The following is a 112500-nucleotide window of genomic DNA, read 5'->3' on the forward strand; positions in this document are numbered from 1 at the left end:
TAGAGGTAGATGTAGAGGTAGAGGTAGAGGTAGAGGTAGAGGTAGAGGTAGATGTAGAGGTAGAGGTGGAGGTGGTGGTAGAGGTGGAGGTAGAAGTAGAGGTGGAGGTGGTGGTAGAGGTAGAGGTAGAGGTAGATGTAGAGGTAGAGGTAGAGGTAGATGTAGAGGTAGAGGTAGAGGTGGAGGTAGAGGTAGAGGTGGAGGTCTAGGTAGAGGTAGAGGTGGAGGTGGTGGTAGAGGTGGAGGTAGAAGTAGAGGTGGAGGTGGTGGTAGAGGTAGAGGTGGAGGTAGAAGTAGAGGTGGAGGTGGTGGTAGAGGTAGAGGTGGAGGTGGTGGTAGAGGTGGAGGTGGTGGTAGAGGTGGAGGTAGAGGTAGAGGTGGAGGTGGTGGTAGAGGTAGAGGTGGAGGTAGAAGTAGAGGTAGAGGTAGAGGTAGAGGTAGAGGTAGAGGTAGAGGTAGAGGTAGAGGTAGATGTAGAGGTAGAGGTAGAGGTAGAGGTAGAGGTAGAGGTGGAGGTAGAGGTAGAGGTAGAGGTGGAGGTAGAGGTAGAGGTGGAGGTCTAGGTAGAGGTAGAGGTGGAGGTGGTGGTAGAAGTGGAGGTAGAAGTAGAGGTGGAGGTGGTGGTAGAGGTAGAGGTGGAGGTAGAAGTAGAGGTGGAGGTCTAGGTAGAGGTAGAGGTGGAGGTGGTGGTAGAGGTGGAGGTAGAAGTAGAGGTGGAGGTGGTGGTAGAGGTAGAGGTAGAGGTAGATGTAGAGGTAGAGGTAGAGGTAGATGTAGAGGTAGAGGTAGAGGTAGAGGTGGAGGTAGAGGTAGAGGTGGAGGTCTAGGTAGAGGTAGAGGTGGAGGTGGTGGTAGAGGTGGAGGTAGAAGTAGAGGTGGAGGTGGTGGTAGAGGTAGAGGTGGAGGTAGAAGTAGAGGTGGAGGTGGTGGTAGAGGTAGAGGTGGAGGTGGTGGTAGAGGTGGAGGTGGTGGTAGAGGTGGAGGTAGAGGTAGAGGTAGAGGTGGTGGTAGAGGTAGAGGTAGAGGTAGATGTAGAGGTAGAGGTAGAGGTAGATGTAGAGGTAGAGGTAGAGGTAGAGGTAGATGTAGAGGTAGAGGTAGAGGTGGAGGTAGAGGTAGAGGTGGAGGTCTAGGTAGAGGTAGAGGTGGAGGTGGTGGTAGAGGTGGAGGTAGAAGTAGAGGTGGAGGTGGTGGTAGAGGTAGAGGTGGAGGTAGAAGTAGAGGTGGAGGTGGTGGTAGAGGTAGAGGTGGAGGTGGTGGTAGAGGTGGAGGTAGAAGTAGAGGTGGAGGTGGTGGTAGAGGTAGAGGTAGAGGTAGATGTAGAGGTAGAGGTAGAGGTAGATGTAGAGGTAGAGGTAGAGGTAGAGGTAGAGGTAGATGTAGAGGTAGAGGTAGATGTCTAGGTAGAGGTAGAGGTAGAGGTAGAGGTAGAGGTAGAGGTAGAGGTGGAGGTCTAGGTAGAGGTAGAGGTAGAGGTGGAGGTAGAGGTAGAGGTAGAGGTAGATGTAGAGGTAGAGGTAGAGGTAGAGGTAGAGGTAGATGTAGAGGTAGAGGTGGAGGTCTAGGTAGAGGTAGAGGTAGAGGTGGAGGTAGAGGTAGAGGTAGATGTAGAGGTAGAGGTAGAGGTAGAGGTAGAGGTAGAGGTAGATGTAGAGGTAGAGGTGGAGGTGGTGGTAGAGGTGGAGGTAGAAGTAGAGGTGGAGGTGGTGGTAGAGGTAGAGGTAGAGGTAGATGTAGAGGTAGAGGTAGAGGTAGATGTAGAGGTAGAGGTAGAGGTGGAGGTAGAGGTAGAGGTGGAGGTCTAGGTAGAGGTAGAGGTGGAGGTGGTGGTAGAGGTGGAGGTAGAAGTAGAGGTGGAGGTGGTGGTAGAGGTAGAGGTGGAGGTAGAAGTAGAGGTGGAGGTGGTGGTAGAGGTAGAGGTGGAGGTGGTGGTAGAGGTGGAGGTGGTGGTAGAGGTGGAGGTAGAGGTAGAGGTGGAGGTGGTGGTAGAGGTAGAGGTGGAGGTAGAAGTAGAGGTAGAGGTAGAGGTAGAGGTAGAGGTAGAGGTAGAGGTAGAGGTAGATGTAGAGGTAGAGGTAGAGGTAGAGGTAGAGGTAGAGGTAGAGGTGGAGGTAGAGGTAGAGGTAGAGGTGGAGGTAGAGGTAGAGGTGGAGGTCTAGGTAGAGGTAGAGGTGGAGGTGGTGGTAGAAGTGGAGGTAGAAGTAGAGGTGGAGGTGGTGGTAGAGGTAGAGGTGGAGGTAGAAGTAGAGGTGGAGGTCTAGGTAGAGGTAGAGGTGGAGGTGGTGGTAGAGGTGGAGGTAGAAGTAGAGGTGGAGGTGGTGGTAGAGGTAGAGGTAGAGGTAGATGTAGAGGTAGAGGTAGAGGTAGATGTAGAGGTAGAGGTAGAGGTAGAGGTGGAGGTAGAGGTAGAGGTGGAGGTCTAGGTAGAGGTAGAGGTGGAGGTGGTGGTAGAGGTGGAGGTAGAAGTAGAGGTGGAGGTGGTGGTAGAGGTAGAGGTGGAGGTAGAAGTAGAGGTGGAGGTGGTGGTAGAGGTAGAGGTGGAGGTGGTGGTAGAGGTGGAGGTGGTGGTAGAGGTGGAGGTAGAGGTAGAGGTGGAGGTGGTGGTAGAGGTAGAGGTAGAGGTAGATGTAGAGGTAGAGGTAGAGGTAGATGTAGAGGTAGAGGTAGAGGTAGATGTAGAGGTAGAGGTGGAGGTAGAGGTAGAGGTGGAGGTCTAGGTAGAGGTAGAGGTGGAGGTGGTGGTAGAGGTGGAGGTAGAAGTAGAGGTGGAGGTGGTGGTAGAGGTAGAGGTGGAGGTAGAAGTAGAGGTGGAGGTGGTGGTAGAGGTAGAGGTGGAGGTGGTGGTAGAGGTGGAGGTGGGGGTAGAGGTGGAGGTAGAGGTAGAGGTGGAGGTGGTGGTAGAGGTAGAGATGGAGGTAGAAGTAGAGGTAGATGTAGAGGTAGAGGTAGAGGTAGAGGTAGAGGTAGAGGTAGATGTAGAGGTAGAGGTAGAGGTAGAGGTAGAGGTAGAGGTGGAGGTAGAGGTAGAGGTAGAGGTGGAGGTAGAGGTAGAGGTGGAGGTCTAGGTAGAGGTAGAGGTGGAGGTGGTGGTAGAGGTGGAGGTAGAAGTAGAGGTGGAGGTGGTGGTAGAGGTAGAGGTGGAGGTAGAAGTAGAGGTGGAGGTCTAGGTAGAGGTAGAGGTGGAGGTGGTGGTAGAGGTGGAGGTAGAAGTAGAGGTGGAGGTGGTGGTAGAGGTAGAGGTAGAGGTAGATGTAGAGGTAGAGGTAGAGGTAGAGGTAGATGTAGAGGTAGAGGTAGAGGTAGAGGTGGAGGTAGAGGTAGAGGTGGAGGTCTAGGTAGAGGTAGAGGTGGAGGTGGTGGTAGAGGTGGAGGTAGAAGTAGAGGTGGAGGTGGTGGTAGAGGTAGAGGTGGAGGTAGAAGTAGAGGTGGAGGTGGTGGTAGAGGTAGAGGTGGAGGTGGTGGTAGAGGTGGAGGTGGTGGTAGAGGTGGAGGTAGAGGTAGAGGTGGAGGTGGTGGTAGAGGTAGAGGTAGAGGTAGATGTAGAGGTAGAGGTAGAGGTAGATGTAGAGGTAGAGGTAGAGGTAGAGGTGGAGGTAGAGGTAGAGGTGGAGGTCTAGGTAGAGGTAGAGGTGGAGGTGGTGGTAGAGGTGGAGGTAGAAGTAGAGGTGGAGGTGGTGGTAGAGGTAGAGGTGGAGGTAGAAGTAGAGGTGGAGGTGGTGGTAGAGGTAGAGGTGGAGGTGGTGGTAGAGGTGGAGGTGGTGGTAGAGGTGGAGGTAGAGGTAGAGGTGGAGGTGGTGGTAGAGGTAGAGGTGGAGGTAGAAGTAGAGGTGGAGGTGGTGGTAGAGGTAGAGGTGGAGGTGGTGGTAGAGGTGGAGGTGAAGATAGAAGTGGAGGTGGAGGTAGAGGTGGTAGTGGAGGTAGAGGTGGTGGTGAAGGACGAGGTAGAGGTGGAGGTAGAAATAGAGGTGGAGGTGGTGGTAGAGGTGGAGATGGTGGTAGAGGTGGAGGTGGAGGTGGTGGTAGAGGTGGAGGTGGAGGTAGAGGTAGAGGTGGAGGTGTTGGTAGAGGTAGAAGTGGAGGTGAAGATAGAAGTGGAGGTGGAGGTGGAGGTGTAGGTGGAGGTGGAGGTGGGAATAGAAGTGGAGGTGGTGGTAGAGGTGGAGATGGTGGTAGAGGTGGAGGTGGAGGTGGAGGTAGAGGTAGAGGTGGTGGTGTTGGTAGAGGTAGAAGTGGAGGTGAAGATAGAAGTGGAGGTGGAGGTGGAGGTGTAGGTGGAGGTGGAGGTGGGAATAGAAGTGGAGGTGTTGGTAGAGGTAGAGGTGGAAGTGGAGGTGAAGATAGAAGTGGAGGTGGAGGTAGAGGTGGAGGTGGAGGTGTAGGTGGGAATAGAAGTGGAGGTGGCTGATTTTATATTGGCTGATTTTCCTTCACTCTGCCGTCCAACTCATCCCAAACCATCTCAATTTGGTTGAGGTTCGGGGGATTGTGGAGGCCAGGTCATCTGATGCAGCACTCCATCACTCTCCTTCTTGGTAAAATAGCCCTTACACAGCCTGAGGTGTGTTTTGGGTCATTGTCCTGTTGAAAAACATATGATAGTCCCACTAAGCCCAGATGGGATGGTGTATCGCTGCAGAATGCTGTGGTAGCCCATGCTGGTTAAGCGTGCCTTAAATTCTAAATAACCACAGACAGTGTCACCAGCAAAGCACCCCCACATATTACACCTCCTCCATGCTTTACAGTGGGAATCACACATGCGGAGATCATCTATTCACCTACACCGCGTCTCACAAAGACACGGTGGTTGGATCCAAAACTTTCCAATTTGGACTCCGGACCAAAGGAAACATTTCCTCCGGTCTAATGTCCTTTGCTCGTGCATCTTGGCCCAATTAAGTCTCTTCTTCTTTTTGGTGTCCTTTAGTAGTGGTTTCTTTGCAGCAATTCGACCATGAAGGTCTGATTCACACAGTCTGCTCTGAACAGTAGAGATGTGCCTGTTACTTGAACTCTGTGAAGCATTTATTTGGGCTGCAATCTGAGGTGCAGTTAACTCTAATGAACTTATCCTCTGCAGCAGAGGTAACTCCGTGTCTTCTTTTCCTGTGGCGGTTCTCATGAGAGCCAATATCATCATAGCATTTGATGGTTTTTGCGACTGCACTTGAAGAAACTTTCAAAGATCTTGAAATGTTCCGTACTGATTGACCTTCATGTCTTAAAGTGATGATGGACTGTCGTTTCTCTTTGCTTATTTGAGCTGTTCTTACCATAATATGGACTTTGTATTTTACCAAATAGGGCTATCTTCTGTATACCACCTCTACCTTGTCACAACCCAACTGACTGGCTCAAATGCATTAAAGGTATAGGGTCTATTTTTCTGAATTTCCTGCCTGATTGACGTGCCCAAAGTAAACTGCCTGTTACTCAGACCCAGAAGCCAGGATATGCATGTAATTTGTATCATTGGATAGAAAACACATTGAAGTTTGTAGAAATGTTAGGAAAATGTACGAGACTATAACACAATTGATATGGCAGGCAAAAATCCAACCTGAATTTTTTTTTTGAGGTCCCAGGCTCTTATAATGGAAAGCTATGGGTCCTATGTAATTCCAGCTCCCAGATTGCAAATCCTATTGCTTCCACTAGATGTCAACAGTCTTTGTTCATTGCTTCAGGCTTGTTTCTTTAAAAAAGAGGAAGAATTTTGAGTTTTGGTACAAAGAGTCCCAGTGGAAAATCAGTCTGTCGGCGCGCGACAAAGAGGAGGCTAATTTAACTTTTCTATTGAACATACTTCTTCCAGTATGAAATATTATAGTTTATTTACATTTCCGCGTACGTGAGGATTAGTTAGAAACGTGGTTTGACTTGTTTGACCTAAGTTTAGCGGTAGCTTTTTGGACTCCTTTGTCTGCATGTTGAATGAGTGGATTACTGAAATCGATGGCGCCAACTAAACAGACTTTTTGGGATATAAAGAAGGATTTTATCTAACAAAACGACCATTCATGTTGTAGTTGGGACCCTTGGGAGGAAGATTTTCAAAAGTAAGTGATTTATTTAATCGCTATTTGTGATTTTATGAAGCCTGTGCTGGTTGAAAAATATGTTGATGTGGGGTGCCAGCCTCAAACAATCGCATGGTATGCTTTCGCTGTAAAGCCTATTGTAAATGGGACAATGCAGTTAGATTAACAATAATTTAAGCTTTTAAAGGCTATAAGATACTTATATGTTCATAAATGTTTAATATTACGATTATTTATTTGAATTGCGAGCCCTCCAATTTCACCGGCTAGCCATAATTAAGAAGGAAAGAAATTTGACAAATGAACGTTTAACAAGGCACACCTCTTCATTGAAATGCATTGCAGGTAACTACCTCATGAAGCTGGTTGAGAGAATGCCAGGAGTGTGCAAAGCTGTCATCAAGGCAAAGGGTGGCTACTTTGAAGAATCTCAAATATTAAATCGATTTTGATTTGTATTATATTAAATCGATTTTTTGAACACTTTTTTGGTTACTACATGATTCCATATGTGTTATTTCATAGTTTCGATGTCTTCACTATTATTCTACAATGTAGAAAATTGTAAATATAAAGAAAAACCCTTGAATGAGCAGGTGTTCCAAAACTTTTGACCTGTAGTGTACGTGGTGGTAGAACGTGTCTCTTTACAGGTGAACAGGAGGATGCCATTGTGCAAATGGTAGTTGGAAATAATGCCATAAGACTCTGGGAAATCCAACAACAGATTATTGAAAACCCTGCCATCTTCCATAACATCAGAGTGAGCTTATCAACCATAGCCCGCATCCTTAAGAAACACCATCTTCGGATGAAGCAAATCTACAGAGTCCCATTTGAAAGAAATTCCCAAAGAGGGAAGGGTAAACGGTATGAATATGTCCAAGTATGTAATGTAATAGTATTACACTGTTGAAACATTTAGAGACTCATTGATGTTGCCAGTAAACTTTACTATACAGCAGTTACACTGTTAACTGTCATTTCAGAGAATCATGAAGTTGGATGCAAGTCCCATCCCCCAGGAACTCATATTCATAGATGAGGCTGGATTCAATTTAGCAAAGTTGAGGAGGAGAGAAAGGAACATCATTGGTCAACATGCCATTATTGATGTACTGTACCTGGCCAGAGCGGGGGAAATGTCACCATATGCGCAGCTATGAGCCACAATGGGGTTTTCCACCGCCATCCCACCCTTGAACCACACAACACTGCCCATCTCCTTCATTTCCTGAACACCTTACATGACAATCTTTTTCAGCCAGAGCAGAGAGGGCCAGGTGATCCTGAGCAGAGAGGGCCAGGTGATCCTGAGCAGAGAGGACCAGGTGATCCTGAGCAGAGAGGGCCAGGTGATCCTGAGCAGAGAGGACCAGGTGATCCAGAGCAGAGAGGGCCAGGTGATCCAGAGCAGAGTGGGCCAGGTGATCCTGAGCAGAGAGGGTCAGGTGATCCTGAGCAGCAAATGTATGTTCTAATTTGGGACAACGTGAGTTTCCATCGGGCTGCTCAGGTCCGCAATTGGTTCCATGACCATCCCAGGTTTAAAATTCTCTATCTCCCACCATATTCCCCATTTCTTAACCCCACTGAGGAGTTATTTTCAGCATGGTGGTGGAAGGTGTATGATCGCAAACCCCATGAAAGTATGAACGTTCTCCAGGCAATGGAGGAGGCCTGTGGTGAAGTCCTGTCAGGGGTGGATGCGTCATGCCAGAAGATATTTCCCCCGCTGTCTGGACCAAGGAGAATATCGCCTGTGGTGTTGATGATCTGGACCAAGGAGAATATCGCCTGTGGTGTTGATGATCTGGACCAAGGAGAATATCGCCTGTGGTGTTGATGATCTGGACCAAGGAGAATATCGCCTGTGATGTTGATGAAAATCTGTGGCCGGACCAAAACAACAGACATGACAGATTTTGTTGTTGGATTGGATCATTTGTTTCTTGACTTGATTTTACTGTATTTTGACAGTTTCTTTGTCTATTCCGTACAATTGGTCAAATATACAATACAGTATTACAAATAGGCCTATTTTTCTTCTTTTGCATATACAAAATATATTTACTGTCTGTTTGCATTTTTACTGAATGTGTGCTTACAGTATGCTGTTTGTGTCACGATCGTCTTTAGGTGAATGAGTGGACCAAGGCGCAGCGTGATATGAATACATCTTCTTTTAATATAACGAAGACGACAACTGAAGAACACTGACAAACTAATACAAAAACAACAAACGATCGTGAAGCTATACAAACTACGTGCACACATGCAACATAGACATAGACAATTACTGTCACGTTCCTGACCTTATTTCCTTTATTTTGTCTTTGTTTAGTATGGTCAGGGCGTGAGTTGGGGTGGGCATTCTATGTTATGTGTTTCTATGTTGGGTTCAATGTATTAGCCTGATATGGTTCTCAATTAGGGGCAGGTGTTTTATGTTTCCTCTGATTGAGAACCATATTAAGGTAGGCTGTTCTCACTGTTTGTTTGTGGGTGATTGTTGCTGTGTCTGTGTTTGTTCACCACACGGTACTGTTTCGTTTCGTTCGCTCGTTTTGTTCCTGTTCGTGCGTTCATTGTTTTATGTGTTCTCAAGTTCAGGTCTGTTAACGTTGTTTATTATTTTGTAGTTTGTTGAAGTGTATTTTCGTCTTCGTTATTATTATTCAAATTATTATGCATTCAACCCACGCTGCATTTTGGTCTGATCCTTGCTCATCCTCAGATGAGGAGGAAGACGAGCGTTACAGAATCACCCACCAACCAAGGACCAAGCAGCGTGGGAAAAAGCAGCAGCAGCGATCGCAAGATTTCTGGACATGGGAGGAAATTCTGGACGGTAAGGGCACAACCTGGAGAATATCGCCGCCCTCGTGAAGAGCTGGAGGCAGCTAAAGCCGAGAGGCGGTGGTATGAGGAGGCAGCACGGAAGCGAGGCTGGAAGCCTGTGAGTCAAGCCCAAAAATGTATTGGGGGGGGCTACAAGGGAGTGTGGCGAAGTCAGGTAGGAGACCTGCGCCAACTCCCAGAGCTTACCGTGGAGAGCGAAAGTACGGGCAGACACCGTGTTATGCGGTAAAGCGCACGGTGTCTCCTGTACGTGTGCATAGCCCGGTGCGGTACATTCCAGCTCCAAATATCGGCCGGGCTAGATTGAGCATTGAGCCAGGTGCCATGAAGCCGGCTCAACGCGTCTGGTCTCCAGTGCGTCTCCTCGGGCCGGCATACATGGCACCAGCCTTACGCATGGTGTCCCCGGTTCACCAACACAGCCCAGTGCGGGTTATTCCACCTCCCCGCACTGGTCGGGCTACGGGGAGCATTCAACCAGGTAAGGTTGGGCAGGCTCGGTGCTCAAGGGAGCCAGTACGCCTGCACGGTCCGGTACATCCGGCGCCACCTCCCCGCCCCAGCCCAGTACCACCAGTGCCAACACCACGCACCAGGCTTCCAGTGTGTCTCCAGAGCCCTGTTCCTCCTCCACGCACTCGCCCTGTGGTGCGTGTCTCCAGCCCAGTACCACCAGTGCCAACACCACGCACCAGGCTTCCTGTGCATCTCCAGAGTCCTGTGCGCCCTGTTGCTGCTCCCCGTACTAGCCTTGAGGTGCGTGTCCTTAGCCCGGTACCACCAGTTCCGGCACCACGCACCAGGCCTACTGTGCGCCTCAGCCGGCCAGAGTCTGCCGTCTGCCCAGCGCTGTCTGCGCTGTCCGTCTGCCCAGCGTCGCCTGCACTGCCCGTCTGCCCAACGCCGTCTGAGCTGTCCGTCTGCCAAGCGCCGCCTGCGCTGCCCATCTGCCCAGCACCGTCTGAGCTGCCCGTCTGTCCTGAGCCGTCAAAGCCGCCCGCCTGTCCTGAGCCTTCAAAGCCGCCCGTCTGTCCTGAGCCTTCAGAGCCGTCCGTCAGTCAGGAGCCGCTAGAGCCGTCCGTCAGTCAGGAGCCGCTAGAGCCGCCCGCCAGTCAGGAGCAGCCAGAGCCGCCCGCCAGTCAGGAGCAGCCAGAGCCGCCCGCCAGTCAGGAGCAGCCAGAGCCGCCCGCCAGTCAGGAGCAGCCAGAGCCGCCCGCCAGTCAGGAGCAGCCAGAGCCGCCCGCCAGCCAGGATCTGCCAGAGCCGCCCGCCAGCCAGGATCTGCCAGAGCCGTCAGCCAGCCATGACCTGCCAGTGCCGTCAGCCAGCCATGACCTGCCAGTGCCGTCAGCCAGCCATGACCTGCCAGTGCCGTCAGCAAGGAGTACATTATTTTGATAGCTGTGCTTCATTTTGCAAGATGTCTTTGGGGGAAATTTGGGGAAATTGGCTAACTATTTTCTGTTGGAGTTTTGAGCACCTGAGATGTAGTTTCAGCGAAAGTGTGTTAACAATTGGGAAAGACTAATACTACGGAGAGGGAGAGGGAGAGGGAGAGGGAGAGGGAGAGAGAGAGAGGGAGAGGGAGAGAGGGAGAGGGAGAGGGAGAGGGGAGAGGGAGAGGGAGAGGGAGAGAGAAGCAGGGATTCTGCAGGTGAAGTACTTGCATGTCTATCTACTGTGTGTGTATATATGAGAGAGGCAAAATATTGTGTGTGTGTGATGTCTATCTGAATGTTCGGTGTGTATTTGAGAGAGACTGAATATGTGTCTATGTGCATGTGTATGTATGTATGTGTGTGTATGTGTGTGTGGTGGAGAAGCCAAGAGGGATGCTATCACTGGGCTCAAAGAGAAGAACTCTTCCATGGCTGGGCAACATACAGATAGGGAAGGAAGATGACAGAACATACAGATAGGGAAGGAAGATGACAGAATATACAGATAGGGAAGGAAGATGACAGAATATACAGATAGGGGAGGAAGATGACAGAATATACAGATAGGGGAGGAAGATGACAGAACATACAGATAGGGGAGGAAGATGACGGAACACAGATAGGGGAGGAAGATGACAGAACGTACAGATAGGGGAGGAAGATGACGGAACATACAGATAGGGAAGGAAGAGGACAGAACATACAGATAGGGAAGGAAGATGACAGAATATACAGATAGGGGAGGAAGATGACAGAACATACAGATAGGGGAGGAAGATGACAGAATATACAGATAGGGGAGGAAGATGACAGAATATACAGATAGGGAAGGAAGATGACAGAATATACAGATAGGGGAGGAAGATGACAGAACATACAGATAGGGGAGGAAGATGACGGAACACAGATAGGGGAGGAAGATGACAGAACGTACAGATAGGGGAGGAAGATGACGGAACACACAGATAGGGAAGGAAGAGGACAGAACATACAGATAGGGGAGGAAGATGACGGAACATACAGATAGGGGAGGAAGATGACAGAACATACAGATAGGGGAGGAAGATGACGGAACACAGATAGGGGAGGAAGATGACAGAACGTACAGATAGGGGAGGAAGATGATGGAACATACAGATAGGGGAGGAAGATGACGGAACATACAGATAGGGGAGGAAGATGACGGAACATACAGATAGGGGAGGAAGATGACAGAACGTACAGATAGGGGAGGAAGATGACAGAACATACAGATAGGGGAAGAAGATGACAGAACATACAGATAGGGGAGGAAGATGACAGAACATACAGATAGGGGAAGAAGATGACAGAACGTACAGATAGGGGAGGAAGATGACAGAACGTACAGATAGGGGAGGAAGATGACAGAACATACAGACAGGGGAGGAAGATGACAGAACGTACAGATAGGGGAGGAAGATGACAGAACGTACAGATAGGGGAGGATGTGAGAGGGAGGGTGAAGAACAGTACCATCCATTGTCCTATCTGGCTTTTGTCAAAGAAATTCATTTTATATTGATAAAAGGCTTTAAAAGCAATGCATAAACATAAATCTAACAATGTAGTCTAAAGCATACTGTACGTACATTTCCATCGCTATAATACACAAGACAAGGGATTTTCAGCAAGTGTGTTATGTATTGTAGATTGCCTCGCCTGGTTCACCAACTACTTCTCTGATCGAGTTCAGTGTGTCAAATCGGAGGGTCTGTTGTCCGGGCCTCTGGCAGTCTCTATGGGGGTGCCACAGGGTTCAATTCTTGGACCGACTCTCTTCTCTGTTTACATCAATGATGTCGCTCTTGCTGCTGGTGATTCTCTGATCCACCTCTACGCAGACGACACTATTCTGTATACTTCTGGCCCTTCTTTTGACACTGTGTTAACAACCCTCCAGGCGAGCTTCAATGCCATACAACTCTCCTTCCGTGGCCTCCAACTGCTCTTAAATACAAGTAAAACCAAATGCATGCTCTTCAACCGATCGCTGCCTGCTCCTGCCCGCCTGTCCAACATCACTACTTTGGACGGCTCTGACTTAGAATATGTGGACACCTACAAATACCTAGGTGTCTGGTTAGACTGTAAACTCTCCTTCCAGACTCACATCAAACATCTCCAATCCAAAGTCAAATCTAGAATTGGCTTCCTATTCCGCAACAAAGCATCCTTTACTCATGCTGCCAAACATACCCTTGTAAAACTGACCATCCTACCAATCCTCGACTTCGGTGATGTCATTTACAAAATAGCCTCCAAAACCCTACTCAATAAATTGGATGCAGTCTATCACAGTGCCATCCGTTTTGTCACCAAAGCCCCATATACTACCCACCACTGCGACCTGTACACTCTCGTTGGCTGGCCCTCGCTTCATACTCGTCGCCAAACCCACTGGTTCCAGGTCATCTACAAGACCCTGCTAGGTAAAGTCCCCCCTTATCTCAGCTCGCTGGTCACCATAGCAGCACCTACCTGTAGCACGCGCTCCAGCAGGTATATCTCTCTAGTCACCCCCAAAACCAATTCTTCCTTTGGACGCCTCTCCTTCCAGTTCTCTGCTGCCAATGACTGGAACGAACTACAAAAATCTCTGAAACTGGAAACACCTATCTCCCTCACTAGCTTTAAGCACCAGCTGTCAGAGCAGCTCATAGATTACTTCACCTGTATATAACCCATCTACAATTTAGCCCAAACAACTACCTCTTTACCTACTGTATTTATTTATTAATTTATTTTGCTCCTTTGCACCCCATTATTTCTGTCTCTACTTTGCACTTTCTTCCACTGCAAACCAACCATTCCATTGTTTTTTTAGTTTTTATTTTACTTGCTGTGTTGTACTCACTTCGCCTCCATGGCCTTTTATATTTTTATTTATTTATACATATATTTGTTTGCCTTCACTTCCCTTATCTCACCTCACTTGCTCACATTGTATATAGACTTATTTTTATTTTTTTCACTGTATTATTGACTATATGTTTGTTTTACTCCATGTGTAACTATGTGTTGTTGTATGTGTCGAACTGCTTTGCTTTATCTTGGCCAGGTCGCAATTGTAAATGAGAACGTGTTCTCAATTTGCCTACCTGGTTAAATAAAGGTTAAATAAAAAAAATAAAAAAAAATTGTACAGAGAGGGAATTTGATTGGAATTGGTGAGGGTTTGTGATTGCTTTTGTAAAGGTATTTGGTATATTTTGAATATACCAGACATTAGGAACACCTTCCCCCCCTTCCCTTTTGACCTCAATTCGTCGGGGAATGGACTCTACAAAGGATTCCACAGGAATGCTGGCTAATGTTAACTCCAATACTTCCCAGTTATGTCAAGTTGGCTGGATATCCTTTGGGTGGTGGACCATTCTTGATACATACGGGAAACTGTTGAGAGTGACACAAACCGTGTACGCCTGGTGCCTACTACCACACCCCGTTCAAAGACACTTAAATATTTTGTCTTGCCCATTCACTCTCTGAACGGCACACATACACAATCCAGGTCTCAACTGTCTCAAGGTTTAAAAATCCTTCTTCAACCTGTCTCCTCCCCTTCATCTACACTGATTGTAGTGGATTTAATAAGTAACATCAACAAGGGACCATAGCTTTCATCTGGATTCACCTGGTCAGTCTATGTCATGGAAAGAGCAGGTGTCCTTAATGTTTTGTACACTCAGTGTAAAATAAATGACATTGAGGCAGCAGAAAGAGTATGGGAGAAAGATAGAGAGAGAAGAGAGGCAGAGGGAGATATAGGAAGAAGACAAGAAGCGAGAAAAAGTGGTGTATAGGCCTGTGTTCGTGTGTGTCAGTTTGTGTGTGTTTTCCTGTGTGTGCATGTGTGTGTGTATGTATGTATGTGTGTGTGTGTATGTGTGTGTGTGTATTCGTGTGTGTGTGTGTGTGTGTGTGTGTGTGTGTGTGTGTGTGTGTGTGTGTGTGTGTGTGTGCGTGCGTGCGTGCGTGCGTGCGTGCGTGCGTGCGTGCGTGCGTGCCTGCGTGTGTGTGTGTGTGTGCGTATGTGTGCGTGTGTGTGTGTGTGTTTTCCTGTGTGCGCGTGCGCTTGCGCGTGCGTGTGTGTGAAGAGGGAGGGGACTATGGTGGTTAAAGGTACTATAGATCCATACTACAGTACTGTCAGACGGGGGTTTCAGCTGTTCCCATGGTAGCAAACACAGTGTGGTGAGGATCAATGTGGCCCCACAGTCAGTGGCTTTTCCTCAGCACACCGCTCTTCAATACTTTACTTTCTTTCTTTTCTCTCCTGTTTGACGTCAATGTTCTCTCTCTTTCACTCTTTATCTGTCCTCCTACTCTCATCTATTTTGTTGTGTCCCTCTCATGGTGAGTTGACCTATTTTTTAAAAACGCCATTGGTTTGTGGAGAAAAAGTTTTAAGATATTTGATAGGCGGATGAGGAATTTTGGTATGGGAAATAATCACTGCCACCTGGTGAGGTTAGCAGAGGGCTAACGTGTGCCATGTTACCTGATGGGACCAGCTACAATGTAGCATTCTATCATGTGACACTAAATTAATGATTTTATTTGGGTGATGCTTAAACTTAACATTGAACTTAAACATAAACTTTTTCTAATGTTAGGAAGTATGGCCCGGTTGGGAGACTTGAGGGAGATTTAGAATACTGAAAAGTATCATTCCTTGGCTTACACATTGGAGGTAACCCTATTAAGATAGCATAGTGAGGGAGTCCAGAATATCTGATCAAACCTGTGTCTGAATCTTTCAGGCTCGCTCGATCTCTCTCGCCTGCTCTCTCTCTCTATCTCTATCCCTGTTCTGAACCCCTGGACAGATCTTTTTCGGTGTGGTAATTGAGGTACCGGCGAGGCGGAGATAGTGGGGGTACGGGGGAGGGGAAGACATGGAGGGAATGCTAACGTTCTTTTTTTTCTCCTTCCAGGAGTACGTGTCAGCGTTAATGGCTGCTTTATCTTCTCTATCACTTCTCTTTGCTCTGTGCTGATAGGAGACAGGAGAGGAACAAAACAAACAGCGGAGGAAATTACTTCCTCATTGAACAGGATATGAGTCATTCACAATGATTTCACAGGATGACTTCACAATGGATTCACAGGATGATTTCACAATGGCTTCACAGGATGATTTCACAATGGATTCACAGGATGATTTCACAATGGATTCACAGGATGACTATGCAGTTTTTCTTTAGGACTGTTTCAATCCGGCTGGGTGGGTGTGGAACTAGTACAAAATTACATGGACAACAAAGTAGATTATGCCCAAGACATTACGCTATTATTACAAAATAATGTGGAGGAGTAAGAGCATATTGTAATGGGATTACATGCAATTTAGCTCAAAACAGGTAAGCGACATACAATATGATAATGTACTTGGCTAGATATGATGAATCAGAATGCTGTCAAAAACATAGTCTTTGGGGTCTTGAACAGGAAACCCATTGGTACATTTAGGCCAAAAGATTGGTGATCACACACACACACACACACACACACACACACACACACACACACACACACACACACACACACACACACACACACACACACACACACACACACACACACACACACACACACACACACACACACACACACATACTGTATCTCCTCTCTCTCTCTCTCTCTCTCTCTCTCTCTCTCACACACACACACACACACACACACACACACACACACACACACACACACACACACACACACACACACACACACACACACACACACACACACACACACACACACACACTACTGTATCTCCTCTCTCTCTCTCTCTCTCTCTCTCTCTCTCTCTCTCTCTCTCTCTCTCTCTCTCTCTCTCTCTCTCTCTCTCACACTACACACTCTCACACTCTACTCACACACACACACACACACACACACACACACACACACACACACACACACACACACACACACACACACACACACACACACACACACACACACACGCGCACACACACACACACACACACACACACACACACACACACACACACACACACACACACACACACACACACACACACACACACACACACACACACACACACACACACACACACCTACACAGGGTCCCCTGTGGAGAATCAACCTGTTCCCTGAGGCGGCAGATAATGATGTCTTCTGAGGGGTCCCTCGGATCGATACGGAAAAGGGGCGACCACTCAACTGTGAAGGGGAGGGAGTGGAGGCACCTTCAGCGACTCAACTGACCAGTCCCTACGATGGCTGTTAAGACCTGTCCACCAAGAGTAACAGAGGGATGAAACCATACGAGATAATACCATTTCGCTCAATTGTAAAAGACCCATTTTATTTCAAAGAACTTCGAGCCAGGTTATCAAATGTGAAGGGGTTGAGCCTTGACGTTTTGGGGAAACGTGTGAAGATGTGAATAGACAAGCCTATGTCTGCAATGCGACTAGGGCTGTGTAGCCCTTCCCCTCCAGCAAAAGCACTGGAAAGATGGCCAGTCTCATCCGAAGGAATGCGTGTTCTATGCGTTAGTCAGGCAAAATTGTTTAGGTCTACTTCTTATAGGAACCAACACCACTTTACCTTATTTGCCACACAATTTACAGGCGTAAAATATAGTACCTTGAAAAATAATTCCAAATACAAAAATGCAGAAAGAATTGAACCCTTAATAAGGTACATTTCCTTATTAATATTACGCTGTGAGTTCACTATCAACTCGACAATGGGGATTTGCACCAAGCGTTGGGACGTTGATTAATGGTCGGCAGACGTTAAAGTGCCTCGCTCTGCCGGCAGGGAGTTACTCAATTTGTCTGTGCTGGGACTGAGGGAGCTCTGAGAGAGGTGGGAGGATGAAGACTTTAAGTCACCCTTATCTGGTCCTGTGCAGGCAATGAGCTAGAACAGCTCATCCATCAGGAGGCGCCAGAGAGAGGGGCTCTATCTCAATTTGTCTTTCCACGATTTCTTGCATCCTCCTCGCCTCCTTCTCAACGATACTGGAGGAGGTCCAAGGGTGCCTCTCCTGATGGCCTTTCTCTCCAAAGGGTTTGAGAAGGAGGCGAGGAGAGAGGATGCTAGGAATTGAGGAAAGATTAATTGAGAAAGATCCAGAGAGGGGGGGTGTAGAGAGCAAAATGCTAACCACTACTATATCAAGCTAATAAGCTGTGCCTGTGTTATCTGTGAATAGGAGGGCGTTAGAGCTTGTAACGTAAGCAGTGGATACCAAGGTCAGAGTCAGAGATCAGTAAAAAAGGGTTGGATATTTAATCTGACCTGAGATCTGTTTACCTGAACCCATCAAGTGACTGTAGCAGAGATCACTCCAATATTTGGTTCTGCTGCCAAAGAAAGGCACAAAATACTTGTTTTTCCTCTGCCCTATCCGCGTTATGTAGCACCACCCATTTGACCCAGTTCCAATCGAAAGCGATTTTGTTTGTGTTTCCGTTTTACAACTTCCGTCAATGCTAGCAATGCAATGCTATTACCACAGAGTGGTGGCTAGCTAATTAATAAAAAACACACATCATTAACACGTCTTAACAAATAAACATAAACAAAACATGGCTCACATTTAGGAACACACACAAATGGCTTCACTGGGAAGGAGGGAAAAGGATTGGTATTTTTTGAAGGCCAAAGTTCAGTCCAGCCAACGAAGCAGCTCTTACCACTCTGTTTGGGTACTTGGATCCAACAACGAATCAGTAGAGACGGCTGGATGCGCTTGCATCGCTGGCCTTGGAAAGTCATGCAGCCTACATTTTGTGGAAGGTCGGCTAATAAGCAAAGTCACTTGCTTTTCTATGTCTAACATTACTTAACATAAGCGATTACAGCATACAAGCAGCCTACATGTGTTGTGGTGACAGTTACTATAATCCATAGGCTAACATTATGACAGAGTTCTCAGATTATATGTATGATCTACCTCCTCATTACTTGGTCTTGTAATTTATGTTTATAGCCTATTTTCTTCGTTCTTTTTATAGATGAAAGTGTGCAATGCTGCCTTATCTAGACACAGAATGATAAAAGAGTCAGGCTTAACATAGCAGTTAGACTAAACGTTTTGTTGGATGGAAGCTGAATTGAGAATGTCATGATATATTGGTTACGTGAACATGTATTTGTGGATCAACAGAACTTTTGACACAACTTTAATTCATGCTAGTATGAGACTGTGCATAGATAGAAGAAGGAGACACAAAATGAAAGCAGGCAAACTGCTCAAGTGTTTGTCTTACCTGACCAACGCCCGACACTTCTTCACGACTGGAGCGTTGTAGCCAAGCCATTGTATCCAAGCCATTTTTCTGGATAAGGATGCTCCACTGTAGGCTTCTTGTCAGAGAAGTGGTAGGAGCACACAAAGGGACGTTTTGGTGGTTTCTTTAGGTTCAACGCTTTGAGCCAGAGCCGCAAAGACTGTCTTTAGGAGGCGGATGCACGTCGTATGGGGCTCCACAGGTACAATCAGATCGACGTCGCAGAGGTTGGTGTTAAAAACATTGCTGTTGTAAAAACTGCCTCCTCTTCATCCAATTAATGTTGCAGCCTCATATTGAACATATAATGCTTGTCATGTTGATGGATTTTAGGAATTTGTGCGATTCTGTCAGAGTAAAACATTTTTATTTATTTCACCTTTACTTAACCAGGTAGGCCAGTTGAGAACATGGTCTCGTGTACAACTGCGACCTGGCCGTTGTAAATTAAAAGTACCACTTTTGCCTCTTTCGCCTCCCGCCACTAGCAGGCGCTAGCGTCGCGAGTAGGTTGCCGGATCACTGTGACCTTCCAGAATAAGGTGAATAATCAGTTATGTTTTGTTCTCGATATCTACCCAATCAGAATGAACCAGATCTCAGTTTAGCATAATGACTAAATATCCTTGCCAGTTATATGATGATTTGTCATTGGGACTTCTCATATTTCCCTGAATGATTTAACGTTGGGACTTCTCCTATTTCCCTGAATGATTTGTCATTGGGACTTCTCATATTTCCCTGAATGATTTGTCATTGGGACTTCTCATATTTCCCTGAATGATTTGTCGTTGGGACTTCTCATGTTTCCCTGAATGATTTGAGTTTGATTTTATTTTTACAGGGACAGTGCACATTAATCAACGTTTCAGTAAAAGTGCCGGTTTTAGCCAGCCGGGCTAGTTTTCAACCGCAGTCCTTGGGCAGGTTATTAAAAACAACTACAATATAGACAATCATTGAGCAGTGAGCACACGCAGAGCAACATAGGACAAGCAAGACATAGCATACAGACAGAGCAACATAGAACAAAAAGCAGCAAGACAAAATTCATAAAAGCAACAGTGTTTTCACACCTCACAAGCTACAGACAACAGACAACATGGAAAGCGGCAATACACAGCTAGGGATTATGTTCACAAATCTGATTGACCTTTAGCCATGTCTTCATGCATTTTGTGAAAGTGTGATATGTGGTGCAGTTATGTGTGTCTGATGGCAGTGTATTCCAGACATGGGAAGCTCTCACAGAGTTAGCGGATTTACTAAAGGTGCTTTTCCTTAAGGGAACTATACAGTCACCTCTCATGGCAGACCTTGTGGATCTGCTGCCATATGTTTGGGTTTTCTGTTTAACAAAAATACTGAGTGGAGGTGGAGCCAGGCCATTTAGGATCTTGAATACAAGACATGCGTCGGTGTATTGCACAAGATTTTCCCAACTCACGAGCTCATGCTTTCTGAGGATGTAACAGTGATGATGGCTATTGGGCTTCCTATCAAGCACTTTGAGAGCCTGTTTGTAGACAGACTGAATAGGTTTTAATGTTGTACAGCAAGCTTGGGCCCAACTAGTCAAGCAGTATGTTAAGTGGGGGTGTATCATAGATTTGAAGTACAGTTTTGCTACCTCTGTTGTCAAACAATTTTGTATAAATCGGAAATTAGCTAGGTTGAATTTGGTTATTTGAATTACCTTTTTCACATGCTTTTTAAAAGAGAGGCTGGAATCAAGTATGATGCCAAGGTACTTGATATCAGATACCACCTGGAGCTTCTCCCCTGACACGTAGACATCTGGCTCAGTAGCATCTGTTGCCCTCTTTGTGAAGAACCTGCAAACTGTTTTTTTCACATTGAGATGCAAACACGAGTCACTGAGCCACTTTGTAACCTGGACCATTACAGTAGTGAGTTCTTGTGCAGCATGTTGTTTGCTCTTTGCATGCACATATATCACTGTATCATCTGCATACATTTGAACTTCAAACCCAGTACAGACAGAAGGCAGATCATGAATGTACAGGCTGAACAGGAGGGGCCCCAGTATTGACCCTTGGGGTACGCCCACATCATAGCTAAGAGTGGGCGACAGCTCATTGCGCACTCTGACACACTGAGTTCTGCCTTCAAGGTATGATTTCATCCATCTCAAGGAATCGGGGGAAAAGTTGAACTTGGACAATTTTGTGATGAGAATCTCATGGTTAACAGTATCAAAAGCCTTCCTTAGGTCCAGAAACACAGCCCCAACAACGCCCCCTTTGTCCATCTTGGACTTCACATTTTCCAGAAGAAAGCAGCTGACCGTTTCTGTGGAATGTTTCGCTCTGAAGCCAAACTGCATGGAGTGTAATGTGAAGGGGCTGTTGTTGAGGTGGGCAATCAGTTGTTCTGCTACACACTTTTCAATAACCTTTGACACCACAGGTAGTTTACTAATGGGCCTGTAGTTACTCACGTCAGCAGGGTCTCCCGATTTAAAGATGGCCGTTATTATGGCCGACTTCCATACCCTTGGGGCACGCCCACATTTGTTATTAGGACATTTCTTGTTTCCCTGAATGATTTGTAGTTGGGACTTCTCCTATTTCCCTGAATGATTTGTCATTGGGACTTCTCCTATTTCCCTGAATGATTTGTCATTGGGACTTCTCCTATTTCCCTGAATGATTTGTCATTGGGACTTCTCCTATTTCCCTGGCGAATGATTTGTCACTGGGACCTCCTATTTCCCTGAATGATTTGTTATTAGGACCTCCTGTTTCCCTGAATGATTTGTCGTTGGGACTTCTACTATTTCCCTGAATGATTTGTCACTGGGACCTCCTATTTCCCTGAATGATTTGTCATTAGGACCTCCTGTTTCCCTGAATGATTTGTTGTTGGGACTTCTCCTAGATCCTTGCATGATTTGTTGTTGGGACTTCTCCTATATCCTTGAATGATTTGTTGTTGGGACTTCTCCTATATCCTTGAATGATTTGTTGTTGGGACTTCTCCTATATCCTTGAATGATTTGTTGTTGGGACTTCTCCTATATCCTTGAATGATTTGTTGTTGGGACTTCTCTTATTTTCCTAGTGAATGATTTCACTTGAGGAGAAAATATTCATCATTGCATCATCCTCATTTACCTTTTAAAATAATGAACGCTAATGATCATGAGCTCATCCCAGCTCATGGCCTTTGGTGTGTGTGTGTGTGTGTGACAGAGAGAGAGAGGGAGAGCGTACGTCTGCATATGAGTGTCCAACAGTGGGTATGCCAGTGTTTGTGAATAAAATAAAATAAAAGTGCATGTTTTAATGTGTGAGTGGAAATGTCTCTCAAATGCGCACATACACACACACACACACACACACACGCACACACGCACACACACACACACACGCACACGCACACGCACACGCACACACACACACACACACACACACACACACACACACACACACACACACACACACACACACCTATTCATTTCTATGGACAAAAAAACGAACAAGATTCTCTCCAGCCCAAGAGGTGGGGGGGGGATCATTAGCAGGAGAGACCTCGTTAGTGTGACACCCGTCAGACCTGTGACCCTCTCGTTACCACGGAGACCAACAAACGGAAGGGCGGAAACGACAAATACCAAAGAACCTCCGCACCACTTCAACCACCACCCAGTCTCTAGCATTGTCCTCTAGCCCTGTTCACCGCCTGCTTAACCCTGTGCTCCAATTCTCCCAGCCTTATACATGTCTACTCTGGGCTTTGAAAAGCAGACAAAGGCCCCGTCTTTGCAGCGAGGACATCTCCTCTGCTTCAGGACACCACTCTCCGGACCCCCTGCTGGGGGAGGCCCATTTGAACTCAGGGAGCAGGAGAGAGAGAGAGAGAGAGAGAGAGAGAGAGAGAGAGGCTTCCAAGTCTTCAGAGGAACCAGGGCATATTTCATATTCATGTTGAGTCAGGAAGCTCCCCTGACCTCTTTTTTATTCTGGCACTGCAGCACCCCCCTTCACTCCAAAGACCTCTTTACATTTCTGGGTCCGTTTGATGTCTGAGTAGTGGGGACCTGCCGGTACACCCCTATTCCACGCCTAGTCAAAAAATGTATTGCTGTTGTATTTACCACAGCATCGCAATTCAATGATCCCTGACTCTGTTTAATGCAAATAGCCAAAAGTCCTATAATGTCTTATAGCTCAAGGAGATTAGGCCCCGGTTTGGAAATGGGGTATTTTTTACATGGTCGAGCTTCTCCTCTGGGCTTCGTTTATTAGAACAGTGGGCAGAAAGAGGCAAGAAAGAGGAGCGTAGAGCGACGCACAGACATCACTGATTATAGAGGGAATGGAAGAACATAGATGGGGCCGTTCACCCAAAACGTTTGACCTTGTCCCCATGCGGATAGAGCCATTTCCCAACTCCACGTGGATCCTTCTCAGGCATGTTCACATTTGCAAGAGCCCAGCAAGCTCCCATGTTGGAGACCAAACCAGTTGGAAACCAAAGACATTATCCTGCTCAATGGGCCGGAGTGCCAAAGGGCCAGAACTGTGTGATCGGTGCCCACAGATTTGAACTCAAACGAGGAGCACAATAGAGCCTTCTACAACTCCTATTTCTAAACAAAACTGTGCCCTTGGGATTGAGCGGTTGGTTTACCATCTATAAGCAGTCTAAATAGTCGAGGCTCTCACATAGATAAAGCACGAGACACATCTGAGGCATATTTGCCATAGTGATTGCAGTAACAAACAACAATCGGCAGATTTAACAAGGACATTTGGACATGTATCAAGAGTGCACCTGTTGTTTTTAGAAGTGAAATTATGGACAAAAAACTTACTTGGGTAATTTTTATCAGTCTTAATCTTTATTTAATCTTTTGTTTAACCTTTAACGTTGTACTCCCTCTGGAAATGAACAGGTGTGACGCTGGTACTGATGCTGATGCTTGCTCCTGTGGTTTCCATATCTCAAGGGGATATGATGTATTTGAGGCTTGATTTGTGATCAAAGAAATAACAGCTTGCTATGGTTAATTGCTTTGACTGATTGAAAAGAGAATGTGCACACACGCACACACACACACACACACACACACACACACACACACACACACACACACACACACACACACACACACACACACACACACACACACACACACACACACACACACACACACACACACACACACACACACACACACACACTCACAGTGAACATTAATTCCACAAACTCAGTGACCACAAGTGACAGCTGTTTCGATATATTTCCTTCTCCTTCAAAAATCAATTACAATTCCTGTTAAGACGGACAAAAAGACAATATCATACAATATGAAACCCAAGCCTTACTCTACTACAGCAGTTCTGCTGTATGGCTCATCTCAATTTTGCTAAGTCTGATCTGAAAGACAAAATCTGAGCTGCAGCGTACAATAAGTTAACAAACACATACAGCATATCATGTACAGCTTCGTTCTAACCTGCACATTGACTCAGTACCGGTATCCCCTGTATATAGCATCGTTATTGTTATTTCATTGTTACTTTTGTATTTTTTTACTTTAGTTTATTTAGTAAATATTTTATGAACTCTTTATTTTTCTTAAAACTGTATTGTTGGTTAAGGGCTTGTAAGTAAGCATTTCACGGTAAGGTCAACACCTGTTGTATTTGGCGCATGTGACAAATGCAATTTGATTTGATTTGATTTTTTTTTACTTGCTTCTTAAGTAAACGATACATAATGATTTGTCACTTCATTCAAATTCAATCTCAAATAACAATTAACAAACAAATTTCTCTAATTAAACCGACTTTGGCTCCAAAACACACAATAAGGTGCTATAAATGTGTGTTTTACATATCTAGGTCTTTTTATGGTTCAAGCTCTTTAATCAATTGGCACTATGCCCAGTGGTTATCGAAGCGGCGGGTTTTTATGATGAAGTGATTTACGCAGACTTGTGGCACAGTAAAGATACGAGTGGGACTTGCCACATCATCCATATTCATAAGAGGCTGTGTTTTGGAGACGGGGACGACGACACCCCTTCCTTTAAGGCCCACTCCCTCTTTTTCAATCACTGAAGCCAGCAGATTTGTAGCGTAGCTAGGATTGGCTAGCTCTGGTTAGACTAAGCTAGTATTAGTTATTGGTTTCTAGTTAGCATCAGTTAGCCTAGGCTAGTATTAGATAGCATTGGCACAGGGGTAAGAGTTCAGCCGTCAAGGGAGTTGTCAACAGATTAGCGCAGATGAGCAAAGATGGGGATCAATGCAATTCAGCGCTGATTCCAAATGACTGAGGGCAGATGAAAACGGAGTCTACAACTGTCTCTCGTGTTGGTAGAACCATGGCAAGCCCAGTGTAGGAAGTAGTGATGGGAAGTTTGGCTCTTTTTACTGACTTTTCAACTCGTTCAGTAAAAAGAAAAAATCAATTTCATTCATTTGAGTCAGTAATGCCAGAGAACACAGGACCCCCTACCTTGTGAACGATGAACTGAAACGCAAAAGAGATTTGATTCTACAAGCCTCTCGTTCACATGTCCTTCACCATAAGGGGCTTATTGGAGATTTCATTTGTGACTGAGGCTTGTAAAAAGGTTGCTTTAAACAATGTACATTTGTTGATTGCTTGTTGATAGACATACAAATACGATTATTTCTTGATACATTTAATATCAGGTCTAGTTGTTGCCGTAACCGGACTAGATTGTGAATGACTCTTGGCGGAATGTGTTGCTTGACTGCAGGGATAAGTATAATATTGTTCACGAACTGCAGCACCCCAAACGATTTGTTCTGGAGTTTGAGTTTGTTGAGCAGAAACTGTGTGTATGTTTTGGTTGAACAGTGTCATAACACTCAATAACCAATGAATTAGATTCATTCTTGCACCATGTGATCAATTCTCAGTTCGAAACATGTATTTTTCTTCTCTATGCTGCCTGCAGCGTGATCTATTTTAAAGTTGTTGGCCACTGAGCCGGAGGAGCATGTATTAATACTGCTGTACTTATTATGGCCAGCAGGTCAAACAAATGACAAAATGAACGAGTCACTCAGAAAAAACGAAACATGACTCTCGAGTCAGTAAAAATAGTAATTCAAAAAGAACGAATCGTTTGTGAACTCCCCATCACTAGTAGGGAGTAGAATTATAATCACCATAGCTATGTGTTGGTATAAAGGGATCAGGAGACAGGTGCAGGAATGCGTAATAGGGGTTTTTATTGACCCATTACAGTGTGCCACGTAAAGGCACGGGGACGAAAACCAAACAAACACGTACACAAAACACAGGGTTGAAACCCAAACAAAAAGAGTGAGTAGTACCTCAAATACATCTTTATTTAACTAGGCAAGTCAGTTAAGAACAAATTCTTATTTTCAATGACAGCCTAGGAACAGTGGGTTAACTGCCTTGTTCAGGGGCAGAACGACAGATTTTTTACCTCGTCAGCTCGGGGACTTGATCTTGCAACCTTTCGGTTACTGTTCCAACGCTCTAACCACTAGGCTACCTACCGCCCAATACACTGGGGGCGAAACCCGTAACATACACCCACACAATGATTCTACTCGGGACGAAACCCGTAATCATCTGCACAATACAAGTGGGACGAAAGCCAAAAACAACACAGCGCAGGTACTCACACGACCAACGGACATTGTAACAATAACTGACAGCCCAATGGAAACCAAAGGGTACATTTATACAATCCCAATCAGGGAAATGGGGACCAGGTGTGTGTAATGACACAGTTCTGGAGGGATCCGTGACACTATGTGTTTGTATTTCACACTCATATAGGTGCTTTGATCCTGATAGATCTGCACCGTTAGAAAGACAGGCCCTGAAACAACATTTGCTGGCACATAAGGGTTTGATTAATGTTGTTTGAAAAAGTGTGACAACTTAGTCAACCCCTTTGTATGTTATTAATCCATCAGTAACATTTTTTACTAACTCACAAATACAGTATATCAGAAATGTTCTTATTTTCTCACTAATCAAAATTTTTCCAGGGACAGAAAAATGAATGTTAAGGTTTCTAAGATAGCTCTTTTTCTCTAGTTTTATAAAGATTTCCCTTATTTGTTGGTAGCTCAAATCATTGAAGATTACCTGTGGGGCATATAGCTATAGTTGCTAACTAGTTGCAAATGACTCCAAATCGTGCAGTCATCACCCAACCCCTTTGTTATAGCGCCAGGGCCCTGCAGTCATACATTGTCAGGTCAGAGAGGCCTCTGAATAATAAATAAGCATATTTATTGAAGAGCGACAGCAGAAATTTCACCTGCTATCAGACCAAAACAGTTGACGGTTAATTGACGGCAACAGTTTCCACGGTGGCAGGTCAGGTGACAAACAATAATTAAGATGGTGGAAATATGTGTTGACGGCCCGTGTTTGTGGGAGGGAGAAGGAAAATAGATTGCTCACGGGCCTCCAGAACACAAGCTAATTTACTTGCAAATGAGTCAATAAAAAACATTTAATCTCGGTTGCCATGGCACAACCAACCCCTAAAAAAATTTATGGGGGACGTTATTTTCCCTGAGAGGAAGGATAACGTTTATTTTTGAAGCAGATTGCAGGAGGTTGGGGTTATGAGGAGGTATATTTGATAGAGAAAGACATTAAAGCAAGAGTCAAGGCAACATGGCTCTCTCTGTGGTGAATAAAAGGAGAAAACAAAGGAGGGTTTTTAATGGATACAGGATGATTCCAGCGGCGAAGATGCGTCTGTACAGGCGATAGTATTCTTCCAGGGTTCTGTAGGTTTCATGTATAATAATGCGCAGATGTAGCTGGGCTGAAGCCACTTAAGGTGTAGAGGTGGACCAATGAGGAGAAGAGGTGGACCAATGAGGCGTAGAGGTGGACCAATGAGGAATAGAGGTGGACCAATGAGGAGAAGAGGTGGACCAATGAGGTGTAGAGGTGGACCAATGAGGAGAAGAGGTGGACCAATGAGGTGGAGAGGTGGACCAATGAGGAGTAGAGGTGGACCAATGAGGAGTAGAGGTGGACCAATGAGGAATAGAGGTGGACCAATGAGGAATAGAGGTGGACCAATGAGGAATAGAGGTGGACCAATAAGGAGTAGAGGTGTACCAATGAGGTGTAGAGGTGGACCAATGAGGTGTAGAGTTGGACCAATGAGATGTAGAGGTGGACCAATGAAGTTAATTGATAGGTGGGTACAGTGTGTGGTGGGTTGGGTTGAAAAGAGGCAATGGACAATAAAGTATTCATATTTTTCTTCTATCTAGAGGCTGGAATAGAGATGAAACATAGCTAGCATGTGACAATAGTAATGAGTGTTTTAGTTATGTAATTATGTAGTTCAGTCAACCTATAGTGAACACACGTCACTTTTTTCCATATCAAATGCTCTTTCTTGCGTAATACTTGCATGTTGTAACTGACACTGAAACAAGAGCCAAGAAATTGATTGGGCCAAATGCTTGTGAGTAATGACTGGTGGCAGAAGTAAGAGGGAAGGTCTTACTGGTACTTTAACAAAACACCAAATCAGTGATTCACCTTGACTGCCTATTACAAAGGTGGGTTGATGATGGCCATTTTAGAAAAAGCAATAATCTTAACATGGACGTTTGGGCATAAATTAAGCCCGTGAGATTTTATGATGTATGTGTGCCATTTGGTATGTGTATGTGTGCCAATCCAGTCCTCTTTTGTTCACTTCAACATTAGCAACCGATATTAATTTACAGGCAATCATATTTAATGTATCCAACACAAGTGGTTAACTGGCTCTGCTAATTGAAGAATGTCCCTATAAGAGAAGGTCGCCGACATCAGTGCTAGGTAAGCATAAATTGAAGATGATTAAAATAGCTTTGGTTTTAGACTGTGTCATAAAACATCATCAAATTGCTAATTAACATAGCGTCTCATACAAACGTCCAGCTAACGGACAAGGTATGACGCTTTTTCTTCATTCTTTAATGACATAGTCAAGTTGAGGCTTTGTCAGGAGTCGGGACACTTAAACATGCTTTGGTCTATTCCTTCCTCCCCATTTCACTTCCACCTGTCTTCTCCATTCATTACAATTAGCAATTGAAGGAAGAAACAAAGATACTGTATGTACAAAGAATCATATATAATGAGCATGATCCTATCAAAATAATTCAAAAGCCTTTCCCTTATGAATCCATTGTAAGATGCTTCATCACAATCAATCCAGGTTTCAAGCAAACGGTGCACATTCACAGTGACATCTGCATCATTTGAACGGAGTGTAGTTGAAACCTTGCTTTCACCTATTCAATCAATGATTACCTAGAGAAAGGTAAGAAGAATCATGCATTTTACAAGTATCCGAACAGGGGCATTATCTGATGGGCATAATGATGGAAGGGTATTAGTGATACTCAACTTGTTACACGTAACACCAGGGTCATATTTATTAGTCACCAAACATACTGAAACAGGGAGGGACTACCTGAAAATGTCCAACAAGAAATGTGCTTTTCATTTTCCATTGTACATTGTTTTAAAAATATTTTGGTACGGTGTGCACTAATGAATACAACCATGGAGCATTTTACCGAAACAGCTGGGATGAAGACCCCCGCATCACATTGTCACATAGTTCACCTGTGAAACTGGCCTCCTGCCACGCCCTTCATTATGCATTCTCCAAGATGATGTTGGCTCCTTCCCTTTCCCCAGTGATTGACCAAAAATGAAACAGATGGCACTCAACTGAAATGTGTTGAAATTAAGCACATTACAATGAAATAACACGTGCAAAGACAAAGCCTTTACATTTGTTTTTCTTTCCCTCTCTTTATGGATGTATTCTTTTATATTCTGTTTATTTGGAGAACATGGAAATTCAAATGGAAATGATGTAATGATGCTGAAATCCTTAATAACTGCAGTTAATACTCTGGCTCAGTTGGAAGTTATCTATTCCACGTTTTGTATATATGTTTTTTCCCCACATATGACTGCTACTGGTTGAATGACTTGACATTGACACTTGTGTGCAGGAAGCAACATTCAAACGTACAGGATGTCGTAAGCTGCCAGCCTACTTTTTTTGTTTCTATTAACCACATGTACTGTACTTATCAAGAACAGGGTGTACGTATCAAGAACAGGGTGTACGTATCAAGAACAGGGTGTACGTATCAAGAACAGGGTGTACTTATCAAGAACATGGTGTACGTATCAAGAACAGGGTGTACGTATCAAGAACAGGGTGTACGTATCAAGAACAGGGTGTACTTATCAAGAACAGGGTGTACATATCAAGAACAGGGTGTACGTATCAAGAACAGGGTGTACGTATCAAGAACAGGGTGTATGTATCAAGAACAGGGTGTACGTATCAAGAACAGGGTGTACGTATCAAGAACAGGGTGTACTTATCAAGAACAGGGTGTACGTATCAAGAACAGGGTGTACGTATCAAGAACAGGGTGTACGTATCAAGAACAGGGTGTACGTATCAAGAACAGGGTGTACGTATCAAGAACAGGGTGTACGTATCAATAACAGGTTGCAGAAAGACAATTGTAAACCTTATCAAATTTCGACTACATAAAAGCAAGCTTTCCGGCACAATTTCCAATTATCTTTTCTAATTAGTTATTTTCCAATTAGTGCACCAATTAGACACTCTTCTCCCTAATCTGGCAAGCATAAGGAGAGGTCAGTGAGCTCGTTTTGGCCAGGAAATATGGATGCTCCCAAACCCATCTGACTCTACAAAGACGTCCATTCATCCTATGCTATCTCTGACAGCTAATGAGTAATTAACCCACACACACACACACACATGCATGCATGCAGTCTCCCAGTGAATTCAAACAAGACAGAAACAGCGATGGGCTCAGTCAATGCGCCCAAGGCTTGGACAACTGACCAACCGCCCCAGTAACGGTTGCCACGGCGATGGCCCCGCTGCTCTTCGCCTGGTGTTTGATCGACACGTGCCGTCTCTGACGAGATTAACTCAGGGGGGCGCGGTACTTTTCATTCCTTGACATGGAGCAATTAGTCCCATCATTCTTGGCCCCCCATTTCCACCCCTTTCCACTTGAGCCAATGAAAGAGAGGCACCAGGAAGTGATGGGGACCTGTCACAGATGCGTGTCAGTCACCGGGTAATTTGCAGAAGAAGTAGAGGGGTGTACGGGGATATGGGCACCAGGCCCACATTTGGACTGTCACTCTCGGGTGTCATCATAGTTGGCCCTAACAGCTGCAGCTCTCAATTCCCAGTCTTTGATTGGTCGCACAATCACAAAGTCATCATGGCTGTCAGAGCCACATCAGAGAGAGGATATCCCTGCTAAGAGGAGGAGAAAAGGGTCTTAGTTTAGTAAAAACAAGTGGAGGCTTCTCACCTGTCACGTTTTAGATACAGTATGTTCACTGTAGTGTAGACAGGATGGAACATGGCAGTATAGGAGACAAAGACAATACTAGTTAATACATAAAGGGCTTTATGAATGTGAAACACTATCGGCCATTGTTACATACCTCATTAGCTGTGGTAAAACATGGCCGGTGCAGTCTGCGAACGTTACAAGGCGAGTAAATCTAAGTGATTGAAAATGTTAGCATGTGAACGGGCTGTAGGCGTATGGTTCACACATTCATTTACACAGGGTCGGTCATTAACAATGATAAACAGCTTTAATTATTACAACACTGTAAAAACGGTCGTCCATCATTGCACTCGTAATATGTATTGACGACGGCAGGACGCGGAGGTGAGAGAAGAAGAGTGTCTGAGCGGCTACTCGGGCACATTTTATCATAAAACGAGGGCTCTTCTCAATTTGTCGCTCTTCGATTTCTCACATCCTCTCTACCCACCTCCATCTCTAACCATATGGAGGAAAAAGTCCAAGCTCCCCACCTCCATCTCTAACCGTATGAAGGATAAAGCCCAAGCTCCCTCCCCTTCGACATCCAACGCATTTTAAGATGAAGGCGAGGAGAGAGGATGTGAAGAATCAAGGAAAGATCAATTGAGGAACAACCATGGGCCTAGATTCAATCAGATCAAGCGTTAACTGGTGATAGCCAGCACCCGCATAGCTGATGTGTCAGAGGTGTAACTGTGTTGGAGCTGTCAAATTGGTGAGTGGCTGCTCTTGATCGTTGTCACGAAAGCCACACCTGTCCCACTCGCGTTAGAAGTTCAGAAATAATGAAATAATTAGACTCAAAGTGAAAATCACTGAACAAAATAATGACTATTTTTATCATCTGACTCCATGCAGCCAATGGCAATGTCCGCTTTAGGTATAATGCCAGGAGCCACGTTAATTTGACAACTCCGCTTTGCGGATGTCGGCTAAAGCGGATCTGATTGAATAGAGCACAAAGGTCTTTTTGAAAGGCAACACACAAAGAGGACGTTCCCTCGTTCCAGTATTTTGTTCGTTCAGTGTATTTCAAGTTAGCGTTTCAGCTCGGTAGTTTTAAATACAGCCTACTTAAGCGTTACACAACATGGGACATAAACTTTCCCGGACACATTCATATTTCTTCCATGATCGAGGGCTCAAGTAAAACGTTATTACATACATAAACTCCAGTCACTTCCATGTGGATGTCACCATACCAAAACTGTGATAGATGGTGTATTAATGGTTTGTAATGGAAGTGATTGGGGCATGTGAGCATTTTTTTTTAAAAAGATTGTTAAAAATCACCTGAAATCAATTCAAATCAACTCCATATTTGGTTTGATGTTATTTATTAAATGTGGGAAAAAACATGCTCACATGCCCCCATTACTTCCATTGATTGTTAGCGTGTGGTGGCTAAAGTTGAAGTATATAGTGGCTGTTTAACATGCCCCCATTACTTCCATTGATTGTTAGCTTGTGGTGGCTAAAGTTGAAGTATATCGTGGCTGTTTACAGATAACTGAACCATGGGTTATAGTTTCTTCTAGCCTATAGACTACTTTCAGGATGAGGAACCATCCAACATCAAGTTGTAAAATAGTGAACTAATGTTAGTCCTTTAACCAGTCACCATGTGTTTCGAATCTATCTGTAAAAAAAACAATAAAATATGTGACAGGGAGTCTCCACTAGACATGGGCATATCTAAGAAATGTGAAATTGCTCCAGGACCAAGCTTTCTAAGACAGACACCCGAGTTGTCTTCAGGTGATTAGCTTGGGGAGGGAGAACATGGATGGTTGAATAAGGGGAGAGGGTGGAGGGAACAATCAAACACAGCATGTATTTGTGTGGACTCTTCCATTATCCAAATGTATGATTTCACATGAAGACAGAATCTTTCGTTCCACAGCTAAAGTATCGCATTTCACATTTCTTACAGGAGCTTCTGAGTGGCACTGCGGTCTAAGGCACTGCATCTCAGTGCAAGAGGTGTCACTGTAGTCCCTGGTTTGAATCCAGGCTGTATCACATCCGGCTGTGATTGGGAGTCCCATAGGGTGGCGCACAATTGGTCCAGGTTGGGCCGTGGTAGGCCGTCATTGTAAATAGGAATTTGTTCTTAACTGACTTGCTCTTAACTGACTAGTTAAATAAAGGTTAAATTAATTATAACATGAAACTACTCACTAACCTGTATTATGTATGGTTCAGACAAAACATTTACTGGTTTGAGACAGAGAAATATAAAATAAGTTCTTGTCAATTCATTGATCATTGTAGTTTAGCCGAGTTTTCAGATACTCTGGTATAAACTGAAAACAGATAAGCATTTGACATGGACCAGACACATTTCCATACGCTTTAGGGACTAGAGGTGCTGTTGATCCAAGCAAAAAAACGTGTTACAAAAAAAATGAATGAATAATTTCACTGCTCATTTTACGGGATTACCTACGATTCTTGTTGAACGAATCGCAGCCACCTCTCCCTTTTCGTGTCAGCACAAACGTTGAGGCAATGTTTTGAATTAGCCCCTCGCGGCCCCTCCTCCACTGAGGCACAGCTATTGGAGGAGAAGTCTCGATCACGTTGTCACCGCTGAGTGTGTTGGGATCACTCCCTATTTTCTCTATGATGTGAAATGAAAGAAATGTCCTCTGTTCTCGAAGCGAGAGAGTAACTCAAAAGGTGACAGACAGCTAGACAACCCTCACAATCGTCCCGTTCATGTTCAGTGACTGTATATACCGCCCACAAAACTCTTGGCTTTCGTAGAATTATTTCTAAATTGAGCACATTAAATGGCGATGAGATGAATGTTGCAGAGAACACGTTGAAATATGTATAAAGTTTTACCTTGCACAGATGGTATAGCACTTTCTCTCGTCTATAAATGCAAGAATAATTGCAAGAGCCGAAGATTTGCTGAGTTGAACATGATCTGCAAAGAGAAGGAAAAAATATAATGCACTGGCCAATTCCTATGTGGGAAAGAATGCAAATTCCAAAGCGATGGTGTACACAGTCACCTATATATAGAGTGGAGACTTGAGTGATGCGCAGCGTGCTAGCTAAATATAACCTACCGGCACTAATCCTAAACTTCCTGGAATTAGCTAAATTGACGTGGCCAGCTAAGCGCAACCGATCTCCAGCCTTCCATTTATTGACCTTTGCTGCAGCATAGAGAAATTCAAAATAAAGTGCGATCAACTTCTGCCCATCTTTCTCAATATCCCATAATATTTCTCAATATCCCATCAATATGAGCTCTACTTACCTCAAAGGGTAGCTCATCCTCTCAAGAGACCTTAAAGACACACTCCAGCTATTTTAGAACTTTTTCTGTTGATAAACAACATACCACATATAAATACAGTAATGTACACACACTTAAGGGGGGAAAAAATATGTTTTGAGCTAAATATAGTTTTTTTTAGACTCAACTGCAAACTTCAAGGAGTAGTCTGATGATGGCCTCTGATGTCATTGGCTCCCCTCTTGCTCGCGGGAACAATAGAGGAACAATAGAGAAGAAAATAGAAGAGGCCCCTCCCCTTGTGCCATGTCATGAGGATATCTGGACCACCTATTGAGATGTGCCTTTTGTTAAGTAAATCAGGTGAGAAATGGGGTGAAAAGGAGTCTGGAGTGCGACGTTAAAACCCGCCGGAGGCAATGCACTAGGCCTTCCCAAGGACACTGCCACTCGCATGAATCCATGACTCTGCTCCCAGGATGCAGTAAGGGGCCTAGGAATCTTTTCTGTAGTCTCCCTCTTGACCTCCAAACCAGATGGTGTCTGCACAACACCAACACTATATTAGGATTCAGACAGGACCCAGTTTACGGAATTCATATTTGTAACATAGTCATCCCTCCTCCTCAGAGCCCCCACACAGAGTGAAGTCTCAACCCTGCACTAGTCAAACGTTACATATGACGAGGAGGAATGGCACCATTCCTAAAATAGATTCCATAAATTTGGGCCTGTTTAGATAGGTGCAGCTTTGTTGGAAAGGAAAAGGCTTCCGAAACAAAATGGATGTCTTCTTCATTTGTGTGACCAGGTGGATCTTTACACCAGTCAGAATAATTTCGTAAAACGGGACCACCTCTGGGCCTATAAAAGTATTTTCGACTCCTCTACATCAGTGTTATATAGATCTGAATTTTAGTATTTGGTGTACTGTAACAATAGCTCATAGGTGGGTGATTATATGAATCCAAGGCTACCATACAATTATATGATCAACACTTTTGCAAAGGCCAGATGACATCATAAAGCGTAGGACATGAGATAACATTAGCAGTGGCATGCTGTTAGTTTTATGTAAATCCCAAACAGTATCCAAACCATAAATAAACCTACTCCTGATCACTACCATTAGGAATGATAAATGTGGCCGACCGGCTCAACTCGGTCTTATGTAGCAAAATTTGAAGTGGTGTATTTGACATTGGATAAAAGTAGAGACTCAGAGCTACAAAATGTTATATCATACACTACAGTTGAGGAACAAAGGGAAAGGAATTCTGCTTTTAAAGTTCATAAACTTGTAACCTCACTTTTGAGAAAAGGACCTTGAATGTTTAGGTACACGTACTGGAGAGCTCTTCTTTGTCTACACCCATTCAGCATTGTTCACACCCTCTTATGTGTTAGCCCTACCAATCTCTTTAAGGATTCAGATGTGAGGCCATGTGCTAAACAGAGTGAGTACGGTAGTGTACTAAACAACCAAAGATTTCAAGACTAAAAGCTGGTTTATACTACGTCTATCGACATGTCTGTAGACAGTTGTCGCAGTGACATCATGAACATTCTATTGTCGTCCGACATCAAACGTGATGTTGTTGTTATGAAAACATCATACTCTGCTTCCACTGGCCATTCCACTGATTTCAAAAACTCAGTCCTCCAGAAAGTGGAGAGCATTAGCAACATTATCACAGTTTGTCGTGATATCTTTCCAAAAAGCCACATTGGAAAGGATTACCTATACATACTGAGCAGCTCATGTTATAGACAGAAGCAAGCTACATGGCGGACCAATCAGAACTCATCTCTCAGCATGTCCAGCCCAACCATTATCTCAGCCAATCATGGTTAGTGAGAAGATTCCAGTCTTTTTCCGTGGCTAAACCAACTAGGTTCTTAATTTAACAATTTTATTCATATTTACAGATGGCATAGAAATTTGTTATTAAGGCACATAAAAGTTCATATGTTCCAGAAGGCATTTTTGGCAAGATATATATTTTGATAAAAATACAAAATGTACATTCAAATGCGTCATCTGTGAAGTAGTGACGCGTGACATACACCTAGTTTCCTGAAACGAGTCAAAAATGTAGTTCTTGTAAATTGCCCACATAATGCCAGACAAACCATTTCTGTATGGACCTCGCTTATTGCACGGGTTCATTGTCTTGCTGAACGGGCCTTCCCCAAACCATTGCCACAAAGTTGGAAGCACAGAATCGTCTAGAATATCATTGTATTCCGTAACGTTAACATTTCCCTTCACTGGAACTAAGGGGCCTAGCCCGAACCATGAAAAACAGACCCAGACCATTATTCCTTTTATACACCTGTCAGCAACTGGTGTGGCTGACATAGCTGAATCCACTAATTTGAAGGGATGTCCACATACCTTTGGCCTTGTAGTGTATATTTTGCTCATGTCTAGAGACAACCACAACATAAATGGTATATGAGACTTACCAGCTTTATGTCCGCAAAGCCCAATTCTGGTCTTTTTCCACTAATTGATATTTTGACGAATCAGATGAGGATCAGAATTGGGCTGCCTATGTAAACAAAGCCATAGTAGACCAGACTAGTACAGTTCCTGTAACGTTTGATCAACCTTCTGATAGAATCATCACAGAACCATACAGATTAACATCACGCTTTAGTGCTCCCGGTAATAAAGGTGGAGAGAGGTTGTGCTGAAGTGACTGTCACTGTACTGGCTTTAACATGAAGTCGAAGCTGAAAATAAATCTGGGCATCTTCTCCCCTGTCAACTTCAATAGTCCCAGGGACCGGTATCAACAGAAGGTAGGCTCCAGTCACTCAAGTCAGCCAAGCAAATGATAAAAAGACAAATGGCTTAATCGAAATTGTGAGTATATCAGGTTTCTCAATATGTTTCGAGTTCTGCACCATGACGAGTACAGTGGTTGTAGCAGTATCTCTCTTTGCTACCCTCTTTCTCTTCTGTGCAAGAACTCATCAATCATACATCTCTCCATTCTATGATAGCTGTTTAAGTTGGTCACATGTAATATATTTTCAGGATATAGAGGACATCCCATGAGTTATGCATGTTTTCATACAATAATCGTTTTGTTCACTAGACTGTGTTATAATGGACACGACTTACCACAGATCTGAGTTGACTTCGTGATAACATACAGCACAAACATACTCACCCATGAAGTGCAGTATTACTATTGAAGATATTAAACTTACTGTAATTAGCATAGTGTCAGCATTCAAAGAAATGTCCTGGGCGTTGGGTACAAAATATGTAATCCTTTATTCATCACCAATCCACAAATTACAGTTAACCTCACTTTCTTTAACATTTTTACTCCAATCGCGTTCATTCTCAAATAAATATTAAATGAAAAAAAAAATAGTGTTCCAAACAATATAGTTTCTTCTGAAAAAAGCCTGCAGCGTCTCCTCACGGAGGTAATTATGTACCAAAGCTAGTGTGGATGTTATCCATTGCACAAGTGCTAATTTGAAATGGAAGTCCTGAGGCCAAGTTGTTTTGCATCCCCTCAAACCCTATGCAAGCTTGTGGCTCAACATGCAACATAAACACTGACAAATTACCATGAGATGTAAGAAAATTCAAAAGAAAGAAATGTGACAACATTATCTACAACTTATTACCGTTGAGTAACACTATTTTAGGTCTTTGTTTTGCCTGAAGGGGTGGGAGTCATTTGTGTGTTATATTAGCCAAGAGCACTTGCATGGTGTACATTTTAGGACACATTTTAAGGAGCATTGACTATTGGCTGAGGAGGTCCTAAAATGTATACATTTAAATGTTTCGTCATTTAGCAGATGCTATTGTCCAGACTGACTTACAGTAGTGAGTGCATACATTATTCGTACTGGTCCCCCAGGGGAATCAAACTCACAACTCTGGCATTGTAAGTGCCATGCTCTACTAACTGAGCCACCGTACATAAAATAGGTTACATGGCGAATATTGAAGAGCTATTCACATACAGTGGGGAGAACAAGTATTTGATACACTGCCGATTTTGCAGGTTTTCCTACTTACAAAGCATGTAGAGGTCTGTAATTATTATCATAGGTACACTTCAACTATGAGAGACGGAATCTAAAACAAAAATCCAGAAAATCACATTGTATGATTTTTAAGTAATTAATTTGCATTTTATTGCATGACATAAGTATTTGATACATCAGAAAAGCAGAACTTAATATTTGGTACAGAAACCTTTGTTTGCAATTACAGAGATCATACGTTTCCTGTAGTTCTTGACTAGGTTTGCACACACTGCAGCAGGGATTTTGGCCCACTCCTCCCTACAGATCTTCTCCAGATCCTTCAGGTTTCGGGGCTGTCGCTGGGCAATACGGACTTTCAGCTCCCTCCAAAGATTTTCTATTGGGTTCAGGTCTGGAGACTGGCTAGGCCACTCCAGGACCTTGAGATGCTTCTTACGGAGCCACTCCTTAGTTGCCATGGCTGTGTGCTTCGTGTCGTTGTCATGCTGGAAGACCCAGCCACGACCCATCTTCAATGCTCTTACTGAGGGAAGGAGGTTGTTGGCCAAGATCTCGCGATACATGGCCCCATCCATCCTCCCCTCAATACGGTGCAGTCGTCCTGTCCCCTTTGCAGAAAAGCATCCCCAAAGAATGATGTTTCCACCTCCATGCTTCACGGTTGGGATGGTGTTCTTGGGGTTGTACTCATACTTCTTCTTCCTCCAAACACGGCGAGTGGAGTTAGACCAAAAAGCTCTATTTTTGTCTCATCAGACCACATGACCTTCTCCCATTCCTCCTCTGGATCATCCAGATGGTCATTGGCAAACTTCAGACAGGCCTGGACATGCACTGGCTTAAGCAGGGGGACCTTGCGTGCGCTGCAGGATTTTAATCCATGACGGCGTAGTGTGTTACTAATGGTTTTCTTTGAGACTGTGGTCCCAGCTCTCTTCAGGTCATTGACCAGGTCCTGCCGTGTAGTTCTGGGCTGATCCCTCACCTTCCTCATGATCATTGATGCCCCACGAGGTGAAATCTTGCATGGAGCCCCAGACCGAGGGTGATTGACCGTCATCTTGAACTTCTTCCATTTTCTAATAATTGCGCCAACAGTTGTTTCCTTCTCACCAAGCTGCTTGCCTATTGTCCTGTAGCCCATCCCAGCCTTGTGCAGGTCTACAATTTTATCCCTGATGTCCTTACACAGCTCTCTGGTCTTGGCCATTGTGGAGAGGTTGGAATCTGTTTGATTGTGTGTGGACAGGTGTCTTTTATACAGGTAACGAGTTCAAACAGGTGCAGTTAATACAGGTAATGAGTGGAGAACAGGAGGGCTTCTTAAAGAAAAACTAACAGGTCTGTGAGAGCCGGAATTCTTACTGGTTGGTAGGTGATCAAATACTTATGTCATGCAATAAAATGCAAATTAATTATTTAAAAATCATACAATGTGATTTTCTGGATTTTTGTTTTAGATTCCGTCTCTCACAGTTGAAGTGTACCTATGATAAAAATTACAGACCTCTACATGCTTTGTAAGTAGGAAAACCTGCAAAATCGGCAGTGTATCAAATACTTGTTCTCCCCACTGTATGGTGGCATATGTGTGATCAGACTCCATAAATAAATTGTCATTGAAAATCCTTCTAGTCCCCTGCAGGATTGAAGGTATACGCTTTCAAGTCAAATGTAGTTTTCAACTGGTTCTATTCTATATAGTCATCATCTCTGTTGCCTTTGTACAATGATACTGGTATGATGACATTTCTGAGCAGCTTGCGGGCCCCGCCTGTCTCTTGACAGATGGGCCAGCAGGATAGATGTCGATTGGGACTGTTTGGAGAGATGGGGCGTCTCTGTTGAGCTTTGAAATCAATCTAAATGTCACATTCTTCCAAGATGTATTTGAACTACATATAACCACATCGAGACAGATGCTATGGATAAATCCAGTAGCCTCATTCGTAGCGTAGACCTGCAGTCATTAAGACGCTCTATACTCAGTATTACTGTAATCCATTTAATTTATTTGTAAATGCTTATACACTGATGTGTAACGTAAATGGTTACACTGGAAGTACTCTAATGTACATTATAGATGTCTACACATCTATAAGACTTCACCAAAGGGAGCTAGATTAATCTACACCATAACATGTTTGATCCCTCTGTCTCAAAAGTCTGTCTGTAAGTGCCATATTAAATCATGTTACACTCAATAGTGATACATAAAAAATGTATGTTATTAAAGCGTTTTGGTTATACTTTTTCAGGCTTGACTGGCAACGGTGAGTGCTTTGTTATAGTGAAGGCTTTAAAAGTTAACAGGGCAGCAGGGTATTATATAGGGGACACAAAGACACAGATTAGTAACATCTCAAAGAGAGACAGGATATAGGTGATATTATCCGTGTTTTAAGCTTTTGTATTTGTGTGTGTGTGTGTGTGTGTGTGTGTGTGTGTGTGTGTGTGTGTGTGTGTGTGTGTGTGTGTGTGTGTGTGTGTGTGTGTGTGTGTGTGTGTGTGTGTGTGTGTGTGTGTGTGTGTGTGTGTGTGTGTGCGTGCGTGCGTGTGTGTGTGTGGGGGTCATTAATAATGGAAGGAAAAATAGATGCTCACAATGACATATGACTAACAGTTATGTTATGTGTGTTTCCATGGCAACATGTTGCCTTTAAAAGCTGAATAAGTGTAAAGGTGTTTAAAAGAAAAAAGACTATCTTCAATCTCCCGTAAACCTTGAATGGCCAGTAAAAGCAACACATTATGTTTTTCACACTGACTCAGGTTAGAGGTTAACCTGAAGACAAAATGACTTGCTGAGGATGTTGTAAATACTTGAACACCAACTGAAAATCCATTATGTTACTCCAATGTTTATTAAAACAATTCTGAAATGCACATTTCTAGAACCTTCACTTAATGTGAGAGCAGATGCAGACAGCAACATCATTTCGGGATCAGACCCAAGGCACCCTCTCGAAAGCACACAGATCAAATGGGCATCTTGCCCAGTGCCTGCCCACTGTTGGAATAGGACAAGGACATTGAGGAACGTTTAAGCTTAGCACAAGTGGTAATGTGGGAACTCTAATTTTCAAAACAATTACTAACTAAAAGTATGAAGTGATATTCACTGAAGCCTATTTGTTCTTATGTCCTTAGTTGGCTGTCAGCAGGTCTGTTGTTAGGTCTGTTGGCAGGTAGGTGGGCAGGTCTGTGGGCAGGTAGGTGGGCAGGTCTGTTGGCAGGTAGGTGGGCAGGTCTGTGGGCAGGTATGTTGGCAGGTCTGTGTGAGAGGGGTAAAGGATCAAATAAAGGTTGTCCAGAATGGATGCACATCTTTGTCTTTAAAGAGCCACTGCCGCTAAAAAATAGCTTCTCATTTAGAAAACAGCCTATGTGGCATCGATATGAGTCAGAAACATTTATTCTACTGTCAAAATTGACTACAAAGGGTAAATAGGATAGTTTTGGTCATAAAGTCAGTCTCATCCCAAACTGAGTTTTGTGAGACTTGTGGTGATGACTGCATCACAACGTAAATTAAGGTTTGGTTTGTTTCACTCCTGCGCACATGCCCAAGTAATCATCAATTCGGAGTGCAGCTATACATGACCCGATAATAATGCCTGTGGTAAATTGACTTTGAATGACTTTGGATATCCCTATGGGGCTAGTTAGGGACCATCTGTAAATTACACAATGTACATGGGACAAAATTTTACAATTCCAATGGCTCAAATTTGAATGCCGTAGCGATTTACACTCGTACCTACAGTGGGGAGAACAAGTATTTGATACACTGCCGATTTTGAAGGTTTTCCTACTTACAAAGCATGTAGAGGTCTGTAATTTTTATCATAGGTACACTTCAACTGTGAGAGACGGAATCTAAAACAAAAATCAAAAAAATCACATTGTATGATTTTTAAGTAATTAATTTGCATTTTATTGCATGACATAAGTATTTGATCACCTACCAACCAGTAAGAATTCCGGCTCTCACAGACCTGTTAGTTTTTCTTTAAGAAGCCCTCCTGTTCTCCACTCATTACCTGTATTAACTGCACCTGTTTGAACTTGTTACCTGTATAAAAGACACCTGTCCACACACTCAATCAAACAGACTCCAATCTCTCCACAATGGCCAAGACCAGAGAGCTGTGTAAGGACATCAGGGATAAAATTGTAGACCTGCACAAGGCTGGGATGGGCTACAGGACAATAGGCAAGCAGCTTGGTGAGAAGGCAACAACTGTTGGCGCAATTATTAGAAAATGGAAGAAGTTGAAGATGACGGTCAACCACCCTCGGTCTGGGGCTCCATGCAAGATCTCACCTCGTGGGGCATCAATGATCATGAGAAAGGTGAGGGATCAGCCCATAACTACACGGCAGGACCTGGTCAATGACCTGAAGAGAGCTGGGACCACAGTCTCAAAGAAAACCATTAGTAACACACTACACCGTCATGGATTGAAATCCTGCAGCGCATGCAAGGTCCCCCTGCTCAAGCCAGCGCATTTCCAGGCCCGTCTGAAGTTTGCCAATGACCATCTGGATGATCCAGAGGAGGAATGGGAGAAGGTCATGTGGTCTGATGAGACAAAAATAGAGCTTTTTGGTCTAAACTCCACTCGCCGTGTTTGGAGGAAGAAGAAGGTTGAGTACAACCCCAAGAACACCCTCCCAACCGTGAAGCATGGAGGTGGAAACATCATTCTTTGGGGATGCTTTTCTGCAAAGGGGACAGGACGACTGCACCGTATTGAGGGGAGGATGGATAGGGCCATGTATCGCGAGATCTTGGCCAACAACCTCCTTCCCTCAATAAGAGCATTGAAGATGGGTCGTGGCTGGGTCTTCCAGCATGACAACGACCCGAAACACACAGCCAGGGCAACTAAGGAGTGGCTCCGTAAGAAGCATCTCAAGGTCCTGGAGTGGCCTAGCCAGTCTCCAGACCTGAACCCAATAGAAAATCTTTGGAGGGAGCTGAAAGTCCGTATTGCCCAGCGACAGCCCCGAAACCTGAAGGATCTGGAGAAGGTCTGTATGGAGGAGTGGGCCAAAATCCCTGCTGCAGTGTGTGCAAACCTGGTCAATAACTACAGGAAACGTATGATCTTTGTAATTGCAAACAAAGGTTTCTGTACCAAATATTAAGTTCTGCTTTTCTGATGTATCAAATACTTATGTCATGCAATAAAATGCAAATTAATTACTTAAAAATCATACAATGTGATTTTCTGGATTTTTGTTTTAGATTCCGTCTCTCACAGTTGAAGTGTACCTATGATAAAAATTACAGACCTCTACATGCTTTGTAAGTTGGAAAACCTGCAAAATCGGCAGTGTATCAAATACTTGTTCTCCCCACTGTATATTAGGGTTGAAAATAACAGATTTGGGCATTGATAAGTGCCTAAAATGGAATGGAGTGGCTGAACAGTGACATGCTGTAAATTACGTCAAAGGTCAGACTGCGCTTCACAACCCTGTATAGGTTTTGACTGACAGCCGTTCTGAACTTGAACACCCCACGCGACAAAAAGTTGCCTCCATCCCTCCTGCTAATTGGGCAACTTTTGCTATTTTTTGGTTGTCTGAGTGAAGGAAATGCTGTAAATTAAGAGGAATTTATGTATTTTGAAAGATGAGACGTTGAAGATTATAACAAATACCGCTTTGATGTCATACAAGCAAGCCAGTTCACATTTCCATATCATAAACTCATGTCATATACAATGTCAACGTTTATGACCACTATGTTTGATGTACAGTTACAAGATGACAGGGTGTCATACCCTGGGTTGTTCTGAACACAATGAGCCCATGTTTGTCTATTGTGAAGAACATTAGCAGTGGAATACGCACCTTAATGCACTCGTGACTCCTTTCTATGAGTACAGTATTACCATATGTTTCTCTGAATTACCTTGTGAAAGCCTAACACTCTTAGATAGTTTTTATAACATAGCTAGTCATTTTGGAAATAGAACAAATTTCAAATGATGCTCACCTGATTTATAATGGGCCATTTTTGGATTGCGTAAACAACAAAAGTAATTGTGTGAAGGCGGGGATGCAGGATTGTGTTCCAAACTAAACAAGTGTGCTTGCTCTTATTCCTCAATGGCACATCAATGGCACTAAATCCAAGATGGCGTGGCAGTCAGACGTCTTTGTCTTCGTCTTGTCGTGTCCCGTGTATATATATTTTTATATCTTTTTTATTTGCATATATTTTTTAAATTTTTCTCTTAACATCAACTTCAACATACTCTCCTGCAATCCGCCTCACCCAATGTGGTATGGATCTGCTATTTTCTTTACTTTAGAACCGGAACCCCCAACAGAAGCTAGCCAGCTAACTAGCTACTAGCTAGCAGTCAGCTAGCCACTGCTAGCCCGGACAACTCTTGCCAGTCTGCACAGCACGATTAAAACCAGAACAAATAGGACTTATTTTTCTCCATATCTCCGGATTCCTACCGCAAGCTTTGAACCTTTTCACCTGGATGACCCCAGATAGCTAGCTGCTATCCGAGTGGCGACTCCTGGCTAACGTCTCTGTCCCGAAGCAAGCATCAATTAGCCTGGAGCTAGCCTATGCTAGGCCCATCTCCCGTCCAGCTGAAGAGGTACATCAGTCACTCGGGCTTCAATCCGTATTTTGCCAATTGGCCTGGACCCCTTTTACTGCCGATATGGAGCCCCGCCGATCCATCATGACTGGACTACCGACGTAATCCGCCCGAGGGTTTTTTTCAACAGGCTCTTCCGTCGCGACGTTCCCTGAATGCCCATCTGTTAGCCTGCTAGCTGCGGCCCGCTAGCTGTCTAGAGCATATCGGACTGTTAGCTGAAGAGGCCCATCGGCCAATTTCTTGGGCCACTATACCTATTTTGCCAATTGGCCTGGACCCTTTTACTACACGGAGCCCTGCTGATCCATCACGACTGATCTGCCGACGTAACCACACGAAGGGGCTACAACAGACTTTTTCCGTCGCGACGTCCCTCTAAGGCCCTTCTGCTAGCTTGCTACCCCCGGCCCGCTAGCTGTCTGAATCGCCGTGTAGCTACTCACTGGAGCCCTATGATCACTCGGCTATGCATGCCTCTCCCTAATGTCAAAATTCCTTGTCCATTGCTGTTTTGGTTAGTGATTATTGCCTTATTTCACTGTAGAGCCTCTAGCCCTGCTCAATATGCCTTAGCTAACCCTCTAGTTCCACCTCCCACACATGTGGTGACCTCACCTGGTTTAAATGATGTTTCTAGGGACAATATCTCTCTCATCGTCACTCAATGCCTAGGTTTACCTCCACTGTATTCGCCTCCTACCATACCTTTGTCTGTACATTATGCCTTGAATCTATTCTACCGTGCCCAGAAACCTGCTCCTTTTACTCTCTGTTCCGAACATACTAGACGACCAGTTCTTAAAGCCTTTAGCCGTACCCTTATCCTACTTCTCCTCTGTTCCTCTGGTGATGTAGAGGTTAATCCAGGCCCTGCAGTGCCTAGCTCCACTCCTATTCCCCAGGCGCTCTCATTTGTTGACTTCTGCAACCGTAAAAGCCTTGGTCATTTACAAAATAGCCTCTGACACTCTACTCAGCAAATTGGATCCGTTTTGTCACAAAAGCCCCATATACTACCCACCACTGCGACCTGTATGCTCTCGTTGGCTGGCCCTCTCTTCATATTCGTCGCCAAACCCACTGGCTCCAGGTCATCTATAAGTCTTTACTAGGTAAAGCCCCGCCTTATCTCAGCTCACTGGTCACCATAGCAGCACCCACCCGTAGCACGCGCTCCAGCAGGTATATTTCACTGATCACCCCCAAAGCCAATTCGTCCTTTGGCCGCCTTTCCTTCCAGTTCTCTGCTGCCAATGACTGGAACGAACTGCAAAAATCACTGAAGCTGGAGTCTCATATCTCCCTCTCTAACTTCAAGCACCAGCTGTCAGAGCAGCTCACAGATCACTGCACCTGTACATAGCCCATCTGTAAATAGCCCATCTACCTCATCCCCATACTGTTATTTATTTATTTTGCTCCTTTGCACCACGGTATCTTTACTTGCACATTCATCTTCTGCACATCTATCACTCCAGTGTTTAATTGCTAAATTGTAATTATTTCGCCACTATGGCCTATTTATTTACTCATTTGCACACACTGTATATATACTTTTTCTATTGTATTATTGACTGTATGTTTGTTTATTCCATGTGTAACTCTGTGTTGTTGTTTGTGTCACACTGCTTTGCTTTATCTTGGCCAGGTCGCAGTTGTAAATGAAAACTCAATTAGTCTACCTGGTTAAATAAAGGTGAAATAGAACTGTGCACACTTTGGAGAGGTGTGTGGCCACTTGGAGACACAGTAAATCTTACTGTATGTTTTTGTTCGGTTTGGCCTTTGGCTGATCTTGCTCACAACAAGTTCGGTAGCCAAAGTCTACACCCATTCGTCTGTGATTGGTCAACAGTACTACACCTAGTAGGAGTGGGAACATTAATTGTTTGTTGTCATTCTACAAGAGAGAACTAGTTTTCAAATTCTTTCACTTGAGAAATACTGCACCAAATATCTTAGCTAGATGTAAAATTGCGCAACTAAGACCTCAGCAGAAACGTCAAAATAAATTACAGATTTCTTGATTTATCTTGACTATATTAATTCTGACTATTTTGAGGAAGTGTTTCTAGCTATTTTGTTTCTATGGTGGCTCAAATGTGAAAAACAAAACAATTGAAAGCATTTGAGAAAACGAAAAGGAGTGCAACATGAAAATGTTGTCTTATTTACATTGTGTAATTTTTGATGGTCCCTAACTAGCCCCGGAGATAGGCTAATTGGGCTAACTCATCCCACCTGCGAACACACACACACGAGACACCCACAACAAACCACATCCCCAAAACAAACTCATCTTTGAATTCAGTCATGGCCGTTAGCATTTCTTAATGAACCAAATCTAAAATGAGGTCAAATCAGGAAGTGCAGTCACCATTTAAATGCTGTACATTTTGTTTATGAGCTGTATCGAGAAAAGCATACTATCTGTCACCTTGATAAAACATTTTTTATCACATGTTGGTTAAAATTCAGAGGATACAGTTTGCTTGGCTTCATATCGGAGCAGCCGTGCTCACTGGAAACCCATAAAAGAAAACAAAACTCAACATTTGTTTTGCCAGAGGAGTGGACCATTAAATGAACGTCTCATGTACACTCCTATGTAGAAGGGAAAGAGAGGGCAGTATGTGTCAGCCAACATTTCCCTGCTGCTTCTGGAAATCAAAAACTCTGTATTTAGAGAAAAGGCTGCTGTCTTATTGCCTTGAAAGCAACCCGCGTTAACTTCCATATGCACATCTAACTGCTCCAACGACCACTGTGGCAGAGATGTACTCCATTCGAACCCCCTGTGAGGAAAAGTAAACAGCAACATTAATTAAAAAATAAAACTCTTTGGCCAGTCCATTTTCAAGAATGTGTATCTTAAAACTTAACTGTAGTGAATCCTCTAACTTTTCGGATGTACCTAGCAAGTGAAAATCAGTCAAGAGTGTTTTTGGATGTAATGAATGGCAATGCCATCTCTCTGAGATAAGAAAAAGCAATTTGTGGCATTAGCGGTTTGATACCATGGGTTCTCTGAGTGCAAATCACGGGCCCTTTTGGAAAACTTCAGAAATGCATCCTTCCTTCCTACCTTCCTTGAAGTAATCAGAGATCTGAATTGGTTGGATTGGTGAAAGTAATTGGGTGGTAACCTTTCTTACACCTATCCAATCGCGTATAGATCTGTTCTTACCTCAAGGAATCAGGGAAGGAAGGATGCATTTGACAGTAATCGAACAGGGCCCTAGAAGCTAGCGTATTCAGACGATATCATACAGTAGAGTGTACATTTGAGCAATTAACAAACAGACTGTGGCTGGGTCCTGTCTGACTAATTATAAAAACAGCAGGACTTCGTGTAAGCAGCATGTGCGTTCTCTTCTCTGGTCCCATATGCAAATGCTTCCAGGTGCTTGGGCAAATTGATCAGCGAGATAATTTCAAATGTCTGAAATGCTAGCATAGAGAGATAATGTTGTTTGATGTAGATAGGATGCTTGTCCATGATATGGATGTGACACAAAGTATAAATTGTACTCTTAGACCAAAATGTAATCAATTGCAGATAAAGGAAATCACACTGATGGTTCGCTCAGAATGTTTCTTCTGTATCAGAGGTGAAAAATAAGTAAATAACTTTGATTTCCACAGTCGACTATAAACAAGAGGATTGAGATCCTTTATTGACACGTAATGCACACTGTAATACTATACACTTCCTTTCTTTTTCCTTTTTTACAAATTATTAGAAAACTGTACAGTATAAAAGACCAAAGACAATAGGAAAAAGGGTTTATATATTAAATATCTTACATTACCTGGTCAACACATCTTAGAAATGTGTTTGTTTGGCAAAACTTTTTTTTCAAACTGAATACCAAGGCATGTTACGAAAATGATAAGAATGATCTCATGCAGCAACTTCTAAAAAGGGCCTGAGAATTCCTCCATAGTAGGACAAAAGAAGAGTACATTTTCATTAGATGGTTTCAACCTCTTAACCAAGGTAATTTAACACGGACGTACAGTACATGTTTCCAAGGGAAAGAAAACACTTGAAACAGCAAGAGGTAAATGTTTGACTTTTTGACAGTCCAGAGGGAAATGCAATGCATCTATGCCTTATCTGGCTCATTGAGCCCATTGATACGACTCTAGAGAAGTTCTCAGATATGATGTACTAACATATGGCTTGCATGATGACCAACTAACCATTTGAGATAAACAAACATTCAGCATTTAGGAAAAAAGCACAGGACACAGTGCAACATCTATATAGTGAATAACCCAACACTGTGGTATTTGTGGTATTAGACTCACTGCACATTGGTGGGTGAAAAGGGGTTGGAATGCATAGTCAGAACTAGTTTCCTCATATCATTGGCAGGTCATCCTTTTGGCTTCTCACCTCCAACCCTTACGGAGACAGACATCACATTGTGCTTCCTTCACATAGCCACTTGATTGAAGCAAGTTTAGTCATACATTTCAAACCTCATTCATATTTTGTGAGTTCATTCACAAGGATATCCATGGGAAATGCCTCAGCTAGAGTTGGTTCAATTCCATCACCAATCCAGCCCCGAAATTGACTTGTAATAAAGTGAAATGTTTGATAAATGTATATATTTTATGAAAAGGGTAGCTTTCAAAACAAATACAATATGTTAATTACCTGGAATTAAATTGTAATATACCCCGACACTGCAAGCAGGTAGAAATGAGTGAAATTGTGTTCAGAATCTGGCACAGATTTTCAACATTGTTCTCTTTAACACACTGCAGACCTGGGCATTGAATAAAGTCTTGGGCACTTAAATGGCAACTGGCTGATTTACGAGCTGCCACCGGTCACATTACTTAAACGCCACAAGGTCAAAGACTTCTGCAAAGACCTATGGGAATGTCTCTCTCTCTCTGTCTCTCTGTCTCTCTGTCTCTCTCCCTCTCTCTGTCTCTCTCTCTCTCTCTCTCTCTCTGTCTCTCTCTCTCTCTCTCTGTCTCTCTCTCTCTCTCTCTCTCTTGCAGATCATAATCTCGCAAGATGATGGTAACTATAAGAGACAATGCCATTCCGTATGGATTGTACATTTTTCTGCACAACTGACTGCAAACTGAGCTTATAACCAACCGCAAGTCAGTTTTGAGCTCAAATCAATCCTGACAGCCTTCTACTAGCGCAGACATTCGGAACGGATACAAACGTTTGCGTAACATTTGTTCTTACTCAAAGGAAACTCATTGGCCAACAGAACTTCTCACTACTGGCGTAGAAGGCTGTAAAACATTTTTGAACACAAAGAAAGGCAAAGGTTCGGGTATGCAATAATGATCAACTTATTGCTTTTCTCTCATTTTATTCATGGTTTGTTTTTTCATCATACCCAAAAAGATATTATTTTTTTTACATACTTTGTAATCATATAAATACACTATACAACAATACAGTACAAAATACAATTTTTCTCATAAGGAATACATTTAGAGTTTGCTCGGGTAAGCTGGTTTTTAAGACTAGCACTGATCAGAAAAAAAAAGATATTCCCTTGGAATCAGTCTGATCAAGGCACATTCTGGTGACGGTGACAAAGGTGTTCGGTCGTCCTTGGTTAGAGCTTTCCTTCCTCCCACAGGAAACGTAGAAAGTTTGTCCAAAGTTCCATTTAATTGTACTCTGATGGAAGCCAGGCTTTCTCTACTGTACAAGTAGCACACCTGTACCTCTGTTCCTTTATCCATTCATATGGTAACCTCTGTAACCTACACCGGTTGACTTTCACGTTAGTCCTCTTTCCCATCGGCCTTTTCTCCTCCTTTGACTCTATCATCAGTCTCTCAGGCTCTGAACAGCTTGTTTTGCTCCGTTGCCCTTTCACGTCGACTTTCTCTCACTTTCTCTCGCTTTCTCACACCTCCACACCTCCTTTCTGTTGCCCCCCTTGCGTGACAGCGGTCGCCGACACCACGATGTCGAAGCAGGTCTCCATCATGACATGCGACTTGCATAGGTTGACACAGTACTCCAGCTCGCCCGTGGCCTGCTCCAAAGCCTCCAGGTACTCCTGGGACTCTTTGTCCAGATCCGGGTCCACCTCAACTATGGGGGGGGGGGGGGGGGGGGGAGAAAAAGAGAGAAAGATGGAGAGATTAGCATCAGCGATGAGCAGTAGCTAACGCCACCAGATGTACAAGAAAAGTTCAGAAGATGTACAGAATTTAAAAAACACAGATAAAAGATGTAGCCACTCTTGACATTTTGTTGACCATACATCATGTATGTACAGGGAATCTTCATATCTGTGGGAAAAAACCTATCCTAATGCCGTGTCACTATAATGGGTGATCAGAGACGCAATAAGTCAGTGTTGGGGTCAAACTAAAATCCCAATTAAATCATTGAAAAAAGGGCTACTTTCAATTACTTCTGCGGAAGTATTCACCCCCTTGACATTTTTCCTATTTTGTTGCCTTATAACCTGAAATTAAATTATATTTTTTGGGAGGGGTTTTATCATTTGATTTACATAACATGCCTACCACTTTGAAGATGCAAAATATTTTTTATTGTGAAACAAACAAGAAATAAGACAAAAAAACGGAAAACTTGAGCATGCATAACTATTCACCCCCCCCAAAGTCAATACTTTGTAGAGCCACCATTTGCAGCAATTACAGCTGCAAGTCTCTTAGGGTATGTCTCTATAAGCTTGGCACATCTAGCCACTGGGATGTTTGCCCATTCTTCAAGGCAAAACTGCTCCAGCTCCTTCAAGTTGGATGGGTTCCACTGGTGTACAGAAATCTTTAAGTCATACCACAGATTCCTCAATTGAAGGTCTGGACTTTGACTAGGCCATTTCAAGACATTTAAATGTTTCCCCTTAAACCACTTAAGTGTTGCTTTAGCAGTATGCTTAGGGTCATTGTCCTGCTGGAAGGTGAACCTCCGTTCCAGTCTCAAATCTCTGGAAGACTGGAACAGGTTTCCCTCAAGATTTTCCCTGTATTTAGCGCCATCCATCATTCCTTCAATTCTGACCAGTTTCCCAGTCCCTGGATGAAGCATGAGACTTCACTGTGGGGATGGTGTTCTCGTGGTGATGGGAGGTGTTGGGTTTGCGCCAGACATAGGGTTTTCCTTGATGGCCAAAAAGCTACATTTTTGTCTCATCTGACTAGAGTACCTTCTTCCATATGTTTCGGGAGTCTCCAACATGCCTTTTGGCGAACACCAAACGTGTTTGCTTATATATTTTTTCTTTAAGCAATGGCCTTTTTCTGGCAACTCTTCCGTAAAGCCCAGGTCTGTGAAGTGTACGGCTTAAAGTGGTCCTATGGACAGATACTCCAATCTCCACTGTGGAGTTTTGCAGCTCCTTCAGAGTTATCTTTGATCTCTTTGTTAGTGCCCTCCTTGCCTGGTCTGTGAGTTTTGGTGGGCAGTCCTCTCTTGGCAGGTTTGTTGTGGTGAAATATTCTTTCCATTTTTAATAATGGATATAATGGTGCTCTGTGGGATGTTCAAAGTTTTGGATATTTTTTGATAACCCAACCCTGATCTGTACGTCTCCACAACTTTGTCCCTGACCTGTTTGGAGAGCTCCTTGGTCTTCATGGTGCCGCTTACTTGGTGGTGCCCTTAGATTGCACACAGGTGGACTTTATTTAACTAATTATGTGACTTCCGAAGGTAGTTGCTTGCAACAGATCTTATTTAGGGGCTTCATATCAAAGGGGGTGAATACATATGCACGCACCACTTTTCCGTTTTTTATTTTGTAAATTTCACTCCACCAATTTGGACTATTTTGTGTATGTCCATTACATGAAATCCAAATAAAATCAATTTAAATTCAGGTTGTAATGCAACAAAATAGGAAAAACTTGATGGGGATGAATACTTTTACAAGGCACTGTATACCCCCTATACTAACATGTTACCTACTAATATACACCAGACATGGTTAGAGAGAGAAGTTGAGAGGGAGAGATCAGAAAGGGAGAGAGATGTAGAGAGAAAGAGAGATCAGAGAATGAATGAGAGAGATATCATTTATTGGAATTTACTCCAAGCCTGCTATCAGTGCATCCCATGATGCACTATAAACAAGGTCGGCTCACTATGTGATACAGTACTTCTACTAATCTCTATAACTGTGTGGCTCCACTGTGACCGCTCATCCATCGTCACACCTTTTACAGCTTTAAAAGTCATACAGGGACATGAAGATTAATGATGACATGTCTTTGACAGAGCTGGATACGCTGGTATGTCTGATGGAAGCTGCTCAAGACACACTACCCTCATAATCACAACATGAAAGAATGATTTATATAGCTTGACTGCTCCCATCATGGGCTTGGACCAACCGGCGGTCCCTAAACCAATGGGAAACATCTCAGGGAAATAGGGTTTGGAGATGTAGCGGAGGGAAAATAATGCCTTATTGATTTCAAGACGCATACCGGTACACATACCACCCCCAACCCGTCTGCACACGTGAGAACACACGCACAGGATTTTTGCAAAGAGAAGGATTTCAAACGGCTTTTTCTCTTCCTCTATATCCGTAGTAAAGTCATAAGGTGGGTTACTTTTGAATTCAGCTACCTTATGTCATGACTTCCGCCGAAGTCGGTCCCTCTCCTTGTTCGGGCTGTGTTCGGCGGTCGACGTCACCGGCCTTCTAGCCATCGCCGATCCACTTTTCATTTTACATTTGTTTTGTCTTTGTCTTACACACCTGGTTTCAATCCCCAAATTACTTGTTCATTATTTAACCGTCTGTTCCCCCATGTTCGTTTGTGAGTAATTGTTTGTATGTAAGACGTTCCGTTATGTGGGCTCGCATTATTGTATTATATTTGTCTATTTTGAGTAAATTACGTTTATTTACTCATATCTGCTGTCCTGCGCTGTCCTCTACACAAGCTACACACAGACCACATTACACCTTAGTTAACGTTTCTTCATGTCCGTTTACTCAAATAACAATGGAACTTCAGAAACGAGCACGTGAAAAGAGTTACTGATTCCTGATTCCCTTTGGCTGTTTACTTCTGTAATGTTCTCGGGCGTAACACTAACAATATTATTTATATATTATAATATTTATATGAACTCAGCAAAAAAAGAAACGCCCTCTCACTGTCAACTGTGTTTATTTTCAGCAAACTTAACATGTGTAGATATTTCTATGAACATAACAAGATTCAACAACTGAGACATAAACTGAACAAGTTCCACAGACATGTGACTAACATAAATGGAATAATGTGTCCCTGAACAAAGGGGTGGTCAAAATCAAAAGTAACAGTCAGTATCTGGTGTGGCCACCAGCTGCATTAAGTACTGCAGTGCATCTCCTCCTCATGGACTGCACCAGATTTGCCAGTTCTTGCTGTGAGATGTTACCCCACTCTTCCACCAAGGCACCTGCAAGTTCCCTGACATTTCTGGGGGGAATGGCCCTAGCCCTCTCCCTCGATTCAACAGGTCCCAGACGTGCTCAATGGGATTGAGATCCGGGCTTTTCGCTGTCCATGGCAAAACACTGACATTCCTGTCTTGCAGGAAATCAGGCACAGAACATGGCTGGTGGCATTGTCATGAGCCTGCAGGAAAGGTACCACATGAGGGAGGAGGATGTCGTCCCTGTAAAGTACAGCATTGAGATTGACTGCAATGACAACAAGCTCAGTCCGATGGCGCTGTGACACACCGCCCCAGACCTTGACGGACCCTCCACCTCCAAATCTATCCCGCTCCAGAGTACAGGCCTCGGTGTAACGCTCATTCCTTCGACGATAAACGCGAATCCGACCATCACCCCTGGTGAGACAAAACCGCGACTCGTCAGTGAAGAGCACTTTTTTCCAGTCCTGTCTGGTCCAGCGACGGTGGGTTTGTGCCCATAGGTGACGTTGTTGCCGGTGATGTCTGGTGAGAACTTGCCTTACAACAGGCATACAAGCCCTCAGTCCAGCCTCTCTCAGCCTATTACGGACAGTCTGAGCACTGATGGAGGGATTGTGTGTTCCTGGTGTAACTCGGGCAGTTGTTGTTGCTATCCTGTACCTGTCCCGCAGGTGTGATGTTCGGATGTACCGATCCTGTGCAGGTGTTGTTACACGTGGTCTGCCACTGCGAGGACGATCAGCTGTCCATCCTGTCTCCCTGTAGCGCTGTCTTAGGCGTCTCACAGTACGGACATTGCAATTCACCTCCGGATGAAAAGCGTGCCCAATGTAAACTGCCTGCTACTCAGGCCCAGAAGCTAGGATATGCATATAATTGTAGATTTGGATAGACACTCTAAAGTTTCTAAAACTGTTAAAATTATGTCTGTGAGTATAACAGAACTGATATGGCAGGCGAAACCCTGAGGACAAACCATCCCAAAACAAACAAAATTCCACCTACCTCTATTTTCAATGGCTATCACTTTCATTATAAGGCCAAGTACTCCCAGATTGCAGTTCCTAGGACTTCCACTAGATGTCAACAGTCTTTAGAAAGAGTTTGTTGTTGGTTTTTGGAAAAATGAGCCAGAAATTTTAGTTTTTCTAGGTGGCTCCCATTTTGGCTGTAGTGTTTCCAAGCGCGTGGAAGAGAGCGTCTTAAATTGTATAGTTTATTTACGTATAAGGATACCTAAGGTTTGATTATAAACGTTGTTTGACTTGTTTGGAAAAGTTTATTAGTAACGTTTGGGATTCATTTTGTATGCATTTTGATGGAGGGAAACTGGGTGGATTATTGACTGAAGCGCGCCAGCTAAACTGAGTTTTTATGGATATAAAGAAGGACATTGTCCAACAAAATGACAATTTGTGATGTAACTGGGACCTTTTGGAGTGCCAACAGAAGAAGATCATCAAAGGTAAGGCATTTCTTATATCGCTATTTCTGACTTTCGTGTCGCACCTGCCTGGTTGAAATATGTTTGTCATGTGTTTGTATGCGAGGCGCTGTCCTCAGATAATCACATGGTTTGCTTTCGCCGTAAAGCCTTTTTGAAATCTGACACCGCGGCTGGATTAACAAGAAGTTAACTTTATTTTGATGTATTACACTTGTGATTTTATGAAAGTTAAATATTTATAATACTGTAGTTTGAATTTCGCGCTCTGCAATTTTACCGGATGGAAGTTAACTTCCTGACTGATGTCTTGAGATGTTGCTTCAATATATCCACATAATTTTCCAACCTCATGATGCCATCTATTTTGTGAAGTGCACCAGTCCCTCCTGCAGCAAAGCACCCCCACAACATGATGCTGCCACCCTCGTGCTTCACGGTTGGGATGGTGTTCTTCGGATTGCAATCCTCCCTCTTTTTCCTCCAAACATAACGATAGTCATTATGGCAAACAGTTCTATTGTTGCTTCATCAGACCAAAGGACATTTCTCCAAAAAGTACGATCTTTGTCCCCATGTGCAGTTGCAAACCGCAGTCTGGCTTTTTTATGCCGGTTTTGGAGCAGTGGCTTCTTCCTTGATGAGCGGCCTTTCAGGTTATGTCGATATAGGACTCGTTTTACTGTGGATATAGATACTTTTAAACCTGTTTCCTCCAGCATCTTCAAAAGGTCCTTTGCTGTTGTTCTGGGATTGATGTGCACTTTTCACACCAAAGTACGTTCATCTCTAGGAGACAGAATGCGTCTCCTTCCTGAGCGTTATGACGGCTGCGTGGTCCCATGGTGTTTATACTTGTGTACTATTGTTTGTACAGATGAACGTGGTACCAGACTTGTAAGGGTCTACAATTTTTTTTCTGAGGTCTTGGCTGATTTCTTTTGATTTTCCCATGATGTCAAGCAAAGAGGCACTGAGTTTGAAGGTAGGCCTTGAAATACATCCACAGGTACACTTCCAGTTGACTCGAATTATGTCAATTAGCCTATCAGAAGCTTCTAAAGCCATGACATAATTTTCTGGAATTTTTCAAGCTGTTTAAAGGCACAGTCAACTTAGTGTATGTAAACTTCTGACCCACTGGAATTGTGATTCAGTGAATTAATAATAATATAATCTGTCTGTAAACAATTGTTGGAAAAATTACTTGTGTCATGCACAAAGTAGATGTCCTAACCGACTTGCCAAAACTATAGTTTGTTAACAAGACATTTGTGGAGTGGTTGAAAAACGAGTTTAATGACTCCAACCTAAGTGTATGTAAACCTCCAACTTCAACTGTACATACTGTTTATGCATGTGTTGTGTTTTTTTACAAATGATATGTTTCTACAACAAGGACTATATCTTTAGCCACTATGTGATGGATGTGTGATCAAACTTTAGAAAAAGTAGAGCAAGTATTATTGTACATTTGTATAACTTTTACATAAAGGTTATTCAGTTGTAAAGACAGCTCTCCAATCCAAAATGTTTCCATGCTCTTTATCAATATTCCATATGCTACTGGTATATATATTTCATACTTTCATTTTGTTTATAACCAATTAACCGACTTGCCAAAACTATAGTTTGTTAACAAGACATTTGTGGAGTGGTTGAAAAACGAGTTTTAATGACTCCAACCTAAGTGTATGTAAACATCCGACTTCAACTGTATGTATGTGTATATGTATGAATATTTATATATATATATATATATATATATATATATATATATACTGTATATGTGGGTATGTATGTATATATATATAGATATATATTTACCCAAAAGATATATGGGGGATTAGAAATGATGCAGACAATAACATTGATGGAAGCAAAAATCTATCCTCAATATTAAAGCTGATCCAACCCCTAACAAAAAGAATACAAATATTTATCATTATACTCCCAAAATACTGTGGCCTCTTTCCCTTGCCAAAGACCTGGAGGCGTTTGGTGTGTTAAGAAGCTTCCAGAAATAGATTATAATGGATAGAGCTCAGCTAGAAAGGAAGGGATCTTCTCTGCCAAACCTTCGGCGACCTGCACCGCTCAACTGGAAATAGCCTCCTTGTTCTGCCGTCTATTTGGGGAACGGATCCACTTGCTTGCCTTTAGTTTGTGTGCGAGATACGTTAAGTGCCTCCCTAAAAGTGTTTTCCCACATTGACACTGGCAGAAAATAGTTTTTACCACTTTAACAGTTTACCCTAGAAAGGAACCTAAGAGAATCAAACCCATCAAAAAATAAAAAAGCTATTGGCCGACGTTGCTTCCTTTGTCAATGTTAGTGTTTCTGTATGCGAGAGTGGTTTCAGCTGTTGACCCAATATGGACCACAAGTAGCGTTAACTACAAGGTCACAATGAGGTCAACCACGCACATTTGCTTGACACCTGCACAATGCATTTCATTGAGTGCAATGGCACTGCCATAGGGCATAGGGAATATTGTAGTAACTGGGACAGATGTCACAATGAAGAGCTTGGGAGATCAGCTGCTCCTACAGTGTAGGAAGGGTTTGTTTACTATTATGTTCAAGATGGTTCTCGTGTGACCCAACTCCAACAGAGGATAGCACAGCCTGGAATCGTTAGCTAGTTACACAACTTTGTTGTCCACTTACAATAGCTTCAGAGAGGCTAAATGCAGGAAAGCTGAGCGTGAGAGTGGTCACAGCGAGTGACTTAGAGGTATACATCTCCCTAAGAGAAGCAGTCAATGGTATATTCATTAGCACAAAGCTACGTTTCAAGTAACAATCATTTGTAAAGACATGAGCAAACAACAGATACACTACATGGCCAAAAGTATGTGGACACCTGCTCGTCGAATATCTCATTCCAAAATGATGGGCATTAATATGGAGTTGGTCCCCCCTTTGCGGCTATAACAGCCTCCACTCTTCTAGGAAGGCTTCCCACTAGATGTTGGAACATTGCTGCAGGGACTTGCTTCCATTCAGCCATAAGAGCATTAGTGAGGTCGGGCACTGATGTTGGGCGATTAGGTTCCAATTCATCCCAAAGGTATTCGATGGGGTTGAGGTCAGGGCTCTGTGTAGGTCAGTAAAGTTCTTCAACACCGATCTCAACAAACCATTTCTGTATTTCTGTTTCAACAAACCCCTCGCTTTGTGCACGGGGGCATTGTCATGCTGAAACAGGAAAGGGCTTTCCCCAAACTGTTGCCACAAACTTGGAAGCACAGAATTATCTAGAACGTAATTGCAGGCTGTTGCGTTAAGATTTCCCTTCACTGGAACTAAGGGGCTTAGCCCGAACCACGAAGAACAGCTCCAGACCATTATTCCTCCTCCACCATACTTTACAGTTGGCACTAAGCATTCGGGCAGGTAGCGTTCTCCTGGCATCCGCTAAACCCAGATTTGTCCGCCGAGCTGCCAGATTGTGAAGCATGATTCATCTCTCCAGAGAACGCATTTCTACTGTTCCAGAATCCAATGGAGGCGAGCTTTACACCACTCCAGCCGACGCTTGGCATTGCACATGGTGTTCTTAGGCTTGTGTGCAGCTGCTTGGCCATGGAAACCCATTTCATGAAGCTCCCGACGAACAGTTCTTGTGCTGACGTTGCTTCCAGAGGCAGTTTGGAACTCGGTAGTGAGTGTTGCAACCAAGGACAGATTATTTTTACACGCTTCAGCACTCGCCGGTCCCATTCTGTGAGCTTGTGTGGCCTACCACTTTGCGGCTGAGCTGTTGTTGCTCCTAGACGTTTCCACATCACAATAAAAGCACTTACAGTTGACCGGGGCAGCTCCAGCAGGGCAGAAATGTGACGATATGACTTGTTTGGAAAGGTGGCATCCTATGATGGTGCCACGTTGAAAGTCACTGAGCTCTTAAGTACGGGCCATTCTACTGCCAATGTTTGTCTATGGAGATCGCATGGCTGTGTGCTCGATTTTACACACCTGTCAGCAACGGGTGAGGTTGAAATATCCCGACTCCTCTAATTTGAAGAGGTGTCCACATCCTTTTGGCCATGTATTGTAGAATAGAATAGAATACCTGACTGCTGCTTTGACAGTTGGATAAAAGTCCATCTTTAACACAACCCAGTTACAAAACAAGGTGGTACACTTTAAGCACACTTGAAATAGTACACCAGATTTCTGTAGTAAGCTACTCACACTCTCCGGTCCACTTGCCAGGGTCCAGCATCAGCCTGCTCTTGGCATCCTCCAATTCCCCACTCAACCTCTCGTGCTTGGCCCTCAGCTCCCTGATCCGCTGTTGCCTCTTCTCCAGCATCCTCAGCCTTGCGTTGAAGTACAGCAGTCCCTGTGAGAGTAAACGGTAAGGATGGATGGAGTGAGCAGAGAGACAAAAGACGAGTGGAGGAAAGGAGCTGAGTGTGCTCCCTTTGGAGAAACCCTGACTTGGATGGAGGGAGGGAAGTAAACAGAGAGAGAGAGAGCGAGAGCGAGAGAGAGCGAGAGAGAGAGCGAGCCAGACAGAGGAGTATCTTTAGCCGGACGCTTCGATTAGTAGTTTCGGGAGAGGGAGTTTTAGAGATTATTCAAAATGGAATCAAGAGTGGCTAACCTGTGGAGATTTACAGCTCTGTCCATTGCCGGGGTTAATTAGGATAAATAAAATTAGCATCCACTCTAATCTCTCGCTTTGCTTTAATCTCCAGGACAAACATTGAGCTCAGGGATTAGGTGTAGACGTAGTCCACCAGTACCAAGTTATTGAAAGATAGAATAACAGAACAGATTATTCCTAGTTCAGTCCCTCCAGGATTCTGTGATCGCAATCACCACATAAAACAGTCAAATCACTACAATATTACGGCATAAAACTGTCCCATCACTGCACCACAAAAAGAGGGTTCACAATTTTAACCAATCACCGCACTTCTACCGCATAAAGTGGTTCAATCAAAGCCCCAGGTCAACAAACATTTCTCCAGTCAGTGCAATTTTGTGACAAATTTGACAAAATCCTCACAAATTGTCATTCAACATGTCAGAATTGCTGCAGCAAAATCAAGCATTTTAGCCCCACAGTAAAAAGCAAAAAACACCTCAAAATCCTGGAGGAACTACTAGTTGGAACTGTGTTTTTCATCACTACAAGGGAGGTCAATTGCTTTCGCACAAAATTTGTTTTTGGACACATTTGTGCCACAATATAATGTGTCTATTTCACAAGGCATAGCAGAATGAATTAATTCCATGCTTCATGCATCTTCCATTTTAGCACATGATCTAATAATCAAGGCACATCCATCGAGTTTAATGAACAAACCTTTTCCACATCCTGGAATGGCTGTGAGATGAGAGAGAGAGAGCAGAAAAAAATACATTATTAACATTCGCTAATGCAAAGATAATACACAATTTAAATGGATGCACTTTGAAATGCAATTAATCACACAAACACGCACGCACACACACACACACACACACACACACACACACACACACACACACACACACACACACACACACACACACACACACACACACACACACACACACACACACACACACACACACACACACACACACACACACACACACACACACACACACACACAGTTACATGCACATTGCACACACACACACTTAAAATTGTTCATTTTGGGGAGCTCGGGATGACAGGCTCTAAAAGACGAATTGAAGATAATCTTTTCCTAATTGAAAATAAATCAAAGCACCATCAGGCAGAATTGATGTATTTTACCCACTACACTATTCGCTGGATGACTAGGTACTACATTATTTGCTGGGTGACTGGCTCCTACACTATTTGCTGGGTGACTGGCTCCTACACTATTTGCTGGGTGAATGGGTCCTAAACTTTCTGCTGGGTAACTTGGTCCTAAACTATTCACTGGGTGACTGGGTCCCACTGGTGGGAATGGTTAATGACCCGTGGACATGGAGAGTGGAGAGGCCCATGAAGAGAAATCAGGCGAGGGCCCAGATAGCAGGTCCAACCTTCATCCTCCACCCCTAGTTTCCCCTCTTTCTCCTTGGGCTTCCTCCACCCCTATTTTCCCTTCTTCCTCGTTGGGCTTCCTCCACCCCTAGTTTCCCCTCTTCCTCGTTGGGCTTTCTCCACCCCTAGTTTCCCGTTTTCCTCATTGGGCTTTCTCCACCCCTAGTTTCCCATTTTCCTCGTTGGGCTTCCTCCACCACTAGTTTCCCCTCTTCCTCGTTCAGCTTCCTCCAACCCTGGTTTCCCCTCTTCCTCGTTCAGCTTCCTCCAACCCTGGTTTCCCCTCTTCCTCGTTGGGCTTCCTCCAACCCTGGTTTCCCCTCTTCCTCGTTGGGCTTCCTCCAGCCCTAGTTTCCCCTTTTCCTCATCGGGCTTCCTCTACCCCTAGTTTCCTCTCTTCCTCGTTGGGCTTCCTCCACCCATAGTTTCCCCTTTTTCCTCATAGGGCTTCCTCCATCACTAGTTTCCCCTCTTCCTCATTGGGCTTCCTCCACCACTAGTTTCCCCTCTGCCTCGTTGGGCTTCCTCCACCCCTAGTGTCACTCTTAGTAGTGGATGGATTTAGGGTTCGAGACAGTTTAGGCAGCCTTGCTTTTTAATCTGGGGCATGTTCAGTTGAGGCTGATGAACTGGACTGTCCTCCTTAATTTTAGCCCACTGCGAAGGGGAGCCATGCCTGTTACGCAGCCATGATAATCTTGAAATGTTATTTATAAAGTAGACAATTACTGGAGGGAAATTCCTTTTGTCCTTTGGTGAGGTCAAAAGGGGAACTGGTGTGACATGCACAACATTTAAGCAAGTAAGGAGAGGGAAAAAAAGCAAATAAAATAACATTCCCACACAAATAAGTCAAAATATTCTGGAGTCTACAGTCTGGCTAATTTGTGTACATACACATGCACGCCTGCGCACGCACTCACACACACACCACTTTAGAATGCCAAGAAGCAAGCAGATGGAGAATCTCTAACCTCTGTCCCCGTGGCACCCTCTCGCCTCCTCTGCAGCCGTTCCACGTCGTCGATCTCGTACACCTTGATCTCGAAGGGCTCTTTCAGGGTCCCACCCAAGGGGGGCAAGTCCACCCACTGGCCTGGTACGCCAGCCTTTCTGCCCAGGGAGGAGGTGTCCGGCAGGGGAGCAGGGATGAGACGGCGCCGCTGGAGGCCTGGAGCAAGTGAGTGAAGGGAGTGATCAGTGGGGGTACCGCTGTTCATTGGAGTTGGATATGCACACCAGCAAAATCCTAGCACGTGCGGCACTGCCTTGAAATATGCATGAAGCAAAAACATGCCAAGATACAGACTGATAGCAGACTTCCATAGAGCCAGCTGGGATCACATAACCTTGGGCTAGCACTGATTACATATGCATTAGGCACTAGACCCTATCTATTGCTGTTATGAATTACGGCGGATGGGCACATGAATCTGAATAGGCCGAATTCTTGTTATGAGTGTACACTGCAGCCGGATAAGCTGTCACTTCAGATACTACACTTGAATAGTGATTCATGACAATGCTAGGTGGAGTACATACTGTACATCAAAATATATATTCATAGGTTTATGAAAAATAGATATATAAATGTGAGATATTCATGTGTAAGGCAAATTCATACATGACATTAGAGTGTATGAATACATGCATTCTTACTCGCTTCAGCATGCATGCAATGTTGTATTGAGCACCAGGGTTGTCACCTAGCAACGCTTTTCAATAGAATATAAATAATCTACTAGTGAGAAAGCTAGAGAAAATATCGTATGTATATTTATTTTACAGATATCAAAGAAAAGGTATATAACTATTTTAATATGTATATTGTTAATTGGATTATTGTGTGGCACTAAATAAAATAACATGACACTTATTTCACAAGTACAACTTTATGAGATCATGAGTGGTGATTGATGTGGTATAGCTGTCTGGATATTGTTACAGAACTCTCTCAGTGTAACTAATACTCACCATTGCCTCTCTTCTTGGGTGATTTAGACACTCTACTCCTATTGGAGGTGGACACCCCGCTCTCGCTCATGGAGTCGTGGGCTGACGAGGCGCTGCCTGTGGTCTCGCTGTCCCGGATCATGCTCTCATACCCGCTGCTGCCCCCGCTGTGGTAGAAGAGCGCAGTGCGCCCCATGGCCGGTGGAAGCTCCCCACTGAGCACACTGCTATTGTCACTACCGTGCCCGCTGCTGTAACGCTGGGGCCTCCGCGGGGCTGTGATCTTGCTATAGGGCGAGGGTAGCGGCGTGCTGATAGGGGACCCGCTGACGCTTGCCCCGCTATCGTTGGCATTGTCCCCTGAACTCCTGCTTAGATGTTTCCTTGGGCTTCCCGCCACAAGCTCACTAACTCGGCTGTTGGCAGCCCGGATGGCCTGCTTGGTGCCCATGATAGTGCCCCTGCCAGGCTTGCCATTACCATTGGTCCCTGGCAAAGAACGAGCTGGAGGTTTCCCAGTTGGAGGTAGGCTGGCATTGCGTGCGGTTGGCGCATCATCAGATTTGGTGGAGTAGTTAAGGGTCTTGGAACTGCTGGCATACAAAGTTCTAGCCTTTGATCCACTGGCAACTATGGCCCTGGGGTTGACATTAGCTTTGAGCTGTCCCAACTTGCTTGTCGTCGCAAAGGTGGTAGAGGAAGGTGGAGAGGTAGCAGTGGATGTGGAAGTAGTGGAGGTGGGAACCCCAAGTTTTGGCACTGATCTATTGGATTTTTCATTGTCTCCTAAACTAATACCACTATTCTCTCTCGACAGGCCAGGTCTGGACCTCACTGAGGTTAGACTGTCACTTCTCTCCAAGGACATTAGGCTACCATAGTACCTTCCAGAATCGCCTTTGGCTCCTCGTGTCTTCAGGCTTGACGCTGTCTTAGCTGAGCCATGGTCAGCCTTCAAGCTGGATGTTTTGTAGCTAAATAAATCCCCTCTGAATCGAACATCGAATTCCTCCTCGGATACTGATGTTTTAGGCAATGAGGACCTTGCAGCGTCGCTGGCTGCCCTTAAGGCACTAGGAGATAAGACTATCCTTGTCTTTTGATCAAGGCTTGATTTGCGAACAGGTGGAGCAGGAGGAGAGATAGAGCTGGACTTTGGAAGCATGCTGCTTTTCTGTCCATTTGCCTTCTTTCCCAAAGAGGAGAATCTCAGACTACCACTGCCTGAAGTACCATCGCGGCCCCATTTTGATTCAGGGGAACTGTGGGGGACTGACACTGTGCCAAGAGTGGTGGCGCCTCGCCTGAGCTGTGGCATCCTGCTCATGGTCTCTGCTTTCTTGCTGCTGGACTTCTCACAACCGTCTACCACCCTCTGAGTTGAGGAGGATACCTGTGCTTTCGGCGGTCGAGGTACACTGTTGCTGTTTCCTCCCGGCTTCCTGGAAGGGAGGCCACTCACGCCATTTCTGGGTGGCTTACTCGCCACAGTGGATTCAGTCGCTCTAGGATCCGAATGGCCGGCCCCTTGCAACCAGAGATCATCTTGCTTGCCTTCCTGCCTGCTGCAGCTTGGGGCAACTGATGAGGTAGGTTTGGTTTTCCTGGGAAGACTGGAGTGAACAGCATGGTGTGGGATCTGAGAAGATGCTGAGGTGTTCAGAGTGTTTGCTCTGAGAGATGCTTTGGTAGAGTCAGGAGAAGGTGGGCACTTAGTTAGGGAGAGCTTGCTTGGGGTGGCGGGGTCACTGTCCAACTCAGAGAAGCAGACACCACTGTCATTTAGGGAGCTCTTGGGGCCATGCTGCAAGAATGTCTCCCTACGGAATATACCAGGGGAGGACAATATGGAGGTGTTCTCCGGTGCCATGCACTTAGCCCTCTGTAAGAATCTACTTGTCGAATGGGTGCCGTCGCTCTCCAGCGAGCACACGCTCACTTCACTCGGCCAGGAGCCGATGGAAGACTGTCTGCTACCATGATGGGCAAACATCTCCTCCTGTGAGGTTGAGCTCACCCCAGATGCACACTCTTGAGCTGTGTAAGCATCAAACTCATCGTTGATGCTGCTAATTATGCTGACAGGACGGGAGCCTGAGGCCAGGGCCTGAAGGGAGCAGTCACTGTTAAAGCTGATGATGCTGGAGGGCCGCCCATTGTCTGGGACCAGGCCTATGGGTAGGTCCTCCACAACTGTGAACACCAGCTCGTCTTCCCCATTCAGCTCCACAGGTTGCTGCAGGGTGATCGTGGTCCTCAGGACATCTCTCTCCAGGCATCTGCCCCTCAATGCTGCCCGAAGATGGCTCATCTCCATAGGACTCCTGCCATGATAGGCCCTCTCCAGGACCGGGGACCCCCCATGTTGTCCTTGCCTTAGGGCCTGCTGACTCATGCCCACAGGGGGTGCACGGCAGATAGCATCCAGGCCCTGAGAGGGTGTTCTGGAGGATCTTGGCAAAGAAGGAGAGGCAGAAGGCTTAGGCGTAGGCCCTTTGTTGAGGTAGACCTTCTCTCGCACCACAGGCTCTGAGTCTTGCAACAAAACCCTGCTGGGCTTAACCACGCAGGCCAGAACCTTCTCCCCATCTGCACTTGTCCATTTGTGACTCTCTGGGACACCTCCATCTAAGGACAATTTGGAATGTTCCTGCTCAGAATTAGCGAGAGCTGTGTGGGTGGTTGTTGTGCTAATAATAGGCTTTTGGGAGGGGGATTTAACAGTCTTGGGGGACACAGCCTCCTCTGGGCTTTTGGTCCTTGGGGCTATTTGTGCCCCTTTGCCCTCCCCAGTCAAGGCAGCTGGGCCCTCGCTGCCATCAATGCACTCCAGTCTCTCTTGGAGCTCAGCAAACGTGTCGCACTTGAAGTATTCCACCTCCGGGCGTTGGGTGTCTTTCCCGCGCTTCCTGTTCAGCGAGGGGATGATCGGAACAAAGGAAGGTGGGCCCTCATTGTCGCTGAGCTCTCTGTCTGAAATGGTGGCCCCACCAGGACCGATGTAGATGACCGTGTCGCAGGAGTGCTCACTGCTGGATGAGTAGTCCGGGTCGCTGGACAGCAATGTGGGCATATCGGGGTCAAGAGCCACGGTTCGTGGGTGGAAGGGTCTCAAGTGTGGCTTGCGGATTCGTCCCTCCTCGCAGGAACTCTCGCCACCAGAGGAGCTGGATGCATACTGTAAGCAGGAGAGAGAACACACATTCAAATCTTGTCTCGCGGTAGGGATTCAATAGCCGAATTATAAACTGTGTTCAATTCCTAGACTTTCAATTTATTGGAAACCACATGTCAATACCATTCAAGGTTAAAGTGCAAACCAAAGGCTACATGAAAATGTGTGTAAAAATCATTTTATGTATCCTATGGTGTCCTGATCTATAAAATATAAATACATGCTGTCAATCTGCCTAATTATGTTGAAGGTATGCTTTCCAAATCTCAGGGCATATATTGGATTCTCTTTAGTATTGATTACATAGCATAAGACACTGAGAAAATTATCGCTGTAACAGCCCTTCCTTTGGAAGAAATACAGATGAACTTTATAGATTTAATTATTTCTATGGCAGAGTCATTATTACCCTGGGAAATCCTTCAAACGTTTCAGACATTCTCTAATTGAGCGATACCAAAGGATGCTTGAAGAATAAAGTCTTTATCTATGGAGACCATGCAAAGAATGGAATATGAATTTATTGATCCAAATCTTAATGGATGCAAGACCCAATACTCACGTACACATTCTGGATTCAGATGACCGCACTCTCACACACACACTTTAATTCAAAACAAAACCCACTGGGCAAAGACGTCAGTTCAACATCTAGTTCTGATTTACATTTTGATTGAGTTGTCAACTAATGTGAATTCAATGTGAAATCAACCAAAAATGTCAACCTGTCATTGGATTTAGGTTAAAATGTAGGTTTTAATTTTAATTTTAATTAGGTTTAGGTTTTTTTTTAAATACAAAATTCCCTTGACGTTGATGACTTTTTGCAAATCTAATCAGTTTTCCACGTTGATTCAACGTCAACAGACTGAATGTTTTGGTTGAACTGATTTGGAAACAGCATTGATTCAACCAGTTTTTTCCCCCAGTAGGAAGCCTTGAAATAGCTTGTTGAAATGTTACTACCTTGGATTTCTTCCTCCTCATACGGTGGATACGCGAGGCCAGCTGCACGGTGGTGAGCGTCTCCATGTAATTGGTTGGTGAGTCAGAGATGTGTGCTATCATGGTGGTTCGGCAGTTGATGTTGCCCAGAGATTCCCTCAGCAACATGGTGAGCTTGCTATCCCTGAATAATACATCAAAAATCCTCTCGTTAGCCCCCCAAAAAAGGACCAGCACCAGATCCGTGTAGCCGTAACCCACTCCCCTCTAAACCTCCCAGGATCACAGCAACCATTCCTAATTGTACCAAAGGATTAGGCATAGACAGGCAAAAGGCAGCGGGAACGAGATCTCATTTACCATTTTCAACTACTACTTTCCGTTTCAACTACCTTCTCATGTTCTGTCTGTAAGTAGGGCAATGTGTGAAAGGTCCATGAAAGCTAGTTTTAAATTGACAAGAAACATTTTCATAAAGCCCACCCTACTCTATACTGTGTATAAATAAAGCTGATCTTGTCTAAGACTCAAGTAAAAACATCTCATTCTACATATTCCTTTTGACAGACTCAATCTTCTATATTTCAATCCAAACCCCCTCATCTCATTGAAGCCACACTTTCCCTGAACCATAACACTGTCAATAATTTCCCACGTTGGTGCTTTGCTAATTCCCTCAACTTCTCTCTCATCCAAACAGGCTAATAGGGCTTCATAGATTTTTCCTGTGAGGTGGGAAGAACAACGGAGAGAGATAAAAAGGCCATGCCACAAAGCCAGACACACAGACATAAGACAGACACATTCAGATTGGCATTGTGAAAAAAAACAATTATTCACGAGCATCTGAATGTGTTTGTCCCTCGTCTTCAGACATACCTGTAGGGTACGTGCTTGGCCCCATTGGCCAGGGCGAGGATGACGTTTCCCAGAGCAGAGAGCGACAGACACTGGCCTCCACCTCCTTCCCGGGTCCGACTTATGTCTGTCTCACAGCTGCCCAGATCCAGCAGGTGCAGACGACTGCGGCCGCCAGACACTTTATGAGAGAGAGAGAAAACAGCAGAGACAGACAGAAAGAGAGAGAGAGAGAGAGAGAGAGAGAGAGAGAGAGAGAGAGAGAGAGAGAGAGAGAGAGAGAGAGAGAGAGAGAGAGAGAGAGAGAGAGAGAGAGAGAGAGAGAGAGAGAGAGAGAGAGGGAAATTGAGAGAGAGAGAGGGAAATTGAGAGAGAGAGAGGGAAATTGAGAGAGAGAGAGGGAAATTGAGAGAAAAAGAGGAGAGATGGTAAATAATAAAACCTGAACTTTCACTAGAGCACAAAAAAACAAGCTCAGGAGTTCACATTGAATGGACCACTTCAAACTTCACATCCCCCTATTTAGCTTTGTGCTAAATGACCGGTACACTGAATGACAGTTTCAGGGGGCACTGAGCCCACTGAGCACAGCAGGGATTTTAAGTGGCACACAATGAAAAAGACATAGGGGCCTGACAGAGGTGGCCTGATAGATACACATGGCGAGGTGACCACGCCCCCGAGTAGGGTACACCCGTAGGGTTCTCCCTTTACTCCCATGTAATTAGCCTAACTTAAGCAAACTACTGACACTTTTTTTGATGTTTCAATAAATGTTTTCAGCAGCTTCACTTGTCGTTACTAACATACAGTGCCTTCAGAAAGTATTCAGACCCCTTGACCTTTCCCACATTTTGTTAGGTTACAGCCTTATTCTAAATTGAATTACATCGTTTTTTCCCCTCATCAATCTACACACAATACCCCATAATGACAAAGCAAAAACAGGTTTTTATAAATGTTAGTAGTCCTTACTACAAGATGACTAGCAATCTTTATGCAATACACATAGCTAGTTAGATACAAACAAGTGTTACGAATTTACCAGTGATGAAGTGCTTCGAACACACGTCTAAATGTATTGAGTAACCGGAGCCCACAGTTTTCCATCAACATTGCGGCGTAATAGCCTGAAACCATGAGGTTTGTCTAACCTGGTCCTTGGGAAGTTGATGAAACTTAATTTGGTGGTGTTTTCTCCTACTATTGTTCAAACAAAAACAATATGCAACAGCTTTTCGGCATCTTAAAAGCAGGGTTGGTTAGATAGTTGGAGAAAATCTGTTGGGATAGGCTCTTTGACTGATAATCGTGACGTACATCCCATGCGACAGTCTAGCTGTTCATGGTAACATTTTTACGTTTAGAATTCAAGTGTTTTTTGGTTTGATGTCATTTGTTGATTAAGACAACATGGAATTATATTAAAATGAACAACCAAGCATATACAAAATGTTTATAGAATGTTTTTTAAAAAACAGCCGTTGTCGGGTTATGATTAAAGTAGGCAATTTAACAAAGGAGTGAAGGGAGTACCCTACTCTGGGCGTGGTCACGTTATGCCTCGCCTCGCCGTGTGTATCTACGTGGTCACGTTAAGCCTCGCCTCGCCGCGTGTATCTATGTGGTCACGTTATGCCTCGCCTCGCCGTGTGTATCTACGTGGTCACGTTATGCCTCGCCTCGCCGTGTGTATCTACGTGGTCACGTTAAGCCTCGCCTCGCCGTGTGTATCTATGTGGTCACGTTAAGCCTCGCCTCGCCGTGTGTATCTACGTGGTCACGTTAAGCCTCGCCTCGCCGTGTGTATCTACGTGGTCACGTTATGCCTTGCCTCGCCGTGTGTATCTACGTGGTCACGTTAAGCCTCACCTCGCCGTGTGTATCTACGTGGTCACGTTAAGCCTCGCCTCGCCGTGTGTATCTACGTGGTCACGTTAAGCCTCGCCTCGCCGTGTGTATCTACGTGGTCACTTTATGCCTCGCCTCGCCGTGTGTATCTATGAATCAAGAGTTATGGACAGTCGGCTCAGAAGTGACAATCATAACGGCTCGCACTTTCGGGGGCTAACTGCTCACAGATAAAAGACATAGTTACCGTTGTGAGGACAGATTCCTTCCCATTTGAGCTCATCTAGGTCAATGGTATGAAAACTTTGACTCATATCATTAAGAGTAATCCTGTCCTGATTTAATACAGTGGTGGGGCTGAAGATTAACCTAGCGTCAGCAAGATTTACAATCCCCTGCGCTCTAGAGTGACAACCCTCCCCGGAACCCGGAAATGCAAACTAGCCTCCCCTTTTATGTGCTGCTCTATAAACATTCCCAGAAAGAGGACTCAAGCCTCATTACCTATTGAAATGTATTCTGGCTCCGGACAGCGTGTGCCTTGTCTACCCCCGCATTGCAGCGACGGGAGTGTGAAATACTAATGACAGCAGCTAATGTAGAGGATGCGGCGATGACAGGTAGGCTAGCGCAGCGTATAATGAAAATGAGCTAGCCTTCCTTGTTAGGATTCCTGCTAAGGCCTTATCAGCAACTCCAAATGAAGCTAATTAATACAAGTTGGATTGGAGAAAAAGAGGGAGAGGAAGAGCGAGAGAGAGAGAGGAAGAGCGGGAGAGAGAGAGATAATAGACTTGCTGGATGGCCTAGCCTTTCCAGCAGGTCTTAACATACTAATGATACATGTGAAATATGTTCTCCAGATAAAAGGGCAAGGGTTTTTCATTGTGCTGATCAGAGTGGTTCCTTTGAGCGTCGAGCAAATTAAAGACGCCATTATCTTTCAAAGGTTTATCTGCATCAATATGGTGGTCAATGTGGAGCTCCAGATCAATATTTAACATTACATGAACAAGATATCTAATTTAACTATCATCACATGAACAAGACACCATATTTAACTGTCATCACATGAACAAGACACCATATTTAACTGTCATCACATGAATAAGACACCATATTTAACTGTCATCACATGAACAAGACACCATATTTAACTGTCATCACATGAATAAGACACCATATTTAACTGTCATCACATGAATAAGACACCATATTTAACTGTCCACATGAATAAGACACCATATTTAACTGTCTACATGAATAAGACACCATATTTAACTGTCATCACATGAATAAGACACCATATTTCAACTATCATCCACCTTCATTATGTAACCTCTGATGACTGATGAAATGCATACACGGGTAGACTGCGCATTGAATGTCAAATTAACTCGCTAGAAAAAGTTTTGCTTGCCCAGTGTGCTCTGGTGGGTTTACACTATCTGGGCTATTCCATTGGTTGAATAGTGCCAGGCAAGTCAAACCAAGCAGTATATATATAAACCAAGTATTTGAAAGAAAACAAATACCTATTTGACCCAGGTCTACTAAGTGCACACACACCAGACCAACCATCCCCAACACACAGCCACCCTACTCACTTCCTCCTTTGGCACTCTTCTCCATGCGGTACTGGTAGATATGGAGGGTGAAGAGCATGTGGGAGTTTCTCCTCTCCTCCTCATCGCAGTGAGGGCGGCTGGTGCTTCGTGCCTCCAGGGCTGCGTCCAGAAAGTAGGCTGCCCGCTCTGCAGTGGCCGCACGCAACTCAGTCTGGTTCTGTAACTGAGGGGGGAAGAGAGATGAAAAATGAGGGAGACTGAACGAAAGAGAGGAAAAGAGACTACTCATACTAATACTACTGAGACTAGTACTGTACCTCCTACTGTTCCTGCTGTTGTAAAAGTTTTTCATCCCAATAAAACCCTTTGAATTGAATTGAGAGAGCGAGAGAGAGAGAAAGAAATAAAGAGAGAGCACGAGAGAGAAAGGGAGAGGTACAGAGAGTTGCTGGAAAGGTAAAGACAGAGAGGAAGAGAAAATGGGAGATGAATAAATAGAGTAAGAGAGACTCCCACACAGACACAGATCGAACGAGAATGAAAGAGAGAGGGAGACACAAATAGGTGACAAAAGAACATGGGAGAGACGGATAGGGAAATAAAGAGAGACAGCCATAGATATAAAGAAAGAAAAGAAGAGAGGGGGGGTGGGGGGGGGGTGAAATGAGAGAGATGAAAAGAGACTGCATTAGAAGGGTCTAGCTAATTGGGCGAACAGCACACATTTCTGGCCCGGCGGAGGGAGTCTCCTGGGTGATCAGGGGGTCAGATATGCGCACAAAGGGAGGGAGAAGTGAGAGAGAGGGTCCAGGGAGGGAGAGAGGTTGTCTGAGGAGGTCAGATGGAAGCGGCATCACAAGAGCCCAGGTAGCTAAAGAATTGAAGCATTCAATGACAGGTGATTTATTGTTGAGAAAGGACCACACAACGAACGCAAAAATTCTAGCTATTAAGTCAGAATACAGCTGAACATAGCTTATGCTAGGTTTGTCACAAACTATTAAAATGCTTTCTCTAGAACTCCCCATCCAAAGCTCACACACACACACACACTCCCACCAGCCAACCAGCTCCATACCTGTGACCCGCAGATGGGGTCCTCGCGCAGGTACACCCCCGGAGACTGGCCATCCTGCAGGCTGCCTGTGGACACATTGGACAGCAGGTCGGTCAGCGCCTCGTCCCGGCCGCAGATCTCCACGGCGGACACACGGACCGAGAAGCGTGCCCCGGCCTTCTCCTTGCGTTCCTCGATGAGCTTGAAGAGCCAGGAGATGGCGCAGGGAGCCACACCCAGGCTCTGTGTGGAGCATTCCCGACCAATCATGGTGTATGTCTTACCTGTGGAGGAGGGTTTTGAGGTGGTGAGTGGTGCTTTCGTTATACTTGTTGGGTTGTTTTCTCAGACATGGACTAAGCCTATAGTTCTGGACTAAAAGGCATGTTCAACTGAGATTCTCCATTGAAAGTGCATCTTAGTCCTTGGCTAGACTAAATCTGTGTCCTGTAAACCGGCCTGTCAGATTTTAAGTCTGCTCTCCAAAACAGCAGGGGGGGCAGGTAGGGGGGGCAGGTAGCCTAGTGGTTAGAGCATTGGACTAGTAACCGAAAGGTTGGAAAATCAAATCCCCGCTCTGACATGGTAAAAAAATCTGTTATTCTGCCCCTGAACAAGACAGTTAACCCACTGTTCCTAGGCCGTCATTGAGTTATATATTTGTTCAGAAAGGAAATAGCTAGTTCAAATAGGAATAGACACATCAAAAACAGGTTTATGAGTGCCGTCTGCTGTTGAAGTAGATAAAAGACAGGGTTGACAAAATGTTTTAACCCCATGAGTCCCACCGTATCGCCGAGGCATCTTTAGACTTCAAACCCATTTTAAACAGTGTGTGTTTGAGCTACATACTACTGGGTTCTACCATTTGATTAGTCTATTTCTCGTGCATCTGTAGATAGCAACCATGTGTAGTTTGTGTGATTAACGGGAGCTGAGCTAGAGCGGTGTTTGTGAGACAAGAGCGGATCCCGAGGGGGCCAGGGGCCGGGTCTTTTATACAAAAACCTCAATAGAGTGAATGGTTTGAGCTACAAACTATTAAAGCTATCTAAGCTATCTAAGATATCTATGAAAAGCTGAGACTATCACGAACACGCACATGTTTTGCTCTATGACTCTCACCAGCTACACAAGAGTCGTTAGAAGGTAAGGGGTTCCCAGGACATAGTGTCTATAATACTGTAACAAGCTCACATAGTTCCTGTCACAAACTCCAAATTCCACACAGTTGTCACTGACTAGTTGGATATTAATTTCCCAGAGCGCAAACAATTTCTGTAATTACAGCATTCATATAAATACATTTTTACCTGGTTTTCGGTTTGGCGGACCTTCTTTTTCCATTCATATCAATAAAAGTCATGAATCCAACTGTTTATGGCATATTATTTTGTGTTCTACTTACAGCCCTGGTTGTCCTGAAAATAAAATGGTAAAACACTTCATTGTGAGGCTAAATATAGGGGCTGGACATGAAGAAAAACCAACGTCAGATAAATGAAATACTGGCATCTCGTGACTAATAGGGTTAAGTGAAGTCTATGGATGTGGATCAAATATAAATATTTGTAGCAGTAAAAGAAGTAACAGCAGAAGTAGAAGTTAACAAACAACACGGGAGATCTGAAGTCCTCGTCAGTGGGTCTGGCAGACCTACACAGCTGGAGGAGAAACAAAGGACTAGACAAAAGGAAAGACTGGTCTAACAACCAGATGGAAAACAAGGGCACTTTACATTCTGCAAAAAGCTATTTCTCTCTCTCTCTCTCTTTTTCCCACTCTCCAAAAAACATGCGCGCACACACACACACACACACACACACACACACACACACACACACACACACACACACACACACACACACACACACACACACACACACACACACACACACACACACACACACACACACACACACACACACACACATCCTACAACATTATACTGAAGTGGCTGCTGCCTTCCTTCTCTCTGCCTGTCCTTCAAAGCTCTCCACACAAACTCAAAGAGGGCTTTAAAATAAGGCAGATAAAACAAAAGGGGATTCTCCATCTCTCTGCTCTATTGTAAACAATCATTGGGACTCCCACCAGGAAATGAAATCCGTGAAGTGGTTTCCTAATGGGAAAGGGGGGTAGGGACCCACAATGGTTGAGTCAATTAAAACAGGGACCTCTGTTCAGTCAGTCATCTAGTTCGTTTCTTGAGGTGTGAAAACAGGAAATTAAACTGTTTGACACATTAATGGGCCGTCGTTCGTATTTCAAGGGCATAGAATAGTGTGTGTGTGTGTGTGTGTGTGTGTGTGTGTGTGTGTGTGTGTGTGTGTGTGTGTGTGTGTGTGTGTGTGTGTGTGTGTGTGTGTGTGTGTGTGTGTGTGTGTGTGTGTGTGTGTGTGTGTGTAGAGCGTGGTCATACCGAGGTTGGCATGGCCTAAGCAGAAGATGCAGCCGTCTGCACCGTTCACCACCGATTGGATGACCTCCGCCACCGTCCCCGAGCACACCTCAGCCTATCAGTAGAAAGCACAGATCATTTCAGCCAACGACAACACAGCATATCACACCTCAGCCTATCAGCAGAAAGCACAGATCATTTCAGCCAAAGACAACACAGCATATCACACCTCAGCCTATCAGTAGAAAGCACAGATCATTTCAGCCAACGACAACACAGCATATCACACCTCAGTGTGACTGAGTCTCTGCGTGCAGAGCATTGTTTGTGGGTTCAGATCATTTGACATCACAGGACATCCCAATAGCAAAGAGGCAAACACAACCAAGCAAAAAAAAAGCACAGACCATGTCAAACATACACGGAGGGGCCATCTACAACCCTTTGAATGCATATCAAACGCAAACACTTCTAAGACCTAAAGCACTAGGGCGAGAGTTCGTAGATTGCAGTGTATTTCTACACGTTGCATCACGTTGCAAATCTCACTTGGGCGTTTAAATATGAATGACCCGTCCACTTTATTCACAGTAGCAGAACTGCATATAGGGCAGCACATTGCAGGTATAGGTCCTAGGTCAGTGGTTTTCAACCTGTGGTCTGCTGATTTTTATTAATTTCTTCCAAAATTAATAACAGTCTGGAGTATTTATGGTATTACAAAGATTTTCTAATTCATTTTCACAATGCAATTGTTAATAATAATACAGAGCCATTTATTTTGTTACATTCACTACTACAATTGACCAAATTTGACCATCAAGGTATTTTATTGGGTTGGGACCTGCTGGCCTAGGTAATGCTGCCTCGCTTGGCAATCTCATGACTCTGCCTGTATCCAGGATGCAGAGTAGGCCTGCATTGCATAATATTGACATTTAACGTTTAACATTCTCAGCTCTCTCTCTGATCAGTCCCATCACAGCCTCAGTTCTCTCTCTGATCAGTCCCATCACAGCCTCAGTTCTCTCTGATCAGTCCCATAGCAGACAGGCAGAGCCACAAAGCCTCCATGATGAAGTGTTCAAACTCTGGCACTACGCCTCGTGTGTGTGTGTGTGTGTCTGTGTGTCTGAGAGAGAGAGAGAGAGAGAGAGAGAGAGAGAGAGAGAGAGAGAGAGAGAGAGAGAGATACAGTAGTGTGTTTGTTGCTGTGTGTGTGTGTGTGTGTGTGTGTGTGTGTGTGTGTGTGTGTGTGTGTGTGTGTGTGTGTGTGTGTGTGTGTGTGTGTGTGTGTGTGTGTGTGTGTGTGTGTGTGTGTGTGTGTGTGTGTGTGTGAGAGAGAGAGAGAGAGAGACAGAGTGAAAGAGAGAGTGAGGAGATATAGTAGTGTGTCTGTTGCTGTGTGTGTGTGTGTGTGCGTGTGTAGGTTGACTAGCACTGTTCTAATAGGAGCTCGACAGTAGCTCTGAAGTCTTCTTCTTCAAAGCCGCCTCTCCTTTGAGCAGTAGGGTCACCAATCATCAGGCTAACGTTGTCTGACAGGACACCCTCTAACCTGTAGCACAGCGCGTGTTGCAGCTAAAACTGGTGCAGGGACAAAGGTGTGTTGTTTCTTTCTCCTCTGCACTCTGGGGCTGGTTTCTGGTTCAGGGCTATATCCTCACACCACCACCACCACCACCACCACCACCACCACCACCATCACCACCACCATCACCACCACCACCACCACCACCACCACCACGACTACCACCACTATCACCATCACCATCACCATCACCATCACAACCATCACCACCACCACCATCACCACCACAATCACAATCACCACCATCATCACCACCACCACCACCATCACCACCACCACCATCACCACCACCACCATCACCACTACCACCACCACCATCACCATCACCACCACCACTATCACCACCACCACTACCACTACCATCACCATCACCACCACCACCACCATCCATCACCACCACCATCACCACCACCACTATCACCACCACCACTACCACTACCATCACCACCACCACCACCACCACTATCACCACCACCACTACCACTACCACCACCATCACCACCACCACTACCACCACCACCACTACCACTACCATCACCATCACCACCACCACTATCACCACCACCACTACCACCACCACCATCACCACCACCATCACCACCACCACTATCACCACCACCACTACGACTACCATCACCATCACCACCACCACCACCATCATCACCACCACCATCACCACCACCACCACCACCACTACCACTACACCATCACCACCACCACTATCACCACCACCACTACCATCACCATCACCACCACCACCACCATCACCACCATCACCATCACCACCACCACCACCATCACCATCACCATCACCGCCACCACCAACACCATCACCACCACCACCACCACCATCACCACCACCACCACCACCACCACCACCACCACCACCATCACCACCACCACCACCATCACACCACAATGCACTGTGCAATTAGATATGTATTTTTGGAAAGCTTGGCTAAGCCCTGACTGGAATTCAAAGCACTTTGACTTTAAAGGGACCAACTGCTTAGCCTGTTCCCAACCCCCATGTCCAAAAATAGGAGCTGTGGTCACTTTCCCACCCTCCTCCCCCTCCTCCCCCTTGGACACCTCATCATATCAAGAACATCATACAACACCACTGTTCGTCAACGCAGATCCACAGAGTGGGAAGGCTTTTTTTCCAGCCCAGCACTAACACACCTGTTTCAGCTAATCAACTAATCATCAGGCCCATCATTAGTTTAATCAGTTAGTTGAATTAGTTGAAATTGTGTTAATGCTGGGCAAGAACAAAAGCCTGCACAATCTGTAGGTCTCCAGGATGATGTATAAAGAACAGTTACGAGGACAGGGGCAGCGGGGTTGGGGAGAGTGTCTGTGGCTTACTTGTGATGCATCCTGGGAGAAAACAGCATCGAAAGCAAACATCTTGGGGGCGGCTGCGGCGGCGCGCCTCTGGGCAGCACTGGAGTGGCTGTTAGCGGACGTTTCGCAGAGGGTGAGCTGCTTCTTGCGGGCGTCCACCTTTAGAAATGACCTGGACTCCGAGGTGTTGCTGGAGCCCTGGGCAGAGCAGATGCGCACCATCACTTTGACCTGCAGAGAGAAAAGAACGTCCAACCCCCCCCCCACCAAAAAAAATGTCAATGTACAATGTTGAGTGTGTAATGAACAGTGTTTATTTAGGTATTTATTTAGGTATACAGCAGTGTGTCTAAGACAATGTTCCACTCAGGGACATTAAAGTTCCTTTCCTAGTGACTTTTTAAAATCAAAAGCTCACATTGCTGAAAGGTCAAGTCAGCCTTGCCAATACAGGTGTTTTCTATCTCAAGAGAAATGACTAGGTTAAGTGGAAAACTATATACACAACACAAGACACCTGCTTACTGCTTTATGCTAATGATAATTCACCTGGTCCTGCTAACACTAAACTGAGGCACTAAAGCTAACTGCCAATGCTAATTAGCGTACCTCAATTACCATTAGCTTTGTGACACTACCTTGTGTACTTAGATTGCTTAACCTGTCATGGTGTAGCATGAATGGAGACAACATCACCGAGCATCAACATCACCGAGCATGCATGCTACGCTAACACCCTTCAGTTGCCTTGCCAAGGATTACCCTTCACGTTTGTTGAGACTTGGATGTGAGACTTGGCAGCATGGGGATATTCCGATTCCCGTACTCCCCACTCCTTCTCCCTCCTGCCTCATCCTCTGGCCCAGGAATATCCCACCAGTGACATGTGGGGATTCTCCAGACTGAAGAGGCTGTCCCTGACCTTAGCATGTCATTGACTTGGGTACTGTAGTATCAAACCAAAACAACAACACTTCATGAGGAATGAAGCTGCTTTGTTTTCTATGAGTCCAGCAAGTACTTGGCTCAGTCTTCCATCTATAGTGTCGAAGCCCACGGCAGCTGGCTAAACACTGACCAGGCTAGTGTAGTGTAGGGTCAGCTCTGACAGCTCCCATTCTCCAAAGGGTTTTTAATGTGCCCATCAAATAGCAGCTGAATCTGCAGTTTATTCTGAAGGGGAGGTTAAGTTCAAAACCGATAACAATCTTGGGACGGCAGCAGTTTTGAAAACGATGTGACCCTGACCAAGTCAAGCGAATCTTAACCTCTAACTCACTCCACCACTAGGAATGGATGGACCAAAGAAGACCACAAGCCTTTTATCAATCTGGTCAATTCAAAAGAAAAAACTTAACCGAAGGATTTTAAATTATTTTCTTTTACAGTTCATGACGTGTAGTTCTTGACAGAACAGTTTAGTCATGATCTGTAGACTATAATATACCAGCAGTACCAAATCACAGTAAAACTAACAGTTCAAAGGATAACAAAATGAAAACAAATGAGCTTATACTATCATTTAATTTGCTAAAATGTCTGGTGATGTTCAATACCCAACAGAACCTGTGGCAACAAATCTAAGTGAATGAAGTGATAAAAAATGCTATATGCCGTCGGCAGCAGCTAAGCTGTTGCTGATTTTGGCTGAGCTCCACGTGCTTCGAGTTTGTTGACATTCTACCACCGTTATCATTAGTGACTCAGTCTAGTGACCTGGAAATGTGGCACCCCCAACAGCTGTATCACCAAATTCATCTTGTTCATAAAATATAGCATGTTCCAAATCGCTCCCTATATAGAAGTGCTGTGTCTATCCTGATTCAGTTTCTCCATTTGGATTGCGTTCAACAATAACCACACATTTACAGTTTCTGGATTAACGTTCCTCTATCGGTTTTGCCTTTTCCATCATCCTAATCGATAAATCAAATCGATCAATTAACGTGTCACTCAGCGAGCAAAACAATGCTCCCCCCTCATGAAATATGCATATCCGTACCTCAATTATGTGTCATAATTTTAACAAACCCCAATTAATTGAAAACCACTAATTGAGATTAATACATTCAAATCAGTTAAATCAGCATTAAGCCTCTTACATGAGTTTTAACTCTGCATGTGTGGGTGAAGGTTTATTCTGATTGGCTGACTCAAGTAGCCAGTCTTCCATTCTCCCTTTGTAGACGAAGTGGGCCCATTACCACCGACAGTGCTACTCTTCCAGATAGATCAGTCATATACAGTAAGCTCCAAAAGTATTGGGACAGTGACATGTTTTTAGTTGTTTTGACTGTACTCCAACACTTTGGATTTTAGGGGACCAAAAGCATTGGGACAAATTCACTTATATATGTATTAAAGTAGTCAAAAGTGAAGTATTTGGTCCCATAATAATATCAGAGCATGCACTGATTACATCATTGTTGGGTGTATTTGCTGTTCGTTCTGGTTGTGTTTCAGATTATTTTGTGTCCAATAGAAATTAATGGTAAATACTGTATTGTGTCATTTTGGAGTCACTTTTATTATAAATAAGAATATAATATGTTTCTAAACACTTCTACATTAATGCGGATGCCACCATGAATACAGATCTCTCTCTCTCTCTCTCTCTCTCTCTCTCTCTCTCTCTCTCTCTCTCTCTCTCTCTCTCTCTCTCTCTCTCTCTCTCTCTCTCTCTCTCTCTCTCTCTCTCTCTCTCTCTCTCTCTCTCTCTCTCTCTCTCTCTCTCTCTCTCTCTCTCTCTCTCTCTCTCTCTCTCTCTCTCTCTCTCTCTCTCTCTCTCTCTCTCTCTCTCTCTCTCTCTCTCTCTCTCTCTCTCTCTCTCTCTCTCTCTCTCTCTCTCTCTCTCTCTCTCTCTCTCTCTCTCTCTCTCTCTCTCTCTCTCTCTCTCTCTCTCTCTCTCTCTCTCTCTCTCTCTCTCTCTCTCTCTCTCTCTCCCATGCCCCCGCCAGCCCCATTTGACCCAGAAAAAACCCTGCTCTGTATGCTCCAGACAGCTGGCAGACAGAGGGAAAGGTTGAGGAGTTTTAATTTGATTTGAACGGAAGCCAGCATGGACACACACCAGTGGTTTTTCCCCTCTCATTTCAAATAGTGCTGAAAGGTTTGGCACCCCGGTGGAGGGAGCAAGGAGAGAGAGAGAGAGAGAGAGAGAGAGAGAGAGAGAGAGAGAGAGCGATAAAGAGAGAGAGATAAAGAGAGAGAGAGATAAGGAGAAAGAGCAATAAAGAGAGAGAGAGGAAGAGAGAGAGATAAAGAGAGAGAGAGATGAAGAGAGAGGGATAAAGAGAGATAGTGAGAGAAAAATGTGTGTCCACATGTGGCTCAGTTGGAGGCGTGTGGTGCTTGCAACACCAGGTTTGTGGGTTCGATTCCCATGGGGGACTAGTATGAAAATGTATTAACTCACTACTGGAAGTTGCTCTGGATAAGAGTGTCTGCTAATTTACGAAAATGTAGAAAGAGCATACCATGTCTCCACATTGTCATTATGGTCTACTATAGTCCCCAAACATTTATGAGGTTCACCGAACAAAGCCGTACAAGCAATTAAAGACGAGAGAACCAACACCACAACCTGCTAGAGCTTGACGGAACATGCCTCTCCAGCATGGTCCGATTGCTATCATTCACGCCCTGTAAACAGATTCATTTTTATAGCCTAACCACCAGGGCCCGCTTCCTGCAGTGTAACTACAAACAGCTTGAGCATTTACAACCGCAGCAAACAGATAGATTAAGAATTCAATCCCCTGACAATGAGGGTCTCTGTGTCTAGGACTGAATTACAATAGTCTTCCCTCACACGTAACATAGTATCGAGAAGTTCAGCTTTCTATTTCCCACGAGCGTTAGGGTTGGGGTTAGGCAGCTCGTCAAAGGAGTATTGTGCTGAGGATTTCCGTGAGCGGGCATTGCAATGAATCTAGTTTACGCTCCGCAAGACATTGTTTAGCTTTCAACTAGACATATTCAGCATTCCGACTACATATTTTCTTCATTCCTTAATGTGCATCGCAATGGGGGACCATTACATACTGTATGTCAGACAACAGGTCAGCTCGGACGTTTAAGACTGGTTTCAAAGCTTCCCCAGTGATGTGTGGGTGCCCTCCTCTTCAAAATGTAGACTTTGTTTATTGATAAGATGAAACACAATATTGAATTGGAATCCACTGTGCCAAACCATGTATGCCTCCATCTACAGACTGGTCCCCTTCCTCCCTTTCTCCCCTTGACCCTTCTTTCTTCTTCTATCTGCTCTCTCATCTCTTAGCTCCACTCCTCCCAGATCACTACGCCCCATCGCTCCTTCCGGTCCTGACACATCTCAATTCTCAAAGGCTGCGTTTACACAGGCTGCCTAATTCAGATATTTTGCTCAATTATTGGCTAAAGATCTGATCTGATTGGTGAAAAGACCAATGAGTGGCAAATTATCAGAATTGGGCTGCCAGTGTAAACACAGCCAAAGCTCTACCTATTTATGCAGTAACAGTAGTAACAGTAACAGTAACCGTAGTAACAGTAGTAACAGTAACAGTAGTAACAGCAACAGTAGTAACAGGAACAGTAGTAACCGTAGTAACCGTAGTAGCAGTAACTGTAACAGTCGTAGCAGTAGCAGTAATAACAGTAATAGTAGTAACAGTAGTAACCGTATTAGTAACAGTGGTAAGAGTAGTAACAGTAGTAAAAGTAACAGTAGTAACAGTAACAGTAGTAACAGTAACAATAGTAACAGTAGCAGTAACAGTAGTAACAGTAGCAGTAACAGTAGTAACAGTAACAGTAGTAACAGTAACAGTAGTAACAGTAACAATAGTAACAGTAGCAGTAACAGTAGTAACAGTAGCAGTGACAGTAGTAACATTGGTAACAGTAGTAACAGTAACAGTAGTAACAGTAACAATAGTAACAGTAGCAGTAACAGTAGTAACATTGGTAACAGTAGTAACAGTAACAGTAGCAGTAACAGCAGCAACAGCAGTAACATTAGTAACAGTAGTAACAGTAACAGTATTAACAGTAACAGTAGTAACAGTAGCAGTAGTAACAGTAACAGTAGTAACAGTAACAGTAGTAACAGTAACCGTAGTAACAGTAGCAGTAGTAACAGTGGTAACAGTGACAGTAACAGTAGTAACAGTGACAGTAACAGTGACAGTAACAGTAGTACCAGTAGTAACAGTAACAGTAGTAACAGTGGCAGTAGTAACAGTAGCAGTAGTAACAGTAGCAGTGGTAACAGTAGTAGCAGTAACAGTAGTAACAGCAGTAACAGTAGTAACAGTAACCGTAGTAGCAGTAGTAACAGCAACAGTAGTAACAGTAGCAGTAGTAATAGTAACAGTAGTAACAGTAACAGTAGTAACAGTAACAGTAGTAGCGGTAGTAACAGTAACAGTAGTAACAGTAACAGTAGTAGCGGTAGTAACAGTAACAGTAGTAGCAGTAACAGTAGTAACAGCAGTAACAGTAGTAACAGTAACCGTAGTAGCAGTAGTAACAGCAACAGTAGTAACAGTAACAGTAGTAACAGTAACAGTAGTAGCGGTAGTAACAGTAGCAGTAGTAACAGTAGTAACAGTAACAGCAGTAACAGTAACAGTAGTAACAGTAACAGTAGTAACAGTAACAGTGTTAACAGTAACAGTAGTAACAGTAACAGTAGTAGCGGTAGTAACAGTAACAGTAACAGTAGTAACAGTAACAGTAGTAACAGTAACAGTATTAACAGTAGTAACAGTAACCGTAGTAACAGTAGTAGAACTAACTGTAGTAACAACAGTAACAGAAAATACTGTGTAAACACATAATAATTGCACAGTGTGAAGTCTGAAACACTTTCCCCAGGAAGGAACCACAATCTTTGGCCGTCGGGCGAAGAACTGCAAAGCAGCAAAAAATAATCTGTATTCAAGAGCCACAACGCTTCCCGAGCTCATTGGGCCTCATTAAATGATTTCCTCTGCTTCCTTGATGCGGAGCTCATTAACAATTTTGCAACTTTGTGCCTCAGATGTACGATTAGCGACTTCAAAAAGTTTACGCAGAACTCCTGACAGCAGCAGTCTTGAAGACGAGATGCCTAACAGAACTCAGAATGTGAGATGATAGGATCACAGAGGTATCGCGTTTCTGGCTCTTTTCATGTTAGCCCTCCTGCTGACTTACTGAACAGCAGTAATGAGGAGATACCGAAGAGACATCACCTCATCCCCCACAGTGAATAGTAAAGGAATAGGCTGTTATAGCCTTCCCATCTGCAACTGCCTGTACAGTCACATTAACTCGTCTTACTTTGTGGGGAGAATGATGAGACAAAGGGAAAACGTTTAAGTTTTGGGCCAAAACGCCACCATGATTGAGAGAAATGTTCATATTAAAATTACAATCAGAGATTGAGAGTTATTTTCAAGAGTTGAAGACATAAGTCAAATGGCCAATCATCTGGTGCCTGTACAGTAGCACAAACCAGTCATGTGGGGGATTGATGGGACTACAGTTCTAGACCAAAACTCTGATTTAGAGAAACATCCAATCAGATATTTCCAGTTATGTCAATACTTCCAAGACATAAGTCGAATGGCCAACCAGAGTGACTGAAGCTAAAGGGGAGGGGGCTGGCATTAGGGGGGGGGGGTCATTCTGTGGCCATCCATGCCAGTTTCAAACAGCTTTTGGCACCACATCCATGGGCTCCCAGGGAGTGAGGAATCACTTGGCCTCCAGGAGCAGGGCCACTCAGGAAGCCCTTGGGCTCCATGGTGAGTGAGGAGGTGCCAAATTGGCCCACAGACAGACAACTATGGTGCACTTCACCATGATGTCGGGCATTCACAATGAAATCAAAGATACATGCACCTTGGTCCGAATGAAGGTATTCCAGAAGCCCGTATTGTCCATATAGCGGGGAGCTGTTGTGAGGGGATATAAGGACATAAGCCAATACCTCTCATGCTTTAGTCCACCTGTCAGTCTACTGGCTGGCCTGTGAGACGAGGAGGGAGGGGCTGTATCAGGACCCGTGTCTAATCCACTTTAGGATAATCGCTTCACGCTGTGTAATCTCCACTGAGCAGCACAGGCCTGGCGCTGGATTTGACAATGAACTCTGACGGCTACTCATTTGATCTGCAGCCAAGTCAGAGCCGAGCATTAACGAGACTAAACCCAATGCCTGCTTACACGAGGTGTGAGGGAGGACAGAGATGGGGAGGGGGGGGGGACCAAGGTCCCTGAACACATTACGTAATGTCTAGTCTCGTAAACAACCCTGGACAGATGTTTTACAGTGAAGCCCAGAAGTAGCAGTTGTTTACGGGCAAACTTCAGGTTATAAATTGCTATGAGCTGTCTCTGCTTGGAATTCATGAAGCGGAGCGGCTAACTACGCTGAAACAAATGTCGACTCGAAACTTGTAAAAATTGAAAAACACAGCTCTTCATCTTGTATCTGACAGTGTGAAAGCGTATCAACGACTAGAAGAGGAGGTGAGAGAGGAGGTGAGATGCCAACAGATGGGGAGTGGAAAAAGAGCAGCTTGCGCTGTCTACGTAGATGAAAATTCATGGCTTCCAATGAGCATGACTATACAATCCCTGTCAGATAGAGTGGTGGTAGCAGACCAAAACACCCACACTTACTCATCCTCGTTGTAATCCATCAGAAAATGTTGTTTCAGCAAACTCATAGATTAACAGACATTATTCTGTTAGATTTGTTGCTGAATCTGAGTACAGTACGTGTGTTTGAGGGTATCTGAGAGTGATTGTGTGTTTTGCATTAGATCAACACACCATTGTCTTAGTCAATCAGGACAATGAGCCTTTAGTCAATAGCAGAAAGGTGAGTTGATTTAGCTTCACAAAAAAGCAGTTGATTTGCAAAAGGAATCTCTCCTAAACAAAATGTTCCCACCTTGGTTCTAGGCCTCTCATCGCACTGATTCACACAGATACCCATGCCCTCAAAACACAAACACTTTCAAATACTTTTTTCTCACAAACCGACCCCCATTCTGTGAGCGGAATGTTCTCCACAAAGATTATCACCTCCGAATGTCGTTGACCACTCTCCCCACTCACCAAATCACACTCACAATTTTTTCCCACTGATACAGCCTGTCACTCACTCGATGAGAGGAATGCTCCATGGCATATGGACCGGGATTCATAAAATGCCAACGGCCTGGGAATCGGCGAGACGGGTCTCGCACACAAGCCCACAGCGGAGATGTTATCCTGACCTTTTACTTTAGACCAGCGTAACAGCAGCATAACAAATAGGCTTCAGCAAAGTGTCCTTTGTATAAACCACACCAACCCTATTTGTATAAACCCACCCTTTGTATAAACCCACCCACCCTATAACATGACATCCCAAAAGGGCTCTACTGAGAATACAATGAAACTCACTACGAATTATAACATTAGGAGTCAAAACTAAAGTTGTAGTCGGAGGTTAACATACACTTACGTTGGAGTCATTAAAACTCGTTTTTCAACCACTCCACAAATTTCTTGTTAACAAACTATAGTTTTGGCAAGTCGGTTAGGACATCTACTTTGTGCATGACACAAGTCATTTTTCTAACAATTGTTTACAGACAGATTATTTCACTTATAATTCACTGTTTCACAATTCCAGTGGGTCAGAAGTTCACATACACTAAGTTGACTGTGCCTTTAAACAGCTTGGAAAATTCCAGAAAATGATGTCATGGATTTCGAGGCTTTTGATAGGCTAATTGAGATAATTTGAGTCAATTGGAGGTGTACCTGATGTATTTCAAGGCCTACCTTCAAACTCAGTGCCTCTTTGCTTGACATCATGGGAAAATCAAAAGAAATCAGCCAAGACCTCAGAAAAATAATTGTAGACTTCCACAAGTCTGGTTCATCCTTGGGAGCAATTTCCAAACGCCTGAAGGTACCACCTTCATCTGAACAAACAATAGTACGCAAGTATAAACACCATGGGACCACGCAGCCATCATACCGCTCAGGAAGGAGACGCGTTCTGTCTCCTAGAGATGAACGTACTTTGGTGCGAAAAGTGCAAATCAATCCCAGAACAACAGCAAAGGACCTTGTCAAGATGCTGGAGGAAACAGGTACAAAAGTACCCATATCCACAGTAAAACGAGTCCTATATCGACATAACCTGAAAGGCCACTCAGCAAGGAAGAAGCCACTGCTCCAAAACCGCCATAAAAAAGCCAGACTACAGTTTGCAACTGCACATGGGGACAAAGATCGTACTTTTTGGAGAAATGTCCTTTGGTCTGATGAAACAAAAATAGATCTGTTTGGCCATAACGACCATCGTTATGTTTGGAGGAAAAAGGGGGAGGCTTGCAATCCGAAGAACACCATCCCAACCGTGAAGCACGGGGGTGGCAGCATCATGTTGTGGGGGTGCTTTGCTGCAAGAGGGACGGGTGCACTTCACAAAATAGATGGCATCATGAGGTAGGAAAATTATGTGGATATATTGAAGCAACATCTCAAGACATCAGTCAGGAAGTTAAAGCTTGGTCGCAAATGGGTCTTCCAAATGGACAATGACGCCAAGCATACTTCCAAAGTTGTGGAAAATGGCTTAAGAACAACAAAGTCAAGGTGTTGGAATAGCCATCACAAAGCCCTGACCTCAATCTTATAGAAAAATTGTGGGCAGAACTGAAAAAGCGTGTGCGCGCAAGGAGGCCTACAAACCTGACTCAGTTACACCAGCTCTGTCAGGAGGAATGGGCCAAAATTCACCCAACTTATTGTGGGAAGCTTGTGGAAGGCTACCCGAAATGTTTGACCCAAGTTAAACAATTTAAAGGCAATGCTACCAAATACTAATTGAGTGTATGTAAACTTCTGACCCACTGGGAATGTGATGAAATAAATAAAAGCTGAAATAAATCACTCTCTCTACTATTATTCTGACATTTCACATTCTTAAAATAAAGTGGTGATCCTAACTGACCTAAAACAGTTTTAACTAGGATTAAATGTCAGGAATTGTGAAAGACTGAGAGTAAATGTATTTGGCTAAGGTGTATGTAAACTTCCAACTTCAACTGTATGTTAAACCAATGACATAGTACTATGACCGGACGGTACTGTCTGTTACTCTACGCTACCTGATACCTGACGATACCATGCCACTGACTCCACATGGTAACAATTTTACCACCAAGCAAAAAAGATACCAAAGTTGAAGTGAAAGAAAGTCTACAATCCCAAACGGTCTTACCTTTCCCATCCCCGGGGTGTCTTTGACCTTTAAACCGGCCCGGAGGAGGCATGGCGGCACGGCAGGCGGGGACAGCTGCAGGGCGCCGCTGAAACCACCTGTGTAGACCAGGGGCTCGGCAGGTTCGGGCGGAGACTGGAGCTGAGGCTGCTGGGGCTTCTTCCGCTTGGACGAGAGGCTGAGCTTCTGGGCGGCCCTGTGGAGAGGGAAAGACGAGTTGTGATGACGAGTGTGGGGGAGTCCAGCAGTTCTCAGAAATCTTCAGGACAGTGTTCACCTTACTTGAGGATGATTTGACACTTGAAATGAACAAGTAGGTTCCCTTGATTTGCATATACCCTTGAGGCCTTTCTTAGATAGCAGTCATGATGAAAGGAGCATGTTCATTGACCATCACTTTTTAGTATATACCCTTTAAGCTAGGCTGGAAAACACTTCAAAAGGTTGGTCCATACGTCACACGTCAAAAAGCAAACTCCTGATATCTCAAAGGCTTTAGAGCCCGAATCGGAGAGCAGTATTGACTTAATAATTCCATAGCTAGGTCGTGTCCTCAAGACTTTTATAAAACATGATCAAGAGTGAACAGACAAATTTTGGCCAGTATTGATCGGCTGTCTGGAATCCAAGGTCATTATGCTGTCATCATGTCTGCAACTAAGTACGATTAGTGTTCTCAGTCTGCATAAGTAAAGGTTCACACACAAACACACACTCTGTCGGAGACGCACCTATTGGCAGACACAAACATACACACTCACACACACACACACACACTCATGCCAGAGGGGGGTCAGAGTACGTCCTCGTCTCCTTTCAGCTGTCACGGTTGCACGTTGAACACTTTGCCCTGGCCTGCCTTCAAACAGCCGCTCTACTTTCCCCCTGTCAACAAGACAGCTGCTTCGTGTCACCCCTCTTCAGACAGATGATTAAAGTCAGCAGTGAAGGGGAGTGGAAGTCCAAATTCAATGTTGTTTAATACAGTCCCGGGATTTGACCAGTGTGTTATGCTGTTAGAGAAAGTCCAGGGATTTGACCAGTGTGTTATGTATGCTGTTAGAGAAAGTGGAAAATAATAGGTCTGGAGGTACATGAAGACATATCGCTAGGCTCCACCGTTGACAGTTAAGCCATGAATGAAAGATAGAAGTTCCAGGTTACGGCCAAACCACATCCATCAACTTAACCCACACTTTAATCGTCTGGGTCAACCCACGGGGGGGTTCAGTTCTAGCTGTTCGGCAGCAGGGGCACTGTGAGAGTGAGCTCTAGAGTGAGATCTAGAGTGAGATCTAGAGTGAGAGAGAGAGAGAGAGAGAGAGAGAGAGAGAGAGAGAGAGAGAGAGAGAGAGAGAGAGAGAGAGAGGGGGGGGGTTTGGAATGCCCTTTTGAGTTTTACATAATGCATGTCATGCCAATAAAGCACCTTGAATTGAGAGAAAGAGAGAGGGTCTGTCTGTCTGTGTCTGTCCCGGCAGGGGGTCGATGTAGAAACTCCACTCTCAGCGCATCTGTACTCTTACTCCTCACTTCCCTCCTGTCCCTCTTTCTCTCTGTCCCTCACTTCCCTCTTTCCTTTCCATTCGTCTCTTTCAGACACTTCACCAGAACATAATCAGGGAACACCGTGTAATCACACCCTCCATGAAGGACACAGCACGAAGCCCCCCTGGGAATCGACTCTATGTGTGCTGTGCTGTGTTTGTGTGTGTGGTGTGTGTGTTTGTGTTTGTGGTGTGTGTGTATGTGTGTGTGTTTGTGTTTGTGGTGTGTGTGTATGTGTGTGTGGTGTGCAGGTGTAAGCGCACATTTATGTTTGTGTGTGTGTGTGTGTGTGCGTGTGTGTGTGTGTGTGTGTGTTAGGGCGTTTGTGCTTGACATACAATGTGGATAACACACAGACAAAAAAGGGAATGAGTTGTGTGAGTAAGAAAGTGCGTGTCTGACGTGTCTTTGCATGTGAGGGTATGTTTTTTATGTGTGTATGCATGTGTGTGTGTGTGTGTGTGTGTGTGTGTGTGTGTGTGTGTGTGTGTGTGTGTGTGTGTGTGTGTGTGTGTGTGTGTGTGTGTGTGTGTGTGTGTGTGTGTGTGTGCGTGTGTGCGTGTGTGCGTGCGTGCGTGTGTGCGTGCGTGCGTGCGTGCGTGCGTGCGTGCGTGCGTGCGTGTAAGTGTGTGTGTCAGACAGAAAGGATGGAGACAGTGCAATGCTGGCAACAGAACTCATCGGCGCCAAACTGATCCTGGGGGACAGGGCTGCAGCTGAAACAGTCTGCCTCACAAATGGCACCCTATTCCCCATGTAGTGTATTACTTTTGCACCCTCCCTCTCTCCCTCCCATAAGGGCACTGGTCAAAAGGAGTACACTTTATAGGGAATAGGGAGCCATTGAGGACATTGGAAATGAAGAGGACCAAATGCACAGTGAAAGCCTTATTATGCAGTCTATGTGTATGTTAAGGCAAAGTAAATGTTAGTTTTTTAATAAAGCCAGCAGAGGACTCTGAAGTGAACGTAACGCTGTATCTGGGGAGAAAGACGCTGACATTTACATGTACATCTACAGTTCATTATATTGGCAGTGTTTGTTTAGAGGGGAGAGAGGAGAGGGGAGAGAGAGAGAGAAGCAGGAGAGAGAGAAGCAGGAGAGAGAGAGAGAGAGAGAGAGAGGAAGAGAGGAGAGGGGAGAGAGGAGCAGGAGAGAGAGACAGAGAGAGAGAGAGAGAGAGAGAGAGAGAGAGAGAGAGAGAGAGAGAGAGAGGGGAGAGAGGAGCAGGAGAGAGGAGAGGGGAGAGAAGAGCAGGAGAGAGAGAGACAGGGAGAGAGGAGAGGGGTGCAGGTGAGAGAGAGAGAGAGAGAGAGAGGAAGAGGAGCAGGAGAGATGAGAGGGAGAGACGAACAAGGACATATAAGGGGGTGGGGGCAGGAGAGGGAGAGAGAGAGAAGCAGGGGAGAGGAGAGGGAGAGCGAACAAGGATATATAAGTGGGAGGGGGGGGGGACAGGAGAGGGAGAGAGGAGCAGGAGAGAGGAGAGGGAGAGCGAACAATGATATATAAGTGGGAGGGGGGGGGGGCAGGAGAGGGAGAGAGAGAGGAAAAGGAGGAGGAATAAGGGGTGGTATCCACACACAGCATCCACCTTTGAAGACAAAGCCCTTACCTCAACCACCTTGACTGTCTGTGAAAGCCCCCCCCCCCTCATTATCCCCCCTACATCTACCCCATTTTCCCCTGGGCCTACTCACACAAAGCGCTCCACTCCCCACAACCACAACACTGGGAAGAGACCCACCCACACTATATTACCAACAAGAGACCCACACACACTATATTAACAAGAAGAGACCCATTCACACTATACTACCAAGAGACCCACCCACACTATATTAACAAGAAGAGACCCACCAACACTATACTACCAAGAGACCCACCCACACTAAATTACCAAGAAGAGACCCACCCACACTATACTACCAAGAGACCCACCCACACTATATTAACAAGAAGAGACCCACCCACACTATACTACCAAGATACCCACCCACACTATATTAATAAGAAGAGACCCACCCACACTATACTACCAAGAGACCCACCCACACTAAATGTCCAAGAAGAGACCCACCATACTATACTACCAAGAGACCCACCCACACTATATTAACAAGAAGAGACCCACACACAATATACTACCAAGAAGAGACCCACCCACACTATATTACCAACAAGAGACCCACCCACACTATATTAACAAGAAGAGACCCACCCACACTATACTACCAAGAGACCCACCCACACTATATTAACAAGAAGAGACCCACCCACACTATACTACCAAGAAGAGACCCACCCACACTATATTACCAACAAGAGACCCACCCACACTATATTAACAAGAAGAGACCCACCCACACTATACTACCAAGAGACCCACCCACACTATATTAACAAGAAGAGACCCACCCACACTATACTACCAAGAGACCCACCCACACTAAATGACCAAGAAGAGACCCACCCACACTATACTACCAAGAGACCCACCCACACTAAATTACCAAGAGACCCACCCATACTATACTACCAAAAGACCCACCCACACTATATTAACAAGAAGAGACCCACCCACACTATACTACCAAGAGACCCACCCACACTATATTAACAAGAAGAGACCCACCCACACTATACTAACAAGAAGAGACCCACCCACACTATATTACCAACAAGAGACCCACCCACACTATATTAACAAGAAGAGACCCACCCACACTATACTACCAAGAGACCCACCCACACTATATAAACAAGAAGAGACCCACCCACACTATACTACCAAGAGACCCACCCACACTAAATTACCAAGAAGAGACCCACCCACACTATACTACCAAGAGACCCACCCACACTAAATTACCAAGAGACCCACCCATACTATACTACCAAAAGACCCACCCACACTATATTAACAAGAAGAGACCCACCCACACTATACTACCAAGAGACCCACCCACACTAAATGTCCAAGAAGAGACCCACCAAACTATACTACCAAGAGACCCACCCACACTATATTAACAAGAAGAGACCCACACACAATATACTACCAAGAAGAGACCCACCCACACTATATTACCAACAAGAGACCCACCCACACTATATTAACAAGAAGAGACCCACCCACACTATACTACCAAGAGACCCACCCACACTATATTAACAAGAAGAGACCCACCCACACTATACTACCAAGAAGAGACCCACCCACACTATATTACCAACAAGAGACCCACCCACGCTATATTAACAAGAAGAGACCCACCCACACTATACTACCAAGAGACCCACCCACACTATATTAACAAGAAGAGACCCACCCACACTATACTACCAAGAAGAGACCCACCCACACTATATTACCAACAAGAGACCCACCCACACTATATTAACAAGAAGAGACCCACCCACACTATACTACCAAGAGACCCACCCACACTATATTAACAAGAAGAGACCCACCCACACTATACTACCAAGAGACCCACCCACACTATATTAACAAGAAGAGACCCACCCACACTATACTACCAAGAGACCCACCCACACTAAATGACCAAGAAGAGACCCACCCACACTATACTACCAAGAAGAGACCCACCCACACTATACTACCAAGAAGAGACCCACCCACACTATACTACCAAGAGACCCACCCACACTAAATTACCAAGAAGAGACCCACCCACACTATACTACCAAGAAGAGACCCACCCATACTATACTACCAAGAGACCCACCCACACTATATTACCAAGAAGAGACCCACCTACACTATACTACCAAGATACCTACCCACAACATACTACCAAGAGACCCACCCACACTAAATTACAAAGAAGAGACCCACCGATACTATACTACCAAGAGACCCACCCACACTATACTACCAAGATACCCACCCACACTACATTACCAAGAAGAGACCCACCCATACTATACTACCGAGAGACCCACCAACACTATAATAACAAGAAGAGACCCACCCACACCATACTACCAAAAGACCCATCCACATTAAATTACCAAGAAGAGACTCACCACACAATACTACCAAGAGAAACACACACACGATATTACCAAGAAGAGACGCACCCACACCATATTACCAAGAAGTGACCCACCACACTATACTACCAAGAGACCCACCCACACTAAATTACCAAGAAGCTACCCACCCACACTATACCATCAAGAAGAGACCCGCCCACACTATACTACCAAGAAAAGACCCACCACACTATACTACCAAGAGACCCGCCCACACCATACTACCAAGAAAAGACCCACCACACTATACTACCAAGAGACCCGCCCACACTATACTACCAAGAAAAGACCCACCACACTATACTACCAAGAGACAAGCCCACACTATACTACCAAGAAAAGACCCACCACACTATACTACCAAGAGACCCGCCCACACTATACTACCAAGAAGAGACCCACACACACTATACTACCAAGAGACCCACCATCACTAAATTACCAAGAACAGACCCACCGCACTTTTCTACCAACAGACCCACCCACACTATACTACCAAGAGACCCACCCACACTAAATTACCAAGAAGAGACCCACCCCATCTATACTAGCAAGAGACCCACCCACACTAAATTACCAAGAAGTGACCCACCACACAATACTACCAAGAGACCCACCCACACCATACTACCAAGAGACCCACAAACACTAAATTACCAAGAAGAGACCCACCCACACTAAATAACCAAGAAGTGACCCACCACACAATACTACCAAGAGACCCACCAACACTATAATACCAAGAGACCCACCAACACTATACTCCCAAGAGACTCACCACACTATACTACCAAGAGACCCACCCACACCAAATAACCAAGAAGCTAACCACCCACACTAACCATCAAGAAGAGACCCACCCACACTATACAAACAAGAAGAGACCCACCCACACGATATTACAAAGAAGACACCCACCACACTACATTGACAAGAAGAGACCCACCCACCCTATATTACCAAGAAGACACCCACCCACACTAAATGACCAAGAAGAGACCCACAACACTGTACTACCAAGAGACCCACCCACGCTAAATTACCAAGAAGAGACCTACCACACTATACTACCAAGAAAAGACCCACCCACACTATACTACCAACAAGAGACCCACCACACTATATTACCGAGAAGAAACCCACCACACTTTACTACCAACAAGAGACCTACCACACTATACAACCAAGAAAAGACTCACCCACAATATACTACCAACAAGAGACCCACCACACTATACTACCAAGAGACCCACCCACACTAAATTACCAAGAAGAGACCCACCCACACTATACTACCAACAAGAGACCCACCACAGTATAACACCAAGAAGTGACCCACCACACAATACTACCAAGCGACCCACCCACACCATACTACCAAGAGACCCACAAACACTAAATTACCAAGAAGAGACCCACCCACACTATACTACCAACAAGAGACCCACCACAGTATAACACCAAGAAGTGACCCACCACACAATACTACCAAGAGACCCACCAACACTATAATACCAAGAGACCCACCAACACTATACTACCAAGAGACTCACCACACTATACTACCAAGAGACCCACTCACACCAAATAACCAAGAAGCTAACCACCCACACGAACCATCAAGAAGAGACCCACCCACACTATACTACAAAGAAGACACCCACCACACTAAATGACCAAGAAGAGACCCACAACACTGTACTACCAAGAGACCCACCCACGCTAAATTACCAAGAAGAGACCTACCACACTATACTACCAAGAAAAGACCCACCCACACTATACTACCAACAAGAGACCCACCACACTATATTACCGAGAAGAAACCCACCACACTTTACTACCAACAAGAGACCTACCACACTATACTACCAAGAAGAAAACCACCACACTTTACTACCAACAGGAGACCCACCACACTATAAAACCAAGAAGAGACCCACCGACACTATATTACCAAGAAGAGACCCACCCACACTATAAAACAAAGAAGTGACCCATCCACACTATACTACCAACAAGAGACTCACCACACTATAAAACCAGGAAGTGACCCACCCAGACTATACTACAAAGATACCACAAGAAGAGACCCACCCACACTATATTACCAACAAGAGACCCACCACACTATATTACCGAGAAGAAACTCACCACACTTTACTACCAACAAGAGACCTACCACACTATACTACCAAGAAGAAAACCACCACACTTTACTACCAACAAGAGACCCACCACACTATAAAACCAAGAAGAGACCCACCCACACTATATTACCAAGAAGAGACCCACCCACACTATACCACCAAGAAGAGACCCACCCACACAAAATTACCAAGAAGAGACCCACCACACAATACTACCAAGAAGATACCGACCCACACTATACTACCAAGAAGAGACCCACCACACTACATTAACAACAAGAAACCCACCACACAATACTACCAAGAGACCCACCCACACCATACAACCAAGAAGAGACCCACCCACACTAAATTACCAAGAAGAGACCCACCACACTATACTACCAAGAAGAGACCGACCAACACTATATTACCAAGAAGAAATCCACCCCACAATACTACCAAGAGACCCACCCACACCATACTACCAAGAGACCCACCATCACTATACTACCAAGAGACTCACCAACACTAAATTACCAAGAAGTGACCCACCACACTATACTACCAAGAAGAGACCCACCCACACCATACTACCAAGAGACCCACCAACACTATACTATCAAGATGCTCACCACACTATACTACCAAGAGACTCACCAACACTAAATTACCTAGAAGTGACCCGCCACACTATACTACCAAGAGACCCGCCCACACTATACTACCAAGAAGAGACCCACCCACAGAATATTACAAAGAAGACACCCACCACACTACATTGACAAGAAGAGACCCACAACACTATACTACCAAGAGACCCACCCACACTAAATAACCAAGAAGCTACCCACCCACACTAAACCATCAAGAAGAGACCCACCCACACTATACTACCAAGAAGAGACCCACCCACACTATATTACAAAGAAGACACCCACCACACTACATTGACAAGAAGAGACCCACAACACTATACTACCAAGAGACCCACCCACGCTAAATTACCAAGAAGAGACCTACCACACTAAACTACCAAGAAAAGACCCACCCACACTATAGTACCAACAAGAGACCCACCACACTATATTACCAAGAAGAAACCCACCACACTTTACTACCAACAAGAGACCTACCACACTATAAAACCAAGAATAAACCCACCACACTATAAGACCAGGAAGTGACCCACCCACACTATACTACCAACAAGAGACTCACCACACTATAAGACCAGGAAGTGACCCACCCACACTATACTACAAAGATACCCACCCACACTATATCACCAAGAAGAGACCCTTCCACACTATACTACCAAGAAGAGACCCACCACACTACATTAACAAGAATAAACCCACCACACAATACTACCAAGAGACCCACCCACACCATACAACCAAGAAGAGACCCACCCACACTAAATTACCAAGAAGAGACCCACCACACTATACTACCAAGAAGAGACCGACCAACACTATATTACCAAGAAGAAACCCACCCCACAATACTACCAAGAGACCCTTCCACACTATACTACCAAGAAGAGACCCACCACACTATATTAACAAGAAGAAACCCACCACACAATACTACCAAGAGACCCACCCACACCATACAACCAAGAAGAGACCCACCCACACTAAATTACCAAGAAGAGACCCACCACACTATACTACCAAGAAGAGACCGACCAACACTATATTACCAAGAAGAAACCCACCCCACAATACTACCAAGAGACCCACCCACACTATATTAACAAGAAGAGACCCACCCACTCTATACTACCAACAGGAGACCCACCCACACTATAATACCAACAAGAGACCCACCCACGCTACAAAACCAAGAAGAGACCCACCCACACTATACTATCAAAAGACCCACCCACACTATATTAACAAGAAGAGACCCACCCACACTATAATACCAACAAGAGACCCACCCACGCTATAATACCAACAAGAGACCCACCCACACTATAATACCAACAAGAGACCCACCCACACTATAATACCAACAAGAGACCCACCCACACTATAATACCAACAAGAGACCCACCCACGCTACAAAACCAAGAAGAGACCCACCCACACTATACTATCAAAAGACCCACCCACACTATACAACCAAGAGTCCCACCCGCACTAAATTACCAAGAAGAGGCCCACCCACACTAAATTACCAAGAAGATACCCAACCACACTATACTACCTAGAAAAGACCCACCCACACTATACTACCAACAAGAAACCCACCACACTATACTACCAAGAAGAGACCCACCACACTATACTACCAAGAAGAGACTCACCCACACTATAATACTAAGAGACCCACCCACACTATATTACCAAGAGACCCACCCACACTATATTACCAAGAGACCCACCCACACTATACTACCAAGAGACCCACCCACACTATACTACCAAGAGACCCACCACACTATATTACCAAAAAGAGACCCGCCCACACTATACTACCAAGAGACCCACCCACCCTATATTACCAAGAAAAGACCCACCACACTATATTACCAAGAAGAGACCCACCACACTATATTACCAAGAAGAGACCCACCACACTATACTACCAAGAAGAGACTCACCCACACTATAATACCAAGAAGAGACCCACCACACTATATTACCAAGAAGAGACCCACCACACTATATTACCAAGAAGAGACCCACCCACCCTATAATACCAAGAAGAGACCCACCACACTATATTACCAAGAAGAGACCCACCACACTATATTACCAAGAAGAGACCCACCCACCCTATAATACCAAGAAGAGACCCACCACACTATACTACCAAGAAGAGACCCACCACACTATATTACCAAGAAGAGACCCACCACACTATACTACCAAGAAGAGACCCACCCACCCTATATTACCAAGAAGAGACCCACCACACTATACTACCAAGAAGAGACCCACCCACCCTATATTACCAAAAAGAGACCCACCACACTATACTACCAAGAAGAGACCCACCCACACTATACTACCAAGAAGAGACCCACCCACACTATACTACCAACAAGAGACCCACCACACTATACTACCAAGAAGAGACCCACCCACCCTATATTACCAAGAAGAGACCCACCCACACTATACTACCAAGAAGAGACCCACCACACTATATTACCAAGAAGAGACCCACCCACACTATACTACCAAGAAGAGACCCACCCACACTATACTACCAACAAGAGACCCACCACACTATATTACCAAGAAGAGACCCACCCACCCTATATTACCAAGAAGAGACCCACCACACTATACTACCAAGAAGAGACCCACCACACTATAGTACCAAGAAGAGACCCACCCACCCTATATTACCAAGAAGAGACCCACCACACTATATTACCAAGAAGTGACCCACCACACTATATTACCAAGAAGAGACTCACCCACACTATAGTACCAAGAAGAGACCCACCCACCCTATATTACCAAGAAGAGACCCACCACACTATATTACCAAGAAGAGACCCACCACACTATATTACCAAGAAGAGACCCACCCACACTATACTACCAAGAAGAGACCCACCACACTATACTACCAAGAAGAGACCCACCACACTATACTACCAAGAAGAGACTCACCACACTATACTACCAAGAGACCCACCACACTATATTACCAAGAAGAGACCCACCACACTATACTACCAAGAAGAGACCCACCACACTATATTACCAAGAAGAGACCCACCACACTATATTACCAAGAGACCCACCACACTATACTACCAAGAAGAGACCCACCACACTATACTACCAAGAGACCCACCACACTATACTACCAAGAGACCCACCACACTATACTACCAAGAAGAGACCCACCACACTATATTACCAAGAAGAGACCCACCCACACTATACTACCAAGAAGAGACCCACCACACTATACTACCAAGAAGAGACCCACCACACTATACTACCAAGAAGAGACCCACCACACTATACTACCAAGAGACCCACCACACTATATTACCAAGAAGAGACCCACCACACTATATTACCAAGAAGAGACCCACCACACTATATTACCAAGAGACCCACCACACTATACTACCAAGAAGAGACCCACCACACTATACTACCAAGAAGAGACCCACCACACTATACTACCAAGAAGAGACCCACCACACTATACTACCAAGAAGAGACCCACCACACTATATTACCAAGAAGAGACCCACCACACTATACTACCAAGAGACCCACCACACTATACTACCAGGGGCCACCTCAAAAGGGTACAAATGTTACAGAACTTTCAGATGTAATTATATTATGTAGAATTGACATGCTTCATTAACACCTTATTTGAAAACTCCTTATTAATGATCTTGAATCCAATTTGTTATGAAGGTTGTTTTTACGACTGGTTTCCTAACAGTGTTATGACTGGTTTCCTAAAGGTGTTATGACTGGTTTCCTAAAGCTGTTATGACTAGTTTCCTAAAGGTGTTATGACTGGTTTCCTAAAGGTGTTATGACTGGTTTCCTAAAGGTGTTATGACTGGTTTCCTAAAGGTGTTATGACTGGCTTCATAAAGGTGTTATGACTGGTTTCCTAAAGGTGTTATGACTGGTTTCATAAAGGTGTTATGACTGGTTTCCTAAAGGTGTTATGACTGGTTTCCTAAAGGTGTTATGAATGGTTTCCTAAAGGTGTTATGACTGGTTTCATAAAGGTGTTATGACTGGTTTCCAAAAGGTGTTATGACTGGTTTCCTAAAGGTGTTATGAATGGTTTCATAAAGGTGTTATGACTGGTTTCATGTGTTATGAATGCCTTATATATCCCCCCTATTGTAAAGTGTTACCAATGCTTCTCTGTCATGTAGGATTTAGAATCATATCAGTTCTATTCATCACGTTTCTATTTGCAACAGACAGAGTTTCACCTCACTGATACAGAATGTCAGATAGAAATACATGTTGTAGAACAGACATGCTTCTCTGTCATGTAGAATCGAGAATCATATCAGCTCTATTCGTTACGTTTCGAGATAAGAGAGCACGCAGCATGAGCCAGACTGTGGGGTGTGTCAGCAGACCAGGCAGCTCCTCGAAGGGCCTTTTTCTCATTCTGGTCTCTCTTCTCTCCTCCGGAAAGCGATAAGTGGTTGAGTGGCCGAGGAGAGTGTCAATTTGTTTAGTGGGTGAACGGAAGAGTCCTCCCCACCTCGATAGCCACGTTTCATGGAGGATAGTCGTGCGTGTCCTACCTGAGTCCTTCACGGAAGAGTTTTGATATCTGCCACACCCCCTTTGAAGCAATTGTTGTTTTCTCAAAGGAGTAAAGCTTGCAAACATTTTTTTTTAAATGATATGCTACTTATCCTTTTACTTATTTATAAAATGTCTTGTAGAACTAACAAGTGCATTTTCATCCACGTTGCTTCTTCCTCGCCACCTCTCCTCGATTACCTTTGACATTTTTCAAGATAAGGCACGATTGGAAGGAGGAGAGAGAAGACAGAGGTTGAGCAAATCCAATTGAGAAAAGGCCAATGACTCAGCCACTATCAATAGCACGTGTCCTCGCCCCTGTGGGATCATATGCTCCAGAGTGAAGGTTCCCTTAGGTACAGATCTAGGATCAGCTTCCCCTTCCCCAATCCTTAACCATTAGTGGGGAAAATGCTAAACTGACCCAAGATCAGGGTCTAGGGGCAACTTCACCGTGCTCCCGATCACTCAACACAGAGGTATCACCATTGGCTAATTGAGATGTCTGTCTCAGCTCCAAGCCCCTCCCTACACATGTAATTTGGCTCGAGGTAGGAGAGGTCCACTGAACCTCAGATCTAGGATTGGATTACCTTATTCTACAATTCAAACCATAACCAATTGGAGGATGAAAAATATCTGATGTTGTGTCAGCGGTTAGGGTTTAGTAACTTCCATCTACACTCCTGTTGCTCGGCTGTGATAGCAGAGCATGGCATAAGCGAGGAGACTCACTTGGGTGGTTAGACCAAAGACACGCCCACCCATTCAACCCTTCTTCCCTGCTACCCTACATTGAGACGTGCTCGTCGTAAAATTAGTGTAGTCAGCAAAGTACAGAGGGGTGGAATGCTTTGAGGTGGATAAGGGTTAAGAGTATGACCCCCCCACCCCCCACCCAAGGAGAGAGAGTGTAGTAGGGGTCAAACTTCAGAACGTGACATCTCAATGATAAGTATGAAGAGGCAGGCTTAGGCCAGGGCGGTAGGCAGAGCTTTTTGAGCATGGAACGAGGGTAAAGTAAACCATTTAGGAGCGCAAAACTGCCCATCACAAAAAAATTGTCCGACTGTCAACATTGATAGTATGAATTTCCCATCATTCATAATGTACTATCATAACAACATAAGAATATGAGGATGGAAATTAAATACAAAGCGCAAAAAAAACCAAAGAAATTTAAATAAATAAGACATTCGCAAGAGACAGAGCCATAGTACTCACAGTTCTCTCCAATCCATTATCTACTCCGAGTTCCTAGCCACAAATTGTAGACGTGACTATACTTGTGCTTTCTCATAATCATCACAGTATAGAGCCGGTGTATTCCATAGTCCCGACGAGCGAGGACTGTTCAGGAGGGGTGGGATAGTTTTTAATGAGGGGGGAGGAGAAATTATTACGCTCCAAACGGAGGGGGAGTTGTGAAAACCGGTGAAGTTGGAAGAGGTGGGGCTGACGCATGGCAACGGGTGTCAGTGGTGGCAAACGTGGCTCAGAGTACAGCGGTCCCGGCGAGGGGGAAGAGGGTCACAAAGTTTTAGGTGATTTTAGCTGATTGAGGAACGAGTAGAATAAGGTTTGGTGCAACCTTGAGACCGATCATCTTTTTTTCCCAATAGTCACCTTTGCGCAGTGTGATGACAATGTGCTCAAGCCAGTAAAATTCTCCCAGGTACAGAAACGCAGTCCAGAAAGTAGAAGTGCCTCCTCTCAGTTTGTTCCTGGATTACAAACGTTTTGCAGTTCTGTCACCACAGCTCTACAGACAAACATCTCGTCTTTCCCTTCTCCATTCTTTCTCCTCTGGTCTTCAGCTCTCCTCTGTTCTTATATCAACACCTTTCCTTTTTGTTCCCCTTCTTCGCTGCGATCTTCTTCTCCACGTGTAAACTCCCAACACACACCTTCCAATAGCGCTCTCTCTCTATTGCGGTTTTCCTCTCCCTCTCTCGATCCATCTAAGCACTCCTGCCTGCCTTCTCTCAATCCCTATTCACTCATTAACCACTCCCTCTTCCTCTTTTTCACCTCTCTCTCTCTCTCTCTCTCTCTCTCTCGCTCTGGTAACCCTTCAGTCTCTTCACCTCTGCAGCGCTCTCACGCCTCGCCGTACCGCTCCTCCTCTCTCCTGCCAGTAAGGCACTGGGAGACGGTGCAACTCCAGGAGAGGGATGAACGGAAAAGAGGGAAAGAAACGAGAGAAAACCCACTGGGAGGTGGGGAAAGAGTACATTCCTGCTCCCGCTGTTGCTGGGAAACAATGGCAGTAGTCCAAGCGTTTCTCCTCTCTTCTCCCCTCTCCAGTCTTTCCCTCCCTCTGTCTCGCTCACCTTCCCCCCTCTCTCATGCACTCACTTGCTCACTCTTCCTCTTCAGCCCAGCCTCTTTTCCACCCCTTCCTGCAGTGTCGGTACACAGCTGCTGTGAAAACTGCTGGTGATCGTCTACGTGCTCCTCAGGCACACTGCATGAATACTTCCTGAGATGACAGAAGCTCCCTTCCCATTCTACCCGGGCTTCAAACACATTTGGTTAGTGGGTGTATGTGTGTGTTCACATGTATGTGTATGTGTGTGCCCACATGAACTGCACTTGTGTACGTGAGTGAAGAGTGAGTGAGTGAGTGAGTGAGTGAGTGAGTGAGTGAGTGAGTGAGTGAGTGAGTGAGTGAGTGAGTGAGTGAGTGACTGAGTGACTGAGTGAGTGAGTGAGAGAGTGAGTGATGTGTTTGTATGTACCTTTTATATCTTTCAGTGTATGACTGACATAAAACAACAGATTATCAAGAGGACGATACAACATTAAGTCAGAAAGACAGGTCAGAGACAGTTAATCAAGGGTTTATATAGAGAGGTCAGAGACAGGTAATAAAGGGTTTATATAGAGAGGTCAGAGACAGTTAATAAAGGGTTTATATAGAGAGGTCAGAGACAGTTAATAAAGGGTTTATATAGAGAGGTCAGAGACAGTTAATAAAGGGTTTATATAGAGAGGTCAGAGACAGTTAATAAAGGGTTTATATAGAGAGGTCAGAGACAGTTAATAAAGGGTTTATATAGAGAGGTCAGAGACAGTTAATAAAGGGTTTATATAGAGAGGTCAGAGACAGTTAATAAAGGGTTTATATAGAGAGGTCAGAGACAGTTAATAAAGGGTTTATATAGAGAGGTCAGAGACAGTTAATAAAGGGTTTATATAGAGAGGTCAGAGACAGTTAATCAAGGGTTTATATAGAGAGGTCAGAGACAGTTAATCAAGGGTTTATATAGAGAGGTCAGAGACAGTTAATAAAGGGTTTATATAGAGAGGTCAGAGACAGTTAATAAAGGGTTTATATAGAGAGGTCAGAGACAGTTAATAAAGGGTTTATATAGAGAGGTCAGAGACAGTTAATAAAGGGTTTATATAGAGAGGTCAGAGACAGTTAATCAAGGGTTTATATAGAGAGGTCAGAGACAGTTAATCAAGGGTTTATATAGAGAGGTCAGAGACAGTTAATAAAGGGTTTATATAGAGAGGTCAGAGACAGTTAATAAAGGGTTTATATAGAGAGGTCAGAGACAGTTAATAAAGGGTTTATATAGAGAGGTCAGAGACAGTTAATAAAGGGTTTATATCAAGGATAGATTGGGTTGGATGGATGGATGGATGGATGGGGTTGGATGGATGGATGGATGGATGGATTGGGTTGGATGGATGGATAGATTGGGTTGGATGGATGGATAGATTGGGTTGGATGGATGGATGGATGGATGGATGGATGGGGTTGGATGGATGGATGGATGGATTGGGTTGGATGGATGGATGGATGGATGGATGGATGGATGGATGGATGGATGGATGGATGGGGTTGGATGGATGGATGGATGGATTGGGTTGGATGGATGGATGGATGGATGGATGGATTGGGTTGGATTGATAGATTGGGTTGGAAGGATAGATTGTGTTGGATGGATGGATGGATGGATTGGGTTGGATTGATAGATTGGGATAGATGGATGGATTGGGTTGGATGGATGGATGGATGGATCGGGTTGGATGGATGGATGGATAGATTGGGTTGGATGGATGGATGGATGGATGGATCGGGTTGGATGGATGGATGGATTGGGCTAGGTTGGATGGATAGATTGGGTTGGATGGATGGATAAATGGATTGAGTTGGATGGATGACAGTTTATAAGGATAAACCAATGCTCTTACAAAGAGCAAACAATAGCAGTAGACAGACAGAGGTTCAGGGTGTTTTGGGACACTAATATCCGCATGAGTCGATTAATCAGCGCGTGGCTCAGGATCCTGAGACAATTTGATTCTTTAATAGAAATGGAAGACCAGTACTGCCTCTACAACTATGATGAGAGCACTGCACATGCTAAACACACGGATGTAATATCACGTATTTGCAGTGGCGTGCCGTGGGCCTGGGGCCTGGGCCTTCAGTGAGGTCCTACACAGTCCCACCCGAATTAATCCACCTCTTATTACCATCATTATGATGCCATGGCTCTAGACACTATACATTTAGACAGAAACGCCGTATAACCAGGCGTTGCGTCACCTTGAAATTGACAAAAATTGACACAATCAATTGGTAAACAGTGTTTACCCAAAAACATGACACAATCAATGAGTCTTTTCAATATTTCCCTATTTTTCTTCACCTTTTCATTGTGCAGCTCCGTTGCCCTGCACGCTTGTTCGTTGAGCTGTAGATCCACTCGGGTGTCCCATTCGACATTCAATAGAGTTCAAATTCAATGACATTCAATAGAGTTCAAATGCAATGACATTCAATAGAGTTCAAATGCAATGACATTGTAGTAACATTCATTATGCACTCTTGAACGACATAGAGGAAACCGAAGTAACTAGCGCTAGCCTTCTTTCCTTTTGAGTCAGTACTAATGAGGCCGTTGGTCAACATGATAGTGCTAAAGTAGAGCTCTCTATCTTGAAGCATCACCAAGGATCAAGGATCCGCAATGGCACACTCACATGATTTTACATCTGTCATGTCTTAAGACAAAAGATGAGTTAATTCAGATGAGGGATGGAAAGGGAGAAGAGTAATGGATTCGTAGTGTATATACGGTCCTAAACATCGGTCTGGTGTCAATGGAACTCCTTTTCAACTCTGTCAAATTAGCAAGAGCAATTCGTCCACCCTGACCACAGCCACTAGCTTGTTGTCACTAGCTTTCACAATCCCCCATCAGGCTTTGGGTTTCAGCTAAATAAAGATTCTTCCTGTTAACCACTAAGGACACTTCTATACTTCCACTCTCCCTCTCTCGTGTTGTCACTTCAACAAGGGGACCAGTCAGAATAGGCAGCTGCTCGCCCAAGACTTCAGACTGACTACTTCCTTTCTCTGCCTCTAAGGTTTGACCAATGATGGTCTAAACAGCTACAGTTGAAGTCGGAAGTTTACATACACCTTAGCCAAATACATTTAAACTCAGTTTTCACAATTCCTGACATTTAATCCTAGTAACAATTCCCTGTCTTAGGTCAGTTAGGATCACCACTTTAGTTTAAGAATGTGAAATGTCAGAATAATAGTAGAGAGAATGATTTATTTCAGCTTTTATTTCTTTCATCACATTCCCAGTGGGTCAGAAGTTTACATACACTCAATTAGTATTTGGTAGCATTGCCTTTAAATTGTTTAACTTGTGTCAAAAGTTTTGGGTAGCCTTCCACAAACTTCCCACAATAAGTTGGGTGAATTTTCTTTCTGAGGTCTTGGCTGATTTCTTTTGATTTTCCAATGATGTCAAGCAAAGAGGCACTGTGTTTGAAGTGGAGTCAGTAGAGTCAGTAGCGTTAGTAGAGTCAGTAGAGTTAGTAGAGTCAGTAGTTAGCAGAGTCAGAAGTTAGTAGAGTTGGTAGAGTCAGTAGAGTTAGTAGCGTCAGTAGAGTCAGTAGTTAGTAGAGTCAGCAGAGATTGTAGAGTCAGCAGAGTTAGTAGAGTCAGTAGAGTTAGTAGAGTCAGTAGTTAGCAGAGTCAGTAGTTAGTAGAGTTGGTAGAGTCAGTAGAGTCAGTAGAGTTAGTAGAGTCAGTAGTTGGTAGAGTCAGTAGTCAGTAGAGTTAGTAGAGTCAGTAGAGTTACTAGTTAGTAGAGTCAGCAGAGTTAGTAGAGTCAGTAGACTTAGTAGAGTTAGTAGTCAGTAGAGTCAGTAGAGTCAGTAGTTAGTAGAGTCAGGAGAGTCAGTAGAGTTAGTAGAGTCAGTAGTTAGCAGAGTCAGGAGAGTCAGGAGAGTCAGGAGAGTCAGAAGAGGAAGTAGAGTCAGTAGAGTTAGTAGAGTCAGTAGTTAGTAGAGTCAGTAGAGTCAGTAGAGTTAGTAGAGTCCGTAGTTAGCAGAGTCAGTAGAGTCAGTAGTTAGTATTGTTGATAGAGTCAGAAGAGTTAATAGCGTCAGTAGAGTCAGTAGTTAGAAGAGTCAGTAGAGTCAGTAGTTAGTAGAGTCAGTAGCATTAGTAGTCAGTAGAGAAAGTAGAGTCAGTAGTTAGTAGAGTTGGTAGAGTCAGTAGTGTTAGTAGCGTCAGTAGTCAGTAATTAGTAGAGTCAGGAGAGTAGGTATAGTTAGTAGAGTTAATAGCATCAGTAGAGTCAGTACTTAGTAGAGTCAGTAGAGTTAGTAGAGTCTAGAGTTAGTAGAGTCAGTAGCTAGTGAAGTCAGTAGAGTCAGTAGTTAGTAGAGTCAGTAGTTAGTAGTCAGTAGAGTTAGAAGAGTCAGTAGCTAGTGAAGTAAATAGAGTCAGTAGTTAGTAGTCAGTAGTGTTAGTAGAGTCAGTAGAGTTAGTAGAATCAGTAGTTCATAGAGTCAGTAGAGTCAGTAGTTAGTAGAGTCAGAAGAGTTCATAGAGTCAGTAGAGTTAGAAGAGTCAGTAGAGTTAGTAGAGTCAGTAAAGTCAATACTTAGTAGAGTCAGTAGAGTTAGTAGAGTTAGTAGTCAGTAGAGTTGGAGTCAGTAGAGTCAGTAGAGTCAGTAGAGTCAGAGTTAATAGAGTCAGTAGAGTCTGTAGAGTAAGAGTCAGTAGAGTCAGTAGAGTCAGTAGTCAGTAGAGTCATTCGAGTCAGTAAAGTCATTCGAGTCAGTAGAGTTAGTAGTCAGTAGAGTTGGAGTCAGTAGAGTCAGTAGAGTTAGTAGAGTCAGAGTCAATAGAGTCACTAGAGTCAGTAGAGTTAGTAGTCAGTAGTTAGCAGAGTCAGAAGAGTCAGTAGAGTCAGTAGTTAGTAGAGTCAGTAGTTAGTAGAGTCAGTAGCGAGTAGAGTCATTAGAGTTAGTAGAGTCAGTAGTTAGCAAAGTCAGTAGTTAGTAGAGTCAGTAGCGAGTAGAGTCAGTAGAGTCAGTAGTTAGTAGAGTTGGTAGAGTCAGCAGAGTTAGCAGTGTCATTAGTGGAGTCAGTAGATTTAGTAGAGTCAGTAATGTTGGTAGAGTCAGTAGAGTTAGAGTCAGTAGAGTCAGTAGAGTTAGAGTCAGTAGAGTTAGTAGAATCAGTAGAGTTAGAGTCAGTAGAGTTAGTACAGTCAGTAGAGTTAGAGTCAGTAGAGTCAGTTCTGGTCTTAATACACCGATATAGATTTTTAGCAGAGGTCATATATTGTGTAAATTGCATTTCGAAAAGAGAAAAAATCCTTTCACAAACTATATTTTTAATGGAGCCATTATTTCCTTCATTTTGATTTCATCTTTTATGGGACTTTTATAGTATTACAAATATGTTACGTATAACTCTGTCTGATCTGTCCTCCTCAATGGCAAGGTTGCACTTTCCCGAACCAAGGTTTAGAAACAGCAAAATCCAGACCAGCCAGCTCATCTTTTCTGTCCACCATTATGTCCCTCGTGATGAAACCCATATCGTCGTCCTAGCCTTCTGGCAAACACGAGCCCCCACAGATTGACAGTCTGATGTATGCTGCGTGACATGCATGCATTACCCAGACTGTGATATATGTTCAACAGCTAGCTGGATGGACGCCTTGAAATAACCCAGATGCCACGCGAACACGAGAGCTCTGTTGTGTCTTAAAGTTTCTGGCAGACATGGTATAGAAGTGGTTTCTCTGACCAAGGCCATAGGGGTATGGGGGACATATGGAGACATATAGAGGAGGGCTGTTGGATTGATGTGGGTGTCTGTTCTCTTTCTCTTCCCATGCAGTGGAAGGGAGCTCCAGTTGTTGTGTCCTTCCAGGAGCTGTGCACAAACTGATTATGGTTGTGGTCGAATTAAGTAATGAAGATACATTTAATGCTGGTTGCGATCTATAGCTATGATGCTGGTTAGTTCTTAACCAATCAGGGTCACACAGAGTGTTTCTTGGTAGTCTTAAACAAATTTACTTTGAAACAAAAGTGTACACCTCACACACATGGTTATGGGCTTAAAAAAAAGAAGACACCTGTACCAGGTCATATATAGAGTTGAAATGTATTTTACATTTTGAGTTTGCAGTCCAGCGTTATATTTTATATACATCACAGACTACTGAAATATGACAAAACCGTTTGACATAGAAACACCGGATTTTTGGCGGCTTTAAAAAAAAAAAAGTTTATTAATTATGAAATTATAAAAAAATATGAATAACATTCCACCCATGAGGCCACTAGGTCATTTGCCTGCAGGAAATGGCTACGCTGTATTATTTGGTCAGAGTCTACGAGGTTGGACAAAGGCCTTCCATATGATATTGAGCAACTCACACACAGTACATTTATACTGACTACACACCCACACCAACACACCCACTGACTACACACCCACTCACAAACAGTGATGTGACATTCAAACTTGAAACGTAAGGTCTTCCATGCTAATGTTGAGGTGAGATCTGAAACAATGAAAGATAAAACTCCCAGAACTTCCACTTCACCATGAGGAGGTTAGGAAACTGCATTGGTTTTAGTGTTGTTGTCTTGAGCTCTGTGGGAACGAGCAGCTTGACCTCTCAACAGTAACTCCATCATCCAGATAGCGCAGGAAGCAGGTCACAAATCAGTGCTGGAGATTTTGTGTAGACGTGTCAGAAACTGGGGCGCTCATCACCCCTCCATCCATCCCATCATTCCTCTAAAACTGTTCTGGCCTTCAGTGAAACCTCACACGTTTCCTGAGAGAGCCATCAAACACATCCAGATGCTTGGCCTAAACATTTCCACAAGCGGCTCATGGTGAGTGTTGTGAGGAGTGAATGAGAGATTCCATATGTCTCCCCCCAACTGAGACGAGACAGATACTGTAGTTTTGTTGAATTATGGAGGGTCTTCTAGTATCGCCTCCTTCATGTCTCCGGTTTTGATCCCGACTGAAACTGAATACTATATGAGCCCATTTTCATGTAAAAAAAAAATGCATATTTCCATTATCTGGGACTCCCTCCATTTCCTTTATCAGGGGGAATTAATTAATATCAAATAAGGTGTGGGCAATGAGGAAAATGACACTCCCTCCTTCATCCTCTGTGTTCTAGATCCCTCTCATTCCCTCCTGTTTCCTCTGGGTTCTAGATCCCTCTCATTCCCTCCTTCATCCTCTGTGTTCTAGATCCCTCTCATTCCCTCCTGTTTCCTCTGTGTTCTAGAACCCTCCCATTCCCTCCTGTTTCCTCTGTGTTCTAGAACCCTCCCATTCCCTCCTGTTTCCTCTGTGTTCTAGATCCCTCCTGTTTCCTCTGTGTTCTAGAACACTCCCATTCCCTCCTGTTTCCTCTGTGTTCTAGATCCCTCTCATTCTTCCTCTGTGTTCTAGATCCCTCCCATTCTCTCCTTCATCCTCTGAGTTCTAGATCCCTCCCATTCTCTCATTCATCCTCTGTGTTCTAGATCCCTCTCATTCCCTCCTGTGTTCTAGAACGCTCCCATTTCCTCCTGTTTCCTCTGTGTTCTAGATCCCTCCCATTCTCTCCTTCATCCTCTGTGTTCTAGATCCCTCTCATTCTTCCTCTGTGTTCTAGATCCCTCCCATTCTCTCCTTCTTCCTCTGTGTTCTAGATCCCTCCAATGCTCTCCTTCTTCCTCTGTGTTCTAGATCCCTCCAATGCTCTCCTTCTTCCTCTGTGTTCTAGATCCCTCCCATTCTCTCCTTCTTCCTCTGTGTTCTAGAACACTCCCATTCTCTCCTTCTTCCTCTGTGTTCTAGATCCCTCCAATGCTCTCCTTCTTCCTCTGTGTTCTAGATCCCTCCAATGCTCTCCTTCTTCCTCTGTGTTCTAGATCCCTCCCATTCTCTCCTTCATCCTCTGTGTTCTAAAACACTCCCATCCTCTCCTTCCTCTTCTGTGCTCCCTCTACCATGAACAGCATGTAACAGCTAATGTATATGATGTCAGATGCCATTGAGGGGAGAAAGGGGATTTTGACATGTGACCTTGCCGCCATGGCATTTCAACGATAATTGCGAGAGAAGGTCTCCCGTCGAGTGTCCACGACACCTGCCAAACCCAGTACGGGCCACTGCTTGGCCCCCTGTTTAGGCCTTTGTCTTGATTCTCTGGGACAGCTGCTTTCACGTGGCGTGTGCTATTAGGCCACCTCCCAGGGCCTAAAATGAACACCCGCCACCCACGACCCACCAAATGTGGGTAGATTTTGGTA

The 112500-nt window shown here is 44.4% G+C and overlaps 1 protein-coding gene across 1 annotated transcript; it reads right to left on the minus strand.

The window, feature by feature from the left end:
* Positions 1-48634: 48634 nt before the first annotated feature.
* Positions 48635-104290, minus strand: kif26aa (kinesin family member 26Aa). The gene is made up of 13 exons (XM_071369471.1): positions 103111-104290; positions 88871-89066; positions 78631-78840; positions 75690-75783; positions 73289-73551; positions 72250-72433; positions 68813-68972; positions 67955-68117; positions 63835-66991; positions 62835-63031; positions 61165-61185; positions 60042-60192; positions 48635-51075 (listed from the first exon to the last, which is right to left on the minus strand). The coding sequence occupies exons 1-13, from the start codon at positions 103125-103127 to the stop codon at positions 50885-50887; spliced, it is 5004 nt and encodes a 1667-aa protein (XP_071225572.1). The 5' UTR covers positions 103128-104290; the 3' UTR covers positions 48635-50884.
* Positions 104291-112500: the final 8210 nt, after the last annotated feature.

The sequence above is a fragment of the Salvelinus alpinus genome, chromosome 27, assembly GCF_045679555.1.
Source record: "Salvelinus alpinus chromosome 27, SLU_Salpinus.1, whole genome shotgun sequence".
In the NCBI taxonomy this organism is placed as follows: Eukaryota; Metazoa; Chordata; class Actinopteri; order Salmoniformes; family Salmonidae; genus Salvelinus; species Salvelinus alpinus.

Coding starts and splice junctions, on each gene's coding strand:
- kif26aa (XM_071369471.1), bottom strand. Junction 68,118..68,812: donor GCCAAGCACGTACCCTACAG/GTATGTCTGAAG, acceptor TGTATTATTCAG/GGATAGCAAGCTCACCATGT. Junction 60,193..61,164: donor CATTCCAGGATGTGGAAAAG/GTTTGTTCATTA, acceptor TTACTCTCACAG/GGACTGCTGTACTTCAACGC.